Genomic DNA, 144,179 nt, shown 5'->3' with positions numbered 1-144,179 from the left:
CCGCCGAGCCCAAAGACAGAACATGAACCATTAAAATGCATCAACATGAACACAAAGAACAAGCCCCCTGTTCTGAGGCTGAGCTTTGAGCTGTCCACAACGATCACTCTTCTCTCCTCAATGCAGTGGGAGAGTGCGCCACAATGCAGTCGTCGGGGTAGAAAATCGGCTGTATAGCTTCCAGAGTTCGAAAGAGTTCACAGACAGACAGACAGACAGATAGCTAGACAGATAGAGGGAAAATCAGTCGCCCAAAGGCGGCAGAGCAGTTAAGGTTACAGTCAGATTTACAGAGTTGTACCAGAGTTACAGGTAGAAGTTTGAAAGAGAAAAAGTACTGTAAAAAACGAAATAAAAAAAGAAGCATCAACAATACAAAGCAAATGTAAACAGAGGTAAAAACCAAAATATAGTTTCCATAACAGCTGTGCTACATAACTGTCTCACCATTAACTTGCCATAACACAGATAATAAATAATACTTATTATTATCAATCCTGCTTATTGAGCCGGGATTTTATTAAGCCCACCATTGAGCGTGTTCTATATTATTTTGTGGAGAGATGTGAAACGACAAATTCTGAACAGAACTAGTATATTTTATAGTTGTTGTGGCTGTGAGTTTGTGGCTGACCAGTGACCACCATCTATGAAGATGACAATTAACAAAAGTAAAAAATATTTTGCCATCATTAAAACAACCATTCATTAATTAATGTGCAATAAGTGTTAAATGGCTTTATATTAGGATAGTACTGTAATATTTTCTTGAACGCCTCTTGTTTTGATTGTTTAAACATGATGTCAAGGGACACTACAGTATAATGCTCGATAACAGGCTTGATAAGCCCAAAGCTTATTGATACCGGGTACTCAATAAATGTGTTATCGAGTATGTAGGCTTGTGTTTTCGAGCTCCGTCCCTACTTATAATACTACTTAACAGTGCAGTGCTGATCAAAAATATTCACAGTTCACACACAGCTACATTTGGAGGGTTAATTTAGTCCTGAAACTGTACAAACTGACCCAAGTTCAAGTAAAAGAGGGATTTTTGCCGTGTGCCACCGCAGAAATCACACATTCTGCCCTCTATCAAAAAGACAGACGGTAACGTAAACAGTTGTGGAAAGTTCTGGAATGTCCTATGATCCATCATGGTTGAGGGCATAATGTTTCCTTAACCTTGGAGTGGAGAAAGAGGTCACAGTCGCTGCTATTGGAAACAGGTTGATCACTGGCCCGCAAACATAAACACAAAGTGAGAATGAGAGAGAGAGAGAGCGGAACAGAGGAGAACAAGAAGGAGGAAAAGTGATGAATATCATCATTCATCAACAAACAGGACCCTGTGTACTCCCATATTCAGAGAAAACACAGCGCAATTTATCTGTGTTTATTAGCATATTCTGAATAGAGGCTGCTGAGGGAGAAAAGGGTTGAGAGAGAGGATAGGAAAAAGAGAGATACCATCATTCACGGTTCATTTTAAAGTTTAGGTTTGAGGACGTCGCATTCCGTACAATAGGCTGATACTGATCAGTGTTTAATGGGCCCTCTCTTCATGACATCAGACTGTGTCTTTTGTTGCCGTCAGACCCTGTGCTGGCGGTTAACAGACAAGCATCATTAACTGAGTAGAAAGCTGAACTCCAAGCTATTTCCTTTTGCGTGCCAAACGCACACACTGGGGCCAATTATCGTAACTCTGCTCTGAATCGCCTGCACTGAAGATATTGGCCTTCTTAACTAATTTAAAATTGTTTGTTTTTAATGCAAAAGATAACCTTTTTAAGGTTGTAATGTCTTTACCTACGTTTACGACTGTTCTGTGTTGTTGATTCTTCTTTTTTGCTATGTTTTTTCTTGCTGTACAAAACAGTACTTTTTTCTTTTCATACTTCACTGTAACCTTGTATAACCTTAACTGCTGCCGCCTCTGGGCGACTGATTTTCCCTCTTAATAATAAAGGAAAAAAAGGTAGGTAGGTATCCATCTATCTGTATAAGTAGCTCCCCGGTACCGTAGTGCAGTGGTCCTCAAAGTGGGGTGAGGTCCAGGGACTCTCTGGGCTCCTTTTGGGAGGTCTAAATTTACCCTTACAAGTATACTTACTCTGACAGTATACAAATGAAACCAAATGGACCCTTACGGGTCCATTTGGTTTCATTTGTATACTGTCAGAGTTAAGGGGAGACCTTGATATTTTAAAGTTTGAGAACTACTGCCGTAGTGAATGGTGTAATGGGTCGTTTGAGTTTGTTACCTTTAACTTTTTAACCCAGTATTTATAGTATAAAACCCAAGGCTCATTAACTTGGCAATAGACCTATTTAGTGTGGTTGCCCCTGCAGGGAAACCAGGCGATAAAACTTGTCCGACTTTATTCGTTCCATCCACGTCAGATAAACTTTATTTTGCTGCTCTACTCCTCCCACAGTTTTGGTGGCACGTACTTGTTGGGCCATATTATGTCAAAATCGACCGGCTTCACCGGGACGCGCAATTTAGATTTTAGTTTTATTATAACATGATACATTGTTGCATTTTATCCTTCGCTGTTAGTGTTTCCCTTTATTTGTAGTGGTCTGGGAGCCAGGTCACTGTCCATAAGAAATCATCTAATCATTTAGACTACCTCTTCAACTTGACATCCCCGTTGTGAGATTTTCCTTATAAGTGGAAATTGGAGAAAAAAAAGAAAAGAAAAAGAAAAAAGTAAACACGTTTCCAATTATGTCATTGTGTTTGAGCTGTTGTCATGAGTCACACCATCTTAAAAAATCGAACCTCTGTTCGAAGTGGAGCTGTGTGTGTGTGTGTGTGTGTGTGTGTGTGTGTGTGTGTGTGTGTGTGTGTGTGTGTGTGTGTGTGGGTGTCTGGCCTGGCCTGAACAACAGCGCCCTCGTGTGGTCACAAAAGGTCCTGTAGGCTACAGACAGACAGACAGACAGACACACAGACACGGCCACACACACGGCCACGTATAGGGAGCTTGTGTTCCACACAGCTCCAAAAAAACATCTGCAGTGATCTTGTTCTATAATCTAAAATACAGTTCCAAAAATACCACCTGAAATGACTAGCCCTAAATCAAGAAACTAAAGGCCTGTCCATACTTTCTCGGCGGAAAGGTCCGGTTTGACTACAAAATGGCTTCACTCGCGACTTCTGAAAGCATTACACCGAATTAGAGTTCAGAAATGTGCACGTCGAACATTTTGGAGGTTTCGGAGATACTATGGACAGGCCTTAAGAAGATATAGCATTCATAGTCTCTGGATTTGATTTTATGGCCAGGAAACTGATCTGTAATGTTGCTAAACATAGTAGATCCTGAAAGACAGGAAATCTCAGGAATGTAACGACAAGCGTACTTTTTTAACCGTGCGGTTTTGGCTCAAACTAAAAAGCACACGATCTTCTGACATGTTCTTTTTACTTGGAATAAGCCATCACATTATATTAGACTGGATTTTGTTGGCTGACCCGTTACGAGTTTAAGTTTCTCTGATAATCAGTAGTACTTGGACAATCTAGAGAACATGAACATATTCTCTTTTTTTGTTACTTGAAACGGGAACAGGATATCTCATACAATGTATGTGTTTCATTTGTTTCTGCTTATACAAAACTCATTTTAGAGGTGTGATGTTGAATGGACACACGAGGCATCTTGAGGGAGATGAGGGATTGACCAATCGTAAACAACCCTGTTTAGTCATAAGTTGCTGGCAACTAACAAAGAACAGCCTTTTAGTCTTGTCAAAACAAAATTCAGCATATCGTCATTGTCGGGTGGAAACCTTGTATGTCCAAAACCATTCGATTTTATCATTTTAAAAAATGAACTAAACTAGTGAAAACAGCCGATCCACAAGCACACAACGCCTCGCACCGCGAGGCGTTGTGTGCTTGTAGATCTGATGTTTTCACTACCTGTGCGACGGCCTTGTATGATGAAGCAGGGCTTTACTTTGCGAGAAAAAAACGTACAAATTTGAAACTTGGAGGTGCGAGGTTTCTGCCCTACAGTGACGATATGTAATTTTGGCATTCGATGCACAGCATTATTAGGTTTGCCTGAGGCCAGGACATTTTCATTTTAGAGTAGGGAGAGACAGCGCAGACATTCTCATGGCTTGGACAGGAGGCTGGGTCACGCTGTATATTTGCCAAGTTTTGATGCATTGTTTGACCACAAGTTCCTACAGTACAGTATATGTGAACCTAAAATCACATTCACACAAAATGTCTCTGTCAATGTAAAAGCGCAGCATGGCTTCCTTCCATTTGACACATGCCACATGATGTTATATAGGCAATATCTGCACTATAGTACGTAATGTGGATGAATAATCACCCCTAGAAACAAGGGGTCAGAAATCTACTGAAACGTTTCACACATTCCTTAAGGATGGACACTGCCTTGTGGTTCTGGTTCTGCTTTTAGAAGTCTTAGAAAAGCCATGAAATTATTGGAGAAATATTACATTACTAATTAATGACAATGGCCGTGACAATTGCTGCAGTTACAGAATGAAAGTTGCTGGGAATAAGGCGTTAATTCACTTTGTTGTGAACATGGCGACAGTGGTCACAGTGAGTCAGAAATAGATGGATGGAAAATACCCGATGATTAATGTATACCGTAATTATATTTTTGGAGCCATCAATAATGAAATACATCACCCATTGCCCTTGTCTGTCAGACCCATAACATTGTGGAAGCTGTCTTCTCATGAGAAACATTCTGCAGTCCACCAGGGCCAATAATCAAATGCATGCACGCACACGCACGTACACAGGCACGCGCACACACACAGACCTGCTATTCAGAACGGGTACACTATATTGTGTATCATTATTTTATGCTTTAACTATTGAAAAATAGCAGATGTACAAGCTCACAGCGCGGCACCGAGTGCCGCGCTGCGAGCTTGTAGATCTACTATTTTTGAAAAATCGTGAAAATTAGAATTTTTACCCGATTCTATAAGTGTCTTTTGAATCCTTCTAAGATTTTTTGAAAAACCCTATGTTTCTATGTCAGCAATCTGGCCAGCCATCGTCAAAGAAAAGGTCTTTTTCACTTGAACTGGAGCTCAGTTAGTCTGTTCTTGAGAGACAACTATGTCAGTGGTGCTCAAACCTTTTCATTTGAAGGACCCCCAAAATGATATGTATTTGGCCACGGACCCCCATCTTAAAATATTTAGTTCCAGGGACCACCCAGAAGCAAAATTTGAGTTTGGAAAATGCATATATTCAAAGATTTGCACACATTTTCACGACTTTTTCAAAAATAGCAGATCTACAAGCTCGCAGCGCGGCACTTCACTGGTTAAAGCATTCAATAATTCTAGGCCTAAATGGGTTAATTTGGTTAAATTAACACTCCAGATTGTGCTGTGTAGAGATGCAGACCATAGATTAGTTACATTTTAGTTAAAATGCAAATAAACTGAAGGGCTAACTGTCAGTGGGAAGGTAATTGGTAAATCGGTACAGTGAATGGGAACTGAGCAGTGATGTCCACCCTATAGAGAGAAGGGAGAGGAGGGTCTCATGGCACACGTTTGTCATACAGAGAGGGATGTCATGAGGGTCAAATGTTATAATGCTACCTTGGGTGGCATGTTTGGGGTTTTCCCTTCAGAATCTCTCCCTGGGGACTCATCTGGACGCCTATAATAGATGTGAACGTGGATGAATGCACGGTGCTTTCTCATTATTGAGGTACCCAAACCCCAAAGCGGTTCCCACTTTCCAGTCTATATAGTATATCGTCACTGTCGGGCAGAAACCTTGTATCTCAAAGTTTCACGTTTTTACATCTTTTCGTAAATTAAAGCCCTGTTTCACCATACAAGACTGTCTCCCAAAACTGATCTACAAGCACACAACGCCTCGCATTGTGTGCATGTAGATCAGCTATTTTCACTCGTTGAAATCATTGTTAAAATGATAGATACAAAACAAACGGTTTTGGACATACAAGGTTTCAACCCGACAACAACTATGTACTATCTCCTTACCCAGAGGAATGGGCTGAAACTGGGAAACTGGCAAAAAAAAATTCTGTGACATATTGTTTTAGGAGCTTGTAGTATGTTTTGGTATTGCTAAATGCCTATACTTGGATAATTCAGTGGAGGGGAGGTTGATCTAAAGGGAATTTCAGGAATCCACAGGCAGCTAACAAACACAAATAAAAACCGTGGTGCTTCCCCCAGTCCCCACCCTGTCAGTATTGAATAGCATTCAATGCACTAGATGTCCTGAATGATAGCTCACTCATACACAGCTGCTAGATCCATAACCACAACAAAGGACCTTTGGAGCAGCCGTAGCAAATAAAGCACTTAGAAGAATCCGGGGGAGGATGAGATTAACTTTAAAAAAAAAGGCATTTGGGAAATATAAATCTGCACTTGTAATGACAACGTGATGTCGCTCCTGCTCCCAGTCAAGGAGCAGGTTAAGACAGCATTTTTGGAGGGCTGGACAGGGGCGTCAATTGGGTATGGCAGGGTTATGCAGTTGCCATACCCTGGGTCCAGGGGGGGAAATAAAAGTTACTTTTAAATATAAATCCACAAATGTCTCTTTGTCTATCTGTTCTGGTTATTATATTGTTAAATTACAGAAACATAACTACAAATGCTAAATTAAACAAAAATGGTCACTTTAACAAGGTATTACAATTATATTCTCCACACTTGTCTTCTCCCCATCTTGACAGAATGGTATATTCCCAGGTTCCGCAGGTCAGCTGCACGGGTGCAATGCATTAATGTTAATTGTGGCACGTTTACTAACATGCCAAGTTTAGCTGCACTTGAACTACCGTTCCAGGCTGCCATATCCAGCACCAAGAAACCGTAGAAACGGGGGAAAAAATAAAATGTACTTCTTAAAATAAATGTATCATGCCTGTTGCTAAGGTATGGCAACATGACTGGTGTCTTGCACGCGCGCGAAGGAAGACACCAGTCATGTTGCCATACCTTAGCCTTTTCTGAACTGACGCCACTGGGGCTGGAGAAATATAACTTTTTGACATCAAGAGTCACGTAAGCCTCCATGTACTGTGAGGAAAGACAGACACCCAGAACAATAAGCGTTCTCTCTGGAAGGAACCTCGCTCTGGTCCAGGATGGGAGTACAGTATGTGCGCTGACCGTGTATAACAGTGCCATATGAGCTGATTAGACTCACAAATCTTCCACTTCCACAGTGAAGTTCAAGACGTATGAGGTAGATACACATACTATATCTCTGAGAGCAATCCATCTTCATGTGTCGTCCTTGTCATAACAGCCACGAGTGAGAATTAGGTGTGTGTGTGTGTGTGTGTGTGTGTGTGTGTGTGTGTGTGTGTGTGTGTGTGTGTGTGAGTGTGTGTGAGTGTGTGTGTGTGTGTGTGTGTGTGTGTGTGTGTGTGTGTGTGTGTGTGTGTGTGTGTGTGTGTGTGTGTGTGCGTGTGCGTGTGCGTGTGCGTGTGTGTGCCACTGCTATAAGGATGCAAGCCGTAGTTTAGGGCCACAGCCACTAAGGCGGCACATGGCCCCCAAAGGTTTTATTTTTTAATAGATTTACATGTTGTAATTATGTTATGTATCCCCCATTCAAAAACTGGTTATTATTTGAACAATGATATTATATAAGCCAATTGCTATACCTACCAGTGTTTTCATGATTTGATTTGATTTGATCATGAAGTTAATCTGAACATAACTAGAATATATTTTTGACTGACAAGCTAGTTATAAAATAATGAATGTAATATTGATGATTTGCTATTTTAACAAATAGGCCTACTGTAACAATGTCAAAATGTCTGAATACTTTTAGGGTAACCCTTTGCTTTATAGCTATGATAAATTGTATTTTTGTAAATTCCAATATATTATTTGGACATATTTGGATTTGGATACAATGGCATCTGTTGGTATAGGCCTTTTCAGGGGCATTACCTGTGTGTTACCGACATGACTTACTATAACAAACTCAGGTACCGACATGTATCATGTCAGTGTCATGTCAGCATCATGGTCAACATCATGTCAGTATTCCTATAGTGTTTGTTCAATGTTTCTCCAGATCATTAATAAAACAGAAAATACATTTTCATGTGGGTGGTGAAATTTCAGCCAAACAGGAGAGTACCCATGTTTCAGCTTAAATGCTTAAAGCGTAAAGTATTCTTTATTTATTATTATTAGTTGTTTTTCTGTTCATTTATTTGTGTCCTCACTTCCAAATGTACCTGTCTATCCTGTATCCTGTGTGAGTTCTCTCAAATTGGATAACATTTGTTCTGTGACAAGATTCCTGTTACCGAAAAACACTTTATTGCAATGATTACTATCACAATATAGAGCTATTTAACAACCCTCCCTATACCTTTAAGAAAGACTGGGTGGGGGCGACATTCACTCTTTTTTTATTTTTTGCTTCATTTCGTCTTCCTGATTGTAAACCTCCTTTTTGAGTTGAAGAAGAACTCAAGAAGTAGAATTTCCCCTCAACCGCTCAGCGAGACATCTCTCAGTTCCCAGGCCAATTACAACTGCTTCATGACCCCTGGTGTCCTCACAAAATGAATCAAACATGTGAAAAAGAAAGCGGGGAGAGGCAGTGAGCGAGAGAGAAAGTGTGTGCGCGTGCGTGCGTGCGTGCGTGCGTGCGTGCGCGTGTGCGTGTGCGTGTGTGTGTGTGTGTGTGTGTGCGTGCGTGTGTGTGTGTGTGTGTGTGTAAAACACATCACAGCATTACAGGGCATTTTGGCATCTGTTGGGCGTCTGCCCAGTGCCTCTGTAGTGTCCTCGTCGACAGCTCTGTCAACACAACATGACCGCTTGCAGCCGTATCTTATCAGACTGAAGGGGACCGTTCCCCTCCTAAAGGGAGAAGCAGTGTTAAAAAGTCATTAGTCTTGATTAGCTATCTGCATAATTATTCACTCCAAAATGAGTGCTTTCGCAGGAGGCAGCGATCTGCTCTACCAAGTACCAACAGTTTTCCACACATAGCTACAAGAAACAAAAGAGTCTTGGTTTTGGCTTGGTTCTAGGAAACTATAGTGATATAAGCCAGTGGTTCCAAACGTTTTTTTTCCTTGGCTTGGACAACTTCATTTTTGACGAAGATGTTTAGTGGACTGAAAAGAGGAGGGGGCCTAGTTTAGAGCCATTGGGGACTCTGGTCAAGTATACTGTATAGGGTTTAAATATACTGGATAATAGATTCTGCATGGCAAGTCAGAATGATATGACATTGAGAACATACAGGCAGACGGTGGATGAAAGCAAGTTATGATTTTACAAAACATGCTGAAAAGTTTGGTCTACCTCAGTGATCTTTGGACCCCAGGATTGGGAAACACTTTTTTTAACCTTCAACCAAGATTCACCTTTATTATTAATGACCCTTACAAAGATGGGTAATTGTCATAATTATCTTCACCAGACGCCAGGGCTAAGTGTTATGTTTTCACTTCTAACCTATAATTTACATAAATACCAAGAGCAGTCAACTATTTCCATATGTTAATCTGGGAGGCAAATGAATCAAATCACGTAAAAAAGTGCCACAATGCACTTTATAGCTAGGCTTTTGAGAACAATAACGTCAGCCAGCCATGAGGTTATGACAATAATCGTAACATGGGTCACACAGCAAGAACAAAGACGATGCGGTGCATTCAAATGTATTCGGTTATGATTCACAAGCACTCTGCCATGTGGTTTGCCAAAATAAGTACATCTTCCTATCATGAGCTTGTCATATAAAAGCCTTTAGATCTGCTTGGTGTGGGAAGCCAACCCAAACATGTTAGTTAACACGGGTAAGATGAGTAAAATAAATGACTTCATGTTATCCAAATACAACCGAATACGCAATGATATATTTATTCCGAAAATGTGCTATCCTTTGTTGTCACAAGTCCTTCTATATGCTACATTAATTATAGTGGCCAAAAGAGAATTTTGAGTGGACCAAAGTGCTAAACAAACTGGCTGTGAAACAATGTTCAGCAGTTTTCTTCAAACTGCAGTTTCTCCATAGGGAGCAATGAAATGGGATAAATGCATCATTTAGTTAATGATCCATGAAACCCCAAACTTATCTTATTTTTGCTTTTAATTTGTCCACAACTTGACGAAGCATGTTAAAGCTCTACAGTTTCCCATGAAACAAGAGACTGGCCTCTAGTCTCTTCATCTGTCTCTCTGGCCTCCTCCTCATTTCTCTCCATGATCGTGGCCAGGGGTGTCGCACCAAATTCTGGGCCCAGGGTGCAAGGATTCACTGTGTTATCTTGTGCTTTAACTAATGAAAAATAGCAGATATACAAGCTCAAAGTGCGCGCTGCGAGCTTGTATATCTGCTATATTTGAAAAATCATGACAATTTGTGCAAGACTTAGAATGTTTCAAATCCTTCTAAGGTTTTTGGAAAAACTTCTGTTTCTATGTCAGTGGTGCTCAAACGTTTTCATGTGAAGGACCCACAAAAAGGTATGTATTTGGCCGCAGACCCCCGTCTCAAAATATTTAGTTCCAGGGACGCCCCCAGAAGCAAAATCTGAGTTACAAATGTTTAAAAAAATACACGTATTCAAAGATTTGCACACATTTTCACAACTTTTCAAAAATAGCAGATGTACAAGCTCACAGCGTGGCACTCGGCACACTTGTATATCTGCTATTTTTCAATGGCTAAAGTATAAAATAATGAAGGCCCCCGGCCCCTCCACCTTGGGCCCTAGTAACTCAGTCCCACTTTTCCCCCCCTTGTGACGCCCCTGAGTCTCTTCATCTGTCTCTCTGGCCTTCTCCTCGTTTTCTCTCCATGATCGTGGCCCTTAAAACAGCCAGGTTCACAGAAACAGCCGGTCCACACAGCAGCCTTTTGTTCCTACGTGTCCCACGGGTGCTGCACCCCCGCCGTTAATGCAGAACCACTTCATTCAAACAAAAGCTCAAATCCGCCAAGACTATAACTATCATGTACAACCTGACACTCAGTGGTGGAAAAAGTACCCACATTTCTTACTAAAAGTATCAATACTGCAATGTAGAAATACTCTGTTACAAGTAAAAGTCAAAATGTACCTGAGTAAAAGTACAAAAGTATTGGTATCAAAATGTACTTAAAGTACCAAAAGTAGAAAGTACTCTTTATGCAGAATGTCCTAATTGACGTTTTTGAATGTATAACAATCTTTTGAAAATAGCCGATCTACATGCGACACATTGTGAGCTTGTAGATCGTCTATTTTCAAAGGGCCAAAATGTATATTGGCTTGAATCGGTTAAAGTAAGATTTGTGATAATAATCCAATTCTACAAAGTAAAATTAGTAACTAAAAGTTTCAAATAAATGTAGTGGAGTAAAAGTACAATATTTGGATCCAAGATAGTGGAGTAGAAGTAAAGGTATCGGAAATCGGAAATACTCAAGTGAAGTGCAATTGTGCAAATACCTCAAAATTGTACTTAAGTACAGTACTTAAAGGGGTGCTGTCACCTTAAGAAGTCATCTTAAAATATAAGTTAATATTTTTTATGATGTCATTGTGGGAATGCGCAATTATAAGCCAATCAAATTAATTGACTGTACTTAGACTACTTACTGTACTGGTCAGCTGTTGTTGGGGGGCGAGGGGCAGATTACACTGTGACATCAATTTCAGGAATTCAGACTATTTCAGACCGTTTTCAGAGAGACCACGTGACCTACTGTATCATACTATTATAATTTTGGGGCGTGTCAGCGGGCCTTTAAGTAGGCCTATATGTACTTATTTACTTTACACCACTGTCCGCCAGCCAGCCTGTCTGCCAGCGATAACTCTTTAAGAGGAAAGGGATCCAAGCTGTTGCAAATTAACTTTTGTGGCATTCATCAGGGTAATTACACAAGGTTATACTGTCATCATATGTTGCACACATGAACCAGAATTGTATATTTGTCTTTATGTATAATGAGCGCCTATATGGAAGTGATTCGTCACCCAGTCAAGCTGTGTTTGTGATTCGCTGTCTTGATTGGACTGATGGGTCATTTAGTATGTTCTCCTCCTGTGGACTGGCCTGGAGCGGCTGGAGGTGCTTCCATATCTGCATATACAAACACACACACACACGCACGCACGCGCGCGCACGCACGCACGCACGCACGCGCACACACACACACACACACACACACACACACACACACACACACACACACACACACACACACACACACACACACACACACACACACACACACACACACACACACACACACACACACACACACACACACACACACGTGCACATTCTACGGCAAATCACAACTAGAAGCAGTGCTCTTCCGAGCACAGGTCTCCACCAGGCCACACAAATCGGCCTGTTATAGCGCCACCATGAGGCCGATGTGGGGCAGAGGTTCTGAATTAGCATCCAGGGAGTGTGTGTGCTCAGTTTGGCAGCGATCGGGCCAACGGCGCCGGAGATTAGCTGGTAACAACCAGGCCACACAAATCGGCCTGTTATAGCGCCACCATGAGGCTGATTTGAAAAATGTGGGGCAGAGGTTCTAGATTGGCATCCAGGGAGTGTGTGTGCTCAGTTTGGCAGCGATCGGGCCAACGGTGACTGAGATTAGCTGCTCACAAACTGCGAGGACGCACGGACGCACGCACGCACGGACGGACGGACGGACGGACGGACGCACGGACGGACGGACGGACGGACGGACGGACGGACGGAGGGGAAAACAACTCTACCTCAGCCTTCGGCTGGTGGAGACAATAAGGTGTGATGCCACTGTAGAAAGCTCTGTTCAGCATCAAGTGTATTACAGGACAAATGCCTGATTTATACCTAGTTGCGTGTTGGTATATCACACACCGAATAGGCTATTGCAGATCTAAAGTTCATCTACAAGTTCATTGTGAGCTTGTAGATCGGCTATTTTTGGCATGTGACACACAGTGCACATTCATAAATCAGGCACATGCCTATACCAGTGGCAGGTTTGTGGCACCATCTGGTAATAGTCTGCACACTAGAGAGCTGGTTTTCACACTGATGGGTCATGACCCTCATGTGGGTCCTTGCAAGGAACCACGTATAGCCTGGAAACCAGACAAATCTGCCGGAGCAATGCCAGGCTAGGATCCAAGTGGGGTGCAAGAAAAAGACAATAATGTATAATCATTTCATTATATTGCTATGAGTCATTGTCTCCACCAGCCGAAGGCTGAGGGAGAGTATGTTTTCCCCTCCGTCCGCCCGTCCGTGCGTGCGTCCGTGCGTGCGTCCGTGCGTGCGTCCGTCCGTGCGTCCTCGCAGTTTGTGAGCAGCTAATCTCAGTCACCGTTGGCCCGATCGCTGCCAAACTGAGCACACACACTCCCTGGATGCCAATCTAGAACCTCTGCCCCACATTTTTCAAATCAGCCTCATGGTGGCGCTATAACAGGCCGATTTGTGTGGCCTGGTTGTTACCAGCTAATCTCCGGCGCCGTTGGCCCGATCGCTGCCAAACTGAGCACACACACTCCCTGGATGCTAATTCAGAACCTCTGCCCCACATTTTTTAAATCAGCCTCATGGTGGCGCTATAACAGGCCGATTTGTGTGGCCTGGTGGAGACCTGTGCTCGGAAGAGCACTGCTTCTAGTTGTTTATGTTGATATGAGCATTGGACGCTGTGATCATGCACACTGTGTAAATGTATCGTCACTGTCCGACAGAAACCTCCTATCTCCAAGTATCAAATGTGCATGTTTTTTTTCCCCCCGTAAATTTAAGCCCTGCCTCATCATAAAAGACTGTTGCACAAAACTAGTGAAAATAGAAGATCTACAAGCACACAGCGCCTCGCGATGCGAGGCATTGTGTGCTTGTAGATCAGCTATCAAGGGCTTTTTGGAGCTGTGTGAAGCACAGGCTCCCTATACGTGGCCGTGTAGGTCTGTCTGTCTGTCTGTGTGTGTATGTAGCCTGAACTTCCTAAACTTCGGCACGCCACTAGTCCCACAGTTTTGCCACCAAACACTCGCGCCATATGTCAAATCGACCGGCTTACTCGGGAATCGTGGGCTATTACTTTTCTAAGAGAAAGGTTCTATAGTTTAATTGATATTAATTTATTAGTGAATTAATTTTCCCCATTGACTTAGAATGGGAATCGCAAAAACTCACATTCAATTATTTGTCTCTCGCAAACCACAGGGGCTACAGTTTCAAGACTTGGAGAGGAGGTTCATAATGATTTCAAGGATTAAATAAAAAATAATTGTGTCATTTGGCCTCATGGTGGCGCTATAACACCCCACTTTACGTTTTGGCCTGTAACTCTTGAACCATAGGTCGGAAAATTAAAAATATTTTTTCCCTGGATTCCTTGGGTCATGACGCATCTCCCGATATAGGCCACGCCCATTTGCACCATGATAGATTTTCCGCCATCTTGAATTTTCTCCAAAACACACTTTTTGCTCCTTTTCCTACATATTTTCTTCAAATGTCACAAAAATCAGTACACATGATCCACACACACACACACACACACACACACACACACACACACACACACACACACACACACACACACACACACACACACACACACACACACACACACACACACAGCTCCACTTCACACGGGTGTGATTTTTTAATGATGAATAAAAACGGTTTCCGACAACAATGATATATTTTACTCCTTAGTGCACTAAATGGCAGTAGATCAAGTTTCCCCGTTAAAAATATTTGAGCATCTCAGGGGTATAAGAGATATAAACTACATAGCTGGTGCCTATACTGTACCGGTATGTATGTAAGCTAGAAGGACAGATTTTTGACATATTTCAATACCCTATTAGTCAAGTAACTTATACTCATTAACGATGATTTAGAGTATGGCCTTTTAACAAGATGACATATTGGTGCCTAGGAATTATTTGCTTTAAGATCAGAATCTGACTGTTAATGTTGCAGTAATAACATGCTTACCCAATCAAGATTGGAATCTATTACAGACAAAATGTGAACATTTAGCAAAGCTCACACCCCTTTATCGGCAGAATAACATGCTTCAACAGACAGCACACAATGAGTGTTTCCTTTCCACATCAGAGCCAGATGGCATAGTCTATATTAGACAGCTTGATCTCAGCTGGAAAATGCCAGATTTCACAGTCTTAGAGGAGTTGACTACCTGCTATTGATGGCAACGAGATACAGATGCTCTTTAGCCGAAGTCTAATCATCGTGTCATGCAATTAGAAAAGGTTTCATCGCCTGCGGTATTTCCTTTTAGTGTTATTAACGACCGCTCCGGGGCCTTTTCGAATCAAGTTATCTGACCCTGAAAATCCAAAATCCCCATTCAGACGCTGGATAAACACGCGGCCCTGCTAAGCTGTGAAAGAAGGTGCCACTCGGCGAGCCTGCAATGTGCCTAATGTGTTTTGGAGGTGCAAAGGAAAATATTAAGCATGCTTAGGTGGGGTACCATAGAGAGAAACTGAGGTGTTCATCAGCACAGCATATTAAAAAGCAGAGGGGCCCGTTTGGGGCCTTTGGAGCTGGATTCTCGGAGGCCAGCAATCTGTGCTGCCAGCTGAGCAAATAACACCCCAGGAGGCAAGTGGAGGACCGAAGACGAAAAATGGTGTGATGTGGAAGTAAATAAAGAGCATTTATGTCCAGCGTTTGCATAGAAAGAGATGTCCAATAACTGACTGGACATTATTTATACAATATAGCAGGGGTCTTCAACAGGGGGTCCGGGACACCTAGGGGGTCCTCAGAGTTACTACAGGGGGTCCTCCAAATCTTTGTGTGATAGAAGCTTTTTTTTTTCTTTTCCATATTAACCACTTGAACCCTAGCGTCCATATTCTGAGAACTTTAACAAAAAACTAGAAAAATATTGTTCCTTCGAAACAATTGTGGGCTCGCTTCAAGCCAGAAAACAATGGCTATAAAAGTACAAAATGTCAAGATCGCAGGCAGTGCTCACTTTGACGTTACTGACGTCAAAGATTGGTCCATTTTGTTCCAAAAATGTGTTATGCAAAAGTTGACCCGCTGGTGGCGCTATAACAGGCCAATGTGAGAAGGGTGGTATCTGTTCCTTGACCTATTGGGAATGTGCTTGCAAGATTTCACGCACATTGCAGGCTGTGTTCATGATTTGAGGTGTTTTTGGCTTTGGCCACTTTATCGCTGCTTGCAGCTAGATTTATTATTATTATTTTATATTTTTTTTGTGTGCACTTCATAGGCATGTTAGATAAAGGTCCTTAGATTGCGTGTAGAATGTTTCATGCAAATTGCAAAAAAAATCCTAGAATAAAAACGGGTTTAAGCGTTTTACAAACTGCTCAAAATTATATAGCGCCCCCCTTTGGCCATTTGGGGTAAGATTGGTTTCAGTGATATTTGAACTAACCCTCTACACTATTTTGTCATGAAAATGTGACTTTGTATGTATGTTTTAGAGGCAGAAGAATAATTTGCATAAAACTGCAATATTGTTTGAATTATTTAAAAAAGCATGTTTCAATGTTAAAGAAATCCGATCTGACAGATCTTTAGATATCGGTCCAAAGTTCACGTAAAAAAAGTTTTGTGCACGTGACGCGAAAATTCCAGAATAAAAGCGGGTTTACGCGTTTTACAAACTGCTCAAAATGGCGGAAAATCGAAGGGCGGAGCTTACTTAACAACAACACAGATGTCTTCCGCTTGAGTCAAAGCACGCGTGTAACAAGTTGCATGTCTTCAAACGAAACGAGTCATGACTTATGCCTGTTTGAAGTTTGAATTTTCAGACGCTTCGTATAGCGCCCCCCTTTGGCCAATTGGAATAAAATTGGTTTCAGTGATACTTTGACTAACCCTCCACATCTTTGCCAAATGCCATGAACGTGTAACTTTGCATGTATGATTTAGAGGCCGAAGAATAATTTGCATAAAACCGCAACATATATTGAATTATTAAAAAATCATTATTTAACGTACAAACTTCTCACCACATAGCCTGTGTAGATATAGGTTCAAAGTTCATGTGAAAAAAAGTTTCGTGCACTTGACGCGAAAATCCCAGGAGGAGATAGATTTTTACTGTTTTTCATATAATTCCGAATTGTGGGAGACCTAAAGGTCAGAGGTCAAAAGTTAGAGGGTAAAAGTTGTTCGGCATGAGGAGACGCATACGTGTATACAGGTTTCATGGCTGTACCTAAAACACAGCATGAGCTATACCTGTTCAAAGATCGCACTTTCGAAGGCTTCCTACAGCGCCACCATTTGGCCGATTGCTATAGAAAATGATAGCACACTTCGCCACTGTAAACTGAACACATTGATGTTTTTATTTTCATTTTCTCACTAAGTATGTAGGAGTAGAAAGGAACCGAAAATCCCGTCTACTTACTAGATAAACAAACTAGAATTGACAGAGTCAATTTTGACAAGTGTGCCTGCAGCGCGCTAAATGCGCGACCTTGTGTGGCGGTTCGGACCGTGAGACCGTCCGCCGAGTCGTCCGCGTTGCGTTGTGAGAGGGTCGGTCCCCGTGAAAAACGCGTTCTGGCACGAAACGGTTACGTTTTGCGCGTTTGTGACGCCCCCTAGGGGTCGAAGTGGAAATGCTTTTGGGGATTCGTTGAGTATGCCACCCCCGACCTGTGGTTGAAATTCAGTGTTGACTCGACCTATTGTTTGTGATTTATGGCTATTGTTAGCGAACGGGCCCCTCCCGCTAACTTTGGAAGCGTGTTACGAACGAACGGTACGGATTATCGAGATATCCTTTGACTATGTTTATCGCATGGCTTTAAAGATCATGTGTACCGGTTTTTAAGACATTTGAAGAAAATTTGTAGCAAAAGGAGTAAAAAGTGTGTTTAGGAGAAAATTCAAGATGGCGGAAAATCTTCCCATGTGCAAATTGGCGTATCCTATATGGAGAGATGCGTCGTGACCCAAGGAATCCAGGGAAAAAAGAATTGTAATTCTGTGACCTACGGTTCAAGAGTTACGAGGCAAGCGGTCCGTTATAGCGCCACCATGTGGCCAAGTGGAAATGCTTTTTGGGATTCGTTGAGTATGCCACCCCCGAACTGTGGTTGAAATTCAGTGTTGAATGGACCTTTTGTTTGTGATTTATGGCTATTGTTTGCAAAACGGGCCCCTCCCGCTAACTTTGGAAGCACGTTACGAATGAACGGTATAGACTATCGAAATATCCTTTGACTATGTTTATCGCGTGGCTTCATAGATCACGTGTACCGGTTTTTAAGACATTTGAAGAAAATATGTAGGAAAAGGAGCAAAAAGTGTGTTTCGGAGAAAATTCAAGATGGCGGAAAATCTATCCTGGCGCAAATGGGCGTGGCCTATATGGGGAGATGCGTCTTGGCCCAAGGAATCCGGGGAAAAAATAAGTTTAATTTTCCGACCTACGGTTCAACAGTTACAGGCCAAAACGTACACTGGGCTGTTATAGCGCCACCATGAGGCCAAATGACGCAATTATTTTTTATTTATTCCTTGTAATCATTATGAACCTCCTCTCTGAGTCTTGAAACTGTAGCCCCTATGGTTTGCGAGAGAAAAATTATTGAATGCGATTCCCATTATAAGTCAATGGGGACAGGTAAGGGTTAATTAATTTCTTAATAAATTCATATCAATTAAACTATAGAACCTTTCTCTTAGCAAGTTGATAGCACACGATTCCCGCGTAAGCCGGTCGATTTGACATATGGCGCGAGTGTGTGGTGCAAAAACTGTGGGAGGAGTAGCGTGCCAAACTTTGGGGAAATACATGTGTGTGTGTGTCCATGTCTGGCTGTGTGGCGGTTCGGACCGTGAGACCGTCCGCCGAGTCGTCCGCGTTGCGTTCTGAGAGGGTCGGTCCCCGTGAAAAACGCGTTCTGGCACGAAACGGTTACGTTTTGCGCGTTTGTGACGCCCCCTAGGGGTCGAAGTGGAAATGCTTTTGGGGATTCGTTGAGTATGCCACCCCCGACCTGTGGTTGAAATTCAGTGTTGACTCGACCTATTGTTTGTGATTTATGGCTATTGTTAGCGAACGGGCCCCTCCCGCTAACTTTGGAAGCGTGTTACGAACGAACGGTACGGATTATCGAGATATCCTTTGACTATGTTTATCGCATGGCTTTAAAGATCATGTGTACCGGTTTTTAAGACATTTGAAGAAAATTTGTAGCAAAAGGAGTAAAAAGTGTGTTTAGGAGAAAATTCAAGATGGCGGAAAATCTTCCCATGTGCAAATTGGCGTATCCTATATGGAGAGATGCGTCGTGACCCAAGGAATCCAGGGAAAAAAGAATTGTAATTCTGTGACCTACGGTTCAAGAGTTACGAGGCAAGCGGTCCGTTATAGCGCCACCATGTGGCCAAGTGGAAATGCTTTTTGGGATTCGTTGAGTATGCCACCCCCGAACTGTGGTTGAAATTCAGTGTTGAATGGACCTTTTGTTTGTGATTTATGGCTATTGTTTGCAAAACGGGCCCCTCCCGCTAACTTTGGAAGCACGTTACGAATGAACGGTATAGACTATCGAAATATCCTTTGACTATGTTTATCGCGTGGCTTCATAGATCACGTGTACCGGTTTTTAAGACATTTGAAGAAAATATGTAGGAAAAGGAGCAAAAAGTGTGTTTCGGAGAAAATTCAAGATGGCGGAAAATCTATCCTGGCGCAAATGGGCGTGGCCTATATGGGGAGATGCGTCTTGGCCCAAGGAATCCGGGGAAAAAATAAGTTTAATTTTCCGACCTACGGTTCAACAGTTACAGGCCAAAACGTACACTGGGCTGTTATAGCGCCACCATGAGGCCAAATGACGCAATTATTTTTTATTTATTCCTTGTAATCATTATGAACCTCCTCTCTGAGTCTTGAAACTGTAGCCCCTATGGTTTGCGAGAGAAAAATTATTGAATGCGATTCCCATTATAAGTCAATGGGGACAGGTAAGGGTTAATTAATTTCTTAATAAATTCATATCAATTAAACTATAGAACCTTTCTCTTAGCAAGTTGACAGCACACGATTCCCGCGTAAGCCGGTCGATTTGACATATGGCGCGAGTGTGTGGTGCAAAAACTGTGGGAGGAGTAGCGTGCCAAACTTTGGGGAAATACATGTGTGTGTGTGTCCATGTCTGGCTTAAGTATGAGTGATAACAATAAGTCTGCCCATGCTATGCATAGGCACACTTAATAAATAAATAAATAATGACAATATCTAAAGTGTGCTCGCCAGGTACTGGCGAGCCCACAATAACAGATACACGCTCACAATCATCACATTTCTTAGTATAAATCTGTCAATATAGTCCTTGGGCCACAACTACTCATCCTGATGTAGATTGTATTTGCAAAGCGCACATGAATGCACACAACTGCACAATAGCTATCCTGTATGCCAGTGGTCCCCAAACGTTTCGGGTCGAGACCTAAAAGAGAGATTTAGGCGTTTGCACGGGACCCAAACAAGTGAAAACAGTAGTTCTACAAGCTCACATCGCATCGCTTCGAGCAACGTTGTGAGCTTGTAGATCGGCTATTTTCACTACTTCTTAAACATTCGTTTTCTAATTTATGGAATTTCTTGGATTCTTATTTTATTTATTAATTAAATTACTTAGAAAAAGTATTATATATATACATCTTTTTTTTTTATTCACCCTTTTGCGGGAATGTTTTTTGAAAATGTTTTGACAAAACATAGGGAGAACAAATCTAAATGTGTCTGAGACCCACAAATGGGTCCCGATCCAGTGTTTGGGAACCAGTGCTGAATGATCAGTCAATACAAAGGTTTGTGTCCATTCATTAGTTATTTGTCAAGGCATGGATATGTAATGGGAGCATTGCATATTTCAGTAAATGAATGAGAAATGTTCATCTCTACCTTAATGACTACTGTCAAATTGCCCTTAAACAAAAACAAACCTTAAACTGGCCTGTCTTAAAATTGCATTTACAACGAAAGAGGACATTTCTGAGAGAGTATGTTTAACCAACATCCCTGGATAATTATAAATATTTGTTGAGTGAAAGAAAAATTGTGGACTTATCCACATCTCTCAATCTTACAATGCCATCCCAATGATATACATAGCAGAGATTGGAATGAACTCTGTTCTTAACAGCCCATTAAGGCAGTAATATTGACGATTGCTAGGAAAACAATAAATTGAGTGATCCATCACAGTCACTGAATAATGTGTAGCAATTCTCACAGGAAAGGGACGAGGAACAGTAGAAGAAGAAATGCCAGTACAAATGTCATGTTATTTTGACATGCCAAATTGGCCTTATTTAAGAAGTCGAGAAATCATATAAAGTTGTCATCTTTCATCATGCAGGGTTGCCAAGACTCAGGACCTCAACAAAAACAGACAAAAATATCTGTTGAATAGAAAAATAAGTAAATAAATGATAAAATAATTCATGTTCAATGTCACTGCTTTACAGTAGCTTAGGCCAGTGGTTCTAAAAGAGGATTTCAGGACATTTCAGGGACTTTCTAGGTTCCTTTATGAGAGTCTAAATTGACCCTTACAAGTCTGTAACTCTGACAGTAACAGGTACATTTGGTTCCATTTGTACACTGTCAGAGTTAAGGGGAGACCTTGAAATGTAAAAGTTTGAGAAACACTGCATTAGGCTATCAAGCTAGTTATTGTTGGTGTCCTAGTAATTTGCATTAGAGCAGAATAGAAAGAAACAACAACAGAGAGACTTCCACCACTTGGTACTTCCCCATCTCTCTGTGCCAGACTGAGAGTCTGCTGTTTACCTGGACTGGATGTGTGTTTACCAGTCACGTTCTAGGAACAACGCTCCCCCTGAGACTAGCTCGATCACTGTGGTGTTGTTTTTGGGGAATGAAACGTAAACAGAAGAAGATTTTTCAGCAGCACAATACAAAGTGGATGTGTGCGAGTGTGTGTGTGTGTGTGTGTGTGTGTGTGTGTGTGTGTGTGTGTGTGTGTGTGTGTGTGTGTGTGTGTGTGTGTGTGTGTGTGTGTGTGTGTGTGCGCGTGTGTGTGTGTGTGTGTGTGTGTGTGTGTGTGTGTTGGGCAGGCATGTGTTGTGCACTCATAGACATCAAAGCCCCTGCCCTTTTATCCATCTGTAAAAAGTGCCCTCTCCGGACCATAAATGCAGTTTTTACTATGGTGAAAGAAATGCAAATGCCCTCTTTCCATGCCATACCTGAAGGCAGCATTCAATAGAATGTCCTTGTCCAAACTCTCCTGAACTTGAATGCAGCATCTTATTTTGAAAGAATTGCCCTCTCTGTGAGATCCATGCTGTCCCTAAACTTTCTTTTCCTTTTTTTTTTTTTACTATTTTGAAAAACATAAAATACTTCAAATATCTGGGAATTCGGGGCAATAATGGAAAAACTAGGGCCCCACATCTCCAGTATTGACTTGATTATGCTTAGTTCAGTGTGGTATCAAGCACCGAAAATAGCTGACCTCCAAGGTCACAACACGTCGCAGTGCGATGTGGGTTGTGTGCTTGGAGGTCTGCTATTTTCTGGCCTTTTTTTTTAGAAATGTCAGCCCCAGCCTCTCTAATATTCTCTGCACGTCCCTGGTGTTGGGTACATACAGTACCATAGGTGGGGGCACTCCATGTAGAGAGGAAGAGAACGTGTGTGAACGTGTGGACGTGTATTCTATTCATGCCCTTCTCCATTCTTAGGTGTTGAGCTGCTCCGTTTGAGAGCGGTCCCCTCCCAACTTCACTTCCGCACTCCCTTCCACTCTCCTCCATTCCTCCTCCCTTCTCCATCCTCCCTTGTCCTTCCTTCTACTGGGCAGCAAGGTCGAAACATGCACGCCCCGACCCCCGGTCGCTCACAGCGGAAACAATGGCGACGCACCGCGCTCCTGTGACAGCAGGAGACAGGAACACGCACAAACACAGGAACCCTCCATTCTGCCACCGAGACGGACCTGCAGAGCCTTGAGACTGTAATATGACCGCAAAAATGTGACACACTGATTGTGTACTGGTATACATACACGGCCATCCCTGAGGGAAAAGCTGAGAGCGCCACATAGCTGCTGAGAATGAGACAGAGATATTTTAGGACACGTTGATGAGCTTGTTCACCTCATATGCCTCGGATAAAAGCCCCCTCTTTATTAACCGAAATAAATCTGTAAGAGTATTTTTATGGGATAGTACTGTAGGGAACAGTAGTAAGTCCCTGATTTGACAACAAAACTGGATCGCAACTTTATTCTCCCTGGAGGATGAACCCTGCTGTTTTTGGTGACCCTGTTGTCCTTCTTCCAGTGCCATATAGGCCACAATATCCACTCACACACAAATTAACTCCAAATATATTGGGCAGATTGCCATGGAATTCATTCACCGTCGTTCTTCTGGAGGATGAAGCCTACTGGCTTTGATGGCTGATGGCCTTTAGTTATTTTTCAACCTCTAGAACACATTTTTCACTTGTACACAAGATATGTGATCAAAAGTCTATACTTGCAGTGAAAGTAGAAGTTTAATAGTTTAATGTACTTGATTGATTGATTGAAGACTTTATTAGAAGTTTGCATAGGAAAAGGTACAGTTTCATGACGGTACAGTTCACTGGTACAAGGTCTACTAAAAGGAGATCCATGAAAAGACTAAGCTTATTTCCACTGGTAACCATTGAAGTATCTCATATAACTCATATAACTCAAAAGGTTACAAGTAAAAGCGTGGTTACTTTCCACCCCTGTCAGTTTGTTATAATTTTCACATGTGGCTATAAAAGAAAGAAAAACCTCTTTCAAACCTAAGAGAGTGACTGGTTCTCATTATTGATCAATTCATTTAGACGAAGCATATACTGTAAGGTGATAAATGACACTGGGATCTTTTTGCTATTTTGTACATTTTGCCATATGTACACACACAGGTTGCTTTAATCCATCTTGAAACTTTTTGAAGAGGTGCTAAAGACATTCATTAATCATTGATATAGTTTCCTGTATTACCTTCATATGTTCATTCTCCGGAGACGTCATTCAGAGGGAAGCTGGGAGGTTCAGAGGGAAATGAATGTCCTCCAAGTACACTTCTCCATCTTCCATCATTTTCTACACAGTCCATAGAAACACAGACCTGGCATCTGCTGTATGTAGTCACGCACAATCCCTCATTAACAAGAATGAGATATTAATTTGTTCATAATAATTTAGTAAAGTGTAATACCGTAGACATCTTTCAGCAATCAGCACTAACTTGCTGACCATGTGTGTTCAGTCTGTTAAATGGTTTGCTTTCTCTCCATATGGTCATGAACAGCTGAGATTGTTTAATATGGCTCTGCTGCTGCAGTGAGGGTTCGATTCCAGCACAGCTAGGCCACACATGCATGACAATAAAGCAGCATTATTATGTAACTTTTTTTAAATGAATAAAACATAGTTTTGTCCAATCTACATGGTAGAGTCAATATAACTTTTAACATTTGAGGTGGTTGTATTTCGTTTCCCTGCTCTGATATTGAGACATTTAATTAGATTGTTTCAAAGGTCATGTCTCACCTAGACACAGGATCTGTCACAGATTTTGACCTGATGCTCAAGATTAAATTATCGCTATCCCTTGAGCAAGCAGGGACATAGAGAGATCTATTTAGCTCAATGGTAAAAAAAATGTCAGCACTTGCACAGGGAACCGGGTTCAAAACCACGTAACACAACATATGGTGTTTGCATTCTCACTAGTTGCTTATCTCTTATCTCTGCAATAAACTCTCTACATCTAGATTGCCTCACAGCATAAACATGCAGCACACATAACATTTCATACGCTACCGTAATACACAATGAACCACTCAATACAGTCAATAGTGTAACCATGAAATCATGAACCTGCCAGCCGTTGATATACACCACAACAATGGCTTCTAGCCCAGTTCATTGTGCTTGCATTCAAGGTATACACTTAAAACACTCTTGGGAGAGCTCCACTACAATAACTCGACAGACAATATCACTTAACACCCGGGGGTTCCCTGCTTTGCTCCCTCCCTAGTACCTACCCTGACGCCCTCCTACAGCTATGTGGCATTGTTGAATAGCAATGGTATCGACCTTGAGGAAATCCCACACATTTCTGAAGTGGAGACTGATGGTCTGAAGAACAGGGCCAAGGTAAACACTGCTAATCAGCCAATCAATCGGACTCGTGCCTGTATGCCCACCTATGAGGAAGCGGTTGATTGGCTCTCACCAATTGGGATCGGGAATGGGACCATGCAGGGACGTGCAGAGAATGTTAGAGAGGCAGGGGCTGAAATTTCTAAAAGGGCCTTTTGGTGAAAATATTGAAAATAGCAGGTCGTCTATTTTCAATGCTTGACTTCTACACAGAGAGGGCAATTTTCTTTCAACATAAGATGCTGCATTAAAGTTCAGGAGAGTGTGACTTCAAGAGACAATTCTCTTGAAGGCTGCCTTCAGGTATGGCATGGAAAGGGGGCGCTTGCGTTTCTTTCACCTAAGTAAAAACTGCATTCATTGTCTTGAGAGGGCACTTTTTACAGATGGATAAAAGGGCAGGGGTTCAAGCCCCCTTTGATGTCTGTGTGTGCACGTGCCTGAATGGGACATGGGGGCCTGGGGAACTCTGGGGACAGCTTAGCGTTGGGAGCGGAGAAGACTTCCACGCTCCATGCTGCCTCGGTCTGTCTGCTGCGTTCACATAGCTGCGGCTAGGCTGTGTGGTCTTTCAGTGGGAACCCCCACTGGGAGAGGCCTCGCTCCGAAGGAATTCAATCAAATGTATAGCGTGGCCTGGACGCAAAGGCTTTTCAGAAAATGCTTTCGCTGTGAGAACGCGGGTCATGCGGGCAGGTCAAATTCTTTACTAAAGTAAAAGTATCAATACAGCAATGTAAAAGTACTCTGTTACGAGTAAAAGACTGGTAGGCCTGTTAAAAATGTACTTGGGTAGAAGTACAAAAGTATTGGTATCAAAGACGTACAAAAAGTAGAAAGTATTCATTATGCAGAACGTTCCATTTCCCAAGTTTTGAAAAATATATAAATCCCTTTGAAAATAGCAGATCTAGAAGCTCACATTGCGACGCATTGTGAGCTTGTAGATTGTCTATTTCAAATGGCCAAAATGTATAGGATTTAAGTGGTTAATGTATGTTTTGTAATAATAATCAAAATCTACAAAGTAACTACTACTGTAACTACGTTTTCAAATGATTGTAGTGGAGTAAGAGTATAATATTTGCCTCTGAGATGTAGTCGAGCAGAAGTAAAAGTAGGCTACTGAAAGTTTTACACCACTGTTTGAGGGTTTAAAACAGTCCTCAAAGCTTCAATGAAATGAGTGAAAATTCCACACACAAAATGTGTAGAGCTCACACATGAAAGTATGCTTTGCAGGAATCTATTTGAAAGTGTGAGTAATGTATTGCTGTCGGTAGCAAACAAGCTGTGTTGTCTCATTTTGTCAGTGTTCCCTCAATTACATTTCATTAAGCTTCGATAGTTAATATAGCATAAATGCCATACACTTAACACTTAAGTCCAGTTAAATACAATTCTTATTCTTAATTACCATCTATTAATCTATATGTCCAAATAGGGAAGAATGGCCCTTCAGTCCTCTAGTCTATGGTACAGTTGTAGGATACAAAAATAGAACCTTCGAATTCTTTCTCACTCAGGATTCTCCAGTGAAAATGTTCTACTGTAAAAAGAAAAAAAAGAAAGAAAGAAAGAAAGAAAGAAAGAAAGAAAGAAAGATGATGAAGGAAGGTCTTGATATGGGAATATATATTTGAACTCTTCCAATGAAATTGGGAGATATTTTATCTAAGTACACAAGGTTGTTGTGAGGCAAATTGTCCATTGTTCGTCAGATTCCTCCAGACGCCACACTAAGTGTCCCCAAAAATCCCTTCTGCTTACTGGAAGGAACATTGGGAGAACCAGAGAATCTCTCACTCCATTTGTTTCTAGTGAACGCTTTGTTTGGCTTTGGCCTGCGTTGCCAGGGCGGTGGGACTCTGTGCTTCAGGAAAACAATGATGAAACAGAGGATGGCGCGAAGCGTGTCCATGAAGAACATGCCTTCCCAAACTACTGGGACCAATACAGAACAACACCTCTCCATCCATCCCTCCTCTATTCCCTCCTTTCTTTCATTCCCATAAAACATTCTTTCTTCCGGCCTCTATTTAATTCTGGCGACTTGTTGAAACCACGGGTGGTTTGGCACTGGACACGAAGCTGGTGTTATCCTGGTGGCCATTTTGTTTTGCCAGAGTTAAAACCTTGACCTTTGATTTGATACTGCTCACAATAGCTCTGTTTTGCTCCCAAACATCGTTTGCTATTTTAATAGATTGTGCAATGTAACCAGGTTACCAAATGACTGTGGTTTTGTTTAAGATTTGGCATCTAACTAACCCTCTATTGAATTTTACACTCACACATTGGATCGCATTACACAAATTGATTGTGTCCACAAATGGACTATAGCCTATTTGTGCCACTGCGGCCAGGCAAACACCTGCACTGTCACAAGTCACTGTGAGAAACAAAAAGAGCTTTCTGAGCTTTGAAGAAGGACCCACCTGCCAGGTCAACCCTCCTAACCTGAGCACATACAGTATTTGTGGATTATTTTACAAAACCTCTGTACGTAAATTGCATGTTTTAGAATCTCACCTAGGTCAGAACGGTTCACCACATAACACTGACTGCTATTTATTAATAAATGATTCATACTTCTGCTGCATGAGTATATATTTTGTATATCTCCGGTCAATAATTAATTGCGACCGGAGGTCGCATTTAGTTTGAGAACTTGCAGATCATGTCCATCCGTCCGTCTGTCCGTCCGTCCGTCAGTGTGTCCGTGCGTCACACTCCACGTCTCATTTCACACTCCATATGGCCAAGATCCCATATCTGGGAATGCCCATATATGGTCCGTAAGTCAGTCACACATCATGTCACGCCTCTTGTCATGCCCAATGTCACGCTCCATATATGTCCAAGATCCCTGATGTCAACAAGCCCATATCTGAGAATGCCCATATATGGACATAATTGTGTCAGTCTCTGTTGTTTCAGCGCGACCCCGCCCTCTCACCCCTAGCCCTTGGGAGACTTGCTGGTTCATCCATTTATTTATTTATCTTGGGATCTGATATTTTCACTAGTTTGGGTTCCGGGTAAATGTCTCTTTTGGGTTTCACTTGAAAAGTTTGGGAACCAATGCTTTAGAACCGGATGGAGATGGCATTAGAGATGATCCACTGACCTCACGCCCCTTTTCAAACTTTTCCCCAATGTTAATTGTTTGCCCCGCTCCGGGCCCTCTCCCCTCTCCCATCAATGAGATATAAGGTTTCTAATCAGACATCTGCACTCCATATGTTTCCAGTTTCCCTTGAGAGACAGTTGCTTTACGGAAAAAATAGAGTCTGTAAATATGTGGGGGCAAATATTCAACATTATGGACTTCAGCAGCACAAAATGTACTTTGTGGCTATTGACAGTGTAGCTTAGATGCAATGAAAACACCTTAATGGATTACATAACGTTCACAATGATTACGCATAGTTTGCAAATAAGTGTACTTACTTCTTGTTATACTTATAGCACTGTAATAACTTACTGATACATGAATGCATACTGTGTTGGCTATTACAAGCACACGTGTTCAAAAGAGAAACATATTTTAAATATTTTTCAAATATGTAACCTATAATCTTCAAATAAACTTTAATTATGGTGGAGATGAAAGTATACAATTTATTTTGAAATGTAGTGTAGTAAAATAATGGCATTCACAGCTTTCCACACTTATTAGTCCCAAACCCATTAAAGCCCTATATTAAGTTAAATGAGTCATCTTAACACATACAGTCATGATGATGGAATTCTAAACACTACATAACAATCAAGCCCTCGTGTCCCTTTGTGTTATGCTGATGACTCAAACTACAGAGAAACCCTGGAGTAGATCTACAAACTCACAATGCATCGACTGGAACGAGACATACATTGTCTCATGAGCCCTCATTCAATGCCTCCATCCCACCCTCCCAGATACACCTGCACATTTCTAACAAGCTGATCACAGAGCTAGCATACCAGACAGCAATTCCAGCATGCCTGGCCTGTGTGCACACTTTCCTCCCTTTGTTAGCCCACCATGGCCACACACACACACGCGCGCACACGCACGCACACGCACACACACACACACACACACACACACACACACACACACACACACACACACGCACGCACACACGCGCACACACACACACACACGCGCACACACACACACACACACACCAATGTAGTTTCCTGCCAGCGAAAACTGCAAGACGTGTTTCTAATTATAAATGTGAGTAGGTCTGAGGCACACTCTCTCCCGGCTCCGCAGGCCACTGCAGCCGCTAGTGGAAAGATTTATTATGGCACCAAGCCCCACACTTCCACCCCAAACCTATAGCAGGGACGCAGAAGACTTCACTTTCTCTGGCTGTAAATTAGACAAGCTTGGCCAGCAGCGGTGTGTGAATGCTGCATGTGGACCTGATAGCATTGTTATGGAGGTGGCTAAATAGGCTCCCATGGAGGCCTGTTGGGAATGCATGCACTTGTTACATTCACTCCCATAACTCACTCGGCCTGATAACTATATAACTGCTCATCATAATGTGTTGTGTTTTAAAGGTCAAATGCCCAGCCCACATTCATCAAGTCCTATCCAAATTCACAGTCAAGATTCATTAAAAGTGGTACACCCGCTGACCTAGCAGTCCAGGTGCATACCACATAGGCATGACAGCGTGTCGCGGGTTCGAATCCCGACCCGATGACCTTTGTGTAAATGCCATAAAGGTGAGCTTTTTGTCTTTTATGAGGTGTTAATGTGTCCAACACCTTAAACACTTCAAAATTACATTTCAGATAGACGCTGACATAGCATAATGGGGAACAGAGTTTAAGAGCGCAAAATTGCATGCAAGCACATTAGCCTGTAATCGATGCTATGTTACTTTTCAGGCAATTGCAAATTACAAGTAGTTGTTTGCTGTTTGCTATCTACATTTAGGCTTACCCACCATACAACTATAAGGTTCAATAAGGTAATGAGGCGATGACTTGGCCAGGGACAAGCCATTAGTTCATTATCAAGCAACACAAGGGATGACTACTACTGTACCTATTTTTGTAAATATAGGTGAGAAAAAGAATAAGAATTCTTATCCATCTGTTATACGGCGAAGTATACAGGGCTTATTGAACTGAACTAACGCTCAAACCTTCAAAGAGCCACCGTTGCTGTCCCACAGGTAAACATTTCTCATTCATCTTAATACACATTTTCTTATCTCAAACATCTAAAACAAAGACAATGATTCCAGCGGTGGATTATTTTAGCTTGAACCTTTCATTACTGAAAACAAAAGGAAATCCTTCACAGACAGGAAGGTTTCCCTTTTGTGTAATAAAGACAAAAAGTGGTGTGCCAAAAACAATCAGAGATGGAGTAAACAGCACACGGGGACAAACTGCTGTACCTTCATGACAAATCTGTTGATTGCCAGGCTCTGGCATACCAGGACAATTGATCACAACTGTAGTCAGTCAGTCAGTCATATCCCTAGGGAGCAATGAGTGGATTGACTGGATTTTGTTTAACAGTTAGGGAGGGATAGAAAACATGTGTATCCAGGTTGCTCTTTGAGAAATGCCTCCACTGGGACAATTATGTATAGTGGGACACATTCAAGCATTACACATCAGCTCTCAAATAGTGCACGGTGTTCCTGCACATTGTTCATTATTAATGATTCACAGCAATGCAGCCAAAATGTTCATAAACACAGGAAATTGCAGTGAATATTTAAAGACATCTTTGGCAGCGACGGAGCTGAGGTCAATGTAATATTGTTGATCATAGGAAACTCGTCCCGGCTATTAACAATGACAAAAACAAACAGAGGTGGGTCTATGGGTGGACGTCTTGGGACAAGGACACCAACAGGGGTGTCGCACCAAATCCTGGGCCCTGGGTACAAGGATTCACTGACTGCGGGCCCCCCATGAATGTTCTTCATAGGTAGGAACTGGGAACACATTATTAGGCATTATTTTGTGCTTTAACTATTGAAAAATAGCAGGTACACAAGCTCCTAGCGCGGCACTGAGTGCTACGCTGCGATCTTGTAGATCTGCTATTTTTGAAAAATCGTGAAAATGTGTGTAAATCTTTGTATATTTCAAATCCTTCTAAGGTTTTTCGAGAAAAAAAAACTATATTTTCTATGTCAGTGGTGCTTAAACTTTTGCATGTGAAGGACCCCCAAAATTATGTATTTGGCCACGGACCCCATCTCAAAATATTTATTTCCAGGGACCCCCCAAAAGCAAAACTTGACGTACAAATGTTCGCTTGAAAAATAAATATATTATTCAAAGATTTGCACACATTTTCACAACTTTTCAAAAATAACATATCTACAGGCTCGCAGCACGGCACTCGGTGCCACGCTGTGAGCTTGTAAATCTGCTATTTTTCAATAGTTAAAGTATAAAATAATTAAGGCCCCTTCACCTTGGGCCCTAATAACTCAGTCCCACCCCCCCCCCCCTTGTGACGCCCCTGGACACCAACATAGAGAGGGGTTTTCCTACAGTGGAGGGTGGGCTCGCTGTGGCCCTTCAAGACATGAAAGAGGTTCTTGGGAGCTGCCAGAATCACTTTCAATACTTGGAGATTTTGCAGAGGAAAAGCAGCCATCCAGAAGCTTTGTTCCTTTGTTAGTGTTCTCAAGTGTTGCTCTGTGAGCCCATAGGTGCATTGGAGGGGATTTTATTAAGGGTGTGACTGTGGCTATAGAATAGCACTGAAGTTCATGTCTCCATCTGCTATCAAACATGTTTAGATCCAGTCAGATGTACAGATAAGCAGAAAGCCATGTCAACATTGGGAGCGAAAGGTTCATACCCTACCATAAATAATACAGGACAGTAACATGTAAACTATGCAGTTCCCTTGCATTGTCTGTTGTTCCACAGCAGGACACGTTCCTTTGAGACAGTGGCAGAGGAGGAACACTTATGCTTTGTGCAAGACAAATAATGTTTTGGCATAACATAAATGATGACAATGACAGGGATCGAGGATTAAATCAAGATAAAATCATATTAGAAACCGAATGACAAATGAATGTACATTTAAGACAGAGCAGGGGTCTTCAACGTATTCAGGCCAAGGACCCCGTATAGTTGAGAGAGAGATGAAGCAGGGACCCCATCCCCCACAACCTTTTCATAGATTCCATATCGTTTTGTTGTTTGACATGGCACAATCATCAGTGTATTTTGGATTGATGTCAATTTGTGTTTTCTGATATATAACCACTTGAACCATCAATAGTTGTTGTCTCCACCAGCCGAAGGCTGAGGGAGAGTATGTTTTCCCCTCCGTCCGTCCGTCCGTCCGTCCGTGCGTCCGTGCGTCCGTGCGTGCGTCCGTGCGTCCTCGCAGTTTGTGAACAGCTAATCTCAGTCACCGTTGGCCCGATCGCTGCCAAACTGAGCACACACACTCCCTGGATGCCAATCTAGAACCTCTGCCCCACATTTTTCAAATCAGCCTCATGGTGGCGCTATAACAGGCCGATTTGTGTGGCCTGGTTGTTACCAGCTAATCTCCGGCGCCGTTGGCCCGATCGCTGCCAAACTGAGCACACACACTCCCTGGATGCTAATTCAGAACCTCTGCCCCACATTTTTTAAATCAGCCTCATGGTGGCGCTATAACAGGCCGATTTGTGTGGCCTGGTGGAGACCTGTGCTCGTTCACTCTGTACTTAGTCTGCTCTACACCAAACCACTTTGCCGAACTGCGAGGCGTTGTGAGCATGTTGATCGGCTATTTTTGGCTAAAGTTCTCCGAATATGGACGCCAGGGTTCAAGTGGTTAATATGAAAAGGAATTAAAAAAAAAGTCACACAAAGATTTGGAGGACCCCCTGCAGTAACTCTGAGGACCCCCCTAGGGGCCCCAGACCCCCTGTTGAAGACCCTTGACTTAGAGGCATGTTTTTTGTGCAGGGACACAATGACATACTTAGACAGATTTAGAGCACATACTAATACTGTTTGGTGCAAGAATAGCAGGAACTCACATGCTGTGCAAGAGGACAGTGGATAAACCAAATGCACTCTTTTAAAGGGCAATTTACTTTATACGGCCCAAAGTAATAATGTGGAAATATTACAGACACAGACTAGGCCACTCTGCATTGGTCACATAATAAGATTCTTATAAATATTGTCATAAATATGTCATTGTAACCAGAGACTGTAAATGAGCAGCTCGATCATTAGATGGAGTTTGCTGACATCTAGCGGTCACAAGATCATTCTGCACAGTACTCAGTTAAATGAAGCTATTTCTCACCAGTCGGCTATAACTATAACATATACACTAGCCCGATGCAAGCAGGACAAAGAAAACAAACAAATAAAGACAACAAAAGAAATCGACTGCAATTGCTTAAACTTCTAAATGAGTATGTGGGACAGTGTTTGTTTTTGTTTGTAGCCTACAGTAGGTCCTAAGTGTGTGTATTTGTTTGTATATGGCATCTATTGTGGTATTAATACCACAATGTAGAAAAAGTCTGGTATTCACACATTTTCACTCATGTTTAAATGTATACAAATCCTTTGATTATTACGAAACATACATTAACCAGTTCTATATATGCATTGGCTATTTGAAATGTCCTATTCAAGTTTTCAAATGCATATTTGTATCCAATCTTTTGAAAATAGCTGATTTACAAGCTCACAACGCTGTGTTGTAATGTGCTGTGAGCTTGTAGGCCTATTATTTTAGATTGGATACATGTTATGCATTTGAAAACTTGTCATGGGACATTCTGCATAATAATTAGTTATTTTACTTTTAGGTTCTTTAAGTAAGTTCTGATGCCAATACTTTGTATTCGTACTCAAGTAAAGTTTTTTCATAACTCAGATATGAAATGTCAGCATCAGACATCTGATGATGATACAATATAAGAAGTGTGTGCGTGTGTGTGTGTGTGTGTGTGTGTGTGTGTGTGTGTGTGTGTGTGTGTGTGCTGTCTAGAGAGACACTGGTCTTAATTCTCTGTGGCCCACCTCCTGTGATTGGACTGCCTTTTCTGTTTGATCTGAGATACCACCCTTATTTAAGTGGCACAGATCAGCAAGGCATTCACACTCACGGCCGTGGACACCACTGAGGAAGGAGCCTATTGTTTCAGTGACAACACACTGGCTTGAAAAAGGTTTGCTAAAAGGACTCCGATATATTCTGCAACCAGCACTTTTATCTCCTATAGCGCACTGATCGGACTCCTAAATGATCGGACTCCTAAATCATACATTTGGACCTGAACTCCAGACATATCCAACAAAGGAGCTGCCCCACAGGGAGTATCACTCTTATTAATATTATTATTACTATTATTATTGTTACCCTTATTATTCTTAAACTAATTATTATATAAATTTATACTTGTAAAATGTGTTTTCCTACCATCCCAGCACTGTCCACCTCGCTTCGCACAAGACACTACATCCCTCGGTTCTGTAATGCCAATAACCTCATCTACCCACCGCGCTTACCTAGTCATCAGATTAAGATCAACGGTGGCGTCTGGAACTGCCGCTCCGCAACAAAGGAACGCATGCCTGAATTTATTTCAGCCCAGGCCACACTAAAATGCCTTCAGTTTCTTGCTCTGACTGAAACCTGGATAGCCCCAGAAAACACGGCGACTCCTGCTGCCCTTTCGGTGGCTCATAAATTTACACACAGTCCCCGCCTAACGGGCTGTACGGGGGGTGGCACCGGTATTCTAATGGCTCCCAAATGGGATGCCCGTGTGTTAAACCTCACTCACCTTGCTCTGTCCACATTTGAATGTCATGCTATTTCAATAACACAACCTGTACCTCTCACCCTCATTGTACTTTATCGCCCCCCAGGGACCCTCGGGGATTTTCTGGAAGAACTGGACTCTCTGATCAGCTCATTTCCTGAGGACGGAACACCGCTGATCCTACTGGGTGATTTCAACCTACCAACTGCAGAGAAGCGTCTTCCCGTTACATCCCTATTGTCGTCATTTGACCTGTCCCTTACCCCTTCCCCTCCCACCCATAAGGCAGGGAATGTATTGGACCTTGTGTTCTCCCGAGCCTGCTCCCCATCTAACCTTACTGTTACCCCTATGAAATACTCAGATCACTGCTTCATAACCTTCTCCCTCTCCCTCTCTATCCGCAGATCTAAACAGACCCACCCTCGGACTGTCACCACACGACGCAACCTGAAGACCCTGGATCCCTCAACTCTCTCCTCCTCCATCCTCTCCTCCCTCCCAACCCCAGATGCCATTCCCTCTCTCCCTCCTGACACTCTAACATCTTCCTTTCTCTCCTCTGTCTCCTCAGCGTTCGATCGGCACTGCCCTCTCTCGACCAGGCCAGCACGCTCAAATCCACCGGCTCCGTGGCTATCTGAAACCCTAAGAACTGAGCGAACACCTCTCAGGGCGGCAGAGAGGAAGTGGCACAAGTCGAAGCAACCAGAGGACCTAGCTCACTTCCATGGACTCCTGTCAGGTTTCTCAGTCGCACTCTCCACTGCAAAATCATCATTCTACCACACAAAGATTCAATCATGTACCTCAAACCCTAGGAAACTGTTTAGCACCTTCTCAACTCTCCTCAAACCCCCTCCTCCCCCCCCTCCGTCATCCCTCTCAGCGGATGATTTTGTCACCTACTTTGAAAAGAAGGTTGATGATATCAGTAGTTCATTCTCCCATCTCCCCCAGAATACAGGTTCTAACACATGGAATTGTATCCCTAACATAACATGTCTGTCCTCCTTCTCCCCTCTCTCTGCAGATGACGTCATAAAACTAGTGACTTCCTCTAGACCTACCACCTGTGCCCTGGATCCAATCCCTTCTCCACTCTTCCAGACGATCGCACCTGACCTACTCCCCTTCATAACCGCCATCATCAACAGTTCTGTAACCTCAGGCTGTGTCCCAGCTGCCTTCAAGGCAGCCAGAGTATCACCACTCCTCAAAAAACCAACTCTTGACCCCTCGGACGTCAAGAACTACAGACCGGTATCCCTCCTCTCATTTCTTTCAAAAACCCTTGAACGTGTGGTCTCTAACCAGCTTTCTCTCCATCTCTCACAGAACAACCTGCTGGATCCCAACCAGTCAGGTTTTAAACCGGCCCATTCTACAGAAACGGCACTCCTAGCAGTCACAGAAGCACTCCATGCTGCCCAGGCTGCCTCCCACTCTGCAGTCCTGATTCTTCTGGATCTATCAGCAGCATTCGACACAGTGAATCACCAGCTGCTCCTGGACACCCTTGCTGACCTAGGCATCACCGGGACGGCACTAAAGTGGTTCGCCTCCTACCTGTCGGACCGGACCTACCAGGTCTCATGGAAAGGTTTGCTTTCATCCCCCCGAACCCTCCACACGGGAGTCCCCCAGGGATCCGTACTTGGCCCTCTGCTTTTCTCCCTGTACACCAAATCCCTTGGTGCTGTAATATCTGCTCACAATCTATCCTATCACTGCTACGCTGATGACACTCAACTGTTTTTGTCCTTCCCCCCTTCTGCCACCCAGGTGGAAGAACGCATTGCTGCATGTCTGGCCGACATCTCACAGTGGATGTCAGCCCACCACCTTAAGCTGAACCCGGACAAGACGGAGCTACTCTTCTTCCCAGCTAAGTCTTGCCCCATGCAAGATCTCACTATTTCCATAGATAATGCATTGGTGACTTCAGTTCCTACTGCTAGAAACCTTGGTGTGGTCCTGGACAGCCAGCTATCATTCAAGGCACACATTGCATCAGTCACCCGGTCCTGTAGGTTCACACTCTATAACATCCGTAAGGTCAGACCCTTCCTCACCCAGGAGGCAGCCCAGCTCCTCATTCAGACATCTGTCATATCAAAGCTTGACTATTGTAACTCTCTCCTCACTGGTCTCCCGGCATGTGCACTTAAACCTCTCCAACTGATCCAAAATGCCGCGGCACGACTGGTCTTCAACCAGCCTAAGTTCTCACATGTCTCTCCCCTTCTCCGCAGCCTCCACTGGCTCCCGGTTGCGGCCCGCACTGAATACAAAACACTGATGCTGACCTTCAAAGCAGCCAAAGGTATGGCTCCTCCATACCTCCAAAACCTGATCAACCCCTACACCCCCACCCGCTCACTTAGATCAGCCAACACAGGGATGCTGACAGAACCCTCGCTAAAAACTCCAGGGCAAAAATCCACTCGTCCGAGACAGTTTGCCCTCCTGGCCCCCAAGTTGTGGAATAAACTCCCTGTCGCACTTAGAACAACGGACTCACTCGCTAGCTTTCGCCGTGGACTGAAGACTCACCTTTTCAGACTCCACCTAAACCCATAGCACTACAGAAAAGTCAGTGACCATACATGAAGCTAGTTAGCATTAGTTTTTTGTCTTTAGGTTTTTAGAACTTTGATTATACTGTGTTTTTTCTAGATAAATATCCATTTGCATTTGTTATATTGTTGATGTTCTGACATATTATCTTGTTTATTATTGTGATGTTATCTGCTTATTGTAAGTCGCTTTGGATTAAAAGCGTCTGCTAAATGCCTAAACTGTAAACTGTAAACTGTGTGTGTGTGTGTGTGTGTGTGTGTGTGTGTGTGTGTGTGTGTGTGTGTGTGTGTGTGTGTGTGTGTGTGTGTGTGTGAGTGAGTGAGTGAGTGAGTGAGTGAGTGAGTGAGTGAGTGAGTGAGAGAGAGAGAGAGAGAGAGAGAGAGAGAGAGAGAGAGAGAGAGAGAGCTCAGTACTGCCACCAGGTGGGGTAAATAATCTCTTACTTGTTCTGCAGCCATCAAGAGTTCAATCTGTGACCTGGAGCCTTGAGACACAACACAAAAGAAATCACACCCAATGTGAAGTGAGCGGTGGTCTTGCTTGCATAACATCTTCAGACTAGGATTTAAGCCTAGGATGTACAGGCTATGCTACACACACACGTTTTGCTATGGCAAAACGCTGAGGAAAAAGGCTACAGACATACGGCATATGACATCACTAGACAAACATGATGCTACGTACACACATTTTACTATGGCAAAACGCTGAGGAAAAAGGATACAGACACATGCACAGCCACCTATAGGAGCGGTTTGCACCGCTCAAAAACAGTGGATTACAACTAAGTACAATATTTGGATCTGAGATGTAGTGGAGTAGAAGTAAATGGCAAAGCGGACGCAAACCTTATATACAATAACTAGAGGTTTGCGCCCACTCCGCCCATTCTAGATCTAGTAAGATATTATGATGTCACGTGAAATTTGACCAATCATGGAGATTGGCCCATTTATAGTGATGTTGGCTGAAATGTCATGTGAAACTTACCAATCCACCAATCCTCAAGATTTTCAGACATATGCCTGTTTATGCCCATCTGATTGGCTATACGGGCATAGACCGATCTTCTCGTGGCCCTTATATATGCCTCTGTATTATGACATCAACCTTTTCCCTTCTCTGATTGGCTCTCTCATTTGTTGTGTGGGTGTGTGCTTGTGTACGTGTGCATGCTATAAGACCGACTTTAAAAAGAACATCAAAAATGTAAGCAAATGCAGCTAATCAAATGAATGTGTGTCAATCTACATTACTGTTGACTATACTATCTATCTATCTATGCTTGTACTTTGGCACACCCATGGTTCTTGACACGCCTAAATCCCATAGGGTTTCATGCCCTAGATGGGTACTGTTCCCGAGAGACAATGTGGACCCATCTCTTCATTTCTGATGCCGCATTTCCAAACTCTCCCAGCAAAGAAAGACAAACATGTTCAAGTTTGAGCAAAGTTTCTAGAAGAAACGATAGATTTGAATTTCTCCAAAAAATAGCATGAGTAATGCCTTCAGACTAGGTCTGTTAAATTGCACAGTGGACACATTTATATCATTGTCTGCATGTGATGTTACATGAAAAAAATCCCTCAGCTCTCCCAAGTTGGTTGTGGGTGTTGCAAACGTGACTGGGACCTTTTAATAAAAATATATTCAGGTTAAAATAATTCAAAAGTATAAAAGACTTTAAAAAAACGAAAAAGTCCCAGCTACTCCCGAATGAAATTGACATATTGAGGAGAAAAATAACAAAACTATAATAAATAATTGACAATAACATAACTGAACTCTAGAGAGCCCATTAATAAAGAATGGTGACAATAAATAACTGGGCTATCTCACGAGATTGAGCCCACTAATGTAAAAAAACAACAAAAAAGTTGGGAGAGAAAATTAATAAATAAAAACTAACATAAAAGTGTTCTAAGGTATTGATAGTGATAGGAGACAGTTAGTCTGGCCATCTAGTATTTAAAATGAAGTGAATCACATTTTCCTTTCTATGTTACAACAATGCTTTCAGGAGTTTAACATCTTATGTGTTGACGACTATGCACAGTAGATGATCTCTCAAGGGGATTTATGTCCTCCATTTCCTTTGTTCATTTCTCAAGGTGTTTAATCCTGGCATTTCGTCCCTCACCATCCTGCTTGTGCCACACGGTTCTTGCACATTCTTTTATTTTCTCCCAGGCTCAGTCATGTGCCTAAATCATGTCACTATGCTCCGTAGTACTATCTATTCACATCTATAAGCTGTAAGCTCCCAGCGCGTTGCATCCGCCATGTCCTGTGAGCTCATATAGATTAGCTATTTTCAGCATTTGACACTGTCATACGATCAAGTATAAACCCTCCAGCCCGGTCCATTTCCATGGAGCTGCAGTTGAGTTCCCTGGTTGACAACCTCCATATTCTGGTGTATGATCAACTTTGGTTATGTAAATGAGTTTCCGGCATCTCTCAAGATGAAAGCTGATATCCGGAACTTGAAATTCTGAAAGAGTTCATCTGCCCGAAAGCTCATGCAGTATCTCCACCTGGCCAAAATTGGTTCTTGGATGAGGGGTACACCACACAAAAATGATGGATCGCAGACTTAATGTCCTCCAGTTCCTTCTTGCAGAATCCTTACCAATTTGTGAACAAATGCATGTTTACAGAAATCGGTAAGGTGGACTTCACACGTTCTTTAACATAAGCTTCTGGACTTGTTCTTGCACTGCATGCTTCTCCGTAGTCCTTGTTCTTGGATGTCACTTGGAGATTCAAGTCCTTGCGTCTCACTCAGGGTGCTCGTCTCGATATCTCTCAAACTGACTAATGTCGTTCTGTTTTTGATTCATTGCGGCCTCCAGGCGCTCCTTCCGGGCCACTTTCCCTGGGGTATCCAAGATAATCGGGAGGCACTGGTACTGATGATACAGCTGTGCATAGTTGCTCTTCAGGTCCTGGAGGATGGTCTCCCTCTCGTTGTCGGGCCGATCGGCTTCCTGCTTCCTCCGTTCTTTAACATCGGTGTCAAACGCCTCCTCCATTGACTTGATTGTTTTTCTGAGCAGTTGCAGGTAGTCCTTTTTCCTGATGTATTTGTATACAAGTCCTGAGTGCATGATCTTGTTGTCCAGCCTGTCCATTTCCATGGGACTGTTGGCTATGAAGATGGTCTTGCAGCCCTCAAAGAGGTTAATGTTGCTCTCAATCTGATTCATTGCAGCCTCCAAGCCCTCTTTGCGGGAATTCTTCCCCGGCGTATCTAAGATAATCGGTAGGCACTGGTACCTACCATACAGTTCTGCAAAGTTATTCTTCAGGACCCCGAGGACGGTCTGTCGCACATCGTCAGTCACCGGGTCTTCCTGTCTCCTCTTCCCTTCTCTAACTTGTTCATACTCCTCCTCTAATCTCCTGATCTGCTCCTTGCGATGCCGCATGCACTCAGGGGTTTCTTTTTCTCTGTTGTCCTTTGGGGTCGGGACTCTGAAGTTCTTTTTCATGACGACGTATCTTGGGAGAAATCCTAAGCACCCAAGAAGATGTCTGTCTCCTTAAGCTAAAATAACTACGTTAGCTTGCTTGAGATTTTCTATTCCCACGTGGTATAAACTGTCTTAATAAGATTTCATCGAATGGGCCAGTATTTACAGTGGTGTAGTGTGACGTCACTACTAGCCTTGACCGAATATGGTGTCAACTCTGGCTTGGAGGATGTTGCCACAGTCATTTGTTTAGTAGTTTGAGGCAACAACGTAACATTATCTCCACCAGGTCAATGGCAAGGAACGATTATTATTGCACAGCAGAGCAAACAGACTGATCAGCTTTAGTTTCGAGTGGTGCTAACCACTCCTACATCTGGCTTTGTCTGTTTGTCCCACGCCTGTCCGGGCGCCCATGGGTCACATTGGCCAAGCTTTGCTGGACGCTTAAAATAGCACTACTCACTTCACACTGGGTGTGATTTTTATTTCTAGAACAGTAACCTCAAATGTCCCTTTTCTGATTGGACAATATAAAGCAGGGGTCTTCAACAGGGGGTCCGGGGAGTTACTACAGGGGGTCCTCCAAATGTTTGTGTGATAGAATCTTTTTTTTCTTTTTTTTTCTCCTTTTTTTATGTTAACCACTTGAACCCTAGTGTCCATATTGGGAGAACTTTAGCCAAAGTTCTCCCAATATCTCCCAACTTTTCGGCAAAGATCTTGGTGTAGAGAGGAAAAAGAGCAGACTAAGTACAGAGTGACTGGTCAAGTTTTATAAGTATTGACGGTTCAAGCGGTTAAATATCTGAAAACACAAATTGATATGAATTGAAAATACACTGATGATCGTGCTGTCAAACTATATAATCTATGAAAAGGTTGTGGAGGTTCCTGCTTCATTTCTCTCTCAACTAAGGGGTCCTTGGCCTGAAAACGTTGAAGACCCCTGATATAAAGGATTTGAGGATTGGTCACAAGCTAACATCACAATATATATTTATAATATAAATAGACAACCACACTTTCTAGTTAGTGTGGTTGTGGGCAACACACTATAGTCCTGGGGAAACTTTTTTTGTGAATGGGTTTCAATTGAGTTCAATGGGGGAGTGGTGCAAGCTTGAGGATTGGTCAAGCTTCCCATGACAATCTGGCTATCCAGAGAATAAATTGGCAGGGCAACATACTGTAGTCCTGCATGGTAAACTTTATTTTCTCCACCAGATAAACTTTTTTGTGAATCAGATGCCATTGGAAATTGATGGAAATCAGATGCAATTGGAAACTGAAGGAAAAACATTGAGGAGTGGTTCTAGCTCGAGTATTGGTTGAGCTTCACATGACAGTTAACTTGCTGCAATATATAGCCAGGCCAACCACACTTGCAATATTCCAATTGCACCTTTCTAGTTATTTTCATCCCTGTGACTAGTGTCTGTCTGGTGGAGAATCACTTTGAATCATGAGACACCAAAGCTTCCCCAAACACTGCCTGGCAGAGCCTCCTGTTGAAGTTATTACTCTGCTTCCAAGCTGGGTCAATCACCATTGATTGATATCATATCAGCCATCAACAGACACATCCAGGATGTTGTGGAACACCACCATGGCTAGTAGGGTGATAAATATACAGTATATATTATTATAAATAACCACTATAAGCCCGATTTCAAATATATTGAATAGCAGAGCTTGTTCTGTAGGCTAATATTACAGTTTTGATGTTTTTTCTTTACATTTAAATGTCAATACTCCAATACATTGATATTAAAAAGAAAATATAGTACTTCGTAATTTGTACTTTCGAATACTTGAGTAATGAGTAGGCTAAGGCTATTTAGGCCCTACGTACTTGACTATCATGAGTATGTGCTTAGTTTGTCAAATGAAAAGGCTAAATGACGAAGTACAATCTTAGCAGCATTGAAAATGTACTTAAAGGGGAGATTAAAGGTTTAATTAATGATGACATAGTGCCAGTGGTGGTTCTCCCCTTTAATCGTCTCCCATCAGAGAAAGAATAAGCTACAGCGACCTCTGCTGGAATACAGGACACAGAAAAATCTGATGCATTTCAAAATAGGATCATAATAGCGCCCTTTATCACCCTCTTTAGCTATTATCACATATATTTTAAATATTATTACTCTTTTTATCTAATGATATATTGATGTGAAGTAGCCAGCCCAGTCCAGGGACTCCGGGTACAGGAAAAGACCTCTGCTACTCTGCTAGGCACACAATTCGATAGAGGGGAACCACATGTGGTGTAACAAGCAGACAGCGTGCATGCGCACTTCCAACAGTATTGCCATGTCAACTTATTATAAGCAACTGTGGGCTTATTTATCTGTGATGTTGCTTGTAAAGTATATTGTATGTATTGTATAAGTATATTGCTTGTAAAGTATATTTGCATATTCACAATTCCCAATTTCTAAATTATTTTAACTAGTGGTTCTCAACTATTTTCATATCATGGACCCCCAAATTAATATGTAGGCTATTTGTCCCTGTATCCCCATCTGAAAATGTTTTGTTTCAAGATTTTTTTGGGGGGGAAATAGCAGCTCTACAAGCTCCGCTATTTTCACTACTTCTTACTGTAAACATTTGTTTTCTAATTTGTGGAAGTTCATAGATTTTTCTTTTATTTATCCATGAAATTACTTAGATAGATAGAAAATACTAATTAAAAACAAACAGTGTTGGGGAACCAGTGGCCTAGTCTATTTGTGCACACACTGTTGCTTCTTTTTATGATTCTTTTCCTGGACCTGGTTGCTTAATTCTCTCACAAGATCTGGCAACACTAGCTGACTCCAGCAGAAGAGAAGGGCGAAGAGGAGCAGACTTATTTATGAGCAGAGCAGACAGCAGAGTCAGACCAGACACACGCCGGTTGCATCTGTGCTTTCACTGCCTTGATTTGATTCAACTGGACAAACAACCCGACAGCAAACGTTCAACAAAATGGAGTGGAACCCGATGGAGATCAACCCCGAGGTGAGTAAAACGAGCCTCTTTTTTTTTAACACTGATCATTGTATTTATTTGATAACTATTCAACAGCTTTGTCCACTCGACGCTGTAAACTCACCTTGCTTCCATCTGTTTGTGTGCTTCATCTTTCAGATGCTCAACAAGGTGCGTATGGTCTGGTGTCATCATGATGCTGAGTCATGGTGGTGATGGTGGCTGCCTGGTTTGTTAGATAGGGGTTATTGTCCTTTTTATTCGTTTCATTGGTAAGTTACTGACACACTGTCCTTGTCCAAATACACAAGATGTCGCACGACAATAACCGCACGAATGAATGAAAGACTGAATTATATCCTGCCACTTTCATGGTGTTGTCTGTAAGTGACCAAACTAAACGGAGGCTGAATTGTACATGTGAAACTCATTGTATTATGTTGTAAAGTAATGATGATACAACTGAAGTTGGATTTAGTGTGTGCGATACTCGAATGTATTGTGCATTGAGATGAAATTATTGTGTATTCTGTAGTGTAATGCATTGTGCATTCTAGTCAGAGTAACGTGATGCAGCAGCATGCTGCTCCACCCTCTTGTCTGGGATAAAGGGTGTGGTCGGGATGGATGAACTACAGCTGCACAGTGTCCATTGATTTGATCTCTCAGTGTAAAATGGAACCAAATAGACACATTTTGGTTCCATTTGTACACTAATGTATGAGTTAATTTAGAATTTCACTATGTTGGTTCAAGGTTTGGCCTGTTTCTTTTTATTATTATATCATAATAAATACCATCTAGTTTTATTATTGGAAAAAGGCTTCATGATATCGTCAGCTATGTGACAAAACCAACTGTCACCATAGTCGATTCTGAAATTATATTGAAGAAACAAAAGTATATTTAAGAAATCTATTCCTGAAAGGTTGTGGGTAGCTCTGTGGATCCCAAATGTGACTTGAATCAACAGGATTCGTCTTTGATTCTTGGTACACCATCCCTACCCCCTGGGAACGCATGTTCTTGCAGTATAATGGACCTGTAGCCTGAGCTACCACACCCTCCATGGCAGGGGTGGGCAACTTTGGTGATGGCGAGGGCCACTATATTTCCAGACTCACCCCAGAGGGCCACATTGCATATTGCTAGATTGCTACATACTACTTTGTCATTCTAGTATCTCATACAAAAGAAGCAAAAATAGCAGATCTACAAGCTCAAAACGGCGATGCGTTTTGAGCTTGTAGATCGGCTATTTTTGCTTCTTTTGAATTGGAATCCTGAATTCTTTTTTGTTATTTCTTACTTGGAATCCTGAAATGTAACATTTGGATTTAATTTCAAACGCATTTAATTATATACTCATGTTAACTTTATGAACTTAAATACAAATACATTGGACATATAAAATGGCAATGTAATACTGCTATACTAGTCATTAAGCTACCAATATAGACTGACGGAATTAAAGCAGGTCATGTTTGGAATTGTAACAGCTGAAATCAATAATATATCAGTATTCCGGTATTAACCTGCGGGCCGCATTAAGTGAAGGTGGGGGCCGCATGTGGCCCCCGGGCCGCCAGTTGCCCATGTATGCTCCATGGGAACTCCAAACTTTCTAAAGAAAAAAAAAAATCACAAACTTAATGTGCAGACAGTGCACACAAACCACACTCAAACTGATCCGAACAATCTTTGGAAGCATTTCAACTAGCAGGATTATAGCAATCAGGGGTCTTTGCCATACTGGCTTGTGATGGACATTTTTATTGACATGCAAATGAGCCGACAATAATATAACCATAAACTCATAAAGAGTTGGCCCCGTATGACTATTACAGGGCTGACTGTTGCTCTGAGTGTACAAATGGACTAGACTGACCTTCAGTAATGGTCTTGTGATAAAAAAAAAAAGAACATGTTATGTAAAAAATAATTTGCCACGGACAAGGACAAGTCTTGCCGGCACGGACACATTTGTCCGTGTGCGGACATATTGATGACCCCTGATAGAATGTGTCTTTGTTTCAGATGCTGACTAAGTTGGGCGTGGCTGGAAGCTGGCATTTCGTGGATGTTTTAGGCATGGACGGGGAGTCAATGTCCTCTGTGCCTTCACCCTCCTGTGCTCTGATGCTGCTCTTTCCCCTGACACCAAAGGTGTGTAGAGTATATGTTTGAGTGACATGTATTGCTTGATTTATACCGAAAAGTGCAGATCAATCGGGCTTACTGTGTTTTTAAAATGAGCCCAAACTCTATATATTGTTGAGATTGAAAACTACATGAGATCTGTGTGAAAGCTGGTGTACGTTGTACATTTAGTTTTGTTAAAATGAGTGTTTAAAGGCTCTATATTCTGATTAGCTATCATTGCTACACAGCGTTGGTTCAGTAACAGGGGGTCTCCCAGTCTCAAGCTCTTTGGTAAACAGAACATTCAGGTCAGGATACCAATTTTATCCATTCAGGGAAGAACTTGTAGAGGATGAACAAGTTGTATCATCAGCGATGAAATGAAAATGGACACCCTACTAATACATTTGACAAAGATGCATGTCTTTGTGGCTCCTCCTGTTTTCTAAAGAGATGGGGTGGTCCCCCCCCCCCTTTTTTTTTAAACACTCTACAGTCCTTACTAGTACTATTAGAATATAGTCAGCTTTTATCCAAAATGTATTTTATCAAAACTATCCCACCTGCTTGAATTACTGTATGCCAATATTGGAGCTTAGTTTACAGATCGTCGCTGTCGGGTGGAAAACTCTTTATGTCCAAAACATACCTTTCAGGATTCAAAAATGGCAAAAGTACCAGATCTGCAAGCTCGAAGTGTGGAGCAACGCGGTTTGAGCTTGTAGATCTTTTGCTCTGCTTATCGTGCCATGACACTGTGTGTGTGTGTGTGTGTGTGTGTGTGTGTGTGTGTGTGTCAGCATGAGTCTTTCAGGAAAGAACAGGTGGACAAGGTGGTAGATGATTCGGACGTCTACTTCCTGAAGCAGACGGTGGTGAACTCCTGTGGCACCGTGGCTCTGCTGCACTCCGTTGCCAACAACCAGAGCAAAGTGGAGTTCGGTGAGGGCGCGTCCACATCCCAGTGCTCATCACTCATGAGGGAGTGATGAGCGTGGGGGGAAAATCATAATATGTGAATGCTGTTGCATGTGGGATGGTGAATATCGTTGCTGTCGGGCAGAAACCTATCTCCATATTCTAACAGTTTTTTCGTAAATTGCTGTGCTACTTGTTCATGCAACGGTGTCACACAAAAGCATCAAAAGTAGCTGATCTTCAAAATGTGAGCTTGCAGATCTTCTACTTTTGCCTTTTCTTTGTTTTTGAATCCTTAACAGTAGCCGTTTTGGACATGAGGTTTCCACCCGATAGATAATATGGAGGAGAGGATAGATAAGAGTTCCTCAAGTGAGACTTGTAATTATATCTGGTTCGGTAAAGACGTCTTATTGTAACCTGCATGCATTGACTGCCTCCCTTCCACTGTTGACCTCTCTTGGCTGTTGCTAGGTTTCTTCCAATGAACGCCTTATTGTAAAAATACAGAGGCAGAGAACTCTACTCTGTATAGAATGTATAATGGTCCTTTAACCACATGGTTTCCCTCATCTGGGCATGGTATGATATTAGGTGAACATTCAGGGAAAATGCAATAGGCACACATTTGGTGACATGTCAGATCTACAAGTTCGCAACGTGAGCTTCTAGGTCGGCCATTTTCTACATATTTTGCCTAGAGGGGACCAAGTATAGACTCCTGGGGGGTGCGGGCCATCAAAGTATAACCTTACTCAAAAAGGCTTTTGACCCAGCAGCTTCTCTTTCCTGTTCTGTAGGTTATTGGTGTTTTTCCTACGTCCAGGAAACCACAATGTTCCAAATTATGTAGTCTGAATCAACTTTCAGAGACTTGAAATTAGCTTTAGATGGATAATCCAACATGGTGAACGTGAGCGTCTGCATGAGGCTGCATTAGTCAAGTCAGCTATGTTTTGCTTGACCACAATGTTATTTAGATCACATTGTTTGTTTGCCTGCTATCCTAGTTGCTTTGAAGCACTAGATTGTTCTCTTCACTCTACTTATTTACTCTGCTGTGTAATGTTTAAGTATGCTTCATGCCATTTACTCTGACTTGGCACATGTAAGTCACTCTGGATAAGAACTGCTATATGCCTAAATTGTAGTTGTCTATCACAAACCGCCGGAGCATTTGGCACCAAATCATTATTTTGTCTTCATACTTTTTGATTTCAATTGATAATGGCAGTCAATGGGTCTGGGTCTTTAATGAGCTGAAACCTTGCCCGAATGTGACTCATACATCAGACGACGGACGTCACTGGAAGGCTAGAGACGCATCACAGCATCACACTGTTCCCATGTGAATCCTGAGATCACATGATTTTTTGTCTAAAGCTATGGTGGCATATGATAAAGGAGTCCATTTGGAGTGTTTTAAAAAAAAAAGTCTAGATGAAAATGGTCCCTGGAAAGATTGCTAGATTTTAATATTCAAAATCTATAATGCATGTCAATTTGTGATATTGTCCAGAAAAGTAGATGATTTAATATAATTTAGAAACTGGTCGGCAATGATGTAAAGATTTTTAAAATGCATGAGTCATAGCCATCGACTCATGACTCATGGTCATTGATTTTAAACGTGTCTTTGTGCCCTGTCATAGACGGTGACTCAGCACTGAAGACGTTCCTCGACGAGACTGCAAACATGTCTGCTGATGACCGTGCCAAACATCTAGAGAAGAATAAGGTAACAGACTTAATTTCTTTGTGATTATAATTTCTTTATAAATAAGTTATATCTTTTATTTTTAGTCAGTGAGTATGAACAGGAGAAAGACAACACGCCATCCCTTACAGAGGCATACTATAACTGATTTTGCTGCTCATGGTATAGTAATAGCGAAATGTTCAATAGTAATGAGCACTGGGTGGCTTTTAAAAGATCAGGCTTTTTATACATATTTTTTAAAATGTACAAAAAATTAAACCAATTTGGTTCCATGCATTTGTACAGTTGTTGGAGTTCTATAACAGATTAACAGATGCTGGCCAGGATGGAGAAAAACGGTTGATTGTAAACTATCGATATTTTAGTAAAAATTGAACATTTAATTTAGTTGTAAGTTTTAACATCTAAACCTGCTGGATTAAACTTTGATTGGACTTTGGTACAGTTTCCATAGTATGTGTACAGTGATTGACAGGCGATTAGTTGAACCCTTGAATGAACACTTTTAGGGACCGGCACACGCAACATGGTGGTGACCAAAATGATAATGTGTCAACCGATTAGAAAGATACTTCTGCCTCTGGTGAGAGCACATCTCTTGGGACTACAAGGTCGGGACACAAACCTGTCTGGCCTCACAGATAAAAATGAATTGCTGGATTAAGAGACTGCTGGTTCTGGCAACAGATTTGGGCTAAATTTAGGCATTTAGCAGACACTCCTAATCCAGAGTGATTTACAATAAGCAAGGTATTACATCAATACAACACATGCATAGAAATGGTAATCTAAGAAAACTTGGGTAGACCAAGCACCTATTCAGTAAAAATGTATAAAAGACAAACCATTTAAAAACTTCTATATAAATTACATGTATGGTGATGGTCATTGAGTGAAGGCAAGTACAGTAAGTGCTATAGGCTAAGGTGGAGTCTGAAGAGGTGAGTCTTCAGAACACGGTGGCACTAGCTCTTTCCCTGGTTTAAGTGCTTGAACCCTAGCATCCCTACTCGGGCATATCACAAAAGGTGAGCACTTGGTGAAAAAAAGAAGCAATGGATCTATGCATCATGATGCGTTTTGAGTTTTTAGAAATTGTGTGTGTGTATAAACCCTGGGGGAACCCTCTAAACCAGGGGTCTTCAACGTTTTCAGGCCGGGGACCCCCAAACTGATGGGGAGATGGAGCAGGGACCCCCTACCACCTTGTAGGTTGGGGGGTCGGGGCTACGACATATTTTTTTATTTTAAACATGTACAATATATATTATAGCGAGCAGGGTGGCCATAACACTACAATTTCTAAACATACTAATTATTAACTGAGAACCAATGTCAATAATATCAACAACTGTCAATTGCATAGTAATCATGTATTCAAGCTATTGAAAATGGATAGAATCATGATTAATTTTTTAACATAAATGTGGAAAATGGCAAAAAAAAAAAGATTTTTTTGAAAAAAAAAATATATATCTTTTTAATTGTTTAATCAAGCAACAATTTCGCGGACCCCCTGCAGTAGCTCCGCGGACCCCCTAGGGGTCGCGGACCCCCTGTTGAAGACCTCTGCTCTAAACGAAGTGTATAGTGTGGTTAAATAACATGGAACTCACTGGCCAACTGAAATATTCTACATAAAGCCTCCATATTTTGTGCAATGAGAGACGATATCCTCAGTTTAACATAATTATTTTCTCTTCTCCTCCAAGGCCATCCGGGAGGCTCATGATGAGGCGGCTGCACAGGGCCAGTGTAGGGTAAGCTCTCTTCACAGCTGTTTGGATATATCATGTATATTAGAAAATGTAACGTTCACAATAGTTTTGGTAACTTTTTGTTATGTTATCAGTTCAGTAAAACCAGGGCTGACTTGCCAGGGATAATGATTTTCAGTTTCTCATTACTGAAACGCAATATATAACAATACAAGATCCAAGTCTCCAATGTTTCACTTTCTCAGCCGGAAGCCGATAAAATCAACTTCCACTTCATTACCTTCATCAACATGAAAGGACAGCTCTATGAACTGGGTGAGTGTGTCAGTGTTTCTATTATAGTACCATATCAAGGTTGATTGTATTGTGGCTGTGGGTTTGGAGACTTTATGACAGGTATTGAGGGCACTGTCCCTTGACTATCTTAAATACCAATCCTATTGATATTCTACCCTGAGCCATCCCAAACTAGAAGTGTGTTGGAATTTGTGGGCTTAAGGTAGTATGACATGAGGTGTTTGACACAAATCTTGACCTTCAGATCAAAATTCAATTTCTTCCCTGAGCAACAGGCAGGCTCTTTTAGCTCACTGGTAAAATAAAATGTCAGCATTTGCGCAGGAGACGTTCGTTCAACTCTGGGGTAGAACATTAAAGTTACATGGTCCAGCTTCAAGATATTCCTTTAATTCAAATTGAGCATTTGAATTGATCAAACCAGCTGTAGAATACATGTTCAAAAGCATCTTCCATGAACTCTGATGGTTTTGTATATTTCATAAAGGCAAAAGTTAAAGCCTCAATCTGTGATTTCTTGAACTCTTTGGCTGTATGTGGAACAGCAGAAACGGTTTTAGAAAGATAATACCAAAGCACCATAATTTCGTATGTGGAACAGCTGAAACTAGTTTACAGCAATAATGCCAAACAATTATTTTATATACTTACTTAATAGTTATGGCTAAGGAAAATTAAATCTACTTGAAAATGGATTATCCAGACTGTTTAGCTATTAAGTAGAGCTACATTACATCTTTCATTTCCATTAGAACTATAATGTCGATTTGGGTATGCTAATTAGTTGGCTAGAGCCTCTGGTAAAAAAAGATAATCTAAAATCGGCAATTTCAGTTGCCTTTTTCAAGATGTTTTGGCCATCATGTCCAATCTGCACAGTTTAAAGCTCGTTGGATGCTAGCTCTGGTCCATAGCGTTAGTGGAGTTCTCCCTAACGCTATGTTCCTCTTCCTCCGTATTCCTTGGCAAAACCGGAAAACCCTGCCGTCTGGTCCGAAAATAACAAAAACTGTTTCGCCCCTCACCAAACCAAAGGTATCATTGGACAGTTGAAAGCTTACTCTACTTAGTGGACGCGGGCTGAGCCCCCCACCACACGATTAAAATACATTTCTAGGACAAAATGAAAAATATTCTACCGGATGGAGACTCCATTTCTTCTCGTTTTTCACTATTTGTCGTCGCCATCAAGGTGCCAACTCACTACTGCCGCGCAGGTCAGAGGACCGAATTACACCGAGCATTAGTCTCACTGGGTGTTATTCAACTCTGTGACGTTGGAAGCGCTGTTTCGTAAAAACGAGGAAGAGCGTCTCCATCCGGTGGAATATTTTTCATTTTGCCCTAGAAATGTATTTTAATCGTGTGGTGGGGGGCTCAGACCTCGTCCACTAAGTAGAGTAAGCTTTCAACTGTCCACTGATACCTTTAAGTTTGGTTTGATGAGGGGCGAAACAGTTTTTGTTATTTTTGGACCAGACGGCGGGGTTTTCCGGTTTTGCCAAGGAATACGGAGGAAGAGGAACATAGCGTTCGGGAGAACTCTACTCCACTAACGCTATGGACCAGAGCTAGTTGGATGCGTGACTTTGAGGACATTAAGCTGATGGGCCGGTCAATACTACTTAGTTTGAGTATCACTGCTGTAGGGATTCAGTGGCTGAGCTTAGACTTATACAGATGCAAGGGTTATACAACTATTCCAAGCTGTATTACTTCACATTTTGTAAACTCTTCAAGAAAGGTAGTAGATTTATATGCTGTAAATAATATACTGTACACATTATAATCATCCATATGATGAGATCATTAAGCAACAATAGTGCAAGAAAGGGTCTCTAAGCATCTGCTGTGTTGTGCAACAGAATGCATACAGCACACTTGAGGTGCGTGTGGTGTATAGCCTTGCTTAATTTTCTCTTTTGTTTGTTTTTAGATGGGAGAATGGCCGGGGCACTGAAGCATGGAGACACCACAGATGATTCCTTCATTAAGGTAATAACTATGGCTGTGTTTCTGTTGCTATCCTTACAGTTTTGAGTGAAATGACTTAATGCAGGGGTCTTCAAAGTTTCTCAGGCGAAGGACCCCTTAGCTGAGAGGGAGACAAAGCAGGGACCCCCCACTACATATTGTATAAAATTGTGTTGCAGATTTTGTTCGACTTGTCTGACAGCACTGTCATCAGTCTAAGTTGGATTCGTGTTAATGTGTTTTTTCTTTTTCAGACATTTAGCCACTTAAATCGTTGATTGTTTACTTAGTACATTTGACCTTTCACTCTGTACTTGGTCTGCTCTTTTATTTTACCTCTACACTAAACCTATTTGCCAAAAATAGCCGATCTGCAAGCTGCGAGGCGTTGAGAGCTTGTAGATCTGCTATTTTTGTCTGAACTTCTCATCAGAATAGGGATGTGAGGGTTCAAGTTGTTTATTTACAAGAATGATCCTATCACACATAGATTTGGTGGCCTCCCCAAATCTGAGGACCCCCTGTTGAAGACCCCTGACTTAGTGCAAGGACCTAGTTATTATCTTTTCACACACACAAAGCCAAATGGCTTGTTGTACTGTTCTCTGAAGATGAAAATCTGAACTATAGTAATAAGTCACTTTATTGGTTTGTTTGCATGAAGAATGTGACTTGATGGGTTGACCAACTTGAGGGTAGGCCAGGGGGTTCCCAAAAGCACACTTGTGTCCATGTGCTGTGAGATCAGCCTTGGTATTTCGACAACAATACTGTACCATATTGAAAAATGTTATCCATTCAATTGTACTAACTATAACAGTACTTGTGTGCACTCATTTCATAATTCTGTGCCCTATAGACACATTTTGAATCACCTTTCAACCAGTTGTCTCTATATTGAGCAAGTCATAGATTCCATTTTCCAATACTATTACACTCCACTACATCTCGGATCCAAATATTGTACTTTTACTCCACTACATTTATTTGAAAACCTACTTACTTTGCAGATATACATTATAATGTTCTAAAACATAAATGGACCACTTTAGCCCTATTTTATACTGCAGCTATTTGAAAATGGACGATCTACAAGCACACACCACGTTGTGAGCTTGTAGATCTGCTATTTTCAATCATTTTTGTACTTTTTACTTTTGGTACTTTAAGTATATTTTGATGCCAACACTTTCATGCTTTTACTCAAGTACATTTTAAATTCCAGAATCTTACTAGTATTTCTATATTGCAATATTGGTATTTTTACTAAGTACAAAATGTAAATACTTGACCGTAGGGCTGTCACGATATGACATTTTACGTGACGATTAATTGTCAGTCAAATAATTGGCGATTAACGATTTAATTGTGTTTTTGTCGTTGATAATTACATTTCTGTTTGGCTTGTAGGCTTTGAAGTTGTACATGGTAGATATGACACATAACCTAAATATACAAAGAAATTACTGACATATTTGACAACTTACTACTTAAAAAATAACTGATAGTGGAAATAGCCGATCTACAAGCTCACAACGCGTCGCTTGTAGATCTGCTATTTCCACTATTTCGGACATTTTTCAATATTCACGATTATGACGATTATGACAAAATAATTGCGATAATGTCAAATCACGATTAGACGATTATGTAATAAATGTGACAGCCCTACTTCACCGCTGTCCTTTTTGTTCCCCTCCAGGATGCTGCTGCTGTGTGTCGTGAATTCATGGAACGGGAGAAGGGCGAAGTCCGTTTCTCTGCGGTGGCACTCTGTCACAGTTAGACATCCCCAACAAGTAGAATTACTAACACCACCACAATAGAAACCAAATAACTGTTGAGAGCTCACACACAAAACATCCCCAGGCGTTGCAGAATGTCCTGTACACACACACATACATCTGCAGACACTTTGCACTATATAGCACACATTGTTACACAGAGCACACTCACAACTTGCCAACAAAGCGTTATTTGCTTGCGCGTGCGTCTGTGACATCTACACATGCTCAGTGAGTCCGCTTTTCGATGCATGTCGGTACAAGCTCGCCCAAGCCTTTAATGTGATGTCACTTAGCACTGGAATTTTGTTATTTTAATATTTCTACTGTTTTCTGAACTTCTATTGAGATCAGACAAACATCACTGCCTGTGAACATGTGTGAATTTGTCTGTTGTGCCTTTTGTCTGTATGTTTATAGTTCATAGTTTGTGCATTTGGATTAGTTTAATATTTCAATTGTTTGAGAATCTGGAATTGGATGACTACGTTCAGTGGCAACTGATGGAAATGTTGGATTAGAAGTTTTATTGATGAGAATCTTGTTAAATGTGAGGGAATGTAAATTCCAGTCACTGCACTGCTGTGTGAACTCATGTATCTCAGAAAAAACAGAGGTAGTCCTGAAGATGGAAAGATCCGAATTCAGATTCTTGTGTGCACCTTAACATGAGACTACCGGTGTTCCAATCCTTTGCCTTTCTCCATGTTTTTGAAAGAATGTTTAGTTTGTAATGTTTGTAATGCCACTTGTTAATTTGCACTCTTTATTTGGGTGAGGTTTCAGTCGATGTTGTAAACCTGTCATTTACACTGTTGGTGGGCAAAGGTCTAGAAGCCTGTTAAAAAAAAAGAGTGTCCATTTGAAAGAATTGTACTGGGGTTTGACACTAGGCTTGACACCAAACCTTTTGCCTTTTTTGGAAGGTTCCCACTCTGTTCTATTGACAATGCAGCTGTGTTCCAGTCAATAAAAAGCAACCTTTAACCTGAACCACAAGTTTTCTCTTTGTCAAGTGAGAAAATATTTTCAGACATGCTTCCTTGTCACAGCTATTCAATGTCCTGTATGTTTTGAAGTATAACATCCAGTGAGCAGGCTAAAAACTAACGGTCCAACTCTACTCTTATCAAGGAGGCTCCAGGCTTGACTGAAACTTTGATTTTTGAAGTTTTGGAAGCTGCAGTGCTTCAGCACCATGGACAGCGGCTGATGCAGAGCTCGGAACAGCACTGGATATAAAACAATACAATGTTCAATATGCCCTGTGCACAGAAGCCATTTTGAAGAGAAATTGGGCCCCTTCCTTCAGTCAAAGATGTTACCAATGATTCTGATTGAGGCTCTGTCCCGTTTAGTGTGGCACATTGATTCTTAAATGTTTTAATTTCAAGGACCATAACTGGACCCGCACAGGTCCATTTGTTCACTCAAGAGTTAGACCCAAGGACACTGAGACCCACTGGTTCAGCAGAGTGTTTCCAGTGAGCCAACATGCACTACCTATCAGCACTCTGACCAGAATGGACCAGAGCCTGGTATCATTGGTATCACCTGTGAAGGAAGGAAATAAGGAAGGGGCCCAATTTCTTTACAATATGGCCTGTGCATGGAGCCTAGCTTTAAATGTTAGTTTAAAGCTGTACAGTATGTTCCTAAATATTGAGATGGCAAGGTCAAAACAATGCCTTTAGCTGTTCACTGAACAGATCTGCATTTGTGCCCTTATTTCCATTATACCCATCCTGCAATATGATGTCTATGAATGTCCTTAGGCCTATTTTTGTGTCTCCCATATCTCTATGATGACAATATTCTGTTTAAGGTGTTTTATGGGCTTAAATAGACCACACAAAATGTCTTAGCCTTTGTTTTTATGAAATGGACCTATTGGACGTTTGACCACTTTGAATAGCTTTAAAAATCTTTAAAAAAGTAATAACCAGGCTATCTACAAGCTTATTGTACATCTGATATTTTTGAAAATGTTTGAAAGATTCTAATTCATCTTTTCTGGAGGTCCATCCATGGCATAAAATAATTTCAAATTAAGTTTGAGAACCACTGAACAATGAAGTTAAAAGCTATCAATGTAACGTCAACGACATTTGACAAATAGCAAACATTATGTAAAAACGCGAAACTATAATATCCTAATATTAGCTACTTGGCTATAATCTATTTACCTAACATCTAGCCTTCACTGAAGGCTTGTTAGATTTTCTCATTCTTTAACGTTGTCATGTTGGTCAATGGCTTTGATTGATTGATTGATTGATTGAAGACTTTATTAGAAGTTTGCATAGGAAAAGGTACAGTTTCATGACGGTACAGTTCACTGGTACAAGGTCTACTAAAAGGAGATCCATGAAAAGACTAAGCTTATTTCCACTGGAAACCATTGAAGTATCTCATATAACATTGAATGACAGACAAATAGAACACAGTACTATGCAGTAGATATGTAAAGAAAAACAAAAAACAAACAAAAAGCTAGTAATTTTACGTTACGTCAGCTGTTAACTCATTCATGACATTTGAAAGACAACCTTTTTTATAATACAGAAATGTTTAATAACTTGTCTCTAACGGAGCTCATTTACAGTAGTGGTCCATCCATGTCGTTCTGCCGAGTCGACGCTAGGTGACAGTGTTGCACCGTTTGACTGCACAGCATTTATCCAGTTCACTTCATTTCTCTGTCCAATTTCCAAATGGACCATTTTGGGTCTTTATTATAACTAAATGGAACCAAATTTGATTCCATTCGGTTCCATTTGTACTCTCTCAGAATTAAATAAACGTGGAGTCACTGGATGTTTGCCTTTCATCGCCAATAATCATGATCATAATATCCATAGTGTAGCGGCCCCTTTAACTGTGGGCGTCACCGGATGTAACGGCCCGGTCTCTTGCAGGGTCGTTACAATATTATTCCTATTAACGTTGATAATTATCGTGTTTATTAACGAATAATGCTTGTTTACGTCGATTATTTTCCCGTGTTTGCCCCCATAAAAAACGGGGGCAGCTATGTACACAAGCAAGTAGCGACCATAGCAACGGTTGCTATGTACGCTGTTGACGCGGTCACTGTTGGGGGGCGGAGCTTGGCGCGGCGGTTGTTTACGAACGCGCGTGCAGCGCTGCAAAGACTACGTTTGATTGGCTGACACTTTCAAACGCCCCGTCGCGGTTACAAATAAAAACCGTCAGACAACGTTGGATTGAATTCATTCTCAACATGATACTCAACGTGATGGAAGGTTGGACGCTGGTCCAGGTGTTAGGACGCGGAGCTTTTGGAGAAGTCAGAATGATTGTCAACAAACGAACTCAGGAGCCCGTGGCTCTGAAGGTGTTGGACACCTCCAAGAGTGACTGGGACAGGGCTTGCACCAAGCGGGAGATCTGCATCCACAAGGCTCTCCGACACGCCAACATCGTACGTTTCTACTGCCACCGGAGCGAGGGCCCGACGGAGTATCTGTTCCTGGAGTACTGCAGTGGAGGAGAGCTGTTCGACCGCATACAGCCGTGCGTGGGTCTGGAAGAGCCACAAGCTCACAGGTATTTTGTGCAGCTTATTGCAGCCGTTGAGTACCTCCACCGCCGGGGCGTCGCGCACAGAGACATCAAGCCTGAGAACATCCTGCTGGACGAGAAGGACAACCTGAAGCTGGCCGATTTCGGTCTAGCCGAAGTGTTCCGTTATGATGATGGCAGCGAGCATCTCCTCAGCAGAAAGTGTGGCACACTTTGGTACACGGCCCCAGAGGTTCTGGTCCAGATGGAGTTCAGAGCCCCGCCTACAGACCTGTGGTCCTGTGGGGTGGTCCTGACCAACATGCTGACCGGAATTATGCCCTGGGATCAGCCCAGCGACACGAGTCGGGAGTATCTAGACTGGCTCAAGAAGAAAATCTACCTGGATCCTTGGAACAGAATCCACCCCACGCCACTCAGTCTGCTGTGTAAGATACTGCTGCACAGCCCGGAGGGGCGCATCTCCATCCCGGACATAAAGAGCCACCGTTGGTTCACCCAGACTCAGAGAGCAGGTGGAAACCTGCACTCCCTGCAATCTGCACGCAAACACAACATACCCAGAACCAGCTGTGAAGTCTGGGTATGAGAACATGTGGGAACATGGTCTATTAAGTGCCAGCATGACATTTTTAGCTCAGACTTGAGCTAGCTTATTTATATATAAAAAAAAAAAAGTCAAAAAAAAGTTTTGCACTGAGTGCCAGCATGACATTTTTAGCTCAGACTTGAGCTATCTTATTTATATAAAAAAAGAAAAGACAAAAAAAAGTTTTGCACTCAATGAGTGCCAGTATGACATTTTGAGCTCAGACTTGAGCTAGCTTATAAAAAAAAAAAAAAAAAAAAATCCTCTCCTTTTGCTGTGACCTTGCCGTGGTGGAGAGGCTTGGGTGACTCAGTGGCCGCGATGCTGGTGGGGGTTCAATATGATTGACCCTGTCAGGGGAGGTTGGACCCCAACCAGCATCGCTGATGGTCAAAGAGTCCAGACAAACAACAGCACAGTGATATGGGGCCTTCTCAGTTTCAACCCCCTCCCTATGGAACTCAATCCTAGCTCATATCCATAGCACTTGCAATTGTATGCATTACTTTTAGTTTGACTTGGTTCCACAGGTTAAGTGCAGCTTTCTTCTAACATGAGAATGTGGTGCAGGTATTGTACCAGTAGGTGTCAGTAAGCTCACACACAGACTCTCACCGAATACAACCTTACACTGAATCTGATTCTAATGTATGTTTAGTATTAATACAATAAAATAAAATCTAGCTAATAAGTGTAACTAATAACTGAAGCTGTCAGATAATTGTTGTGGACTCTGAGTTCAGTGGAGTAGAGGCTATCAAAATGCCTAAACATGGAAATATACTTAACAGCAATGGACTTTCTATGACAGATGAATGACCAAAATAAACTACACATTAGAAAGGTGAAAATCCCCAAATCGCTTATAATAAGCAGAAGATTATGAAGTATTGGGCAACCAAAGTCAGAGGGGCAAGGAGACTGGGGGTATGGCTGGCATCGGTAATCCCCACCCACATTGTGTGAAATTAACTCTGATTGGCTCTTACAGTATACTGGTGGAAAGCACGTGACTCGAGGTTATGTATGCTGCATGCTTTCACTGTCGGGTGTTGCTGCAATCAGTTATCGAAAGAGGTAAACAAACCTTAACATAACATTCATGTTGATCAGTTTATGTGATTGCTTTTTGTGTGTCTTGACTTGCAGAAAGCTGTAAAGTGCTTGCATGTGTTAAGGCAAGAACGCACGAATTAACTTAAATGTCACAGTGAGTGTTGTAACTGTCCATGAAATGTCCTCTGCACAGAGACATCTGTCAGACTAATGTATTTGAGTCAAACATTGTATTGTATAATTTAAGGACTAAATGCTCTGTAAAAAAAACAGATACTGGTGCTGAGTGCAGAGCACTTTGTTCTGAGCAATGAGTTCTTCTCATTGCTCATTAAAACCTTCTCACCTCTCAGCCTAGTTTCTTCTTTTTTCCCCCCACCCTTTTTAATAATAACTTTATACAATAACTACTAGGCTACAGAGGTGAAAAGGTTTTACGGCCTTATGACTGCTCACTGCTGACCATGTAGTGCTAGCCTTGGATCTAGAGATTATCATAGATGTATATCTATTCTGAGGATAGATATGAAAGTAAAAGTCAGACTTGATCAAATATATCTGTCATAGTCTTATTCCAAGGCTAGACCAGTGCCAGCTTTGGTAGATTGTTTTTACAGTAGGCCTAATCATTAATTAATGCCTGATAACACTAAACTAGTACTACATGTTACACAGAACAAATTGGGCAGTTGGTTATGTGTTGCCTCAATCTGTTGTTTGTTGCCAAAATGCCAACCAGCGTAGGCTATGCTGCTGCTATTACATGGCCCATGCCCCATTAAGCTACATATGCCATGTGTTGTAATAACAGAGAACAACAACATGGTCGATATGACTGCGGAAGTTTCTGTGTGACAAAGGCATGCTAGCCATGATATTATGACATCTGTTACTGTCACCTGTTATTTTATGCAACAGTGGTGCATGATGCTCATTTAGCCTGGCATTAGTGCAACTAGCAGAGGCCCCACTGCTTTCTTATAATCACAATAAATAAATACATCCATCAGTCTAACAACATTGTTCTAGTCCACATTTTCCTTGCAGGTATTTATAGTGTGATGGTGTACTTGTAGGCTATATGGCTGAATGAATTCTGAGAAAAATGCATCTCTCTTTCTCTCTATCCTACCTTACTTGATGCAGAACACAAGTAAAAAATGACTGCTGAGGTAATGCCAGAATCAAAGTCCAATGGTGTGTCAAACGGAGGAGCAAGGATTGTCGTCGAGGATGATGATGAGGTTTTAAGGTATGTTTTGTTGTTCGTCTCAATCATTGCTTGTACATTTTCTCATCATGAGTGCTCTACCACGAACAGCTACTGCCCTGGGAATACGGAGTTACAGACAATATGAAGTTAAAATTATAACTTGTCAGATTAAGTTTCAAGAAAATGAGTAATTGTGGACAATAAGTTATAATTATTATGAATTGAAAATATCTTGCATGCATTAGTTATTGATGGCCATAATGCAGCATGACAGCTTTGCTCTTCTGTCTTCTATCATCTCCATGCACCATCAGTCCAACTGACCTGTCCGAGCTGTTAGCGGAGGGGACCAAAGAGTCACATGACAAGGCGGAGAACTGTCAGTTTGTCAAAGACTTCCTTAGAGGGCGCATCAAGCGAGAGCTTTTCAAGGTTTGTCTTCTGGTCGCCAGTGAGTGTATTTACCGGTACATGGATTCTCCTTTATGTCAGAGCTTTTTCAATATGTCCTATATTTGGTATATTGTTTCCATGCATTTGACATGCTTCTCTTTACAGTATCTGTTACTAATACAGTAACTGTGGAAGTTACACAAACAACAAAAAGCTGTTTTATTAATAAAAGAGGAATGTGTTGGCATCGTATTGTTAACTATATGTGTGTGCTGTAGCTTATATTATCTATAGCAGTGCTTCCAAAACCTTTCAGCTCAAGACCCAAAAGATATTTGCCCAAACTAGTGAAATTAGCACGCTCAGAGCTTGCTATTTTCCTTGCTTTTTTATTTATGAAATACTTTTCAAAAATATTGGAACGTTTTTTAATTGATAGTTGTTGTTATTTTTTACTTTTTCAAATCTTATATATAAAGAATTAAATAATATATTTAAAAATGTGTCCCAACCCACTGGGAAACAATAATATATAGGGTCTCCCTCTCTCTCTCTCCTTACCAGAGAGGCACAGAAGCACTCTACTTTGTCTACTCAGCCTTGGAAGAGGAGATTGAGAAGAATCAAGACCACCACCAGTTTGCACCCATCTACTTCCCCACTGAGTTACATCGGAGGGAGGCTCTTGCCCGAGACCTGGAGTATTTCTACGGAGAAGACTGGGAGAAACAGGTCAGCAGCAGTACTGAGCCTTGATAGTGCAGTGGGCAACAGATCAGAGTCGATTGTGATGGCCAATTGGCCATTGCAACCAAATGATGTTTTATCTTTCAGCAGCAGAACTGTCTGCTGCTTGAGCCTGTGCAGGTTAGACAACTGACACCATCATACTACAGAGCATAAAATAGGCTTCAGGTCACCACACAACCGCTGATGTATCAATGGAGAGGGGTCTTTTAAACACCTGCTCCAGTCACCTCTGATGACGGAAAACATGAATGTTTATTAAAGCTCAATGATTCAATATTATAGGTTATTACATGGCTGGGTTGAAACTGTTGATAACAGACCGCTCCGCTCTATAACAGACCGATGCCTAATCAAAGGCTCAGAGCACCTCCTGCACTCAGGCTGCACTGCATGATCCAACATGAGAGCCACGTAAACAAACACACAGTGTCATTTACAACTAAACGTTGCTCTCAAAAATATCTCTCTTTAAAAATATTTGAAGCGTGAAAGACGATGCAGTAACAGAAAATGGATTATATTTGACCAACACTTCCTTGTTTTTCAAGGCGAATGTGTGTTGTGTTGGGGGGACGCCCAGCGCCCAGACGCCCAGCGCAACACTTGTGTAAATTATGAATTCTAGAGTAGCCGGGTAATAAACGGGATAATGACTGGATGAGCGGTCGTTATCGAGAAATAAAATCCAGACAGGCTGATAACCCCAGAGGCGATTTTATTTCTCGATAAAGACCGCTCATCCAGACGTTATCCCTTACATTTTGTATGTCAAACACCAGCTTTCATGTTGTTTCACCATGTCCCAACAGATCAGCCTCTCTCCAGGTACAAAGCCTTATGTTGACCGAATTCACGAGGTGGGAGCCAAGGATCCAGTTCTGCTGGTGGCTCACTCCTACACCCGCTACATGGGAGACCTTTCTGGAGGGCAGATCCTGAAGAAGGTGGCGCAGCGGGCACTGAAACTCCCTTCCACAGGCGAGGGCCTCAACTTCTACCAGTTCGAGGGGATCCACAGTCACAAGGGCTTTAAGCAACTGTACAGGTGCAGGATGAACGAGATAGAGATGGATGCTGAGACCAAGGAGAGGATCGTGGCCGAGTCCAATCTGACCTTTGGCTTCAACATGATGGTAAGGGAAATGCAGTGCGTGTGGTGGCCTCAGTGGTGTTTACTGTCAATAGAGGTTCTGATACCTACGTCTCCAAAATAGTCTTTCTCCTTGTTGAATGAAAATGCATTAAACAGAGGCAATTATTCTAGTTAGTACACTATATTCTGTATATACATACCATTTGTATATTTTGTTTTCTAAATAGAATCCAGCTATGATTTCCTTAGTGCAAAACTGCATAAACAAGAATAAGACAACTGTTATAAGAATACCATATTCGGAAGCCTTTTTATATATGTCTTAAAATGATATACAGTATGATTAATGTCTACAAATTCACCATCTCTATTCACCACCTTTTATGTATCGTGTAAAGTTATCCCCGATGGAGTCTGCTGACCCAAATTATGTCATAGGTTTTTATTAGTTTCTCCATAGTGAAAGGTACTACAGAGTAATTAAAACATTTAAATGGCAAAATGTGTCTGAACATGTTCTAATGAAAATGCCTCTTAGATTTTAAGTTCCAACTGTAAAGTTTTTATTTTATTTTTTAATTTCTAAAGCTGTATTATGTCACCTTTTTTCATACATTTTTATTTTGACCAATCTGTATAATAGTTTTTAATGAATGAAAAGCTTTATTTGGAGTTTAAAGTAGACAACAAAATCAACGAAAAAATAAATACAAAAAAATAAACAAGCACCACAGGCAACAAAACAATACCATAAATAATTTACATGTTCGAAAAGGAATAGGATGAAGTATACAACATATCTAATCCTACCCCTTCATTACTCCTACCTTAGCGACATCACATTTACACCAATCTTGGTATAGATACAATATTACTTGTAAATCGTATCGCTATGAATGAACCAACATCGTCCATGTATCGTATCGTCAACCATGTATCGTAATATGTATCGTATCGTTGTTCAAATGTATCGTTACACCCCTAAGATTAGTTCAGCTTTAAGTGCAGTAACATATTTGAACATGTTTAAGATTCTGTCTATATTCATTGAATCACAGGTATTCACAGAACTTGAAGAGATTGGGAAGACCATCAAAGAGGAGGTCCAAGATGCAGGCATTGGACACAGTCATGCAGAGACTATGCAGGGAGAAGACATCAACAAGTGTCCGTATTATGCTGCTAAAATGGGTAAGTCAACACAAAGAGTCTTTTGTGATGTTAAACGAGTAGTTCACCCCCAAAATGTATTTTTTTTCTATTGATTACTCACAGCATGGAGACTTGAGTTCATTAATATTCTTTTTGTATTTTCTTTGATTATAGTAAATTTACCCCCACTGATTCTGGATGGGGACCCGAATAAATGTGGGTCCCACCCGGAATCAATACATTTATTGTAATCAAATTATTGTCTTAGGAATGCAACAAAAAACTAAAGATATTATCCTTTAATGTAATTTCCATATGACTGTCAATGATCAAATTACTCATCCTGGTCTTTATGTCTGCCACACTCATTCATACGTCTGTCTTCTTTCTTTTCTTCATGTGCCTCTTCTTCACAGCCGCCAGTGGAAATCCCAGCTATGCATGTCAGTTAGCCATGACACTTCTTAGACACCCTACCTGCCAGTTGGTGCTGGCCTCTTGGGTGGCTGCCTTTGCTGGACTGGCTGCCTGGTACATCATGTGATCTGTCATAGACCGATTCATCCAGTTACTACTAGGCTCAGACACAGTTTATTGCTATTATTAGCAAGAAAAAGTACAAAATTTGACTACCCCCCCAACTTCTCATTGTTTCTACAGGACACTAATAATGTGTTATAGTACTGTAGATCTGTTGCTCCCGAGTACCAACCTATTTCTTCAAGGACCCGTTACTGCTGTTTTCCCGTTCTACCAGGACTATAACTGCATTTTGTCTGTCTTTGTAGTTATGTACACAGTATTATGGTATCAACACAGCGCCTGAGGGCATTGTTGATGTAGCGCTCATACTCCTTTCTCTCTGGGAGTGAAGCTGCATGGGATGTGCCACAGGGAGCTGGTATGCTCGGACACATCCCTGACAGGCTGGGGGGGGGGGGGGGGGGGGGGACACAGTGGCAAGTGAGTCGTTGGCTTACATCAACCATCAAGAGGGTGAGAGAATGATCTCCATGTCTCCACAGTGTGGCAGTGGCTGAGAGGCTGCTTCTGGGCTCTCTACCATCTGCACATGCAGCGTACATTCCCAGGGTCCACAACATGATAGTATACATGCTTGTGGGCAGGGCCACACGAGGGGGACACATGCCTGCATAATGTTGTGCTTAAAATAGTGTATGGCAGAATTTGAGTAGACATTCTTGTGTCTGGAACCCCTGGTTCTGGATGCCATCTGCCCAGTGCCCACAACTGGCCGGAGGAACTGCTGTATATCTTCTCCTTATCCCTGCCATACTGGACAGGCTACAGTTTGATATTGACTTCCCCGTTCAGGCTACTGCACCCTCGCTTCAGTCTTTATAGGGGTAGCCTAACCACTGTATGTATACTGTAAGTACTGTATGCATCATGGTAGTGAATCGCTGAATCCTTAACTCAAATCTGTCCCTCTGCTGTGGAGTTATACAATCAGGTCACATACTGTAACTGCAGTGACCTATAGTATGTAACCTTTGCTGTAACTGTCTAATGCAGTGGTTCTCAAACTTGGGGTCGGGACCCCAAGTGGGGTCCCCAAATTATTTTGTGGGGTCCACCAACACCGATGATTAGCTTAATGTAAAAAAAAATGTAAACAACAGTAAACAAACTACCACACATAAAGCTCCTCAGTGGTCTCTCCAGGCTCAATAGGGTACATGTGTAATTGTGTATACAGGGCATCTGCACATTTATAAAGTGACTATTGAAGGACTTTCAAGACCGTTTTAACACCAAACTGGTCAAACTGTCAAATATTAAGAAAACAAGAGGCGAACATTGTGAAAATAGCAGATCTACATGCTCACTGCGAGGCGTTGTGAGAATAAGATCTGCTATTTTTACAATATTTATCTGTGGAACCGAGTCACATTAAATGTAATACCTACAATTCCAAGTGCTTGTCAGGGTGGGGTTCCCGAGTTCATATGTTTATTTTGGGGGTCACGGCCTAAAACAGTTTGAGAACCCCTGGTCTAATGTTATGCGAGACAAATGAATCCTGGTAGGATGGAAAATCCTCAGTAACAGAGAGATCCAGAGTTAGCCATCTCTTCTGGATCCAGAGGTTTGTTGACATCTCAGTGTTGTGCTATTGTGTTTTATGTGCAGTATTTCCAGCCCCTTTACAAGGACACTGACAAAGTATTGGTTTTGATTTCCTACCTGAAATGTACATGTTTCATGTGCAATTACTGTAGAGGAGATTCATTGCACTTTAAAATAGTATTGAAAATACATTATGGCTCAATAGAAATTCATATTTATGGACATAACTGTTACATAGTGTGAGAATTGTGTAAATGTAAAATCTCATACTTAAGTTTGATCATGTTATTCTCAATAATTCATAATAGGGTGCAACAAAATGTTATGCTTTGTGACCTTGGATGTACTGTAATGTCAATTGGCAACAACATACTCATAAATTCACTCTTTCAAGACACTGTAATTATGTTTTAACAGTGAACAGGCGTGTCTCAGTTTAATTGCTTGGTTGCAATAATTTATTGTGCATTAAATATTGAAACACGTGATTTTAGTCACTTTGAATGTGAGTTCAATACTGAAATATTCAACAACGTACACAAATAAGTCTTGTCTTCAACAAATCACGCATCACGATAAAGACCCAAACACCTTTTCAAAAGCACGTTTGTCCACCACTTGTCCAAACCGCAAGGAGAAATACAAGGTCTGTGGGGTACTGAACCTCTTCAGCTTCAGAATGGGTTCACCCACTTCGTCCCCTGCGTCCCCGATGGTCATGACGTCCAACACGGGCATGTACGTGTCGCGCCGCCTGCCCCAGAAGCTGAGGTGAGACACTTTGAGGGTGGTCTGGGAGGAATCCAGGTACATCATGCCCACCACCCTCCTGAGGAAGTGACTGGCGGTGTACAACATGACGCCGGCGAACGCCGCTATGCCAGTGCTATAAGTGACCAGGAAGTAGGACACGTCACCCTGGAGATAGAGGTAATAGACGGGAGGCAGGATGACCAGGGTGATGGCCGTCTGAAGCAGTTTGAGCCTGGAGAGACCACTGAGGAGCTTTATGTGTGGTAGTTTGTAGATCAAGCTGTACTGCTTCTGTGTGGACAGGTCACAGTATTTTGACAGGGCGATCACTTGGGAAGAACAAAGCTGAATGGGTGCCATTAGTCCTCCGTGGGGCCGCACACCCGAGCTTCTCAGCACACATGATGATCCTCTGGCACAGGAGAGTAGTTGCGAAGTTAGCCTGGGAAGGACTGCTGTTGACCTAAGCTGTATCAGATAGAAAGATCAAAGGAATTTAAAATTAACATGAAAATATATAACAAACGTGTGATTGATTGATTGATTGATTAATTGATTGATTGAAGACTATTAGAAATTTTCATTGGAAAAGGTAGAGTTTCATGACAGTACAGTTCACTGGTACAAGGTCAACTAAAAGGAGATCCTTTCTGTTTTTTTTTAGTGTATGTACATGCACACACACACACACACACACACACACACACACACACACTGACTAGTATACTATGACATCTGCATTGTAGAACATGTTATAGCCAGCTAACTGTCTAGGTATTACAATTACAATTGGCTATGTGCACTAATAATCAGGATCAAACGTTAGTGTCTACTTTCTCCAGAGCTCATGCATGTCAAGTTAATAAAAATAAAATTGAGAAAATGGACAGAAGTCTGTCTTACCATGACGGACAGAAAGCTTAATTCCAACCAAATGTCAATAAAAAGATAACAGCATGGATGCAGCCATGTTTAAACTTCAACCCGGATGTAGTTGATGATGGTGAACAAAAACAACTAGGCGTGTCCTCTCTGGTGGGCAATTTACTGGTTCGTTTATAAGTGTATTATCTATTATGGGATATACATTTTATTTTATTTAGTAAAAAAATATATATATTTGACGAAACGTTGCATATCAAGCTTTCTGTAGTACCTAGGCAGTGGCAAGAAGAAACTAAAGCATGTTTTCTATTTACTGTTCTGTGCTCGGATCCGATCCAAAGCCCCGCCTACTGTATCCGGTTTTTTGGAACAAAGGCAAGCATAGTACGTATTCCTTTCCGTATCCGCTCTAAACCGGATATCCCAACTACAATGTGAATGGATCCACCTGAACCCCAGTCATTTGACGTAAAGACGTGCATAACGTGGTGCGTAATATTGCGTACCCAGTAGTGCTTTGGGGGCCGGACGCGACCGGACGCCGTGTGGCCGGAAATATTTCCCCACATGCACGCGCACGGACGGCACCGAACGGTGCACGACCGTGTAAACGCGTGCATACCCCCCGCGAGAGCCGCGACAACCCCCCACCCCGCGAATCCGCGATAACTACAAGCAATACTTTAATCAGTGGCTACTACTATGCATAACAGGTTTCTAGTGGTGAATGTGTGAGCGTCCTCAAGCCTCTATTCATATGGATATATAGCCTACTTAGGTTTCCAGCTGTGACTGCATGTGCATGTGTCGATGTGTGTGTGTCCTCATCCATTACTGTGGTATTTAGTGTTTGAGATTCGTTCAAGGCAAACTTTGTTTCTCTATCCTACTGCAGCGCTGTATTTTCTAAATGAATTTAAAGAAAGTAGAACATAACATCTTAAGTAACAATGCAAATGTAATTAAGACTAGAAAACTATTGTTTTCCCACCATTAGATCTGCTGACATCCTTTCTATCTAAATAGCCTCTAGAGGCGCGTGCACGCGCGTGCACGTGACGTCAATAAATGACCGTCCGCCCGGAAAAAAAAATCCCAAAGCACCACTGTGCGTACCCCATCTGCTGAGCTGTCATATGGTCATGTTTGTTATCATATCGGATATAGGCCATAGGTTATCAGCCACCAGCTCAACCCAGCCATGTGCGACACTAATAGAATGGCAATTCTGCTGAGGCGTGGACATTTATTATAACTTATCGTTCTCAGACTGGGACACGAAGACGGAACAAACCTCTCCCCATAGAACATGACCTTTTCAGGGACTTGCGTGTTGAAAGAAGAAGGAACAAGCAGTTAAGTCAGACAGACAGACAGACAGACAGACAGAGAGAGAGAAAGTTCCAACCCTGGACACTGCTGTCTGTCTTGTCACATGTAGCCTGCAGACATCATGTTGCAGCTAGGAGATGATGTGACACTTTACTCCCTGGTGTTCGTCGTGGTTCTGCTGGGGACCAGAAGTCCTGTGTGGTCCACCGGCCTCACGGCTGCCTTGTACGTCTTCTTGCTGGCGTTTCGCTTCCCTCAGGTCAGTGGTGGGACAACTTAAAGTACTCAACTGTTTTACTAAGTAAAAGTATCACTGCAACACTGCAACAATGTAAAAGAAAAACTCTGTTAACAACTGTCCAGAATTCAAAATGTACATGTACATGTAAAAGTGCAAAAGTATTGGTATAAAATTACATAAAGTACCAAAAGTAAAAGCCTACTCATTATGCAGAATGACCCATTTCAAGTTTTCAAATGTAAAACAATCATTTGAAAATACCAGATCTACAAGCTTGTGATCTGTTATTTTCAAATGGCCAAAATGTATATGGCTGAAGTGGTTAATGCATGTTTTGTAATAATAATCAAAATCTACAAAGTAACTAGTAGCTAAAGTTTTCAAATAATTGTAGTGGAGTAAAAGTACAATATTTGCCTCTGAGTTATTATGACATATTTGTATATGAGTAAAAGTAAAATTACTGAAAACTGGGAATACTCAAATAAAGTGCAAATACCTCAAACCCAAATGCATTCGGGTAAGGTTCCCATCCCCATCTGGAATCAATGGGCGTACATGTACTATAATCACATTTCTGTCTTATCCGGAATGCGACAAATACAAAAACATATTATTGAACTCAAGTCTCCATGTTGTGAGTAATCAATAGAAAAAAGTCATTTTGTGAACTACTTCAAGTAAATGTACTCTTTTACACCACTGCCTCAGGTGCCACAGAGCCGGGCACGACAGGTGCTGCGACCAGCCAGAGCTACAGGCTCTTCCACGGTGTCCGCCATCGCCCACCGTGGTGGGGGACACGATGCGCCAGAGAACACCATAGCAGCTATACGAGAGGTGAGGAGGGGTCAAAACAACCATTCTTTATGGGACAAGGGGGTCTTTATCCCATAATGTCAAAATGAAGCTGACCAGGAGGACACATCTGGGATGCATGATGATGGGTGTCCTGTTTAAATGGAAAACCACACCACACATTTGCTTACAGCCTATTTCCATGCAAGCTAGGATATGAATTAATACAATCTTACATTGTATATAATTGTATAATTGCTTGCCCAGACAACACTAGTTAGTAGTACATCCTTATTTATTTGTGCCCCTACCTAAAATAATACAGTCTGAAATAGAGTCTAATACAGTCAATTAATTGATTACAAAGGACCCCAATGTAAACAACCATAGTGCTTTCTTGTGTTTAAATCCTATTAGTAGACCTTGTATCTGAACTGTACTGTCCTGTGCATTTCCTATGCAAACTAACTACTAATTGATATATTAAATCAATCAAAAAAGAAAACATTTAGATTCACAACTCTTCCTAATCTCTTTGAAGTTTAGATTATACTCAAGTTTGAAGGTCTCTCCATTGAGGTTAAAATTAAAGGATAAGCTACTTCGGCCTGTCATCAGATTCTTGGTGAATATTGTGACAAATATCTATGATTCTCTCTTATATTGTTGTTCTGCTGCTGCCAGGCCAGTAAGAATGGTGCATCGGGTGTGGAGTTGGACCTGGAGTTCTCATCAGATGGCGTCCCTATTTTGATGCACGATGACACGGTGGACCGTACGACCAACGGCTCGGGAGCACTCAGTCAGATGAGCTTCTCTGAGCTGGCTAAACTGGATGCAGCTGCCAAACATCGACTCAGGTGAGAGGGAGACAGGGTTCCCACGGTCATGAAATTCCTGGAAATATTTTGAAATTAGAAAAAAAAAATAATAATTGAAAAGTTTTGGAATTCATCAAGGGTCCTGGAAAAATAGCTATGCATTGTCTTTGGTTATTGATTTTGTTAATACCTCTGAAATGACAAATTAAACATGGGCCAAATTGTCAAATATTAGAGGCAGAAATTGTGAAAATAGCCGATCTACATGCTCACAAAGCATGTAGATCTGCTATTTTCACAATAGAACAGTGTTATACAAAATTCCTCAACTCTTAGTGCTCGTCAGGGTGCCGGGTCCCCAGTTAAAATATGATTATTTCGGGGATCACAGCCTGAAAAGGTTGAGAACCACTGCCATATACTACCTGTCTTTGGGCATTGCGCATAGGAGTAAGCGACCTGTTATTGAGCTGAATTATTGTTATATAGTCCTGGAAATTATGTTAAATATTCTGGAAAAGTTTTGGAAATTCATTGGTAAAAATGTGTGGGAACCCTGGGGAGAGCGCTGGCATCTGTCAGGCCTCTCCTAAACATAGAGGCTGATGAGAAGCCTTGTCTCAGGGCCTGTCCAGTGTCCACACATCGAGAAGGATTATTATAAAGATAACTATAACGATAATAACGATGTGAGCAAATCCACACTGATTAACAATCAGTTCACCACTGTTATAATAGTTGTGGTGTGGAGTCCACCATCAACTTGAGTTAGAAAAAGAAAATATTAATATTTAGTTATCATAATAGTGTGCAAGGCCTTTGGAAGAGGGGTATGAAATTCATCACATGCATTTTGTGATCATAAATGCTGATTTAATGGAAATTATGTAAAATGATGACCCTGTGAATGTTTGCGCATGTGACAAAATAAAAAGTAAGTAAAAAATGCTGATTTATGTGTATATTACATTATGTGCACTCTTTCATGTTGACAGTTTATCATGGTGGTGTGAAATGAATCATTCTGCTGTTGTATCATAGGCAGCTTTGTAAAAGCAAGTCGGATAAATGCCTCAGTATGTACGTAATGATCCACTAGTCAAACAGTGGGGAGAAAGGGCTTCCAAAACACCACATAGTAAAGTGTAAATCAAGTGAGGAGGTCAGAAAGCTACTTGAATGCAGAACTATATATTTCTGTGGGTAGTTATTTGCAATTTAGCTCTAAAATACAGCAATGAATGCAATGTTCATTTCTACTTTTTGTAACATCTAATCCAGGGACCATGGTCTTAACTGTTTGCTTGTTGTTGCGGCCTTTCAGGGAAACATTTGCTGGTGAGAAGATCCCAACACTGCAGGAGGCTGTGGAGGAATGCATCAAACTCCAGCTCACCATCTACTTTGATGTTAAAGGACACCCAGACGAGGTACGGGTCGATCAAGTCAAGAGCCTGAATTGAAGTCTGAACGTTTTAATTGATTTGGATCACTAAAACATTGTTTCTCTGAGAATATCCGAGATGATGAATTCCTTGCTGAAAATCCATGCACACTCATTTCAATGAAGGTTGCTCATCCAGTGCAGACTGCCCTGAAAGTGTCTCTCCTTCTGGGGTTTGAGGACATTGATAGTGTCCTCTATGCTTGTTAAGTCAGCTTGTACACGTTCCAATACTGTAGTAAAGCTTGCAGTACCAGTTGGCCACTTGTCATATTTTGCTTCAACCAGCCCTTCTGGACCTCTGGGCTTGATGTATGCATGTATGAATATATTATGTGTCTTTCTCTACAACATATGGAATTTCTGTATTTTGCTCAGACATATATATGAAATAATACAGTATTTTTTTTTTGTCCAATATCATTATAATCTCACACCAGTATAATGGGATTTAGGTTAAAAATAAGCAAAGTATCCCTTTAGTTATCCACTCAGTTGGATGTTTGTCAAGTATTTCATCCTACTAACCTAAATCGATTAATCTTTTTGTATGTGGGAATGGTTGAGGTCAGGACTTAATGACTGACACAAGTCTGTTTGTTGTTAATCAGTACATTTTCAGTCAAGCGAAGGCATGCAGGGCTGTATCATAGATGGGGTTGTTGTTTCAGCCGGTCAGGGCCAGAGTTGTATTCCTACAGACACATACACAGAGGTCAGCCCACCTGCAAGTCTGTGAGGAATACACACATCCTGCAAACAAGTACCACATAATATCCAACAGCAAATGTGCTTGTTGTCCTCTCCTAGGCCGCAGCAGCTCTTAAGGAGTTGTATAAGAAACATCCAGTTCTTTACAACACCAGCATTGTCTGTTCCTTTGAGCCCAAAGTAATATACAGGGTAAGTAGGCAGTGCTATTACTGCTATAAGAGCTTTACATGTAAATTATACATATTTACACAGAGGTGTAGGAATGTACATTGTGGCTACATCAGGGGTCATCGTCATGCTGGCTTGTGGTGGAAAGTTTTGGCACGACATACACAAAATGAGTTATCAGGAAGACAATAATATTATCAGGGGAAAAAAGAGCTAGCCGTGATTAACCATAACAGTTCTGTAACTCTTAGTGTACAAATGGACCCATAAGGGTCCATTTGGTTCCATTTGTACACCATTTGTCCATTTGTACACTTCCATTTGTACACTCTTAGTTATGGGGGTCCTTGCAAATAAAACATGTGAGCCACTAATACTAGTGGTATGACACTAGCACCATACTGTACATATTCTGAAGTAAACCTGGAGACTTGACATTCAGTAATTGGGTTTTATAACCTAAATAAGAACATTAAAATGGTGTATAAAAAAGAAAATCTCAAATTTGCCACAGACAAGGCCAAGTCTTTGCCATGGACACATTTGTCCAGGTACGGACATGTTGATGACCCCTGAGCTACAGTACATATCAACGGTAATCTGTACTTGTTGGAGTCGATGAATGTTAAAAACGTCATCTCTGAATGGGTCTCTGTCTTTGTTGCCTCCTCCCGGCTCAGATGAGGCAGGCTGACCCGGACGTGGTCACAGCACTGACTCACCGGCCGTGGAGTCTGAGTCTCTTCGGAGACGGCAAGCCACGCTTCTCGTCACCATGGCAACACCACTGGACAACCCTCATGGACGTGCTGCTGGACTGGGCGCACCATCACCTGCTGTGGAAGTTCTGTGGAATCAGTGCCTTCCTGGTGCAGAAGAACTTTGTCTCACCGTGAGTCTCTCTAAGTCACATTACAGCCAGGGTCGGGACCCAGGGGGGGTCCCCAAATTATTTTCCCGGAATGAATAACTTAATGTGCAATGTTGTTTTCTCACTCAACTGCAAACAAACCAACATACAGTTTAAGTGTATAGACGTTATGTACACATTTCTAAAGTGACAAGAAGGACTTTTTAATATCTCTAAAATGACAAATTAAACATTGGCCAAATTGTCAAATATTAGAGGCAGAAATTGTGAAAATAGCCGATCTACATGCTCACAATGGCGTTGTGAGCATGTAGATCTGCTATTTTCACAATAGAAACGAGTTATACTGCTCTAAGCTAAACCAAAGGCACCAAACCCAAAGTCTCTCCAAACAGCATTGTGTTATTTAATCCTACAAGCAATTTGGGAAACAGTTGTTTCAAAATGATGCATTTCCTGTGTAAAATGATAAAAATAACATTTCACCGTCATCATGTAACACCTAACCTGTGTTATGTGTACATATTTTGCCGCTCCTACATCTGGCTTTGTCTGTTTGTTCCATGTCAGTATGGACTGTCATTGGTCATTTGGTGTCTGTTTGTACATATGGCCAGGGTCACATTTGCCAAGCTTTGCGGGACGCTGAATGAAATGAACCCATAAATGGCACTGCTCACTTCACACTGGGTGGATTTTCTTTTTAATGTTGAGTAGGGAAAACACATCATGTTATTTTTATTTTCAACACATTTTTAATTGAATGCTAAATGATTCATGAAACATATGTCTGTTAGCCTGATCAAACAACCTAAACACGAAATGTTGTGATTGTATCGAGACCTGAGGTGTCTGTGTGAGTTTGTTCAAAATTATAATTTTTACAAATGTTTTTCTTTCTCTCATATCAACAGGGACTATGTCCAATACTGGGCCCAGAGGGAGGTAGATGTGGTAGCGTGGACGGTCAACACGGCTGTGGAGAAGAAGTACTACCAAGACCTGTTGCAAATCAACTACATTACTGACAGCCTAGTGGAAGATTGTGATCCTCATTATTGACATTGGCATGGAGCTACAAATGTGTGTACACACACAAAAGACGTAAAGAAAAAAAAGTTACACTTCGGATTCTTCCAATGTATGAAAATGTCAACTTTAATTTGAATTAGGAGACTTCCATCTGGGCTAAATGCTGGCATGATAGCTTTAAGCACTGGGGGAGGTTTAAAGATGTTTGATATTGTACATGACAGAAATTATGCTAGAATATAGGGCATCATTTTATACATAGGCAGAATCTTGTTCACATTCATTTGTGTGCTAAAAGTGTGACTTTGAGACCTGTTAAACCATGCAATGTAAGCCAATTGGGAGCATAAATCAATGTTTAATCTCAGTAGCAACTGGTGAAGGGAAGATATCTTGGTAATATTTGGAGTTGCATCATGGTAAGCTAACTATACAACCCAAACCTCTACCAAAATGTAATTGTTTTAAGATTATATTTTCAGAATATTGTCTCTCAACCTAGTGCCATGTCACTTTATACACACAACTTGCTTGTATTTTTGACCTGTGAATGATGTGAATTGTTTGTGGTCTGCAAACTAGGAATCAAATACTAAACATATCTACTGTACTGTATCCATCAATAGAGGAGTGAATTGTTGCTGACAATCTGTGCATGCTCTTTTTAAATGATCCACCCTAATAACCTTAATACCTTTTTTTGAATACCACACAGTGAAATAACGAGCTGCTTTTTATTCTCATTCTCACGAAAGGGACAGTCACAATAACTTTTCACCAATAATAATAGTAGTAGTAGTAGTAGTAGTAGTAGTAGAATATTACTATAATTTAAGAATACTATAATAAAATTATACGAATTACAGGAATTGCATCCGACATTGACGCAGAGATGGAATAATGACATGCTTAGTAACAAGGCATGCATGGTAGCAGAAGCTCATAATGTAAGGTAACATTGCAAGAAGGCATACATACATGTACATTAGACCGGATTAGGATTTAAAGAAAGCATTAGATGCTGAGAAATACATTTTGAAACAATACTGTCAAAAGGGTCGACACCCACAGTCCCACACGTGGGCTGTTTTTAGACCCCTGATTTTCATGTAAGCACCTCTAAACAATATAAAATATTAATACATTTTTAAAACAAAGTCCCTACCGACTTATTTTGACAGTATGGTTGATGCTCAGTCCCGACCGACTTATTTTGACAGTATGGTTGATGCTCACTAGGAAAGGATACTTACATTTTAATTTTCATTCTGACCACTGTATTTTTTAACAGTTCGGCATGTCAAAATATATGGTCTTCTGTCTGGGTTTTGTGATTTAACATATGTTTCAGGTGTTGTCATGCTTGTCCCTGCTCCAAGACACATTTGTTTCATTACACACAGACCTAATCAAAATGGGCTAGTCTGTTCTCTAATCCCTTTCTTAATTAGTTTACACAACATTATTAAGTGGCTCAATCAGGGTGGGCTGTTGATCACTGGCGTCTTGCTTTGGAGATGTCAGATGTTATTGGCAGGGTTTGTAAGCTACAGATCACAAGCATCGCCCTGGATTAGCCAGTCTGAGCTGCTTTTCTTGTCAGCCTGTCTTCCAGTGTTGCTGCAGCTTATGACAACCGTTTTGTCACTTGTGTGAACTGTAGGTTAATGCTTACCAAATGAGACCCAAACATTTAGGCCTACTTTAAAGGAGTAGTTCACCCCCAAAATGATTACTCATGCCATAGAGACTTGAGTTAAATAATATTTGTTTTGTATTTGTCACATTCCTAAGACAAAAATGTGATTAAAGTAAATTTACCCCCATTGATTCCGGATGGGGACCCAAATGCATGGCACTGGATGGGGAAACCATCAGGGTAAATTTACTAGGTCTATAATCAAAATGTGATTATGTTTCTGAGCCAGACATTTAATGTCTGGCTCAGAAACAGACAAAAACCAAAAAATATTATTGAACTCAGGTCTACATGGCGTGATTAATTTATTGGAAAAAAGAAAAAAAAAGTCATTTTGGGGGTGAACTACTCCTAGCCAAATGCCAATGTTCGAATAGCTATCACACAGGAGCTGTCCAGTCCTGTCCCAAAAAATTAGCCTATATTGTGTGTGGCTTTGCAAGGGAGCGCTGCTCCCACATTGAATCCGTTATGTGCATTTCTACTGTAACATTTTATTCTGAATTCATAATTAGTAATAGGTCTAGGAGGTAGGAATTAATATGTGAATGGTGAACTCACTGTAGTATTTTGAAGAACGCCCCCCAGTGACGCCACTAGATGGGGGAGTACCCCCGTCACTCCTCATCGTGCCCCATGTGGCTTCTGATGAAATCGACGCGCCGTGCGTAACCAAACCCTCCTCCTCCTCCTTGTATAATAATCCACTTGCACAACCTCGGCAAGGCGGCGCGCGCTTCTCTCTAGTCTCCTCTGTCCGAACAAGGTGAAACAACCTGAATAATTTCCGTCGGAGAGTGCGATCGCAACGGAAGGCAGGGACACACGCACAGCACACCACCTCCTTTCAAAGATCACACAATCACGTGGAGACGTTTCACCTTGAATGACCTATTGCAGGACACCTTTGCAGGAGCAGTGGAGCAGGCTGACCGCCCGGCGCTTTAAAACGAAGTCACACTTTTGGCATTGCAGCCCCGGTTTATGAGCAGCAGAGCCCCTCGGTTTGGCAGCAGCACAGCAGACGTCTGGCACGACGATCGTAGACCAGCTGACTTGGAAAAGCTGCAATATTTTTCCACTGTGGCTGCATCGAGAGGATTCCTAAGAAGAGGGGGGTTGTATGTTGTATGGACAGTTGACAGGCGACACTTTAGAGCCACTGCCTAACTGCGCACCGTGTCACACAGCCTAGGGACGCTTCAGTTCCCAGGATCTATTAGTTTTATGCAACGCTGAAGTTATTATTCGGGAAGGCGATCACATGATGTACACAATCACTAGAGGTCCCAGTAAACTTGCTACACAACGGAGGACAGGTGAGCAATACAGCATTCCAAATAATAATACATCGATAATTGGGAGAACTATGTGCTTTGACATTATAGTGGCTCATCACAATTCACAAGATATTGCTAAACTGGACTAATAGGCTGATCCACTGTATTATCTTTGGAATTGTCTCACTATAGGGCCCACACAACAAATTGAGAGTAAAAACAAGGACTTGAAGCTCAACCAGACGTCTTGGTTAACGTCAAAGTAAGTAAAAACATTTTTGCAAATTTTATATAGGAGAGTATTAGGTCCAGGACTATATAGGACATTAAGGTAGCTATAGCTACAGCGCAAAGCATGTGCCAAAAAAAATCCAAAAAATGCACAGCACATGTGCTCAGCCCCAGTGTAGCCTGCCCTACAACCTTTGCCTACAACTTGTTACTGATATAATTCATGTCGCACGGCCCGACAGTGAGGTGCTACATCATTTAAATATCAGTGACAAGTTGAGAATCGAGAGATCGTGTAGCAAGTGTGTCGTATATAGGTCTATATTAGCCTGTTTAGCCAATAGTTGAAATCAATGACTTGTAACCACTAACCAGAGACAGTATCGTCCATAACTATGACCTTGCAAAGGTTATAGCTTGCCTGTCGTCTGATGATCGCTACCTGTGTGTGTGTCAGTGTGTTTACGTGTCAGTTGTCATCGAAGCAGGTGACAACCGTGACATGCAGTGACACTGTGACAGTGACCGCCCGGCGGTTGTCCTCCTTGTTTAGGGCACTGCTGCTGCTTGTCAACAGCAATAAGGAGTGCGCAGATGATCGCGAGGCGACTCGACTAGCCTGTGCTTATCTTACACAGAAAAAGAAGCACGTCTGTAACTCTCTGTCAGCCAATAATGCTTTCAATTTCGTCCCGTTTAAGCTCTGCGTTTTCTATGTTGCCTATTCAAATGATGACATTTCCAGAATTGCTGTTTATTTTTTGTGTCGCTTTAAATTGAAAAGACATTAATTAGCATAGGCTACTTTGGTAAAACAAACATTAGCCTAAACACATGTCATGGGCTTTAGCCTACATTAAAGCTGCAAGAATCCATAAATTGAACTTGAACGTCCTATATAATAAGATGATGATTCATTCAACCCTGGGTCTCCCGAAATCTACCAAGACGGAATCCCCTCTTGTCTGGGAGAGATATTGCATTTCGTGAGGCTTGTTGTCAACCAGTAGGTGTCCTACTTCTACCTGACACATTCTCAGTAGAAGAGCAGGTAGTCCACCTCCAACCACTGCAGATGTACTACCGTAACTATATTGTGTTAATATTGCCTGCTCTACCATATTGTACCAGGTTTACTGATACTTTGTATCAGTACATACCTGTACTGATACAAAGTGTAGCCCCCTCCCCCCAACCATGCACAAAATACATTATAATTTTTCAGTTGATAGAGTGAGAGCAGATCAATGAACATCTGGAATCTATGGTTCTACTGGAATATTGACAGAAAAGTAAAAATATGATATTGGCCTGTAGTGCATGAATATTCAATTATAAAACTAACAATATACCATCAAGAGACAGAGAAACGCACACCCCTGTCTGCATAATAACACAGACATGCACACATATGCAGTAAAACCTGAGTTATTTTACTCTGAATCTACAAATATGACCAAATAGACCGTTGGGTAACTTGAGTTTGTATGAATGTACCATTCTCAGAGTTAGAAGTTGATGAAACACTGATAATCTTACTGTGTACCGTACATACACCCATGCACACACTCCCACAGACAGATATACATGTACACATTCATGTGATATGGAAGTTTAACTTTAATAAGAGACACGTGTGACAGATATCTACACATTCATGTGATAATATGGAAGTTTAATTAACTAATAAGAGACACGTGTGCCTCATTTGGGGATCCGCAGTATGCATAAATATCCACATTATCCAATCCAGGAATAAGAAAATCAATTTAGCAACTCCTGCTTTCACATTTGTTGGCACATGGCCTATCCACCTTTTGATTCAATTAATGCTCACACTGTTGTGTCTGTGAACTTTCCAGCTCTCCGCCCCCTAAGATAGTGTTCAACCGTCTCAACGGGAAGCGCTACAACGCAGCAGCAACACCAAAGTCAGAGGGCTCCGCCGAAGGCTTCACTCCTGCCCATGAAGAGAACGTCAGATTTGTCTCTGAAGGTGAGGGCCACAGTGACGGGATGTTAATGTTTGATTTACTCTACAAGTGGGAGTGAATTCATCTGTGTGTACTGTGTACTAGGCTAGGAGGGCATTCATCAACAGCGAGGTCAGACCTCAGCATCGGGCACAGAGCAGTATCTCTGGAGCGCTAGGGTTCAGTGTCTTGATCAAGGACGCTTCTGCAAAATGGACTGAAGAGTAATATTGTCACTAAAACATAATATAATACTGTTGATGAACATAGATTATTATCTGGACATTCGTCCTCCGAGTTTGGATAACGAGAGAAACCAAGGTTGACAGGCAATCATTTATTTGGTATCCCTCCTCCTCGGTCATGGCTGTTGGCCCACAGGGAGCCTTATTGGTTGGCCTTGAGCAACTAGGAATGGCGGGTTAATGGTGTAGATCACTCTATTGATGATTCCAAAGACCCCTCCCAGTAAACAAGGGGAATTACTCTATTGTACTGTATTTAAAAACATTTTGTCAACATACAAGTAGTATACATGTTTTTGGTGATATACTATGGCTTTTTCCCATCTGTTTTTCTACATGATGGCAACAGTATAGCCTACTATGACTTTTTGCGACCGTCAGGTCACAAGTTACTATCAAAACCTTTACAGGCTGTCTGTTCGTTACGTCACACTTTTGGCCCTACTCTTATCTCCGGCACCGTTGCACCTATCCATGCCAAACTTTGCACACACACTCCTTGGCTGGCAAACCACAACCCCGCCCCTCATTTCTCACATGCCCCTCTTATAGCGCCACCATTGATTGATTGAAGAATGTATTAGAAGTTTGCAATAGAAAAAAGTAGTTTCATATGTACTTGAGGTTGCTTTTTGCATGTGACCACCTGAGAGTCGCTTAACTCCCGATTAGGGAGTCTTACTGTTATATATATACTTAATATACTTTTATAACATAATGTAGTATGAATGTTTTATGTAACTTTAATCCTCCATTAGCTTTAATGGCATGACTCTGAGAGAGGCTGAGCCAACTAAAAGAGGGTCTGTCCGTCTGTGTGTTTGTACAGAGCTAATCTCATAAACTGCTGGACCGATCAGCACCAAAAGTCTTGTGCACACACTGTCACAAGGCAAACGTACAAACATAGAATCCCACTAATGATTGTTCACATATCGTCTGTCGGGTGTTAACCTCATTATGTCCAAATTTGTTACTCTTCAGTATTCAAATAAAAGAAAATGGCAAGAGTAGCGGATGTACAAGCTTGAAACGCGTCGCTTAGTGCTGTGCTTGGACCTTGCGGATCTGCCTTAAGCCATCTATAAGGAATTGAGTGTTGGTCGAATTGGGCTGAAAGTTACCAAATTTGTAGTTATACATCACAGAACCATCACAGGTGACTGTTGTCAGAGACTGGCCACGCCGTTATTAGACCCAGTCTTGTATATCTCAAGTATGGCATATTAGCATTTTGTGACCACCCCTCCCCCTCCAAGGTCCCCTGACCCCACTTTTAGAACATAATATAGCAGAGAGCTTTTCAATTTGTTTTGCTCCAAAAACCTACCGTACATGCATTCAGCTACAGACTCCTTTCTGCTTGTCTTTTGATGCTTTTTTCTTTAACTCTGTCCTCTGCATGGACATGTACCGTGTGCTTTCAAAACTTGCGTTGGCTTGTAGCGCGTGGGATTTAACACCGCCGTTGTCACTGCTCGCTTAGTCACCATTGGCTGCCTTCTCCTGTGTGTGCTCTGCGTCTCATTGTGTTTCTTCTTTTCAAATCTTTTTTATTAAAGCACAGTATCACATTGAGGCAGGTACATACATAAACAGTGATGACACCTCAAGTCCCATTCCCATCACAATAATCATTGGTACAAAATAGTACAAGATCTGAGGCCATCACGGTACGTATAAGTTCAGTATAAAAATAAGAAAAACTCTGCCAAAAAAGGATAATAAAAGAAAACATTTTCTCCCTTCATATTCCCAATTTAGTGTTAACTCATTGTGTTTCTTTACTTACTGTATGTACTCTTGGAGATGCTTGATAAGCAGTGTGATAATGTTTCTATGTACAGCAGGTCATTTGGTCTGAGCAGGAACATGTCAGGTTTATGTTATTGGGCGTGTGCGTCACTTCGTCTGACGCTTTGATACACATCCAGGCTCAGAGAGCATTGGCGCCTATATTTTTAGTAATTAATTTACCTGCCTGAAATGCTAAATTTTTGACTGGGTGCTTGACAGCTGCCTCATGTACACAAGTATGTGTGTGCGTGCGTGTGTGTGTGTGTGTGGGCTGGGTGCGCTTGAGCCTTAGATTTCTTTATATTGGATATATTTATATACTGTACCGCTGTTGTTTTTATATTATGTGCTGCCTTCTTTTAAATGGACCCACAGGTCTGAAATAAATATTACACTGTATATAATGCCACGGCCGCTGGAGAAATACACAGAAGACATAGGTATTTTTTTCTGAACAACAGGATTTAGACCAGTACATGGTCACTCACTATCATGGTCAGTATGATGTCAGAATCATGGTCAGTATCACGGTCTGTATTGTCAGTTACAGGTCAGTATCGTGATCAGTTTTATATGGGCAAAGTTTCCCTTTGAAGGGCCTGAGCTACAGTTTTGTCTGTTCTTATCAAAGTTTGGTTGCAGGTTTGCCAATTCAAGAGGGACAAAGTTTGAGTATTCTCCTTGAACATTGCTACAAATGCGTCCTTTTAAAACACACCATCGTTCTCTATTTTCCTCTGTCAGCTGGCCATCCTCAAACACCCATCGTAATATTCATTTTGCTCATCTACAAACCTCTTCTTGGTGTGTCGCTCCCTCCTACAACATGTTGCTTACAACAGCCGTTCTGCTCACCATGTTCTGTTGCAAGTTCCCAAAACAAATACCACGTTGTGTCTGTCGTCATTCTGGTCTGCTGCCAGTGTAACATTGCAAAACATGCGCTGACCTTGAAGAGTGTGACCGGAAACTTAACCTGGGACCTTTGTTTCTCAGATGGTCTCTCTGCCCATCCAGCTATGGCACACGCAAACAACTACAGTGAAGGCTGCATAGGCTCCAGCCAAGGGCATTACGTTATGAATAAGGTTACTTTAACTGGGTTTGACTCCACTGCAGTTATACTGGTAGTTATTCTGGTATCCTTAATTGACTGATTGGATGTAGGCTTATTACCTTATGGTACCTCCACTGTAAGGCATTTATTGTATGCATTGTCTTCTGTACCTGTACATCCATCCCATTGTTTGTGTGTGTGTATGCAGCGTGGCAGGAAGTGGAGCAGAGCCTGGGAGATGGTGCTGGGGTCCGTGGGGAGCCAGCGCCTGGCCAAGGGGCTGTTCAGTATGCAGAGAAGACCCCCAGCCCTGTGATGAAGAGTAAGTTGTGTACACAAGTCAACACTAACGCCCGTCTCTCTCTCTGTAGAACAATGATTATTTTCCTTTTCATTTATCATTGCTGTAGGCCTAACGTTGTTCTTACAATCTTCCAATTGTTAAAATGTGTAGCCTATACACAAATCTACCGGTATGCTTGATCTGTATTGAGAATTTGAGAAAGTATTCGACTGGGGATGAGATAGACGGCGAATTCTGATTTACTCACATCTCCAAACTCCACTAGTGCTGCTAGATTTTTTTTGCAACTCAGAAATAGGACGGTGAATACATGAGGAAACAACCTGTTCATTAACCACATAATCATTAACCCTAGCGTCCCCATTCTGGGATTGTAATAATAGGCACACATTCCACGAATAGGCGAAATAGGTGTCCAACAATTGCAGATCTATAAGCTCATAACGCTCTGCCTTGTGTGATTACACCTGTGTTTGTGGCGGGAGGCTCTCTCCATTCCGACATGTCGCCACTCCGAAATTGACTTCTTATTGTCGGAGTGGCGACACTCCCATAGGGGTTAGGGTTAGAGATAGGGTTAGTGTCGGAATGGAGACATGTCGGAGTGGAGCGATGCACCCATGTGTGGCATGTATAGTCTAGTGCTGCCTTTGAGCAGGCCCTATGCACAGGGCTTACTCAAGGGCATAGACAGGATCAATTTTTAGAAAATCAGAACCCCGAAGGCATTTTGCGAATATTTATTATATACAACTGTTCTAGGGGTATTAAGGGATGCTGAATCCAAATTTGCTGTATATAATGCTCAAAAATGTTCCTAAATGGCTCAAAATGGAGAAATCCAACATGGCCGCCACTGCAAGGCTGAAATCTATTTAACTCATTTAGTGCCACCCCTTTCACCACTAGAGGGCGCCCAGTGGCCAGAGAAAATCCCATAGAGATATGCTGGTATATGCAGAAGCCCTGCAGCCATGACTTGCCTGAACACTTTCCTTTGTGCATGACTGCATGTACAGGAAGAGGATGAAGTTAGCTTGAAGTTAGCTATTGGCTACCAAGCATTTTAGAAGCCTTATTTTCGTCAACTTAGCCATGATTAAACCTTGCACACCTCATGCATGGGAAAAAAACAGAGAAGAATGAGCTCTGAAAAATCCAATGCAATCCAGAGTGGATTTGTGCAGTTTGTTCACAGCTTTCAAACAAAAAAATCCGATTGGAAATCCGTTCAGGCATTCTTGAGATAATCGCCCTTATGTTTTACATGTAATGTAAACAAAAATGGCTGCCCTGTATGTTAGATGGGGTTGTATGGGGGTGGAACATGCAAAATCGCGATTGAAATCATGTTCACCAGATTTGATGGGGTCCAAAAAAAAAAAAAAAAAATTCAAAAAAATTTTTTTCAAAAAAAAAAAAAAATTTTTTTTTTTTTTTTTTTTTTTTTATATCCCGAACTTGTTCGGGATAGGCACCCTGTGATACGATCATATATCCCGAACTAATTCGGGATAGGCACTCAATGAGTTAAGTGCAAATCTTTTTGACTAAACAAGGTAGAAACTTGAACTAAATGTGTTTTTCTAGGTTAGCCTACATGGGGAATTTGAAATTCTATCCTGATTTTAGCTCAGATATGAATAATTGGCTTGAAACTTGTACATGTATAACAGAAAAGGTTCGTTATTGATGCATAATTCATCAAACAGAAACAAAAGCAGGATGAACCATGGTTTTATTCATCAAAACTCTTTTGATTTAGATTTTTCTATCAACAAGTCGTATATGCAAATTATATACGTATAGTCCTTAACACATTGGCCGCCATTTTAACATTGACTGTATGGCTCTCCTGCCATTTTGTTTAATAAAAAAATTTATATATTTTTTTTATATTGACATTTTTCCTAAATTCTGTGTTTTTTCGACCATGTCTTACAGTACCTGAAAAGAAAGAAGACAACCTCTAGTCTCACCAAAAAATAAAAAAATAAAATAAAAAGCTTTTTTTTCTATAGTTGCAGCCATCTCAAAATAGCCATTTTTGACCAAAATCCAGCTCTAATTGATAAAACTGGAGATATTGACCTTTTTGTGATCGATCGCTTTTCAAGTGGATAATTCAGTTGATATTTGTATTTATGGCGTCAGGCACTTATCAGATAAGTTTACTAGTGTAATAAGTGTAATTGTGTAATAGGGCAATAACTGGAATAGTGTAATAGGGCTGTAATAGGTCACCTCTTGCCCTTAGGGCGTCATACTGACTTCACACAAATAGAAATAAGCTTTTTACCTTTTATTCACATTCAAGTGTTTTATTTTGCACAGATCACACACACACACACACACACACACACACTTATAACTTATAACTTTATATAAGGCAAAGCCTATGTGTATAACTGTAAATATGTTCCCCATATTCAACTGTTTTATTTATTTGTGGCACTTGCTTTGGCGATGTAAACGTAGCCTATGTTTTCTCATGCCAATAACGTTCCTTTGAATTGAATCGCTCTCATGCTCTGTTGATGTGCGCAAACTGCTGGCTGGCCTCAGTGGCAGTGGCGTCAGTTCAGAAAAAGGTAAGGTATGGCAACATGACTAGACACCAGTCATGTTGCCATACCTTAGCAACAGGCACGATGAAAAGTACATTTTTATTATTTCCCCCTGTAGCCAAGGTATGGCAGCTGCATACCCCTGCCATACCCAATTGACGCCCCTGCTCAGTGGCCTCGTAGAGAACTGATAGGAATCAAGTTACTCTGCTTGTTGCTGATCCGGCCTGGGTCTATACCGGATGCGGAAACGTTTCTTGCATGCATGTGAGTGTTACATAACCGGATACAGTAGGCGGGCTTTAGAACGGAACAGACTGCAGCGATCACACACGGCCAGTGGTGATATTTCTCCAGGCGCGTTTCCTTCCTTCAGGCTGCAAGCACTTGCGCCGTTGCGCGGCGCGCCTCAAACACGCGCACATGCGCGATTGCGCGTGCACGCACGCTGCAGCATCAGCCAAGTGAGGAGGAAGAAAAGTAGTTTAGGCTTGGATGTAAACAACAACAGTAAACTTACTGACAATGACGATCGCCGTGTTTGCATTTCTTCCTCTTGGATTCCACTCGTCGCGACGCGTTGTAGATCTGCTATTTTCACTCCTTTTTTTTGTTACACCGCTGGGAGTTTGGACGCGACCCTTTCCTGAGAACTGGAATATAATACACCTAGAACTCCTCCTCCCATCAGGCTCCATGGATGCGAGGCTTTGTGTGCTTGCAGATCTGCTATTTTCACCAGTTTTGTTACATACCGATGGAAGTTATATGGACGCGACACGTTGCTTTTCTTCAGACAATGGTCGCCTGATTGAGGACTCCGCCGGGGGGGGGGGGGGGGATATTTTCTCCTCTCCACTCCCGTAGCAGGGCTTGAAGATCGGTTGGTGGTCGACTGGACCGGCCGACGGCGCTGCATCTTGTCCAGTAGGTGATTGTGTTGTTTGTAACCTCGCCTCACCAGGCTTTCTATACGTGTGTTTGTAGTGGGCTGAGGATCTGTTCCAACTGGGTGTCGGTGCTGGGCCCTGGGTACAAGGATTCACTGCGGGCCCCCCATGAATTTTCTACATAGGGGGATTTAAAAAATAGATATATACAAGCTCACAGCATGGCACCGAGTGTCGCGCTGCAAGCTTGTAGATCTGCTATTTTTCAATAGCAAAAGTATAAAATAATGAAGCCCCTTCCACCTTGGGCCCTAGTAACTCAGACTCGTCCCACTTTTCCCTTGTGACGCTCCTGCTGATCTGATCTTCGTTGTTGTCTGGCTGCCTGGGACATAATATTTTGTTGTCGAGACTTTGGGGGTTATGATGAAGCTGTGTGTTGTTGGCCAATGAGGCAGGTCATGGCTTTCCAAGTGAACATTTTACTGGATTTTGTTTGATTTGTGCAAAATGGTCTCAGATCCAGCTGCTCCGTTGTCGCTTCTGCCAGCCCCTTCACCAGGCATGTACACACATAGACATCAAAGGGGGCTTGAGCCCCTGCCCCTGAGGGCTGCATTCAATAGAATTGTCCACCAAAAGGCCCCTTTAGAAATGTCAGCCCCTGCCTCTCTAAATATTCTCTGCACATCCCTGCCCCACATCCCTTTACATGCGTGTGGCCAGTGTGCCGCTGATTGCACTCTGCGGGCTGCGCTCTGCCACGCTAAATGCATTCACTGTGGTTTATTGGGAGTTTTATTCATTTCTATTGAGATTTATACGTTATTACACTCTTGTTTTCAAACACACTTACTGTGATGAGTGATATCTTTGGTTCGTTATATGACTGAAAGCTCAAACTTTTTCACGGGCTGCAGAATAATGTAATTAAACATTACATTATATAAAAGCAAATTCTCGGGACTATCGGGCCTGGCGGGGAGCGACATTGGAATTTTCTCGTGACTATCGGGGGAGGCGGCCAATGAGTTAAAGGGCCAGTTCACCTCTGGGACAACCAGATCTTATTTTATTGTTGTTTGGGACAAGATCAACACTATCCTGAGTATTTGTTTGTGTTCGATCTGTGTTTTGAGATATTTTAGTATTTCAGCATGAATGATGATGCATTTTGCATCACATGAGTCATCATGCTGCATCATATAATGCAAAATGATGACTCATCTCAAACAGAGACTCATCATTCATTCTGAAATACTAAAATATCTCAAAACACAGATTGAACACAAAATATTACTCAGGATTGTGTTGATCGTGTCCCAAACAACAATAAAAAATCACACCCGTGTGAACTGAGCGGTGGTTCTCCCCCCCCCCCCTGTGTGTGTGTGTGTGTGTGTGTGTGTGTGTGTGTGTGTGTGTGTGTGTGTGTGTGTGTGTGTGTGTGTGTGTGTGTGTGTGTGTGTGTGTGTGTGTGTGTGTGTGTGTGTGTGTGTGTGTGTGTGTGTGGGGCCTGGACAACAGCGCCCCTCCCTTAACATGTGTGGTCAGAAAAGGTACTACACAGGCTTGAGGCTACATACAGACCCACCCACCCACAAACTAACAAACAAACATACCTACACACACGGCCACGCTATGGAGACGGTGTGACCACCGCTCAATAAGATCTGGTTGCCCCAGAGGTGAACTGGCCCTTTAATATGAAGGTAGGCTACATTAATTTAGCCTATTTGCAGTCATCAATATTTCTAGCAGATGTCATAGGTATCTTGCAGCTGCATGCATCCAATTCCACTTTTCCTGAATAGAATAGAATGGATTATAATATAATATAATAGTATTTTACCATATCAATAAAAGTAAATGTACATGGGAATACTTCTTACTGTAATCCTTACTGTGGCAGCTTATTCAGTCTTCCTCAGTGTTCCGGCAAGTGTTGAGTTTTTTGCAGTTGCATGCTTCCATACATGCCATATGACTCTTTCTGGATAGAATAGAAGAGAAGGGGATACAACGTGTATAGCCAGCACAAGTACATCAGGGTAGGGTTCATCAATCTGTCAACATCTAAGAGTCTAGAGTATGCAGTCTAGTAGGCTAGTATTCTTTAAAATTACCAAAACCCATTTGTACAATCTATTATACATACATACCTGCAGCTGCAGTGTTGGCTGAGGCACTCCTTTGTACACCCACATGAAGTGAACTCCCTGCAGGCTTTGGGCATATAGGTGGCAGAGAGAGTAGCTGTGGCACTAACTGGCCTTCCTTGATCATCCATCCCATTTCCTCCACTGGAGGAAGATTGGGGTGTGGCAGGTGAGCTTGATTCCATATAGTTGCTTTATAGTGTGCACGCATGATATGGAACCTCACAGCATCTGTGGTTGGTGGCAGAGTCTCTTGGGGGACTCTTACTCGTGCTTTGTTGCATGAATCAACATCAGGCACACCATAGATCTTACAAATGAATGTTTCTGATGTCACAATATCTTCTGTGTGTCTTCTTTCCGTGACCGCTGAACTGAGACACATTGTCACATCCAGTAAGGGCATGGAAGGCAAGGAGTGTGTCCAGTTGATCCTCAGACAGTATCCTGTGAATTTCATGCACTGGGAAAAACTTTGGGTCCTTTGATGTCCCAGCTTTCATGTAGACATAGGTACATCTGATCTGATCTTGAAGTCTCCTCCCTGAGTGCTGACCACGAGGAAGCTGATGCACGACTGATACACGATACAAGCTGATACACGACTGATCCTTTACTGTATCCATGCACCGATGGAAACAGTAGTCGTGTCAGCACGTGACACAGACGTGCTTCTACTACTGCTTGCTCACTTTGACAAAATCAGATGTACCTATGTATGAAAGCTGGGACATCAAAGGACCCAAAAATGTTCCCAGTGCATGAAATTCACAGGATACTGTCTGAGGATCAACTGGACACACTCCTTGCCTTCCATGCCCTTACTGGATGTGACAGTGTGTCTCAGTTCAGCGGCCATGGAAAGAAGACAGCCTGGCAGGTGTTCGAACACCATCACACTGATCTTGCTGGCCTTGGGAAGGGCCCTTTCAATTGTGACATCATCAGAAACATTCATTTGTAAGATCTATGGTGTGTGTGCCTGACGTTGATTCATGCAACAAAGCACAAGTAAAGTTATTCTGCAAAAGTCGTCCCCAAGAGACTCTGCCACCAACCACAGATGCTGTGAGGTTCCATATCATGCGTGCACACTATCAAGCAACTATATGGAATCAAGCTCACCTGCCACACCCCGATCTTCCTCCAGTGGAGGAAATGGGATGGATGATCAAGGAAGGCCAGTTAGTGCCACGGCTACTCTCTCTGCCACCTATATGCCCAAAGCCTGCAGGGAGTTCACTTCATGTGGGTGTACAAAGGAGTGCCTCAGCCAACGTTGCAGCTGCAGGTATGTATGTATAATAGATTGCACTAATGGGATTTGGTAATTTTAGAGAATATCAGCCTACTAGACTGCATACTCTATAGACTCTTAGATGTTGACAGATTGATGAACCCTACCCTGATGTACTTGTGCTGGCAATACACGTTGTATCCCCTTCTCTTCTATTCTATCCAGAAAGAGTCATATGGCATGTATGGAAACATGCAACTGCAAAAAACTCAACACTTGCAGGAACACTGAGGAAGACTGTGAATAAGCTGCCACAGTAGATTACAGTAAGAAGTATTCCCATGTACATTTACTTTTATTGATATGGTAAAATACTATTATATTATATTATATTATATTATAATCCATTCTATTCTATTCAGGAAAAGTGGAATTGGATGCATGCAGCTGCAAGATACCTATGCCATCTACTCGAAATATTGACTGCAAATAGGCTAAATTAATGTAGCCTAAATTAATGTAGCCTACCTTCATATTAAGGACTATATATACTTTGCATATATGACTTGTTGATAGAAACATCTAAATCAAGAGTTTTGATGAATAAAACCATGGTTCATCCTGCTTTTGTTTCTGTTTGATGAATTATGCATCAATAACGAACCTTTTCTGCTATACATGTATGAGTTTCAAGCCAATTATTCCCGTCAGATCTAAAATCAGGATAGAATTTCAAATTCCCCATGTAGGCTAACCTAGAAAAACACATTTAGTTCAAGTTTCTACCTTGTTTAGTCAAAAAGATTTGCACTTAAATAGATTTCAGCCTTGCAGTGGCAGCCATGTTGGATTTCTCAATTTTAAGCCATTTAGGAACATTTTTGAGCATTATATACAGCAAATTTGGATTCAGCATCCCTTAATACCCCTAGAACAGTTGTATATAATAAATATTCGCAAAATGCCTTCGGGACTTTATACAAGCACATTTTCAGAAATTCTGCCTTGTCTAGCAGAGGAAACTCATGCACAGGGTTTCTTTTCTCTCTCTCCTTCACCTTTGTCTTATCTGTAGATAAAATATAACTGGAAGTAATTAGTTATCTTTTAATGTCTAACTCTAGTCTGCAAACTACTCTCACCTTAGACCTACTCTAGTTGTTGATTCAACAGCCTCTTGTCATGTCTCTCAGCCAAACCTGTCTCCTACTGTTCACCTAGCAACATTTGGCAAAAATAGCTGATCTATAAGCTTAGCTTAGTTCTCAACGCGTCGCAAGGCATTCTGAGCTTATAGATCAGTTATAGATCCATCTAAATATAGAATATATTAAAGTTTTAAGAAATACATGAAACTTCTTTTAGATGGATCTGTATTCGGTGGAAAGATTTTTGGGGAGGGTAGGGTCATAGACCCCTGGGTGATCCTAGTAAAAAAATAACCAGTTAGTGTTAAAGCTACAGATGAAGCTCACTCTGAGAAATAAGTAACCCTCTTCTTTATACCCATAAACCTGTGACATCACATCATGACAATAAATATTGTAACAATGAATAAATAAGTGGATGTATGACCTAAGTGGATGTATGACCTGATACATGTATGTATGTGAGTGATCAAATAAATTAAACTAAAATTAAAACTAATTTGCCTGTTCCTTTACTGCACATGATTTAAATGAAATTCTGTCTGCCCACTGCACAGACTTCGTGCCCATCGATCTGGAGGAATGGTGGGCCCAGCGTTTCCTGGCCAACATTGCAAACCTGTCATGACTTGTGGGTGATACTTCTGCTGGGGACCAGGGGGAAGGACTAGGGGAGGCAGGGCCTGGAGGATGGCCTGCTGCGGACCACATGGAGAGTGTGGCCGTACGGACATGAGTCTGAGTCTCCAGGAGTGCAGTACGACACGCTATGGATTTGCGTGGAGCCCTGCTGTGAGTCGATGCTCTGCTGAATCGTGCTTCATCCTACTGCAGCGCGCTGGGTGTGCAACACGCTAAACCACCCCGCTCGCAACTATCGCCTGTTTATGAACTCTGACAGTGATGACTTGATGTCGCACTGCTAAGGACCGCTGGTTGGAAGATGATGATCTTGGATTTTTTTTAAAGAACCTCCCTCCTGACTCGTATGTGCTCAGCTGTAGTATGTATTTCTTGGCTGATCTTTGGATATAAAACATTTGAAAATGCAAAAAGTAAAATGTTTTTCCAAGAGCTCAGTGTGCTGAAATTTATTTTGAGACCGTTTTGGTTCATAGAGTCCAATTGGTGGTGGAAATTAACTTAAGTACTTGTGTAACAATTGAGGTACATTTTACTGGAGTATTTCCAATTTTCAATACTTAAGGCCCATTCCCACTGGGCCAGATAACAGATATCTGGAGATATTTCTCCAGATATTTTTCCATGCAAAGTGGATGGTAGATACAGATAAAAGAAAAGTCTACCACAGATATTTGCCACAGATACTTTTATCTGTGGCAAATATATTTTTTATCTGTATCTACCATCCACTTTGCATGGAAACATATCTGGAGAAATATCTCCAGATATCTGTTATCTGGCCCAGTGGGAATGGGCCTTTACTTTGGATTAATGGTACCTAAACGCTATTAAAGGGTGTTAAAAAGCACCTAATGAGATTAAAATTGCTTATGAGTAAATTGTTCAATTTTGGTTCTACTTTTATACTTTTACTCAAGTACGGTACATTTAGAATCTTTTCAATAATTTTACTAACAAACAGTATTTCTACATAGAATACATCAATACTTTAACTGAAGTAAGAGTTTGTATTAAGTCTTCCATCACTGATCAATTGTGCAATACATGCAAGTATGCAACCTTCAAAAACTAAAACCTTAACACACAATTTACAAAACAAAAATCCTTTTACTTTTGATATTGCAGGAACAATAAAACCAGCATTCAGCTATTATCTGAAACATTTAGATTGCGCAGAACCACAGTATCTGTGAAATAACAAATCGGCCTCATCGTTGTAGTAATCTTAACCCATTTAGACCTGGAAAGCATCTGTCACTTAAGATTTTAACCACTTTAAAATTATTAAATAGCAGATCTACAAGCTCATAGGGGGCCTATTCCACCGGCAAAGAACCGGTTCTTTCTCCCGCCTATGGGATGAACCAGAGGTGTGCTTTTCCACCGAGAACCGGAGTTGGTTCCGAACCGTAAAAGTTGGTTCGGAACCGGAACCACAAAATCCTTGTTTTTTCCAGTGAACCACCACCTGAACTGGGGGACAATGGCTCTGGTTCAATCTGGTGGAAACACAAGCCGGTTTGCAAGAACGAACCAAGGTTCCAAGAAAGTTGAACCGGCACTGGTTCTGGATGCACTGGTTCTGGAACTGTTTTTTTGCCGGTGGAAAAGGCCCCAAAGGCACTGGTTCCACCAGCAAAAAAACAGTTCCTTGGTACATTCTTGCGAGCCGGCTTGCGTTTCCACCAGATTGAACCATGATTGAACCAGAAGAACCAAGGATTTTGTGGTTCTCAGTGGAAAAGCTCACCTATGGTTCATCCCATAGGCGGGAGGAAGAACCAGAACCGGTTCATTGCCGGTGGAAAAGGCCCTGTTGTGCAGCACTCGGTGCAGTGCTTTGAGCTTGTAGATCTGCTATTTTTGAAAAATCATGAACATTTGTGCAAATCTTTAAATATACATTTGTTACTCAAAACGTTGGGGGGGGGGGTGGGGGTTCGGCAGGCCGAATGGGGGTCCTTCGTCCTTGACATGAAAAAGTTAGAGGACCACTGATCAGGTGTTTCAGGCCACGGCCGTAGCAGCTCCTCGTTTCCTCCCCCTGGCCCCTCCTCTAGCTGCTCCTCTGGCCCCCTGGCCCCTGGCTCTCCTCCGGGTGGGCGCGGCGGCGCGGCCGGGCTTGGCCGTGGTGAAGGTGATGCACTGGGAGTCCAGGTAGTCCAGGAGCTTGGCGGCGCCCAGGCGGATGCCGGCCGCCTTCAGCCGCGCCTGGAGCTGCGACAGCACCAGAGGCTGGTACTGCAGGATCTGGCTGTACAGCGCCGGGTCGGACAGGATGAAGGAGCGCACGGCCTGCAGGCGGTCCTGGAGTCGGGAGGAGGCCTGCGAGGCCGTCACCTCGCTGTCAGAGTCTCCGTCTCCGGAGGAGAGACACAGCTCCGGGTTGGACCTGCGAGCACAGAGGACATGGTCACAGTTGAGGGCAGAAAACCTATTTCCACATTCTAACTTTTTGTGTTTTCTTTTTCATAAATGAATGCCCGACACATGCTGTGTGCTTGTAGATCGGGTGTTTTCACTAGTTTTGTGCGACAGTCTTGTATGATGAAGCAGGGCTTTGCTTTACCAAAAGACACATTTGAAACTTGGAGATACAAGGTTTCTGCCCGACAGTGACAATATTTTAGTGATTATGTTGCGAGGAAACCATTGAGATAGCCATTTTGGTTAGAACTGACTGAAAATAACTTTGTACTTCAAGTTTAAAATGATACTAAATATGTCCAAATAAATTCCAAATATTATCAAAAAATGATCTCGCGGCACCCACTTTGAAAACCCCTGTTGTAGACTACAGGTATGAGGTTTCTACCTTGTAAACTTTTACTGCCAAAGCTGAGCTTGTTTTGTCTGTTCCCTGCCATCAAAATACATTACCTTTGAGATTTTATAGAATAATATCCATCATTTCCATCTACAGTGTTGTTTAAAAGACGGCAGCATGTCTCATAGTGTCGCAGACACCCGTCCCTCCCCACTGTCTTAATGGCTAAACTAAATCAAGATTTGACGAACGCTTGCGGTGGCGTTGTGCGACACGTGACGAGTGCTCGTCATAGGCAGTAAATGTTAATACTTTTCGTTGGTTAAATATTTATAAAACCCCCAGGGAGACCCCCAGAGTCTCCATTTTGGACATTATCGACAAACTTTCACTTTAAAAAATACAAGGTCACAATGGACGTAGATATTGTTGCCTACTTTTACACAACACTGTCAATTGACTAAGTAGGACATAAATGTATCAATATAATTTTCATATAAGGTATGTATACGGTCAGAGCACAAACATTTAGGCCTCTAGAAAATGTCTACGATGACAAACGATCATTTACATCCTCTAGTCCAGTGTTTCTCAAAGTGAATTCCAGGGACTCTGTGGGTTCCTTTAGGGGCGTCTAAATTGACCCATACAAGTCTGTAACTCTTAACAGCATACAAATGGACCAGTTAGGGTCCATTTGGTGCCATTTGCATACTGTCTCCTAGCAGTACTGGGTTCCAACAGCTACTGAATATATGTTCAGATTATGGTGTAAAATGTGATGTAAAATATAACGCAAAAAAGAGTGTCATCGTGATTTGTAGAACAAGAGAGGACAAGGACCTTTCTTTTCCTTCATTCTATCTGTCAGGGCAGGTTCTGACTGTGTGATAGAGCAAAGTACCTGGGTCACATCATTACTGACCAAATGAGTGATGATGATGACATATATAGGCAGCGTCGTATGCTCTATGCACAAGCCAACATGCTGAAGAAGTTCTACTTTTGTTCTAATGATGTTAAGATAAACTTGTTCAGAGCCTATTGCACTCACTGCCCCCTTGTGGGTAAAATAATAAGCAGACAAGCATCCAAAAACGACAGGTTGCTTACAATGACTGTATGAGGATTCGACTCAGAAAACCTAGATGGTCGAGTGCCAGTCAATTGTTTTGTGAAGCAGGAGTGTGCACTTTTCATGCTCTTCTGAGAAATCGTTTATTTGTCGTCTGAATGTGTCAAATAATTGGATTATCATGCTGCTGACTAAACCCAATTTCAGTAATGTGAAATAACACTCTTGCATCTGGAAACACTGGTATAGTGCCTTATTTTAGTGTTCTGATTGCTTTGTTTTTATTTTAAATTGTATTGGTGTGATGTTTTTAAATGTTGTATTGTATGTCTTCTTATTGGACCTTGTGTCTGTAAATAAAAGTTGATGATGTTGATGTCACAGAGTTAAAGGGAGACCTTGAAATGTAAAAGTTTGAGAACCACTGCTCTAGTCTAAACCTTACCTCTCGGAATCTTCACTAGCAGCAGTTGAGGAGGTATTGGAACCTTGCGAGGCAGAGAGGGGTTCTGCATCTTCCTCACTGTGGCGATTCACATCATGAGAGACGGTGGAGGGCTGTTTGAACGTCACCGCCTTGGCACAGGAGCCTGGCCGAGTGCTGAGGGCCGCGCTGCTGGTGGTAGTGGTGGTGGGGAGGGACTTTGAGGGTGTCTCATTTTCAGACTCTGAGCCAGCGATTTGGTGTGTGTACTGATGAATCTCCTTCAGCTTGAGGACCATCTGGCGTTTGGGTAAAGGACGCACACCAAACCTAATTGGAAGGGGGAGAGAAAAAAAGAGAACCCACTGAAGATCAGTGACAGGGAGCCAACGAGCACCTGGTGATGATGACTAAGAATGGTAATTGGATAACGTTGCTGTCGGATGGAAACCAAAACGTGTTACTTTTCAGGATTCAAATTTTAGCCTTGATTAGTAAAAATCAAGGGCATCATTTGGGGTCCCAGGGGGGCACCCCCTACTGTTTGAATATATCTTAAAATGCTGATCTGACTGAATTGGGGGTTGTTCTCCTCCCGACGAGTCTGGGAGGTCCGCGGTCAAATGCATATTATTCTGGGGGTCCTTGACATATAAAAACAAGGGAACTGTCATGCTCAAATCACAGCAGCACATTGTCAGGGATTATGTGACATACTACAATACTGTATGTGTGTGGGAGGTGTCAAGCTTGGTTTTAGGACAAGGCTAGTCTTGCGTGGCGATTTGCAAATGCTCCCGTCATACAGTCTGGGGCAACGGAAGTCTTATGATGAGTATGGGATCAAGCGGATGTGACGCACCCGTTCCCTTGGTGCAGGAGCGATAACAAGTCCTACTGGAAGCGTTATTCTTTCAATATTTTTCAGTGGTCTTTCTCTGGTATTGTTGGTGTTACTTCCATGAGTTTTCAAATGTTTTCTTAAACTACCGTATACATGCATAACAAGAATATGATGCTCAAATGACTCTGTCTGTGCTAGTGTGCTTCTGTTATGTTTCTAATGGGACTACAGTTTTGTGCAGCAGTGACTACTTCCGTACTCGCCGTTTGGGAGCTGTAGTTCCAGACTCTATATAGCAATCGGAGATTGTGGAATAGTTGATGGGTAAGCGAGACTAGGACTAACACCTCTCATACACACATTACACCCAAAAGTGTACATTTCCTCTGTTAATACGCTTGTTATCCGGTTAATCAGTCAAAAATCTCAGGACTTAACTATTAATGATTATCATCCATATTTATATTTTAGTGTTGTCTGTACCTCTGTCCCAACCTTGTGAACTCTTTGTTAATAACGTCATCTGACAACAATATCCACTTGGATGAACAGATTAGAAGTAGGTGGTCAGAAGGTGTATTAGCAGGGCATTTGGCCCTCCCAAACATCTGTGGGCATGGCCCTGGCACCTTACTGTATTTTAGCCTTATGATATCTTGGTGGTATTGCGTCCAACCAGGTGTAGAATTACTACATGTAATCAATATAAAATTGGGAATAGACAGAATGAAATATAAACACTGTTACACATGCGTTGTCTTGTCTGCAAAAATAAATTACTGAATTTGTTGGCGACAATCAAGGTTTTACGTATTTTTTCGCCCCACCATCTAGTTTTGTTTATGAAATGACGCCTCTGGTAAAAACCCCATAGTAACCTATTGTTAGCCTTCCTTTTCTATATGTGGCTGAACATGAACTGACCTGTTGAGTTTGTTCTTGAGGTCTGGTGTGTCCATGTCAGAGTAGCTGGGCATGGGAGTGATGGGCACCAAGGAAGGTCTCTTCCTGCTGCGCGACGTCACTACAGAGAGGAATGTGTTATTATTAAATGTCATTAGATTTGCTTATGACAGAAATGCTACCTCGTTGCAGTGCTGCAGTTACCTGGTGTCCTGAATGGGGCTGCAGGCTTCACTCTCTGAGACAGAGTGAGAGCCTCCTCCTCCTCCTCTTCTTCCTCCCAGCTGTCCCATATCTTGGAATCCAGGAGGCTGGCGTTGACCGCGGCCTTGGTGGCAGGGCTGAAGTGTGGAGGGGGAGAAGGGGTAAAGGAAGGGCCAGCATGTGTGGGAGATCGAGTTCGGCGTCTAGGGGACCGCGTGGTGGTAGGGGTGGATGACTCCATTCCCCCACCTCCCGCGCTGCGCTGAAGCGGGCTGGCACCTCCACTGTCCTCCAGCCTCAGACTGAAGCGTGCGCTGGGGATGTCGGGGACGTGGTCTCCGTCGGCCCCTGCGTTGAGGCCCCAGGAGTCATCCATGAAATCCATGGGAGGGTCGTCCATGAAACTCTGCCGAAAACTGCATTCAGAAATGTCCGCCTCCTCCGCCTCTTCTTTAACCGACATCGCGGAATCGTTCAGTCTCTCCTTGTCTGTCCCCTTTTCCTCGACTTCAGACACTCTCTCCCCTTCCTCACTCCTCTCGGGTTTCTCTCCGTTTTCCTCGGCTGTTTTGCTGCCTTCATGGCGGTCAGACTGACTAGAGTATCTAGTATGACTGAAGGAGGACGCAATGTCCCTGGGTGGACTTTGGGGACATCTGTGAGGGGACGAAGGCTGGGACACCGGGTTTTCAGACAGGGAGAGATGAAGGGTCCCCAAAGCTCTCTTCTCCGGGCTCTGGGAGCGCGCGCTCCCTCTCCTCGTAGACGTTTCCCTATCGCAGTCACCAAGGAGTGGGGAGGCCACAGCCAGAGCCAGGGGCTGAGGTAGATCCGTACTCAGGGGTGTGCTGCTGTAAGCTGGACCGTGTCTGTGGAGAGGTGTGCCCTGTATGGAGTCACCCTGTTGGAGAGGGAGGGGCTGGGAACGAGCAAAGCTGGAGGGTCTAAAGGGTGGGGAAGGAGGTGCTGTACGTAAGGGAGAGTGGCTGCTGGAGTCGGCGCCGCCGTCTGCCCGAGTAACGTGTTCAGAACCTGTGAGTCTGAGCGGACTGACAGAGGTGGAAGGTCTGTTCTTCAACGACAGGCGAGAGGGGGAAGCGGACTGCGACGACGACAAAGACGAAGAGCTGGTTTTTGGGAAGAGCTGCGAGCGCCGCATGCTGCTGTGGGTCTGAGTAGAGATGGTGCTGGTGCTTCTACTGGGAGAGTCTGGCGTGGCTGGGATGAGCCAGGACACCTCTGGTGAGCAGTCCATTGGACTGGGGTCTAAACCAGCAGAGCAGAGTCCGGGTTGATCCAGGTCTGGCACGGGAGACGATGGGGCGTTAGAGTGACGTGACTCTTGACTGTTCTCGACGCCAGATCTTCTATGTGACACTTTCGGCAGAGATTTGATCTGGGTGTAGCTGTGGCCGTGTTGGCTTGAGTAAGGGGAAGGTGGAGAGGGACCCCTCGGGGAACAGACAGCAGCTGGACCAGTCTCCATCTCCTCGTCAGAGTCAGACAAAACGACCAGTTCAGGCTCTTTACTACTTGGACACGAAGCAAGAGCGTTGCACGAGCGTATACTCAGACGGCCCTGGCTTTCTTTCTTTGGAGACACGTCTTCCCGAGGACGATCTGTGAAGAACGCCTTGCGCACATTGGACACGTCAACGTCTCCTCTTCCTGAAGCCTTGGCTCCACTCCGTGCAGCAGGGGACAACCCGGGCACAGGCAGGTTGGACACACTGGAGGGGGGGCTCATGGATATGTCGATGAGTTCAATGGCTGAGACCGAGGACTGGAGGCAAGGTCTCTCTGTGCGTTTCCCTGCCTGGTCCGTTGTAGACACGAACTTGCGAGGCGAAGGGCAACGTTGTCGGTTTTGCGAGCCGGCATTCTGTTTCTCGTGTTTTTGCGAGGAGGAGTCTTCCTCGTAGGCACCCCAGGATTCTGAGAAGAGCCGGTTGTAGCTGCGATCCAGGCTAGCGTTCAGCTCACATTTGGGGCTTCCATGAGGGCTTTTTTCCTCGGTACCCATTGATCCCCTTTGAGGTTCTGGGACGACTGGTCTCACGATTTCATCATCTCTCTCCGTCTCAGAGTCCAGGTCTCCCTCCCCGCTCTCCTCTTCTCTCTTTCTCTGCGTGGCGGCAAACTCGTAGATCTCCTCGATCTCCTCCTCGTTCACGTGTTCGTCGGGCATCTCTCCGTCTCCTGATGTGACGAGGCCGGTGCGCCTGCCTTCGTCCGGTTCCGCGTCTCCGTCCCTCTCTCCGTTCCCTACTGTCCCGTCGTCGTCTTGGTCTTCTTCGGTCCACATGGAGCGAAGCAGCTCCTGGAAGGCCTCCTCTATCCCAGATTGATGCTCCTGACCCGAGCCGTCTTCCCAGGACTCCCCCTCTCCGGCTCCTTCGCCCTCGTTCTCTGTGTGGCTTGAGTATAGCTCGCACAGCAGTTGTAGATCCTCCAGGTCAAATCTAAGAAGGAGAAGAGGAGATGGAATGTTAACCACTTGTAACCTAAAAGTAGGGCTGTCACAATTATTACATAATCGTCTAATCGCAATTATTTGACATAATCGCTATTATTTTTCATAATCGTCATAATCGTTTCCATGTTGAAAAATGTTCATATATTTAAAAAGAAAGTCAAAAATAGTGGAAATAGAAGATCTACAAGCTCAAAAAGTGTCGCATCGCGACGCTTTGTGAGCATGTACAGTAGATCGGCTATTCCCACTATCAATGTTCTTTTTTTAAGTATAAAGTTGTCAAATATGTCAGTAATGTCTTTGTATATTTAGGTTATGTGTCATATCTACCATGTGCAACTTAAAAGCCTACAAGCCAAACAGAAATGTAATTGTCAACAACAAAAACACAATTAAATCGTTAATCGCAATTATTTGAGTGAGAATTAATCGCCATGTAAAATGTCATAATCGTTACAGCCGTACAAGTGAAGAAAAGGCTGCACACTCATAGCCACGATACTATCACTATTCGTAGTGTGACGAAGTATACAGGGCTCAATGCTGGGAACGCACAAAAATAGGCGTCGCTCACACTCTTTATTGTTGCACGGAGGCCTGTGCGTTATTGTTCTCGCCGAACCTGACCCAGCGGGACATCTGGTCAATGCGTTTCAATGAGAACACACAGGGTGGGGGAAAATATGCCTTTGCGTCCGTGCACGTCCGTGCGTGGCCGGTCATTGATTATTAACATTGGAGCGGAAAACAGTGGTGTATGTGCGCTGGCACGGCATGTGAATAAAAAAATCATACAAATCATACGTTGTTTTCTTTGTTTGACTTATAGGTCAATCAACTCAGAGAGCTGATTCCCTAACATCACAAGATTGAAATCCACTTGCCACAAAGATGACTGCATGTTAAAAATAAAGGAGAATAATGCTCCAGACATCAGTTATATATCCCGGTTATTGTGACCAAAGAAATCGCGATTTACGATATTATAGTGATAATCAAAAGATCTCCAACATCCATTATCCTGGGGCGGAACATTTGCCAAAAAATAGCAGATCTAAAAGCTCACAACGCATTGCGTTTGGCATTGACATTTGATAGTGAAAAAAATAAAAGACTGTAGGCTATCAAGTACGTATATTAAGTACTTTTTACCAATTATAGAGGGTTTAAGTGGTACCGGATATGCAGCTCGGCAAATAAAAGGTGAATTGATCCCAGTGCATGACGGAGGACGATATCACGATAAATTAAATCTCCACAATGCGATTATCGTGAGTGTTTTTTATCACGATTAAACGATAATATCACATATCGTCCCATTCCTAGCTCCACTCACCTGGATGCTAGCTCCAGCACATGGGGCCGCAGGGAGGCTGTGACCGGGCAGTGGCCAGTGTAGAGGTAGTGGAGCAGGCAGTGTACGGCCTGGCCTGGCACATCACCCAGCAACACCCTCTGGGCAGCGGGCATGTCCTCCTCCTTCACCCCAAAGCCACTGTCATGAACCTTGGAAATGAGTGGGAGGGTGAAGGAAAGGGGAATAAAGTAATAATGAACACCATATCGTCACTGTCTGGCCAAAACCTCCTAACTCCAGGGCTATTGAACACCCTTTATCTGAGTGTTGTTTAAAATAATATTGAACCAATGGAAAGTAGTAAAAGAAAAGTGCTTTGGACAAAACCTCCTAACTCCACACTTTCTGCCAAACCAGCTAACTCCACCTGTTTGGCCAACTCTTTTTTTCACAAGTGCTATTGAACACCCTTTATGTCTGTGTGTTGATTAAAATAATATTGAACCAATGAAAAGTAGTAAAAAAACATTTTGGAGTTAGGAGGTTTCGGCCCGACAGCAGAGATGTCATGAACCTATATATATATGAGGCCTGGGTTGGTTCCATTTCAATTCAAATCATGATTCCATAGCTGTATTACCGCCCTAATTCAGATACTGTACATGTGTAGCCATATCCAACCTTAAGAGTTAATAAATAAATTGTCTGGTAGCCAGTGGTAGGTCATGTTAAAATTAAGTGTCACTACAGTATGTTGTGGCCACACTTGCAGAGTAGGTATTTACCATTTGTACCAGCAGGGGGCAGCGAGCATACAGCATGAATGAGTGGGCAAAGTAGACCTCTCCAGTGTCAACTTGGATCTGCACATCACTGAGCTGAGGGTTGTTCACCATACAACTCAGGTCTGATGCTAGCCTGGACAGAGGCTCCTATGGAGGACAAATACAATGTATCAGTGAACACTTCTGTGCACTATTATGTTACTACACATGGCTTGAGGAGGTTTGGAGCCTTTTCTATCTCTTAAAGCAGTGGTTCTCAACTGTATAACTGTATAAATAATTTTGGGGGGTCCCGAAATAATATTTTTTTGGGGGGGGGGGGGGGTCCCCAGATGATTAACTTAATGTGCAACATTGTTTTCTCACTCAACAGTAAACAAACCAAAATAAAGTTATATAAAGTTGTATAAAATAAAGTGTAGAGACTATAGAGGGTATATGCACAATTCTAAAGTGACAATTTAAGGACTTTTTAATACCTCTAAAATGACAAATCAAAAATTGGCCAAATTGTCAATTATTAGAGGCAGAAATTGTGAGCGTTGCGAGGCGTTGTGAGCATGTTGATCTGCTATTTTCACAATAGAACCGTGTTATACAAAATGTAATTACTCAAGTCTTAGTGCTCGTCAGGGTGGGGGGTCCCCAGTTAAAATATGATTATTTTGGGGGTCTCTGCCCGAAAAGGTTGAGAACCACTGTCTTAAAGCACATAAAAACTGTCTCACACCGTAACCTTTGTAAGGACTCGCTTACTTTGCTGGCTTAAACTGCAGTGTTTATTTAGGCTAAGCATTATTATTATTGTCTTGGTGCAAACACTTTTGCATACTGTATATATGTGTAGGCTATATATTTTTTGGCACTATACGTTGAGAAGTAGTTTCTAATGTTTGAATGACTGGACCATTGTAAGTTCTTTGAGTTTGCAATATGCTTAGAAAAGTCCCTTAAAATTGCAATCCTTTACTTGAAACGTTAGTACTACTTTTTTGTTGTTGTGTTCTGTCTCGACACTTTATGTATATAATATATTTTTTAACCTAATTGCTCTGTATGGCTGATTCTCCTGTATTGTTGATTCTTCTTTCTTGTTTGTTTTTGTCGCTCGGCTGTACACAACAGTCTTTTTCTTTTTTTCTTACTGTCCTGTAACCTTTAACTGCTGTACCTTCTGGGTAACTGAATTTCCCCCTTGGGATAATAAAGGTATCTATCTATCTATCTATCTATCTATGCCTGGTGTTTACAATTATTCACAATTTTGCACTGCCACCTCAGAGGATGCCTGGCCTACCCTGGAAGTACGAGGGTTCAGAAAGAACTTTGCTTTCTCGGTTAAGTAGTGGGGAAATCGATTCAGTACTCACAATAAAAAACATTCTCTAGAAAGCTTTGCAGTGTTTAACACATTCCCCGCCATTTAACAATACCTTCGTACTCTATGGTGCCAATGGTCTCCATAGACTTCCATGTAATTCATAGTGCACGGATCATGCACACCCATGCCTAGATAATGCACCACGTGTGTCCACATTGTTCACAGCTTTCAAACAAAAAAATCCGAATGGAAATCCGTTCAGGCATTCATGAGATACAAGCCATTATGTTTTCCTAAAATGTAAACAAAGATGGCTGCCATGTTTGATAGATGGGGTTGCTATGGGGGTTAAACATGCAATTTCGCGATTTCTATCATGCCTACTACATTTTTTGGGGTCCAAAAAAATTTTTTTTTGAATTTTTTTTTTTTCTTTTTTTCAAAATGGCGGAAATTCTCGGGACTATCGGGCCTGGCAGGGAAAGACATTAAAATAATCTCGGGACTATCGGGCCTGGCATGCAATGAGTTAAAACCATCCACAAGCTGTAGTTAATGTAAGAATAAATGTATCACCATCAATGATTGTCTTTTTTATTGTTTTTTTATTATATTTGCCATATTGCTTCTTTGATTTCACATCGATGTCATTATATTGTGCTGGTTTTTGTGTAATGGATGTTTTGTGGTTGTTTTTGTCTAGCTACCCAGGGACAACAGAGGCAAATTATCTGTAAGCTAACTCTGTTGTAATTACTTACATAAATGTACAGTCCCTGTAATAGCATCAACTAAAAAAGTAGAACCGGATTAGGGCCGATTGCAATAGCAGATCTACAAGCTCACAACGCGTTGTGAGCTTGTAGATCGTCCATTTCCACTATCAAAGTTCTTTCTAAAGTGTAACGTTGTCAAATATGTCCTCCATTTCTTTGTATATTTAGGTTATGTGTCATATCTGCCATGTGCAACTTCAAAGCCTACAAGCCAAACAGAAATGTAATTGTCAACAACAAAAACACAATTAAATCGTTAATCGCAATGAATTGAGTGACAATCGTCATGTACAATGTCATAATCGTGACAGCCCTACCGATTTGTGAGTGCGTTTTGCCGTTGGTACTCCTGGCTGCCGCTGGCTTGCGCTGCTGGGTGCTTGGCAGTGGGTGGCTGTTGTTTCTGGTAAGAAGCCACTGAGATGCAGGTCAGCCTGCTCTGCTGGCTCTTCAGGCACAAAACCACTGACCTGAAGATCTGCCGCTGCTGGGAACAGATCGAGAACCAGAGCAAGAGGTGTGTTTAATATCTGCAATATTTGCACACATGCAGTGGGGTGGTTGTGTCACAAATGATGGACTCGATCACAATCGTTACTTGAATGTCACTGGTCAGCAGATCACATAAGGACAGTCTAAATGACATCTGTTGTTATGAAGTTCGGTATTCACTGTACATGACCTGAATGTAGAAGTGCAAAGAAATAAACATTCCTTCAGAGATCACATAATTGTGTTTCAAGTCAGGTGTGAAAACCATATTACTCATTGCCCTTCACATTTCAATTTAGTCGACCCTGTTACTATGTATCAATAGACAGAAGGTCCATGTATCCTGAGAATGTTACTCCTCTTGTACAGCACCATTGAACATATTCACACCATCATACTAGGCCCTAGGGCCTAGTATGATGTATGTTTGTTTTTTCTGCATGGGCACACTTTTCATGTCCCAAGAATCCATGGGTACACCAACATAATACAGGGGTGTAAATATCGTCACTGTCGGGAAGAAAACTTGTATCTCCAAGTTTCAAATGTGTACGTTTCTTCGCAAAGTAAAGCCCTGCTTCATCATACAAGGCTGTCGCACAACAAGCACACAATGCCTCGCACCACGAGGCGTTGTGTGCTTGTAGATCGGCTGTTTTCACTAGTTTAAATAATTTTTAAAATGATGAATACAATACTGGCATTCAAGCAGTTTCAAGGGGCACACTTGACCCTTCTCAGGGGCACAACAAAGGTCCCCAGGCACAGTGGTTGAGAAACACTGCTCTAGGTAGTGGGGAAATCCCACCCCAACTGTGGTGTGTGGTAGGGGTTTGCCACCCTCCAGCATGACAGACCACCATGTGAATATGATCCAGTTAGATATATTCAAGACTAAAGTACAAGTTCCCCACCTTTTGCAGGCCTTGTGGGAGCGTAGCCCCACTGGCTGAGTGTCATACCCTCATCAGCCAGCTCAATCAGATCACGGAGGACTTGGCTTCCCACCGGCAGGGGCCCGGTCCCCGGGGTGGTCACTGTGTGGAGGTGCCCCGTCCCTGGGGTGGCTGGTGCTGGTGTGGTCACTGTCTGGGACGAGGAGGGGAGAGCGGGGCTCTCAGCCATGGTGAGTGGGGTTCCTTCTCTAGCAGGTGGGCAGAGCAATGATTCAGGGTTGCCCTTGTTGGAAGACATCTCTGTCTACAAAGTAAAAAACAAAAAGGAGAATTTTGAAAGGTGCCCTTGTGTACAAACCTACACCAGATACTTCCTTGGTTAAAAGGACAATGCTATATACTGTAAAATGAATGGGCACTTCCAATGCAGAGAAGATATCTGCAACAGAGCAGAAAGCCTGCAACACTCCTAATTAGATAATGTCTTTTTGGTGCACGCCTGCACGGCTCAAAATAATTAGCCTCGCAAGCCATCCCGAGCTACGTCATCACCAATGTGCTTCCTTTCTCGGTCTGGTGTCCCTCCCATCGAGTCTCTTTATTAGACTTTGGTTCTCAATTTCCAATCAAAAGGCTGCATTTCGAGCGAACCCGCCTCACACCGCTCCTGATTGGTCTCCCCTGGGAGAGTCTGGCTGTTGCGAGGCTACAAAATAACATGGACTGGAGCAAACGTACGCGTTTCGACCTTAGTCTTCATCAGCGTTTGTCAAACGGACAAACGCTGACGAAGACTACGGTCGAAACACGTACATTTGCTCCTTCCTGTCCATTGAGGTAAATAAAAACATGTGAAAAGGAGATTCCTTGAGTGCTGACAACTTCTTCATTGTCTCACTTCCAATGGAAAGAAGAACAGCTATCATAGGCTTCCATGATCATGTGTGATCTACGGACTACCCCACTTGATTTCAGAAAGTGATTAGTAAAAGATGTTTGTGTGTAAATAAAACAGTCACCAACTAAAACTAGCAGAGCTTTCAGAGGAATAGTGAAAGTGTTGCTTAGGCCTTGACTTAACTTTGTTTTCCACAAGGGGAGACTCTAAACCCTCTTGCAAGAATGATAACTTCTTAAGAACACACCCGGGGCACCGGCTGGCCTACTGGTTCAGGTGTGTACCACTTAGGCATTGCCACATAGGCATGGATGCCTGGCGGCGGCGCCGGTTCGATTCCCGATCCGGACGACCTTTGCCGTGTGTCACTCCCCATCTCTCCCCCCATTTCCTGTCAGTCTATTGTCCAAACAATAAAGGCATAAAAGCCCAAAAACCAATCTTTAAAAAAAAAAGGACACCACAACCAAGTCTCATCTAACTTGCCTCTGTGGATTTCCAAGCCACGATGAATTCCCCAAGCTCTGGCGTGTAGAACTCCGACAGACAGCTGGGCCCTCCGTCACGCAGCTGGCTCTTGTGCCACAGCGGGGCAGCTCTGCTCTGCGCAGGCAGGCTGCTGGGGCAGCGGGTGGGGGTGGGGGTGGGAGGGGAGGAGGCCGGGCCGCACAGCAGGAGGACCGCTACGCGCTCCTGGAGCCTCCTCAGCGCCGTCTCAGGATCCTGGACCAGGAGCAGGGGAGGAGGGCGAGGGACGCCGTCTTTTTTCCTCTTCCCACGGCCTTTACCTGTGACGAGGAGGACAAAGAGCTTGAGATCAGGGGCGTCAATTGGGTATGGCAGGGGTATGCAGCTGCCATACCCTGGGTCCAGGGGGGCTAATAAAAGTTATAAATAATAAATATAAATCCATGAATGTCTCTTTGTCTGTCTGTGCTGGTTATTATGTTGTTAAATTACAGTAAATAACTACAAATGCAATTTATGTAATAAAATGTCTCTTTAACAAGCTATTATCTTGACAAAATGGTATATTACCAGGTTCCGCAAGTCAGCTGCACAGGTGCAATTCATTACTGTTAATTGTTTCAGACATTGTGAAAATAGCCGATCTACATGCTCACAACGCCTCGCAGAGCGAGGCGTTGTGAGCATGTAGATCTGCTATTTTCACAATAGAACCGTGTTATAGAAAATGTAACGCCTCTTTTCCAAATGACTCCCATCTTTGCCATACCCTAGCTTTTGCTGAACTGACGCCACTGGTTGAGATGCCACCCCACTCATTGTTATGATATCAATGCTACATTTAAAGGATAGATTGTTGACGTTTTTGTATTAGTCTAGATGGAAAGGGGGGTCCACGCGCAGTCGCGCATAGGGTTCGCCACCTTTTTTTTCTTAATCCTTGAAGGGTATATTTTAAGATTCTGCCAGGTACCAAGCTGAAATATGTTCTCATTGGATTAATTTTTAATGATTTCTTGGACCTACCCATTCACCTACTATACAGGAAAAAAAGGACCCCCCCCAAAAAAGATCTTCTTTAAGTAGCACGTGTGGGGTCTAACTAGGGGTTTTTCATGATTCTGAATCCATTGCAAGCATTTGTGTAGCATGAAAAACATTCCTTGGGCAAAAAACGGCCCCACAAAACTAGAACCATCTAGACCAGGGGTCTTCAACGTTTTCAGGCCAAGAACCCCTTAGCTGAGAGAGTTGAAGCGGGGACCCCCTACATATTGTATAAATGTGTGATGCAGATTTTCATCAATTTCATAGATAGATTCATAGACCTGTTTGACTGCACTGTCGTCAGTCTATGTTGGATTCATGTTAACACATTGACCGCCATTTTAACATACCTCCGTACTCCCACCTGCCATTCGTCTCCATAGACTTCCATGTAATTGGGTGTGCACGGATCATGCACACCCATGCCTAGATAATGCACCACGTGTGTCCACATTGCTCACAGCTTTCAAACAAAAAAATCCGAATGGAAATCCGTTCAGGCATTCATGAGATAACAGCCACTATGTTTAACAAAGATGGCTGCCAAAATGGCTGCCATGCTTGAAAGATGGGGTTGCTATGGGGGTTAAACATGCAATTTCGCGATTGCTATCATGCCTACTCCATTTTTGGGGGTCAAAAAACTTTTTTGAAAAAAAATTTTTTTGAATTTTTTTTTATTTTTATTCTCGGGACTATCGGGCCTGGCGGGGAAAGACATTGGAATAATCTCGGGACTATCGGGCCTGGCAGGGAATGAGTTAATGTGTATTTTCAGACATTTAACCACTTAAATCGACGATATTTTGTAAACTTGACCTTTCACTATGTACTTGGTCTGCTCTTTTTTATCTCTACACTAAACCTATTGCCAAAAATAGCCGATCTACAAGCTCTCAACGCCTCGCTTTGAGAGCTTGTAGATCTGCTATTTTTTGGCTAAAGTTCTCCTCAGAAATCGGAATAGGGATGTAAGGGTTCAAGTTGTTAATTTAAAAGAATTATCCTATCACACAAGGATTTGGAGGACCCCCTGTAGTAACTCTGAGGACCCCCTAGGGGTCCCGGACCCCCCTGTTGAAGACCCCTGATCTAGACTATATGCTGTGCGTTGCCAAAAACAAAAGCTGCAACTACAGTAGCTTTACAGTACCTGCATCAGGCTTCCACCTTAGCAGTGGAGGTACTGAGGTGCGAGGAGCAGCGGTCTGCCTTTGTATCTCTCTCTCCGTCTCTCTCTGTCTCTGTTCTTCCTTCATTCTCTCCATGAGGGAAGAGGAGAGAGCCAGGGCAACTATGGTGTCCTCATCCAGGGGCTGGGTCTTCTTTTTGGGCTTTCTTCGCTTCCTTGCTGGCAAATCAGGCTCTGATGATCCTTTTCTCTTTGCGCTTACGGTCTGCCCACTAAAAGTAGAAGAGATCACTTTTCAGACATGGTATGATTAGAGACAGGCCTCCACACCCCGATCACACTGTGGTATTATGCTTGGACTGATGACTCATGTAAAAGCAGTTTACTCATTTGAGCCAAAGCTTTAACCACATTTTACCTGTTGTCTCTAGTTTGGTCATCATAGCTGCTATTCGTCTCGAGTATAGGACTTAAGTGGTTAAAAGTTGTCCAGTAATGAGTAGAGCTGTCACGATTACGACATTTTACATGACGATCAATTGTCACTCAAATAATTGCGATTAATGATTTAACTGTGTTTTTGTCGTTGACAATTACATTTCTGTTTGGCTTGTAGGCTTTGAAGTTGCACATGGCAGATATGACGCATAACCGAAATATACAAAAAAATTACTGACATATTTGACAACTTTATACTTAGAAAAAGAACATTGATAATGGAAATAGCCAATCTACAAGAAGCTCAAAACGCACCGCAACACGTTGTGAGCTAGATGCGACGCGTTGTGAGCTTGTAGATCTGCTATTTCCACTATCTTTGAAGGTTTTTGAAAATATATGAAAATGTTTCAACGTGGAGACGATTATGACAAAATAATTGTGATTACGTCAAATAATTGCGATTAGACGATTATGTAATAATTGTGACAGGCCTAGTAATGAGGCTCAGTCCTAGTAGTCTGTGTATCAGCAGTGCCTGTGACTGTCAGGGTTCCCACACATCTTCAACAATTAATTTCCAAAACTTTTCCAGAATATTTAACCCGATTTCCAGGACTATATAACAATAATTCAGCTCAATAACGAGTCGCTTACTCCTATGCGCAATGCCCAAGACAGGTCCAGTGGTTCTCAACCTTTTCAGGCTGTGACCCCCGAAATAATCATATTTGAACTGGGGACCCCGGCACCCTGACGAGCACTAAGAGTTAAGGAATTTCGTATAACATGGTTTTATTGTGAAAATAGCAGATCTACATGCTCACAACGCCTTGCAACGCGAGGCGTTGTGAGGATGTAGATCTGCTATTTTCACAATTTCTGCCTCTAATATTTGACAATTTGGCCAATGTTTAATTTGTCATTTCAGAGGTATTAACAAAATCAATAACCAAAGACAATGCATAGCTATTTTTTCCAGGACCTTCCAGGACCCTTGATCAATTCCAAAACTTTTCCAGTACTGGAAAAATATTTTTCTAATTTCAAAATATTTCCAGGAATTTCATGACTGTGGGAACCCTGAACTGTGAAAAATGCACTTCAAGCTAAGACAACAAGGGGGCAGCAGACTCACGCTGGATTAGTGACAACGCCATCACTGTGAGCCTCTGTGGCCTGTCTCTGCAGGACCTGCAGCAGCACGGCGGGGGCCACGCCCATGTCTGAGGAACAACGCTTCAGGTGGACGGAGCGACTCTTCTGGGACTTGAACCTCTTGCCACAAATGGGACAGTTTGGGACACTGGGCGGAGGGGGAGGTGCCGGGGCGCTGTCTTCACTCTCGTCCAAACACCTTCCAGAATAATACGTTTCCCAAGAACATTGAGAGGCACACGTTAGCATAATCGTTCATTTCCCTAAACTGTTGTGAGCCGGTTGATGGGCTTTTTCGTCGTACAACAACACACAAAGTATAAACATTATCCCCTTCTCCCTCTGTCGGTAGCACTGATTATCTTTTTTTCTATTTAAATCAAATACCACCGAAGTGGAAAAGGCAGCACTCCAAAATAAATGATGCAAGACTGGCTCAGATGCAATTTATCATTTATTGAGTGTGCTTATGCGTTTCGGCACTCAGCCTTCCTCAGAGCAGAGTAAAACATTTTTTGTTTTGTTTTTCTCTTTCTATCACCAGATGCATACTCACTTGTAACATTATTTGTTCTAGCAGTTTTGTGTATATTCAAAATTAAATGTACTTGTATGATTGAAAAGCATTAGAATAAAAAGGTAAATAATGAATGGACTGCGTTCGCACAAAGTGCATTTTTAGACTCTAGTCCAGTGTATGAAACCATCCCGAATTAAAACACGATTGATTCACAATATCAGTGATTGACCATTTAGAATGTTCATTTGTACCAAACAGACCTGTCATGTCAGTCTATTGGCTCTCAGAATTATCATAGCCATGTACAGTACAAGGTCATCATCAGTCAGCTCAGCCTTCATGGATAAACACTTTTGGATTGAAGTGAATTCATATTATCAATGTCAATTTGTCATGACGTTTGGTAGATGCTAACATTCTAAGTCACTTTCAAACACACACACATTTTTAGCTTGTCCATCGGTTATTTTTGCAATGCAACACCATTAAATGATGAAGTTTATGTATGGCTTAAACCATTTAGACCGGGAATGGATTATTACTTTAACCATTCTTTTATGCTTTAACCATTAAAAAATAGCAGATCTACAAGCGCACAGCGCGGCGCGAGTGCCTTTGAATATTTTTGAACCGATTCTATAAATGTCTTCTAACTTGAAAAACACATGTTTCTATGTTAGTGGTTCTCAAACCTTTTCATGTCAAGGACCCCTAGAATTATATGTATTTGGCCGCTGACAAAATATTATGTATCAGGGACCCCCCAGAAGCAAATATTTGAGTTACAAATGTCTGCTTTAAAAATATATACAGAATATTCATTTTGCACAAAGATTTGCACACATTTTCATGATTTTTCAAAATTAGCAGATCTACAAGCTCTCATCGCGGCACACAGTGCCACGCTGTGAGCTTGTAGATCTGCTATTTTTTCAATAGCTAAAGCATAAAACGATTCCAGGTCTTAATGGGTCAAGAGGCTCATCCCCAGACCTGTTGATGTGTTGCGTGCGTCCCTCTGCGGTCATGTGGGACAGATCTCTGTTGCAGAGCTGACAGAAGAACAGGCCCCGGTCCTCCAGGTCCACGGCTTGAGCGTCTGCTGCCTCTCTGTCCAGCTCCTGCTGCAGCCTCAGGGCCAGGGCCTCATCGCTGTCCTGCAGCCCGCCGGACGAGGGGCCGGGTCTCTCTGAACACAGGAGGAGAAGGTGCAGAGACAAGTGGCACGCTGATGTTAACAATTGTGTTCTAATAACGCTGAAGAAAAACAAGATAAGAGTTTAAACTACTGTAGATAGCATGATACAAGGACAGAACAGTATGTGCAAGAAGAGAAACTTGTGTTAAAATGGTCTCGACGCTGTGTGTCTGTGCAGTGCACAGTAACTCTAGAATGGCTGATAAAGTAACATACACTGAATGTATACTACAGGTATATACAGCCATAGCCAACACTCAATGCAATTTTGTGGAGGGATTCTCAGCAGCATTCTAATTTGTAGGGCTGAGTGTCACATGGATGAGTACGAGTGAACTTGTTAAATTATCAGCTCTTGTCATCTAGTATCATATCCATTAGAAAGTTCTGTCAGAAAACGTGTAAAAGTAAACATTGACACTTTTCCTTCACCAGATTCATGTGGATCAGATTCTGACTGCGGGTGACATTCACAGCAGCACTAAACTCATGTAAACTTCTGTCACATACGTTTGGGGGCACACATTGACAGGTATTAGTGATGCGCACCGCCCACAGCCCGCACGGAACGGAACCCGCCCGCCCCCGCCGCAGAACAATATATTTAAATCAACGAATCCGCCCGCCCCGCAACCCGCATTTAAAAAAAATCAAACCTCGTTCGAAGTGGAGCTGTGAATTTGAGCAGTTCCAGATCTATGCTTTTGATTCTATGTGTTTTAGATCTATGAATTCTAAGTGTTCTATATATAAATTCTATGTGTTCTAGATCTATAAATTATGTGTGTGTGTGTGTGTGTGTGTGTGTGTGTGTGTGTGTGTGTGTGTGTGTGTGTGTGTGTGTGTGTGTGTGTGTGTGTGTGTGTGTGTGTGAACTGTAAACTGTTCCTATGAGTGAGTGGTGAGTGTGCCTGGCCTGCACAAAACAGCGCCCCTCCTTTAACTAGTGTGTTGTGTGTGGCCACTCAAGGTATTGCCAGACTACGGACACGGCCAGCCAGCCACCCACCCAGCCAGCCAGCCACCCAGCCACCCAGCCACCCACATACCCACGGACATACCTGTTTATTGGGAGCTTGTGTTCCACAGCTCCAAAAAGATGGTATGTCATCTCCACAATAGCTCATCTTTATATACGGTTCCCAAAGTCGCTTTACAGAAAGGTTTACAGTAGCACAATATTGTCATGGGCTAAATAAACAAACATGTTGTTCAAATTGGGGTTTAGCCTAAAAGACATTCATTCAAAGACGTTCATTCTCTCTGGGGCATCGTGAAGGATGGCGTTTCAGGTTTTATGTCAATCATATTTATACAGCGCCTCGCACTTTAAACAGACAGCAAAAGACGGAAAATATTAATCCTGTTGGTTATTGATTGATCACCAGATTGGAGAGATGGGAGCGACTCACTCGTGAGCGTGGTTGGTTCATTCAGTCAAAAAATCCGTCTCACATGCGAAAGTTGTGTTTCAAATCGTATCCGTTGACTGGCTGGTTATATAACTTAACCGACATAAAGTATTTATAAACGGACTTGTGTGGATGACAGAGACATATAAGTGAAATCCTGATCAGCGACACGCGCTGAATTGTTTGTGCATCTTCTCTGCTGTGCTCACGTTGTGTCAAATGTTGGCAAAATGTGGTTTGCGGGCCCAACAGGAGCGGAATTGGGGCGGTCCTCGCACCAAGGAGCGGAGAAGAAACCTCTCTCCTCTCTGCCGCATTTTAAAACTCGCTCGCTCGTGCACGTATTCAAACGTTGTATTCTTATTCTTATAGGCCTACTCTTATTAAGAATAAAAGGCAAATAAGAACAGGTGATTATTCTTATTTATTTTTTGCACATGAGAGTAGTGATAACCCGCCCGCCCGCCTGCCGCCCGCCAATTGAGTCTTAAAACCTTGACCCACCCACCCGCATGCAGGCGGGTTGGCGGGCGGGTGGGGGCACCGGGTCGGCCCACGCATCACTAACAGGTATGTTACACAGGTGAATTGGTAAGGAGTAATTTGTATGCCCCATACGCTGCCGCATACAGATAATGTGGTCTGTGTGTGTGAGAATCTTAAAGTGGGAGATATTTGACTACCCATAAGTACCGTATTTTCCGGACTATAAGGCGCACTTAAAAGCCTTTAATTTTCTCAAAAAACTACAGTGCGCCTTATAGTCCAGTGCGCCTTATATATGGATCATTCATTGACATTGACATTCCCTTTAGCACAGCTCCATCTGTTGGATGCATAACGCAACGGTAGCGTCTATTATGTGCGCCTTATAGTCAGGTGCGCCTTATATATGAAAACAGTTTGAAAATAGACCATTCATTGACAGTGCGCCTTATAGTCAGGTGCGCCTATAGTCCAGAAAATACTGTACATATGATACCCAGATGACCCCAACTCACAGCAATTTATTATTGGGTGTTTGGTTCACACAGAGCGCTACAAATTTGAATACTATGGAGATGCTTCCCTTCATGAAAATCCATTGAGTGTTCTATGGCTGTATGTAGAATACATGCAACAAAGCCTATATATCCTAGGCTTCTTAAGTGCACTGCAGATGTGTGATGATGATGTTGTAATCTTACCTTTCTGTACTGACCGAGGACCTAAGTCATAATCAGACTCAGCACCTCTTGAAGGGTTCTTCTCGCTGTGCATCATCTTCTGTGGACTGACTCTCTTAAACTGCTGCATTCTGAAGAGCACCTTCTCTTTGGCCCCTGCACCCTTCTCACTAATAATGTTGCTTGCCTTGGACTCGCCAGAGCCAGCGGAAACAGGCGGCCCCATATCTCCAGAAACACGTCCAACGCTTCCATTTTTGACATCTGTCTGTATGGCTTCACGTTCTGCGTTAGGAAGCGCCTTGGAACTGGCAGCAGATTCCACGTCTCTCTTACTTCTCTTTGATTGAAGAATCTATTTAGAAGTTTGCATAGGAAAAGGTAGAGTTTAATGATAGTACAGTTCACTGGATCTTCACTGGAGATTCTTTTTTTTTTTAAATTCATATAACATTGAATGACATTGTTCCGACATCTCATTGTTCCTACATCCCATTAGTCCGAATCTGGTGAATGTTAACCTGAAAAAAATACTATGCCTAAACCTAAACCTAACCTCAGTAAAACTATGCCTAAACCGAACCCTAACCAAATTAGGACTAATGAGATGTAGGACTAATGGGATGTAGGACCTATGAGCAGTCCGCACATTGAATGACAGACAGATAGAACACAGTACTATGCTAAGATATCATCAGAAAAACAGTCTTTAAAAAAAAACACAATGCAAAAATAAATGATATTTAACAATAGAAAGATCGGGGGGAGGTAAGGATAGTCTGTTTTCCTTTACCTTCCTCTTGCTGGTGTCTTTGGACTGAGTTGAGGAGGAGGGCTGAAGCTGTGCGGTGCTCCTCGGTGCCGCCGTGGTTTCGTTGGGCTTCCTGCGAACAACTCGTTTCGGCAGCTTGAAGTTCGAACACAGATCCACGAAGTCCTGGTCAGAGTCGTCCATGCTGATGATTGTGTTTCAACCAGAGTAGCACACAAGCTTCTGCTAGCTCACGATGCTGTAATGATCTGGATGTTCTTCTGTCCCCAGAGCGTTTGCCCTTGCTGATGAAATTCATGTACCTTTCTCTTTCTGTACAGTTACATATATCATTCACCATCGCAGCAGTCGTTTAGCTACGCCAACGGGTTACGCGGACTTATATCATGATATAAAAACCGGTATGTCACAGTGGTTACAGTTTGTTTACAACCGCCTCATTGTGAACTGCCTGTCACGTGGTGTCCTATTCTCGCGTGATGATGATGACGTAAACATAAGATCCATCTAAAAAAATAGAATATTGTGTAAAAGTCCATTTTCTTCTGTAATATATAGACTATACATGTTTTAACTTTCATATATTCTAGAATAGATTCATTGTGCATGCAGTGAAATATTCAAAAGCTTTTTTTTTATGGCATACAGCTCATTCAAATCAAAAATCCATTTCTCAAAATATTAGATTAATTCAAAAGGATTTATAATACAGAAATGTCAAACTTCTGAAAGGTTATGTTAATTTATGCACTCAGTACTTGGTCTGGAATACCAAGGTGATCAGCCTGTGTAGTGTGTACTGAAACTTTGAAAGTTAATCTGAGTTTCCAGATGTAATTCCTTTTTATTTTTTATAAATAAATACTACTTTCAATAAATATTGAAAGTAGGCCTACATTTGACTTTACCTGTACATTTTGGTTTTATGATAGGCTCATAGGTCATTTATAATGTACAGTACTAAAACAGATTGGCCCTTGGTATTTGTGCTCTACTCCACTTCACTCTACTCCATACATCTCAAAGACAAATATTGTACTTTTTACCCCACTACAACCTTTTTGAAAGCTTTTACTAGTTACTAGTTAGGCTACTTTGTAGATCTGGATTATTACAAAACATACAATATATTAATGAGCCCTATATGCATTTTTCGGCCATTTGAAAATAATTAGTTATTTCTACCTACGTTTAACACATGAATGCCCATTAGGCCTACTGTACCTACATCAATATCTTATCTTAAATCTCAAGCAATGGAAGTTTGTTTGGATTTGCCTATGCTGATACTACAACAATCTGGTCCAGGGTGTTTGTTTGTTTATTCATTTTTGCATAGCCAATATTTTACTTTTTCTCTGAATTTATTTTTGACAAATTAAGTCATCTGCACACATTCCCTTTTTTTGCCTTTATTATAGTACCGTATTTAAACAGGAAACAGGGAGAGAGTGATGGGGAGTGACATGCAGCAAAGGCTGTCGAACCTGCAACGCTCTGTCAAGCATCAGAGTCTATGTGGTATATTATGTGTCTGGACTGCTAGACCAGCTACACACATTTCTGTACGGCCACTGTTGTCCAGAGGAAGAGCCCCCCACTGTAGGACATGGGCCTACAGTAGGTCCTCCATCCCATAGACATCTATGCCCCAGCCTGTATGAGTAAATGTGCAAATATCACCCTCCCCGCTGCTGCATGTTGGCTTTAACATAAGTTAAGCATGATGATAGGAACAGGGCTTGAACGCAAGGAATATATCTGAAATGGACTTGTGACTCCATTTCTTATCAATCATATTCTCTCTCTTTCTCTATATATTAGACAGACACACATTCACATAGCCTAGCACAGCTAATTTACTATCCACCCATGTTAACACAATATACTCAATGCAGTTAACTGCAGTATATAGTATGGCTACACCAGGCTCACGTCACGCACACGCACACACACACACACACACACACACACACACACACACACACACACACACACACACACACACACACAGTGTGAATCCAAATTATTTATTTTAACACAGCTCACAAAAATGATAACATTTGGAATAAGAATGGAGATAAAACAATCTATTTCTTTGGGATATTTTATTCAATTCAAAAATATAAAACAACCTTCACTGATGGTCACTGATACAGAAGAAATGCATATTTTTTTATTCATTGAAATGTATATTATTTAAAAAGAGCTAAAACGAATGATTTATTAAACCCATTATACAATATATCACAATGACATAATATATTGTCACTGTCTGGCCAAAACCTCTTGATTCCATTTTTGAGGTTTTTGATTTTTTTGCATAAATCAGGGCTATTGAACAACCTTTACATCTGAGTGTTGGTTAACATAATATTGAACCAATAAGTAGTAAAAAGTACTTGGGACAAAACCTCCGTTGTGTTGCTCATCAGAGTCCATTGTAGAGCGGCCTGCAGCGTGGCTCCAGCTTGTCTTCCAGGACATAGTCTGGTCCACAGACCCAGGGGTCTCCAGTCTCCCACTGCCACTTCCGCAGACCCTGCCTCAGGCTTTCCAGAACACAGGTGTAGGATGGGTCTAACTCCAGGTTTCTCCTTTCCTCTGGGTCCACCCTGCATTGGTGTATACATACATTTGTGATTATTTGAAGAGGACTACAAACCAAAGGGAAAAACCTCTCTCTATATACAGGCATAAAAGGACACAGACAGACAGAAAGACAATATGGATAGATCTCTATTATACTGTATGAGGAGCAAAAAAGGGATACGGATAGAGTGACAGAAAGAATCTAATGCTGCATTCACACTGAGAGAAGCCAAAATGGTTGGCTTGGTAATTCAATGTAATCTCTATGCAAACCAGCTTTAAAATTTCCAAGCTTTTTTCCAGACCTTTTAAAAGCTGGTTTGCATTGAGATTACATTGAATTACCAAGCCAACCATTAGCTTGGCTTTTCTGTATGCGAATGAGGCATTAGACACAGTGATTGATTTGTGGATGTATAAATATTTCTGGAAAACCAAAACATCCAGTCCTCCTCTAGTATACATTCTCTTATCATAACTATGTTCCCTATTAGTTTATGCTGTTAATGTCAGCCAACCCTCCAAATCAGAGTGGTGTACTGTTAAAGTGGCAACATGAAAGAGAAAACAACTATGAAAACAATGTCAAAAGTGAGTGTGTATTCATGTCAGACCTGGTGTCATAGAGCTCCCAGCGGTCCCTGTAGTAGTACTGCTCCAGGGTTTTGAACCAGTATGTTGGCTGTCCCAAATGAGTGCGGTTCAGCAGGTCCTGGAAGGTGGGTGACACAAAGGTCTTGGTCGATGGGGAATGGCATGCAATAGTTCATGTTGTGCAGTAGGTGGTATGCCCCCTGGTGGACAGAGCGGATTGGATAGTAATATGAGGTAGTACATGGTAACCTGTAATGGAAATGAAATAAATGTCAGCACTATCTGGACTTGTATTACATTACTGTTCATGCAATTATGACCAGAAATGAGCTTGGACATTAAAGGTGAAACTGCCGTTTTGTTTGCATTTCTTTTCAGCAACTCATCATATAGCAATACAACTATATAATGCCCTGTATATTTTACATACAGTTAGACATTAAAGCTGGCCTTACACTAAATGACTTTTTCAATCTTAAATTATTTTGAAATCTGGTTGAACACAATCTTAAATCTTAAATTATTTTCAAATCTGGTAGCACACTACAGGATAATCTTACAAGATTATTTTATAAGATAATAATCTTAGGGACATGACACACCATGATTCTATACAGATTCTTGGTGTGCAATAAAAATGAACAAATAATTGTTTAAATAAAAAATATCTGGTTAAGGCTAAAATTGTAACACAAAAGGTCATTGTAGTCCAATGTAATTTGACCTTTAGTACAGCACCATGCAGTATACTGATGACACTACTCCTCCCTCTCTAGGCCTATAGTGAGCCCCACAGACCTCATGGAGAGACTGGCTGGCGTAGACGGTGTGCCAGGTGCTCGGCTCAGATACCAGGGCAGGCAGCAAGGAGCGACCAGTGAGATGGACTGTGTCCGTGTGGCTCCCAGGGAGCCGATAGGAAGGGTAGGGAACAGAGAACCAGTCCAGAATGGTTGGGGTGATGTCTGAGGAGGAGAAAAAACAGGAGAAAGGACAACACAAACAGCAGGGAAAGAGGGAGAGGAATTATTCAACTTTTCAATGTTTGGTTTCTAATCATCCATTTCCTGACATATGGTTCATGTACTCCAGACATAGCAGTATGAAGTCTCAACCTTGTGGCTCTGTTAGAGGGAGGGCTGTCTACTCTACCACACACTCAGGCATCATTGAGGTTCCCTGGATCAAATATGCATTTGAAAACAATACAGTTACGGTAATTGGACATTGTTTCATGGTACCTTACCTATATCACACCTACATAAAGACAGATTAGTTCCCACTTAACTTGTTATCAAGTTAGAAGGAGGCATAATAAAAAATGTGTCTGAAATTATCTTTGGCTTTGAGAACATGTCAGAGATCAGCTTTTAGCTTACCTTGTCTGATGGAGTGAAATGATCTCAATGCCTTCAGATCGAACTAACACCTCAACTTCTCTCCATATTCAAGTTCTCGTCACAATTTCAATACTCCTCTTCCATCATTCAGCTTCCCTTCTTCTCTATTTCAGTTTCTGCCTGTGTAAAATGACACACAAAACGAAATGATTATAAAACACATTACAAATACCAAATGCAAAACACAGTTTCACACTGTACCTTACCTAGATCACACCTACATAAGGAGAGATTAGTTCCCAGTTTGCTTTTTATCAAGCTGGCTAGAAGCAGGCATTACAAAAATGATTATCTGAAATTATCTTTGGCCTCGGGAACATGTCAGAGATCATCTTTTAAGCTTACCTTGTTTGAGTGAAATGATCTCAAATGCCTTCTGATGGAACGTATACTCTTCATCATCCTCTTTGGGTCTTCTTGAACCATTCTTAGTCAGGCCCCTCCCCAGAGACCAATTTGCCATGGGAGACCCTTCCAGGAGCACAAGGCACCAGACAACATAGCTCCCAGGTTCATTGGGGCACGCAAACCTCTCCACCACGGTAAGGTGATGGTTCCTTCGGAGAGGAACCTGTAAAAAAAGAAAAGTAGATTAGATATACAGTATATTAAGAACAACAAGAATCAGACAGTCAGAAATGAAATTTAGAACAGTACAGTTAAGTAAACATTGTTTCATACCTTACCTAGATTATACTTAGATAAAAATAAAGCCTGTGTTGTACTGTAGTGAAGGGAAACATTTTCATGATTACCAGTTAACAAGCTACAGTAGGAGGCATTAAAACATACATTTATTGTTGTCTAAAAATAATTAAAACAATACAGCTAAGGACATATTATTTCCCACTTACCTTGATATGGAGCTAGAAGGAAGCATTATAAAATGTTCGTCTGACGATAGGATGCCTATCAAACGAACACATTAAAATACTTACGTGAAAATCAAGCAGGTCTTGATCCAGAGCGATTTACAATATGGGGCCCGTTGCGACCGCAATTCCACGCTGACGTCGACCCCAGCTGCGTTTGAACACACGACGGGAAAGGCGTGTGCTCTAACAGCTACGCTAGGGCGGCCCCTATTCAGAACAAGGGGCCCATTGCGACCGCGTTTCCTTGCTGACGTCGACCCCGGCTGCGTTTGAACCTACGACGGGAAAGGCGTGTGCTGTAACAGCAACACTAGGGCGGCCCCATATCACATGCCTAGAAGTAGTAACCTAAAAACGTAGGTAAACCAAGGACCAATTTTTTAAAATAAATAACAAACATTTACAATATTATGTAGGAATCATCTCCTGGATGCACTGCAACTGTAAAGGGGACATCTTTCCATACTTACTCAGTTAATACTTATGTGAAAATCAAGCAGGTCTTGATCCAGAGCGATTTACAATATGGGGCCCGTTGCGACCGCAATTCCACGCTGACGTCGACCCCAGCTGCGTTTGAACCCACGACGGGAAAGGCGTGTGCTCTAACAGCTACACTAGGGCGGCCCCTATTCAGAACAAGGGGCCCATTGCGACCGCGTTTCCTTGCTGACGTCGACCCCGGCTGCGTTTGAACCCACGGCGGGAAAGGCGTGTGCTCTAACAGCAACACTAGGGCGGCCCCATATCACATGCCTAGAAGTAGTAACCTAAAAACGTAGGTAAACCAAGAACCAATTTTTAAAAATAAATAACAAACATTTACAATATTATGTAGGAATCATCTCCTGGATGCACTGCAACTGTAAATTACCTGTCAGTAAAGGGGACATCTTTCCATACTTACTCAGTTAATACTTAAGTGAAAATCAAGCTTACCTTGTCTGATGGAGTGAAATGATCTCAAATGCCTTCTGATGGAACTTATACTGAACTTCTCTCCATCTTCAAGTTCTCGTCACAATTTCAATTCTCCTCTTCCATCAATCAGCTTCCCTTCTTCTCCATTTCAGCATCTGCCTGTAAAATGACACAAAATGAAATGATTATGAGAAAACACATTAAAAACGCACAAAACACAATCAAATATGCATTTGAAAACAATACAGTTAAAGCCATACTGTGTAAGATGCCCAACTAGTGGTCATTAGCCCTATAGCAAACCGCGGTCGCGTCCGCGTCTTTCGGACGTTTTTCGTACCTTCAGACCCCCGCGTCTGCCTCCACCTCGCTGAGATCTATCTTTTAAGGGGTCCCTTGTTCCTGTGCGTTCAGTAATTCCAGAGATACGGACTCCTTCACCCTGCCTGGTAGGCGAAATTACCTAGAGAAGGGATGGTACAAACGGGCGACAACAAATATGGCTGCCATAGCGACCCCACTTCAAGATGCGCTGTGATTGGCCGGCAGTTGTATAACCCTCGCTGTGATTGGCCGGTAGTGTGATGACGCAATTTTGGCGCGAGATCCGGTCCACGGCAAGGATCTCAGTTTACATACAGAGAAGGCTTTACAGGCTGAAATTCACGGCGCGGATCTTCTAAAACTTTTGTGATTTAATAGTTAGGAGAATTTTAAGATTTGTTTTATAAAAAAAGTTACATAGTACAACTTTAAGTGGACATACCTTACCTAGATCACACCTACATCAGGAGAGATTAGTTCCCACTTACCTTGTTATCAAGCTAGAAGGAGGCATTATAAAAATGTTCGCCTTAAATCATCTGGCCTTGTCAGAGATCAGCTTTTAGCTTACCTTGTCTGATGGAGTGAAATGACCTCAATGCCTCAGATCGAACTAATACTCTTCATCATCCTCTTTGGGTCTTCTTGAACCATTCTTAGTCAGGCCCCTCCCCAGAGACCAATTTGCCATGGGAGACCCTTCCAGGAGCACAAGGCACCAGACAACATAGCTCCCAGGTTCATTGGGGCACGCAAACCTCTCCACCACGTTAAGGTGATGGTTCCTTCGGAGAGGAACCTGTAAAAAAAAGAAAAGTAGATTAGATATACAGTATATTACAAACAACAAGAATCAGACAGTCAGAAATGACATTTAGAACAGTACAGTTAAGTAAACATTGTTTCATACCTTACCTAGATTATACTTAGATACAAATAAAGCCTGTGTTGTACTGTAGTGAAGGGAAACATTTTCATGATTACCAGTTAACAAGCTACAGTAGGAGGCATTAAAAAATACATTTATTGTTGTCTAAAAATAATTAAAACAATACAGCTAAGGACATATTATTTCCCACTTACCTTGATATGGAGCTAGAAGGAAGCATTATAAAATGTTCGTCTGACGATAGGATGCCTATCAAACGAACACATTAAAATACTTACGTGAAAATCAAGCAGGTCTTGATCCAGAGCGATTTACAATATGGGGCCCGTTGCGACCGCAATTCCACGCTGACGTCGACCCCAGCTGCGTTTGAGCCCACGACGGGAAAGGCGTGTGCTCTAACAGCTACACTAGGGCGGCCCCTATTCAGAACAAGGGGCCCATTGCGACCGCGTTTCCTTGCTGACGTCGACCCCGGCTGCGTTTGAACCTACGACGGGAAAGGCGTGTGCTCTAACAGCAACACTAGGGCAGCCCCATATCACATGCCTAGAAGATAGGATGCCTATCAAACAAACACATTAAAATACTTACGTGAAAATCAAGCAGGTCTTGATCCAGAGCGATTTACAATATGGGGCCCGTTGCGACCGCAATTCCACGCTGACGTCGACCCCAGCTGCGTTTGAGCCCACGACGGGAAAGGCGTGTGCTCTAACAGCTACACTAGGGCGGCCCCTATTCAGAACAAGGGGCCCATTGCGACCGCGTTTCCTTGCTGACGTCGACCCCGGCTGCGTTTGAACCTACGACGGGAAAGGCGTGTGCTCTAACAGCAACACTAGGGCAGCCCCATATCACATGCCTAGAAGATAGGATGCCTATCAAACAAACACATTAAAATACTTACGTGAAAATCAAGCAGGTCTTGATCCAGAGCGATTTACAATATGGGGCCCGTTGCGACCGCAATTCCACGCTGACGTCGACCCCAGCTGCGTTTGAACCCACGACGGGAAAGGCGTGTGCTCTAACAGCTACACTAGGGCGGCCCCTATTCAGAACAAGGGGCCCATTGCGACCGTGTTTCCTTGCTGACGTCGACCCCGGCTGCGTTTGAACCCACGGCGGGAAAGGCGTGTGCTCTAACAGCAACACTAGGGCGGCCCCATATCACATGCCTAGAAGTAGTAGCCTAAAAACGTAGGTAAACCAAGAACCAATTTTTTTAAATAAATAACAAACATTAACAATATTATGTAGGAATCATCTCCTGGATGCACTGCAACTGTAAATTACCTTAAGTAAAGGGGACATCTTTCCATACTTACTCAGTTAATACTTAAGTGAAAATCAAGCTTACCTTGTCTGATGGAGTGAAATGATCTCAAATGCCTTCTGATGGAACTTATACTGAACTTCTCTCCATCTTCAAGTTCTCGTCACAATTTCAATTCTCCTCTTCCATCAATCAGCTTCCCTTCTTCTCCATTTCAGCATCTGCCTGTAAAATGACACAAAATGAAATGATTATGAGAAAACACATTAAAAACGCACAAAACACAATCAAATATGCATTTGAAAACAATACAGTTAAGTGGACATACCTTACCTAGATCACACCTACATCAGGAGAGATTAGTTCCCACTTACCTTGTTATCAAGCTAGAAGGAGGCATTATAAAAATGTTCGCCTTAAATCATCTGGCCTTGTCAGAGATCAGCTTTTAGCTTACCTTGTCTGATGGAGTGAAATGACCTCAATGCCTCAGATCGAACTAATACTCTTCATCATCCTCTTTGGGTCTTCTTGAACCATTCTTAGTCAGGCCCCTCCCCAGAGACCAATTTGCCATGGGAGACCCTTCCAGGAGCACAAGGCACCAGACAACATAGCTCCCAGGTTCATTGGGGCACGCAAACCTCTCCACCACGTTAAGGTGATGGTTCCTTCGGAGAGGAACCTGTAAAAAAAAGAAAAGTAGATTAGATATACAGTATATTACAAACAACAAGAATCAGACAGTCAGAAATGACATTTAGAACAGTACAGTTAAGTAAACATTGTTTCATACCTTACCTAGATTATACTTAGATACAAATAAAGCCTGTGTTGTACTGTAGTGAAGGGAAACATTTTCATGATTACCAGTTAACAAGCTACAGTAGGAGGCATTAAAAAATACATTTATTGTTGTCTAAAAATAATTAAAACAATACAGCTAAGGACATATTATTTCCCACTTACCTTGATATGGAGCTAGAAGGAAGCATTATAAAATGTTCGTCTGACGATAGGATGCCTATCAAACGAACACATTAAAATACTTACGTGAAAATCGAGCAGGTCTTGATCCAGAGCGATTTACAATATGGGGCCCGTTGCGACCGCAATTCCACGCTGACGTCGACCCCAGCTGCGTTTGAGCCCACGACGGGAAAGGCGTGTGCTCTAACAGCTACACTAGGGCAGCCCCATATCACATGCCTAGAAGATAGGATGCCTATCAAACAAACACATTAAAATACTTACGTGAAAATCAAGCAGGTCTTGATCCAGAGCGATTTACAATATGGGGCCCGTTGCGACCGCAATTCCACGCTGACGTCGACCCCAGCTGCGTTTGAGCCCACGACGGGAAAGGCGTGTGCTCTAACAGCTACACTAGGGCGGCCCCTATTCAGAACAAGGGGCCCATTGCGACCGCGTTTCCTTGCTGACGTCGACCCCGGCTGCGTTTGAACCTACGACGGGAAAGGCGTGTGCTCTAACAGCAACACTAGGGCAGCCCCATATCACATGCCTAGAAGATAGGATGCCTATCAAACAAACACATTAAAATACTTACGTGAAAATCAAGCAGGTCTTGATCCAGAGCGATTTACAATATGGGGCCCGTTGCGACCGCAATTCCACGCAGACGTCGACCCCAGCTGCGTTTGAACCCACGACGGGAAAGGCGTGTGCTCTAACAGCTACACTAGGGCGGCCCCTATTCAGAACAAGGGGCCCATTGCGACCGCGTTTCCTTGCTGACGTTGACCCCGGCTGCATTTGAACCTACGACGGGAAAGGCGTGTGCTCTAACAGCAACACTAGGGCAGCCCCATATCACATGCCTAGAAGTAGTAACCTAAAAACGTAGGTAAACCAAGAACCAATCTTTTTAAATAAATAACAAACATTAACAATATTATGTAGGAATCATCTCCTGGATGCACTGCAACTGTAAATTACCTTAAGTAAAGGGGACATCTTTCCATACTTACTCAGTTAATACTTAAGTGAAAATCAAGCTTACCTTGTCTGATGGAGTGAAATGATCTCAAATGCCTTCTGATGGAACTTATACTGAACTTCTCTCCATCTTCAAGTTCTCGTCACAATTTCAATTCTCCTCTTCCATCAATCAGCTTCCCTTCTTCTCCATTTCGGCATCTGCCTGTAAAATGACACAAAATGAAATGATTATGAGAAAACACATTAAAAACGCACAAAACACAATCAAATATGCATTTGAAAACAATACAGTTAAGTGGACATACCTTACCTAGATCACACCTACATCAGGAGAGATTAGTTCCCACTTACCTTGTTATCAAGCTAGAAGGAGGCATTATAAAAATGTTCGCCTTAAATCATCTGGCCTTGTCAGAGATCAGCTTTTAGCTTACCTTGTCTGATGGAGTGAAATGACCTCAATGCCTCAGATCGAACTAATACTCTTCATCATCCTCTTTGGGTCTTCTTGAACCATTCTTAGTCAGGCCCCTCCCCAGAGACCAATTTGCCATGGGAGACCCTTCCAGGAGCACAAGGCACCAGACAACATAGCTCCCAGGTTCATTGGGGCACGCAAACCTCTCCACCACGTTAAGGTGATGGTTCCTTCGGAGAGGAACCTGTAAAACAAAGAAAGGTAGATTAGATATACAGTATATTACAAACAACAAGAATCAGACAGTCAGAAATGACATTTAGAACAGTACAGTTAAGTAAACATTGTTTCATACCTTACCTAGATTATACTTAGATACAAATAAAGCCTGTGTTGTACTGTAGTGAAGGGAAACATTTTCATGATTACCAGTTAACAAGCTACAGTAGGAGGCATTAAAAAATACATTTATTGTTGTCTAAAAATAATTAAAACAATACAGCAATACGCGTTTGAACCTACGACGGGAAAGGCGTGTGCTCTAACAGCAACACTAGGGCAGCCCCATATCACATGCCTAGAAGATAGGATGCCTATCAAACAAACACATTAAAATACTTACGTGAAAATCAAGCAGGTCTTGATCCAGAGCGATTTACAATATGGGGCCCGTTGCGACCGCAATTCCACGCAGACGTCGACCCCAGCTGCGTTTGAACCCACGACGGGAAAGGCGTGTGCTCTAACAGCTACACTAGGGCGGCCCCTATTCAGAACAAGGGGCCCATTGCGACCGCGTTTCCTTGCTGACGTTGACCCCGGCTGCATTTGAACCTACGACGGGAAAGGCGTGTGCTGTAACAGCAACACTAGGGCGGCCCCATATCACATGCCTAGAAGTAGTAACCTAAAAACGTAGGTAAACCAAGAACCAATCTTTTTAAATAAATAACAAACATTAACAATATTATGTAGGAATCATCTCCTGGATGCACTGCAACTGTAAATTACCTTAAGTAAAGGGGACATCTTTCCATACTTACTCAGTTAATACTTAAGTGAAAATCAAGCTTACCTTGTCTGATGGAGTGAAATGATCTCAAATGCCTTCTGATGGAACTTATACTGAACTTCTCTCCATCTTCAAGTTCTCGTCACAATTTCAATTCTCCTCTTCCATCAATCAGCTTCCCTTCTTCTCCATTTCAGCATCTGCCTGTAAAATGACACAAAATGAAATGATTATGAGAAAACACATTAAAAACGCACAAAACACAATCAAATATGCATTTGAAAACAATACAGTTAAGTGGACATACCTTACCTAGATCACACCTACATCAGGAGAGATTAGTTCCCACTTACCTTGTTATCAAGCTAGAAGGAGGCATTATAAAAATGTTCGCCTTAAATCATCTGGCCTTGTCAGAGATCAGCTTTTAGCTTACCTTGTCTGATGGAGTGAAATGACCTCAATGCCTCAGATCGAACTAATACTCTTCATCATCCTCTTTGGGTCTTCTTGAACCATTCTTAGTCAGGCCCCTCCCCAGAGACCAATTTGCCATGGGAGACCCTTCCAGGAGCACAAGGCACCAGACAACATAGCTCCCAGGTTCATTGGGGCACGCAAACCTCTCCACCACGTTAAGGTGATGGTTCCTTCGGAGAGGAACCTGTAAAACAAAGAAAGGTAGATTAGATATACAGTATATTACAAACAACAAGAATCAGACAGTCAGAAATGACATTTAGAACAGTACAGTTAAGTAAACATTGTTTCATACCTTACCTAGATTATACTTAGATACAAATAAAGCCTGTGTTGTACTGTAGTGAAGGGAAACATTTTCATGATTACCAGTTAACAAGCTACAGTAGGAGGCATTAAAAAATACATTTATTGTTGTCTAAAAATAATTAAAACAATACAGCTAAGGACATATTATTTCCCATTTACCTTGATATGGAGCTAGAAGGAAGCATTATAAAATGTTCGTCTGACGATAGGATGCCTATCAAACGAACACATTAAAATACTTAAGTGAAAATCGAGCAGGTCTTGATCCAGAGCGATTTACAATATGGGGCCCGTTGCGACCGCAATTCCACGCTGACGTCGACCCCAGCTGCGTTTGAGCCCACGACGGGAAAGGCGTGTGCTCTAACAGCTACACTAGGGCGGCCCCTATTCAGAACAAGGGGCCCATTGCGAACGCGTTTCCTTGCTGACGTCGACCCCGGCTGCGTTTGAACCTACGACGGGAAAGGTGTGTGCTCTAACAGCAACACTAGGGCAGCCCCATATCACATGCCTAGAAGATAGGATGCCTATCAAACAAACACATTAAAATACTTACGTGAAAATCAAGCAGGTCTTGATCCAGAGCGATTTACAATATGGGGCCCGTTGCGACCGCAATTCCACGCTGACGTCGACCCCAGCTGCGTTTGAGCCCACGACGGGAAAGGCGTGTGCTCTAACAGCTACACTAGGGCGGCCCCTATTCAGAACAAGGGGCCCTTTGCGACCGCGTTTCCTTGCTGACGTCGACCCCGGCTGCGTTTGAACCTACGACGGGAAAGGCGTGTGCTCTAACAGCAACACTAGGGCGGCCCCATATCACATGCCTAGAAGTAGTAACCTAAAAACGTAGGTAAACCAAGGACCAATTTTTTTAAATAAATAACAAACATTAACAATATTATGTAGGAATCATCTCCTGGATGCACTGCAACTGTAAATTACCTTAAGTAAAGGGGACATCTTTCCATACTTACTCAGTTAATACTTAAGTGAAAATCAAGCTTACCTTGTCTGATGGAGTGAAATGATCTCAAATGCCTTCTGATGGAACTTATACTGAACTTCTCTCCATCTTCAAGTTCTCGTCACAATTTCAATTCTCCTCTTCCATCAATCAGCTTCCCTTTTTCTCCATTTCAGCATCTGTCTGTAAAATGACACAAAATGAAATGATTATGAGAAAACACATTAAAAACGCACAAAACACAATCAAATATGCATTTGAAAACAATACAGTTAAGTGGACATACCTTACCTAGATCACACCTACATCAGGAGAGATTAGTTCCCACTTACCTTGTTATCAAGCTAGAAGGAGGCATTATAAAAATGTTCGCCTTAAATCATCTGGCCTTGTCAGAGATCAGCTTTTAGCTTACCTTGTCTGATGGAGTGAAATGACCTCAATGCCTCAGATCGAACTAATACTCTTCATCATCCTCTTTGGGTCTTCTTGAACCATTCTTAGTCAGGCCCCTCCCCAGAGACCAATTTGCCATGGGAGACCCTTCCAGGAGCACAAGGCACCAGACAACATAGCTCCCAGGTTCATTGGGGCACGCAAACCTCTCCACCACGTTAAGGTGATGGTTCCTTCGGAGAGGAACCTGTAAAAAAAAGAAAAGTAGATTAGATATACAGTATATTACAAACAACAAGAATCAGACAGTCAGAAATGACATTTAGAACAGTACAGTTAAGTAAACATTGTTTCATACCTTACCTAGATTATACTTAGATACAAATAAAGCCTGTGTTGTACTGTAGTGAAGGGAAACATTTTCATGATTACCAGTTAACAAGCTACAGTAGGAGGCATTAAAAAATACATTTATTGTTGTCTAAAAATAATTAAAACAATACAGCAATACGCGTTTGAACCTACGACGGGAAAGGCGTGTGCTCTAACAGCAACACTAGGGCAGCCCCATATCACATGCCTAGAAGATAGGATGCCTATCAAACAAACACATTAAAATACTTACGTGAAAATCAAGCAGGTCTTGATCCAGAGCGATTTACAATATGGGGCCCGTTGCGACCGCAATTCCACGCAGACGTCGACCCCAGCTGCGTTTGAACCCACGACGGGAAAGGCGTGTGCTCTAACAGCTACACTAGGGCGGCCCCTATTCAGAACAAGGGGCCCATTGCGACCGCGTTTCCTTGCTGACGTTGACCCCGGCTGCATTTGAACCTACGACGGGAAAGGCGTGTGCTGTAACAGCAACACTAGGGCGGCCCCATATCACATGCCTAGAAGTAGTAACCTAAAAACGTAGGTAAACCAAGAACCAATCTTTTTAAATAAATAACAAACATTAACAATATTATGTAGGAATCATCTCCTGGATGCACTGCAACTGTAAATTACCTTAAGTAAAGGGGACATCTTTCCATACTTACTCAGTTAATACTTAAGTGAAAATCAAGCTTACCTTGTCTGATGGAGTGAAATGATCTCAAATGCCTTCTGATGGAACTTATACTGAACTTCTCTCCATCTTCAAGTTCTCGTCACAATTTCAATTCTCCTCTTCCATCAATCAGCTTCCCTTCTTCTCCATTTCAGCATCTGCCTGTAAAATGACACAAAATGAAATGATTATGAGAAAACACATTAAAAACGCACAAAACACAATCAAATATGCATTTGAAAACAATACAGTTAAGTGGACATACCTTACCTAGATCACACCTACATCAGGAGAGATTAGTTCCCACTTACCTTGTTATCAAGCTAGAAGGAGGCATTATAAAAATGTTCGCCTTAAATCATCTGGCCTTGTCAGAGATCAGCTTTTAGCTTACCTTGTCTGATGGAGTGAAATGACCTCAATGCCTCAGATCGAACTAATACTCTTCATCATCCTCTTTGGGTCTTCTTGAACCATTCTTAGTCAGGCCCCTCCCCAGAGACCAATTTGCCATGGGAGACCCTTCCAGGAGCACAAGGCACCAGACAACATAGCTCCCAGGTTCATTGGGGCACGCAAACCTCTCCACCACGTTAAGGTGATGGTTCCTTCGGAGAGGAACCTGTAAAACAAAGAAAGGTAGATTAGATATACAGTATATTACAAACAACAAGAATCAGACAGTCAGAAATGACATTTAGAACAGTACAGTTAAGTAAACATTGTTTCATACCTTACCTAGATTATACTTAGATACAAATAAAGCCTGTGTTGTACTGTAGTGAAGGGAAACATTTTCATGATTACCAGTTAACAAGCTACAGTAGGAGGCATTAAAAAATACATTTATTGTTGTCTAAAAATAATTAAAACAATACAGCTAAGGACATATTATTTCCCATTTACCTTGATATGGAGCTAGAAGGAAGCATTATAAAATGTTCGTCTGACGATAGGATGCCTATCAAACGAACACATTAAAATACTTAAGTGAAAATCGAGCAGGTCTTGATCCAGAGCGATTTACAATATGGGGCCCGTTGCGACCGCAATTCCACGCTGACGTCGACCCCAGCTGCGTTTGAGCCCACGACGGGAAAGGCGTGTGCTCTAACAGCTACACTAGGGCGGCCCCTATTCAGAACAAGGGGCCCATTGCGAACGCGTTTCCTTGCTGACGTCGACCCCGGCTGCGTTTGAACCTACGACGGGAAAGGTGTGTGCTCTAACAGCAACACTAGGGCAGCCCCATATCACATGCCTAGAAGATAGGATGCCTATCAAACAAACACATTAAAATACTTACGTGAAAATCAAGCAGGTCTTGATCCAGAGCGATTTACAATATGGGGCCCGTTGCGACCGCAATTCCACGCTGACGTCGACCCCAGCTGCGTTTGAGCCCACGACGGGAAAGGCGTGTGCTCTAACAGCTACACTAGGGCGGCCCCTATTCAGAACAAGGGGCCCTTTGCGACCGCGTTTCCTTGCTGACGTCGACCCCGGCTGCGTTTGAACCTACGACGGGAAAGGCGTGTGCTCTAACAGCAACACTAGGGCGGCCCCATATCACATGCCTAGAAGTAGTAACCTAAAAACGTAGGTAAACCAAGGACCAATTTTTTTAAATAAATAACAAACATTAACAATATTATGTAGGAATCATCTCCTGGATGCACTGCAACTGTAAATTACCTTAAGTAAAGGGGACATCTTTCCATACTTACTCAGTTAATACTTAAGTGAAAATCAAGCTTACCTTGTCTGATGGAGTGAAATGATCTCAAATGCCTTCTGATGGAACTTATACTGAACTTCTCTCCATCTTCAAGTTCTCGTCACAATTTCAATTCTCCTCTTCCATCAATCAGCTTCCCTTTTTCTCCATTTCAGCATCTGTCTGTAAAATGACACAAAATGAAATGATTATGAGAAAACACATTAAAAACGCACAAAACACAATCAAATATGCATTTGAAAACAATACAGTTAAGTGGACATACCTTACCTAGATCACACCTACATCAGGAGAGATTAGTTCCCACTTACCTTGTTATCAAGCTAGAAGGAGGCATTATAAAAATGTTCGCCTTAAATCATCTGGCCTTGTCAGAGATCAGCTTTTAGCTTACCTTGTCTGATGGAGTGAAATGACCTCAATGCCTCAGATCGAACTAATACTCTTCATCATCCTCTTTGGGTCTTCTTGAACCATTCTTAGTCAGGCCCCTCCCCAGAGACCAATTTGCCATGGGAGACCCTTCCAGGAGCACAAGGCACCAGACAACATAGCTCCCAGGTTCATTGGGGCACGCAAACCTCTCCACCACGTTAAGGTGATGGTTCCTTCGGAGAGGAACCTGTAAAAAAAAAGAAAAGTAGATTAGATATACAGTATATTACAAACAACAAGAATCAGACAGTCAGAAATGACATTTAGAACAGTACAGTTAAGTAAACATTGTTTCATACCTTACCTAGATTATACTTAGATACAAATAAAGCCTGTGTTGTACTGTAGTGAAGGGAAACATTTTCATGATTACCAGTTAACAAGCTACAGTAGGAGGCATTAAAAAATAAATGTATTGTTGTCTAAAAATAATTAAAACAATACAGCTAAGGACATATTATTTTCCACTTACCTTGATATGGAGCTAGAAGGAAGCATTATAAAATGTTCGACTGACGATAGGATGCCTATCAAACGAACACATTAAAATACTTACGTGAAAATCAAGCAGGTCTTGATCCAGAGCGATTTACAATATGGGGCCCGTTGCGACCGCAATTCCACGCTGACGTCGACCCCAGCTGCGTTTGAGCCCACGACGGGAAAGGCGTGTGCTCTAACAGCTACACTAGGGCGGCCCCTATTCAGAACAAGGGGCCCATTGCGACCGCGTTTCCTTGCTGACGTCGACCCCGGCTGCGTTTGAACCTACGACGGGAAAGGCGTGTGCTCTAACAGCAACACTAGGGCAGCCCCATATCACATGTCTAGAAGATAGGATGCCTATCAAACAAACACATTAAAATACTTACGTGAAAATCAAGCAGGTCTTGATCCAGAGCGATTTACAATATGGGGCCCGTTGCGACCGCAATTCCACGCTGACGTCGACCCCAGCTGCGTTTGAACCCACGACGGGAAAGGCGTGTGCTCTAACAGCTACACTAGGGCGGCCCCTATTCAGAACAAGGGGCCCATTGCGACCGCGTTTCCTTGCTGACGTCGACCCCGGCTGCGTTTGAACCCACGACGGGAAAGGCGTGTGCTCTAACAGCAACACTAGGGCGGCCCCATATCACATGCCTAGAAGTAGTAACCTAAAAACGTAGGTAAACCAAGAACCAATTTTTTTAAATAAATAACAAACATTAACAATATTATGTAGGAATCATCTCCTGGATGCACTGCAACTGTAAATTACCTTAAGTAAAGGGGACATCTTTCCATACTTACTCAGTTAATACTTAAGTGAAAATCAAGCTTACCTTGTCTGAAGGAGTGAAATGATCTCAAATGCCTTCTGATGGAACTTATACTGAACTTCTCTCCATCTTCAAGTTCTCGTCACAATTTCAATTCTCCTCTTCCATCAATCAGCTTCCCTTCTTCTCCATTTCAGCATCTGCCTGTAAAATGACACAAAATGAAATGATTATGAGAAAACACATTAAAAACGCACAAAACACAATCAAATATGCATTTGAAAACAATACAGTTAAGTGGACATACCTTACCTAGATCACACCTACATCAGGAGAGATTAGTTCCCACTTACCTTGTTATCAAGCTAGAAGGAGGCATTATAAAAATGTTCGCCTTAAATCATCTGGCCTTGTCAGAGATCAGCTTTTAGCTTACCTTGTCTGATGGAGTGAAATGACCTCAATGCCTCAGATCGAACTAATACTCTTCATCATCCTCTTTGGGTCTTCTTGAACCATTCTTAGTCAGGCCCCTCCCCAGAGACCAATTTGCCATGGGAGACCCTTCCAGGAGCACAAGGCACCAGACAACATAGCTCCCAGGTTCATTGGGGCACGCAAATCTCTCCACCACGTTAAGGTGATGGTTCCTTCGGAGAGGAACCTGTAAAAAAAAAGAAAAGTAGATTAGATATACAGTATATTACAAACAACAAGAATCAGACAGTCAGAAATGACATTTAGAACAGTACAGTTAAGTAAACATTGTTTCATACCTTACCTAGATTATACTTAGATACAAATAAAGCCTGTGTTGTACTGTAGTGAAGGGAAACATTTTCATGATTACCAGTTAACAAGCTACAGTAGGAGGCATTAAAAAATAAATTTATTGTTGTCTAAAAATAATTAAAACAATACAGCTAAGGACATATTATTTCCCACTTACCTTGATATGGAGCTAGAAGGAAGCATTATAAAATGTTCGACTGACGATAGGATGCCTATCAAACGAACACATTAAAATACTTACGTGAAAATCAAGCAGGTCTTGATCCAGAGCGATTTACAATATGGGGCCCGTTGCGACCGCAATTCCACGCTGACGTCGACCCCAGCTGCGTTTGAGCCCACGACGGGAAAGGCGTGTGCTCTAACAGCTACACTAGGGCGGCCCCTATTCAGAACAAGGGGCCCATTGCGACCGCGTTTCCTTGCTGACGTCGACCCCGGCTGCGTTTGAACCTACGACGGGAAAGGCGTGTGCTCTAACAGCAACACTAGGGCAGCCCCATATCACATGTCTAGAAGATAGGATGCCTATCAAACAAACACATTAAAATACTTACGTGAAAATCAAGCAGGTCTTGATCCAGAGCGATTTACAATATGGGGCCCGTTGCGACCGCAATTCCACGCTGACGTCGACCCCAGCTGCGTTTGAACCCACGATGGGAAAGGCGTGTGCTCTAACAGCTACACTAGGGCGGCCCCTATTCAGAACAAGGGGCCCATTGCGACCGCGTTTCCTTGCTGACGTCGACCCCGGCTGCGTTTGAACCCACGACGGGAAAGGCGTGTGCTCTAACAGCAACACTAGGGCGGCCCCATATCACATGCCTAGAAGTAGTAGCCTAAAAACGTAGGTAAACCAAGAACCAATTTTTTTAAATAAATAACAAACATTAACAATATTATGTAGGAATCATCTCCTGGATGCACTGCAACTGTAAATTACCTTAAGTAAAGGGGACATCTTTCCATACTTACTCAGTTAATACTTAAGTGAAAATCAAGCTTACCTTGTCTGAAGGAGTGAAATGATCTCAAATGCCTTCTGATGGAACTTATACTGAACTTCTCTCCATCTTCAAGTTCTCGTCACAATTTCAATTCTCCTCTTCCATCAATCAGCTTCCCTTCTTCTCCATTTCAGCATCTGCCTGTAAAATGACACAAAATGAAATGATTATGAGAAAACACATTAAAAACGCACAAAACACAATCAAATCTGCATTTGAAAACCCTACAGTTAAGTGGACATACCTTACCTAGATCACACCTACATCAGGAGAGATTAGTTCCCACTTACCTTGTTATCAAGCTAGAAGGAGGCATTATAAAAATGTTCGCCTTAAATCATCTGGCCTTGTCAGAGATCAGCTTTTAGCTTACCTTGTCTGATGGAGTGAAATGACCTCAATGCCTCAGATCGAACTAATACTCTTCATCATCCTCTTTGGGTCTTCTTGAACCATTCTTAGTCAGGCCCCTCCCCAGAGACCAATTTGCCATGGGAGACCCTTCCAGGAGCACAAGGCACCAGACAACATAGCTCCCAGGTTCATTGGGGCACGCAAACCTCTCCACCACGTTAAGGTGATGGTTCCTTCGGAGAGGAACCTGTAAAAAAAAGAAAAGTAGATTAGATATACAGTATATTACAAACAACAAGAATCAGACAGTCAGAAATGACATTTAGAACAGTACAGTTAAGTAAACATTGTTTCATACCTTACCTAGATTATACTTAGATACAAATAAAGCCTGTGTTGTACTGTAGTGAAGGGAAACATTTTCATGATTACCAGTTAACAAGCTACAGTAGGAGGCATTAAAAAATACATTTATTGTTGTCTAAAAATAATTAAAACAATACAGCTAAGGACATATTATTTCCCACTTACCTTGATATGGAGCTAGAAGGAAGCATTATAAAATGTTCGTCTGACGATAGGATGCCTATCAAACGAACACATTAAAATACTTACGTGAAAATCAAGCAGGTCTTGATCCAGAGCGATTTACAATATGGGGCCCGTTGCGACCGCAATTCCACGCTGACGTCGACCCCAGCTGCGTTTGAGCCCACGACGGGAAAGGCGTGTGCTCTAACAGCTACACTAGGGCGGCCCCTATTCAGAACAAGGGGCCCATTGCGACCACGTTTCCTTGCTGACGTCGACCCCGGCTGCGTTTGAACCTACGACGGGAAAGGCGTGTGCTCTAACAGCAACACTAGGGCAGCCCCATATCACATGCCTAGAAGATAGGATGCCTATCAAACAAACAAAATCAAGCAGGTCTTGATCCAGAGCGATTTACAATATGGGGCCCGTTGCGACCGCAATTCCACGCTGACGTCGACCCCAGCTGCGTTTGAGCCCACGACGGGAAAGGCGTGTGCTCTAACAGCTACACTAGGGCGGCCCCTATTCAGAACAAGGGGCCCATTGCGACCGCGTTTCCTTGCTGACGTCGACCCCGGCTGCGTTTGAACCTACGACGGGAAAGGCGTGTGCTCTAACAGCAACACTAGGGCAGCCCCATATCACATGCCTAGAAAATAGGATGCCTATCAAACAAACACATTAAAATACTTACGTGAAAATCAAGCAGGTCTTGATCCAGAGCGATTTACAATATGGGGCCCGTTGCGACCGCAATTCCACGCTGACGTCGACCCCAGCTGCGTTTGAACCCACGACGGGAAAGGCGTGTGCTCTAACAGCTACACTAGGGCGGCCCCTATTCAGAACAAGGGGCCCATTGCGACCGCGTTTCCTTGCTGACGTCGACCCCGGCTGCGTTTGAACCCACGACGGGAAAGGCGTGTGCTCTAACAGCAACACTAGGGCGGCCCCATATCACATGCCTAGAACAAATTCTTCACCATACCGCCCAGATGGGGCGACCAGTCTTTTGACCAGTGAACGGGCTGTGGTGGTAAAGGTTTTGTTAAGATGGGTAGCCACTTCACCTTTGTCAGAAATGAGAGCGGCGTCCGTTTTGATGTTTATGTTGTGGCATATGGTTTTTGATTTTAAGCCTAATTGGTTGTTAAGCAACTTCCATAGGTCTCGTGGTTTGTTTTTGTATTCATCGATTTTGTCGTCGATGTATTTTGAGGCCAGGGTTGAATTTTTTCCTGAGCTTTTTGCAGCACTTTCGTTTTTCATCGTATTTTTTGTCTCTGAGTTTAGCTGATTCTGCAATATCTGAGTTATACCATGGCTCTTGGCGGGCTTTAACCCTGCTATGATGAAACCCCTGAAAGCAGAACTGCAGGACCTGCAACGCAGAGGAATTATCGCGCCAGTTGAGTGCAGTACAGATTGGATCAGCAGGATGGTAGTCGTACAGAAACCAAATGGGAAGCTGAGAGTGTGTATCGATCCAAGGCACTAAAGCGCAGTCACTTCCCACTACAGACCATCAAGGACATACTCCCTGACCTGTCCAAAGCCAGGGTCTTCACTGTGTGTGATGTCAAGAGCAGTTTCTGGCACGTCAAGCTGGAAACTGAGTCGAGTCACTTGGCAACATTTTCGAGCCCATTTGGATGGTACCGATGGCTGAGGATGCCAATGGGTATAAGCCCGGCACCAGAGATCTTTCAACGAAAGCTGACACAAGGATTAGAGGACCTGCCTGGTCTCTACATAATAGCAGATGATGTGCTGATTACAGGTCAAGGTGAAACACAGGAGGCAGCTGAGTGTGACCACGATGAAAAGCTGAGACTGTTCCTGGCCCGATGCAGACAAAAAGGCATAAAACTGAACAGAGACAAATTCAAACTGAGACAAAAGGAGACTACATACATAGGACATTGTCTGACGGCTGAAGGCTAGATCACACCTGCATAAAAATAAAGCATGTGTAGCGCTGTATTGAAAGGAAACGTTTTCATAATTACCAGTTAACAAGCTAGGACTCGTTATAGAAATGTGTCCACCGTATTGTTGTCTAAAAACAATACAGTTAGAGTTAAGCAGATATTGTTTCCCACTAGTTTTCAAGCTAGAAGGTGGCATTATAAAATGTTCATCTGAAATTAACTTTGGCCTTGGGAACATGTCAGCCACCAGCTTCTATCTTACCTTGTACTGAGGGATTGAAATGATCTCAATGCCTTCAGATAGAACTACCCCAACTTCTCTCCATCATCTCTTAAAACCAGTTACAACCTTAATATAAATACAAATATAATCTATAATGACAGTATAACACACCAGCACAATACAGATAAAAGTGAAACATTAATTAGGTAGGCCTACAGATTTTTATCTTTAAGACAAAGATAAAAAAAATACACTTACAACATGAAAACCATAAAAAAAGTAATTATCATAGTACTGTGTTCTATTCGTCTGTCATTCAATGTTATATGTGAGATACTTAAATGGTTTCCTGTGGAAATAAGCTTATAGTCTTTTCTAGGATCTCCTTTTAGTAGACCTTGTACCAGTGAACTGTACCGTCATGAAACTGTACCTTTCCTATGCAAACTCCTAATAAAGTCTTCAATCAATCAATCAATCAAAAAAATAAATACGACCCATTTATCTAGCCTCAACAACCCATTAACTATGTCAAACAAACAACCAACAGTATAAGATCTCAACCATTCCAATTTAACCATGCATGTCCAACAACCAATCATTCGATCTTAACCACTTAAAAGGTTTTACTGCACAACTGTTTTTAGCATTGTTCTAACGTGACATATAAAAATACAAATAAACTGAACTGAAAACGATAGACCTGGCTACATTTTGCAATACTTTCTTTTTTTTTTGGTACAGAACTTTAGCGTCCTCCACCGGTCAAACGAGCAGATCCTTAAACTTTTCCCTTCAATCCTTACATCACTGGTTCTCAAAGTTGGGTCCGGGGACCCGCATGGGTCCTTGAGGGAGACCTAGGGGGTCCCCGGCTAAATGATTGAGGAACAAAATTGACCCTTATGGGTCTGTAACGCACGCTTGAGTGTACAAATGGAAGTTATATTTTCAAATGGGGGTCCGCGGACTAGTAATAGTCAATTTGGGGGTCCTTGACATGAAACAGTTTGAGAACCAGTGGATTAAACGAGTAGATCCTTAATATTTTCCCTTCATTCATTTACGTTGCTTCGAGTGTTCTCAATGTTGTTTGCCAGATTTAGCTGGTGAAATAAGCAACCGAGTCCACGAAAACAAGCGACTACAGGCCACATGAAGTGGCGTACTGTTACTGTACATAGCAACCAACCACCATAGCAACCGCGCAACGGCCCGCTGAAACGCTAACGCTTTGAAGATAAATAGCCTAAAAACCTACTCAAGCTCACGAAACAAGTACCAATACTTTGCAAAACTTTACAGAAAAACAAGTCGCTTATAATAAGCAGACATGGCAACACAAGAAAGAGGTTAAACCCGGTCGAACCTGCCCGTTAAAAGCCGAAGTTTCCCGAACCTCCACCGCTGTGACATCACCGCGGCATGCGTCGCTCTCATTGGTCCAAACTGACACCGGGCCAAATTCAAAAACATACAACGGAACAACGGCCTCTGCACGACGTTTTGAAAGATTTACGTTTATGTGGATATTATTACAACTGAGCTTAACATTTATTAGCCTAGTTAAATCAAATGTTGATTAAAATAATAACGTTTTTCAGTTAGTTTAAACGCGTGAATCATGACCCGAACCCACCACCTGGGTTCCGTTAGGACGTTCTTGTAAAGGAGCGCTTGTTTTCGGTGGAGATGACGGAGGCGCACCGTCGTTTTAAATAGGCTTTGGGAATGGGGACGGACCGTCACGGACGTTGCATTAAATTAATTAACACCAACATGATGATAACGTGATTGTTTACAGCAGCGTGTCCTGACGTTAGCAACAAAAACCAAAGGCAGCAACCGCTAGCTAACTTACAGCTAATTATGACACGGTCAAAACCGTCTCCCAGATAATTGCAAATGAAATATCAACTGAAACATCAGGTGCTGTGTGGCCTCCGAGGTTAAATTACTCGTATGAAATGTAAACACTAAGCACACAAACACCAAACACACAGAAACTATAAACGTTATCAACGTGCCAATCCTAACCAAAAAAAACAAAACAAAAACAATGTATTTACCTTCAAGTTGTGAATTTCACACGGGTCCAGTGAACGTCGATTGATTCCTAGCTTTGAGGGCCCTCTGCTGGCGACAGTCAGTGTCAAAGAGTCGTTGCATCATCCCTTCCAGACAGACAGTTCAAGTTGAAGGTCGGAGCGTGTCTGCGCGTGGCCGCCTGTCAGCTGGACAACTGCTCGAGTGCGCGGTTCTGGTTCTGCCGGCGTTTATGTACGCCCGCCCCCCGTAGCGGCGCCGCGCAGAGCCAATCAGCGTGCGCGCAGCGCGTGGCTGGCGCGCGCGTCAAGCTCATTGGTCCGCACCATATATGGTCCTCTCCAAACTGGTGCGTGCTCTGCGCGTGACGATTCCCGCTACAATCTACAATTTCTACATAGCAACCACCATAGCAACCACCACCATAGCAACCACCATAGCAACCAAAGGCCTCTGAAACACTTTGAAAGTTTGAGTTTCCAGATGTAATTCTTTTTTTCGCCACTAGGGGCGAAAATATTGAAAGTGTGCCTACATTTGACTTTCCCATTCATAATGTATGTTAAAACTAAAACAGATTGGCCCTTTTACCCAGTGATGGAATTTGTAGTGTTGTAGTCGAGTCCACCTAAAGCGAGTCCAAGTCAAGTCCAAGTCATATGAGGTTCGAGTCCGAGTCGAGTCCGAGTCATGACCCCCTGGGAGGGGGCTGAGTCCGAGTCGAGTCCGAGACCGACGGGAGTCGAGTCCGAGTCGAGTCCGAGTCTGACGGGAGGCGAGACTGAATCGAGTCCCCAAAACTTTTTTTTTTTTTTTTTAGGTAGGCTACAGAAAACAACCTTTTTTTGTTGTTGTTTTTGTTTAGTTGTTTTGGGGGAATGAGGGTTCTTTGTTCTTTATTAAAACAATAATAGGTCTCCTCAAATTACCTTTGGTTGCTGTGGTTTAGACCAGATGAAGGGATTATATCTCCAAACTGGCTTGGGAACGCCTCGGTATACTCCCTGAGGGAGTGGAGGAAGTTGCTCGGGATAAGGAAATCTGGAGGTCTCAGTTGGAACTGTTACCCCCGCGACCCGATTCCGGCTAAGCGTTTGATGCCGGTTCACAGCCAAAATATCC

At 42.4% G+C, this 144,179-nt stretch overlaps 6 protein-coding genes across 6 annotated transcripts; 4 read left to right on the top strand and 2 right to left on the bottom strand.

The window, feature by feature from the left end:
• Nucleotides 1-44,055: 44,055 nt before the first annotated feature.
• On the top strand, nucleotides 44,056-54,632 carry uchl1 (ubiquitin carboxyl-terminal esterase L1 (ubiquitin thiolesterase); the record flags this gene model as incomplete). The annotated part of the gene is made up of 9 exons (XM_080721706.1): nucleotides 44,056-44,088; nucleotides 44,218-44,229; nucleotides 46,096-46,224; nucleotides 47,001-47,142; nucleotides 48,771-48,856; nucleotides 50,551-50,598; nucleotides 50,802-50,871; nucleotides 52,790-52,848; nucleotides 54,530-54,632. 9 exons carry the CDS (start codon nucleotides 44,056-44,058, stop codon nucleotides 54,611-54,613), a joined length of 663 nt encoding a protein of 220 aa, XP_080577832.1. The 3' UTR covers nucleotides 54,614-54,632.
• Nucleotides 54,633-59,773: 5,141 nt separating this feature from the next.
• hmox2a (heme oxygenase 2a) lies at nucleotides 59,774-65,309 on the top strand. The gene is made up of 7 exons (XM_080721077.1): nucleotides 59,774-59,823; nucleotides 60,949-61,054; nucleotides 61,330-61,447; nucleotides 61,973-62,140; nucleotides 62,968-63,291; nucleotides 64,310-64,442; nucleotides 64,820-65,309. Exons 2-7 carry the CDS (start codon nucleotides 60,963-60,965, stop codon nucleotides 64,945-64,947), a joined length of 963 nt encoding a protein of 320 aa, XP_080577203.1. The 5' UTR covers nucleotides 59,774-59,823; nucleotides 60,949-60,962; the 3' UTR covers nucleotides 64,948-65,309.
• A 1,755-nt stretch (nucleotides 65,310-67,064) lies between these two features.
• On the bottom strand, nucleotides 67,065-68,166 carry tmem186 (transmembrane protein 186; the record flags this gene model as incomplete). Its single annotated transcript, XM_080721563.1, has 2 exons — nucleotides 68,151-68,166; nucleotides 67,065-67,715 (listed from the first exon to the last, which is right to left on the bottom strand). The coding sequence occupies exons 1-2, from the start codon at nucleotides 68,151-68,153 to the stop codon at nucleotides 67,065-67,067; spliced, it is 654 nt and encodes a 217-aa protein (XP_080577689.1). The 5' UTR covers nucleotides 68,154-68,166.
• Nucleotides 68,167-69,361: 1,195 nt separating this feature from the next.
• Nucleotides 69,362-76,168, top strand: gde1 (glycerophosphodiester phosphodiesterase 1). The gene is made up of 7 exons (XM_080721009.1): nucleotides 69,362-69,723; nucleotides 70,417-70,545; nucleotides 71,188-71,363; nucleotides 72,649-72,754; nucleotides 73,579-73,671; nucleotides 74,331-74,542; nucleotides 75,436-76,168. The coding sequence occupies exons 1-7, from the start codon at nucleotides 69,586-69,588 to the stop codon at nucleotides 75,581-75,583; spliced, it is 1,002 nt and encodes a 333-aa protein (XP_080577135.1). The 5' UTR covers nucleotides 69,362-69,585; the 3' UTR covers nucleotides 75,584-76,168.
• Nucleotides 76,169-78,013: 1,845 nt separating this feature from the next.
• On the top strand, nucleotides 78,014-93,301 carry mcrip2 (MAPK regulated corepressor interacting protein 2). Its single transcript, XM_080721609.1, has 5 exons — nucleotides 78,014-78,571; nucleotides 78,725-78,794; nucleotides 80,626-80,759; nucleotides 84,044-84,157; nucleotides 92,698-93,301. The coding sequence occupies exons 1-5, from the start codon at nucleotides 78,517-78,519 to the stop codon at nucleotides 92,766-92,768; spliced, it is 444 nt and encodes a 147-aa protein (XP_080577735.1). The 5' UTR covers nucleotides 78,014-78,516; the 3' UTR covers nucleotides 92,769-93,301.
• A 1,491-nt stretch (nucleotides 93,302-94,792) lies between these two features.
• On the bottom strand, nucleotides 94,793-117,437 carry slx4 (SLX4 structure-specific endonuclease subunit homolog; the record flags this gene model as incomplete). Its single annotated transcript, XM_080722742.1, has 14 exons — nucleotides 94,793-95,177; nucleotides 97,073-97,381; nucleotides 98,820-98,919; nucleotides 99,003-101,464; nucleotides 102,815-102,984; nucleotides 103,561-103,707; nucleotides 105,975-106,144; nucleotides 107,064-107,345; nucleotides 108,426-108,731; nucleotides 110,612-110,862; nucleotides 112,167-112,385; nucleotides 113,700-113,895; nucleotides 116,504-116,837; nucleotides 117,276-117,437. 14 exons carry the CDS (start codon nucleotides 117,435-117,437, stop codon nucleotides 94,793-94,795), a joined length of 5,493 nt encoding a protein of 1,830 aa, XP_080578868.1.
• Between the last annotated feature and the right edge of the window lie 26,742 nt (nucleotides 117,438-144,179).

The sequence above is a fragment of the Nannobrachium achirus genome, assembly GCF_963921795.1.
Source record: "Nannobrachium achirus genome assembly, chromosome: 3".
NCBI classification, from domain to species: Eukaryota; Metazoa; Chordata; class Actinopteri; order Myctophiformes; family Myctophidae; genus Nannobrachium; species Nannobrachium achirus.
This window is presented reverse-complemented; position numbering and strand designations above follow the sequence as displayed.

What these genes read in the sequence shown, in the direction of transcription:
- hmox2a (XM_080721077.1), top strand. Translation starts at nt 60,963, where the DNA reads ATGACTGCTGAGGTAATGCCAGAATCAAAGTCCAATGGTGTGTCAAAC. An exon ending in GATGATGATGAGGTTTTAAG is followed by an intron (nt 61,055 to 61,329) that starts GTATGTTTTGTT and finishes ATGCACCATCAG; the next exon opens with TCCAACTGACCTGTCCGAGC. An exon ending in TCAAGCGAGAGCTTTTCAAG is followed by an intron (nt 61,448 to 61,972) that starts GTTTGTCTTCTG and finishes TCTCCTTACCAG; the next exon opens with AGAGGCACAGAAGCACTCTA.
- gde1 (XM_080721009.1), top strand. Translation starts at nt 69,586, where the DNA reads ATGTTGCAGCTAGGAGATGATGTGACACTTTACTCCCTGGTGTTCGTC. An exon ending in TGGCGTTTCGCTTCCCTCAG is followed by an intron (nt 69,724 to 70,416) that starts GTCAGTGGTGGG and finishes CCACTGCCTCAG; the next exon opens with GTGCCACAGAGCCGGGCACG. An exon ending in CAGAAGAACTTTGTCTCACC is followed by an intron (nt 74,543 to 75,435) that starts GTGAGTCTCTCT and finishes TCATATCAACAG; the next exon opens with GGACTATGTCCAATACTGGG.
- mcrip2 (XM_080721609.1), top strand. Translation starts at nt 78,517, where the DNA reads ATGATGTACACAATCACTAGAGGTCCCAGTAAACTTGCTACACAACGG. An exon ending in CGTCAGATTTGTCTCTGAAG is followed by an intron (nt 80,760 to 84,043) that starts GTGAGGGCCACA and finishes GTGTGTATGCAG; the next exon opens with CGTGGCAGGAAGTGGAGCAG. An exon ending in CCCCAGCCCTGTGATGAAGA is followed by an intron (nt 84,158 to 92,697) that starts GTAAGTTGTGTA and finishes CCCACTGCACAG; the next exon opens with ACTTCGTGCCCATCGATCTG.